Source organism: Lissotriton helveticus, chromosome 5_1, assembly GCF_964261635.1.
Source record: "Lissotriton helveticus chromosome 5_1, aLisHel1.1, whole genome shotgun sequence".
Lineage (NCBI taxonomy): Eukaryota > Metazoa > Chordata > Amphibia > Caudata > Salamandridae > Lissotriton > Lissotriton helveticus.
Window position 1 is genome coordinate 1,765,258,220 of NC_136065.1, and position 144,179 is coordinate 1,765,402,398.

Below are 144,179 nucleotides of genomic sequence, written 5' to 3' on the forward strand. Positions count from 1 at the left end.
AGGACGAGGCGGGCTCTAAGAGCAGCAGAGATATTGTTGACTGTGGCGGTCGGGGGATGCGGCTGCTCTCCGCCGCCCCGGCTTGTGGTCGGAGCCTCGTCCTGGGGCCTGGGACATCGGCAGCTGCGGGAAAGGAGGAGGACGCCGCGAGGGAAGCTCCGGTAGGCCGCGCGACGCTGCCCGGGAGCGGCCTTGTGGATGTGGGAGACCTCCTGGGCGGCCCGACTCGGAGCGCAGGGAGCGGTAAGAAGTCTTCCTGTGCTTGGCGGCTGAAGAGGGCCCGGTGCGGAGGAGCGGGAGCTGCGGACGGAGGGGACGGCTGCGGCGCCCTCCCTCCCCCCGAGGCATAGAGTGCACTGCGTAATACAGCCGAACCACTGAAGAGCCCTGGAGTGGCGGAAATAGCAGCGCTGCAGAACCCATGTGAGGATTACCTGGGCCCTGATAATTGCTGGGGGATTAATGAAAAAAAGTCCCCACTGAAGCATTACGGGCCGGGACGCCTGGACCTGGCTCTGTGGGCCCCCCCTTTTTTTTGCAGTGAGCCTGGCCCTGTGGAGACCTTGGAGAGGTGTGGTGCCTATTTCGGCCTGGAGGTGCCTGTTTGAGTGGTTATCTTCCCCACTGCAGCGCAGGGAAGCTGCACAGGTACCGTCGCCACTGAGGGGCTGGAAACTGAGTGGGAGCCCCCCCACCTGCTGGTGCTCCTCATGAGACCCTACCAGAGCTACAAGCTGCTGGGAACTATGCCGGTGTTGAAAGCGCGTGGGCTGGACGCAGGCCTAGGAGAGGAGGTAACCTTTCTAGGCGGTCACTGCTGGAACATTGCACCTACTGAATCCTCTGGCCCTTGGGGTCTTTTCAGGGATTGCACATCACATAAAGAACCTTCACACGCAATACACGCGGAAGCGACAGAACCAGCGATTAAGGACGGGCCCCATCCCCCTCGCTTCAACATAGTATCGCGAATCCCAGCGCTCGGAGATGGGGAAGCCGGACGGATGCCAACTGAAGCTGAATTTTGATGCGCGAAAAGCCACCCGCTCACAGGCAGAACAGGAAGATGACCATGCGGAGCCTATGCCCCCCCTTCACTGCGGATTTAAAGGAACTCCTGCTCATCATGCAGTGCAGCTTGACCTTCATCAAATCCAAGATGGACTCCATGAATGCACGGCTGGACGGGAGTCACGCATAGGGTAGACAAACATGAAGACCGGCTGACGGAGACGGAGCGCCGTATCTCGGATCTAGAGGACACCGCCACTGCTACCACGTCTCGAACATCTGAAATGGAGAGGGTCCTCAGGGTAATAGCAGCCAAGAATGAGGATTTGGAATCCCGGTCTCGCCGCAACAACCTCCGGATTCTTGGCGTATCTGAGACAACATCTACTGGGCGAATGGAGGACTTTGTTGAGCGTCTCCTTATTACGCTGTTTGGACGGGAGGCCTTCTCGCCTGCCTTGGTGGTGGAGCGGGCGCACTGCTCCCTTTCTGCACGACCTGTCCCGGGAGCTACTCCCTGGCCAATCATAGCCAGGATGCTAAATTATCGGGACCGTGACACTGCCCTAGGTCTGTCCAGAGAACATGGGCAGCTCCGTTTTGAGGGTATGGATATCTCGCTTTACCCGGATTTGACCATGGCAGTGCAGGAGCAGAGGAGAAAGTTTATCCCAGTCAAGAAGAAACTGCAGCAGCTCTATATGCCCTCGCTATGCTCTCTCCAGCGCGGCTCAAAATCACGCACTCTGGGAAACAGATGTTCTGCGCTACCCCACAACAGGCACAGGACTTTCTGAAAAGCTTGCCAAAGCAGCCGGCGGGCCGCGCCTCTCCTCCCCACCTCCCGGAAGAACAGGGGGGCACCTCTGACATAGAGTGAAGAAATGCCGCACAGGCCCTAAACCAATCATTGTATGGCGGACAGGGACTTGCTGTAATGATATACCCTCTACTGGTTGCACCCTCTTTGGCATAACCGATGGGTGCGAAGGGAAAAGCCTACGACACAGATGCTAACCGTGTGGTATGTATGAGAACGCCTATATCCTTGCACCTGGTCACCCAGTAAGCCATAGACTTAATATACGAATAGGCACGAAATGACCTTAAAATGTCGCCCGAACACCCTCGCTCATGCGAGGAGGCCTTGGTTGCCCTCTGTAACCCACCCATTAGGTGAACCCTACCTCTTGTTAGAATACTTGGGCGAGGAGGAACAGTTTTGGTTGTTTGATTTTCTCCCTCAGTATTTCTGTTTGGAAGGAAGTTATGGTGTCTCTCGAGGCACGGGAATGCGGGGCGGGAGGGAGCGAAGGGGACCACGGCAGGATTGGGCTGCTGATGTGGGAGGGGGGAGGGGAAGTTTTAATTCTTACTACAGACCTGTACAGTTTAACGTCATGCCACATGACACTGACCGGCAGTTCCTGGGTGCGAAACCGATCTCTGACCGCCACCCGACATCTATTGCTGATCATTATTTGCTGCCATATATGCCGCCGTGACTGAACCCCCGACTCACCCAACATACCGGTTCCTTACATGGAACGTGCAAATGCCGACATATCCTAGCATATCTAGATCGCCACAATATACATTGCGCGATGCTGTAGGAAACACATTTTAATCCCAGTGCTACCCCCACATTTGCATCTCGATGGGCCAGCTATGTCAGATTCTCTTCATACTCATCGTATGCCCAAGGTACGTGCATTCTCGTGAGGAAAACCCTCCCGTACACCCCTATAGGCTCCCTGGAAGACAAGCAGGGTCGTTACTCCATAGCTTGGGGGACAATAGCCACACAGACCTTTACGTTTGTCTCCTGCTATGGGCCCAACTCTGATGACCCAGAGTTTTTCAGGATACTTTGGGGGAAAATACTGGAAATAGGCTCCACACACTTGCTATGGGGAGGAGACCCGAATGTCACTATTGAGCCTGCTCTCGACCGCTCACACCCGCGACCACACCACTGGTCCACATCCCAATCTACTTTGAAAGGGATTGTAGCTGATCATGAGATCGTTGATGCATGGAGACAAATGCACCCACTGCAGAGGGCGGGGACTTGCTCCACCACGGCTGGGGCTTCCTGGTCCAGAATTGACATGTGGCTTATCACTAAAGGGCTTATCCCGTGGTTGGCACATGCCCCCCATCTCCCGTGCACTTACTCCGATCACTCCCCAGTGCTCATCACTCTTACTCCCGCACATGAAGGCTCTCCATATATGAATTGGCGCCTCAATCCTCTTTCCCTGCTTGACCCAGTTTTTAAACAGGAGCTCGAACAGGAGATTGCAGACTTCTTCCCGCACAACAAAGACTCGATCGAACACTATTCCACGATCTGGGAGGCATTTAAAGTAACCATCCGCGGCCTGTGTATAGCCAAAGTGGGGGAATCCTGAAAGACATTTGGGCCCGACTGCGTAGGTTAGAAGATGACCTCAAACATATCGACACTCAACTACAGATAGCCCCGACACCCGAGCTGCAGGAACGGTTTCGGAGTACACTAGATGAGTTTCAGGAAACTGCTGAAAGCGAGTGTAAATTCAAGGGAAAATACTATAGGACACGCCAGTATGGAGAGGGGGACAGGCCGGGTAAGGCGCTGGCATCCCTGATTCGACCCCCACGGTTCTCGAATACAGTACTGGAGGTAGAAGATGAGGATGGCCAGACCCATAGGGATACGGCGCCGATAGTGGCGACCTTCGGAAGCTTCTACAAACGTCTGTATAGGACCCAAAAAGACCACTCTACTGAGTTTGAATCCTTTTTCGAGGACACACCGATCGCGTGGTTGGGGGATGGCCAACGGAAATTCCTTCTACGACATCATGAAGATGAGGAGATGGTGACAGCGATAATGCAACTATCATCTGGAAAGGCGCCGGGGCCGGATGGCCTCCCGGCGGAATTCTATAAAACCTTTCATCACTTACTCATCCCGATCTTGCGACACCTATTTGAAGAGGCCAGGGAGTCTGGAGTTCTCCCCTCCTCTATGCGAGACGCGCACATTATCTCCATATCCAAGCCAGGTAAAGATGCTAAATATTGTGATTCATACAGGCCCCTCTCCTTAATAAACGTGGATGCGAAGATCCTAGCTAAATTAATTGCTAACCGTATTAGCCCTCTGATGACCGCATTGGTCCTCCCGGACCAGTCTGGCTTTGTACCTACCAGAGGCACTTCCCACAATTTGCGCACAATGTTCGCACTACTGCAGGACATGGACCCGGAAACAAATGCTGCAGCAATATTTCTCGACGCCACTAAGGCGTTCGATTCCCTGGAATGGGAATACCTTGCCTTCGTGCTGCAGTGCATGGGGTTTCCGCCCCCCTTTCTGGCCTGGATCAACCTGCTGTATTCAGGGCTGCAGGCACGGATCCTTATTAACGGTGTACAATCGGCCCCCTATGCGATCACATGCGGATGATCTAACCCTATATCTGACAGACCCCGACATAAGCCTAAACCCAATCCTCCGTATACTGATACTGTTTGGTAGGCTATCGGGAATAAAGGTTAACTGGGCACTATCTTCGAACCCCTGGGAAAGTATTTGGATCACTTTTTACAACCGTTTGTACAATCATGGTATTCATACACAAAGGACACTACCCATTTCTTACAGAAACTAGCAGCTGTTGAAACTAATGAGGACATGACATTGTGCACATTGGATGTAAAAGCATTGTATACCTCCATTCCACATACTGGAGGCATTGAAGCGGTAGAATGGGCACTACTGAAACAAGAAAAACTTGGAGCAGATAAAGTTTTTCTACTTGAACTACTTCATTTTTGTCTCCATCATGGATATTTTAAGCACGAAAATGAATTCTTTTTACAAAACAGAGGCACATCCATGGGATTTTCTGGGGCACCTGCATACGCCAATACTTATATGGCGAGATTTGAAGAGTCATTTCTACTATCAGATAATGAATGGATCGATAATCTAACCATATATTGTCGATATATAGATGACATTTTTCTGATATGGCATAACAACAAAGAACTCCTAAAACAGAAGATCCAACAACTCAACACATACGATGAGAATTTACAGTTCACACAAACCATAGAGAGCAAGATGATACCTTTCCTGGATGTGTTAGTACAAATAGATGGAACCCAAATCAAGACAGAGGTATACCATAAATCCACAGACAAAAACACAGCACTGATGTACAAAAGCTTTCACCCCAGGAACCTTATTGAAAACTTACCATACTCACAGATGCTGCGAGCTAAAAGGATATGTACAGACACACAATCTCTGAAGACCAATATAGAAATAATCACCGAGAAATATTTGGAAAAACAATATCCTGAAACATTACTGGAGGATACTAAACTCAGGATCGCTAACAAAACCAGAGAATCATTACTATCCCCTGCTGATAAGCCACAAACGAAACGACAAGTCTTTGTATCCAAATATTCTACGAGTTCTAAACAGATAAAGAAGAGCATTAATCAACACTGGGATCTATTGAGCAATGAAAATGACTTTCAAGGAGAATTCAAAGAAAAACCAATCTTCGCATATAAAAGATCTAGGAACATCAAAGAAATGTTGAAATCATCATCCAAGCGCACAGAGGAAAATTTCAGAGGAACTAGAAAATGCCAAAATTGTGTACAGTGTAACAATGTCATCGTGAGTGATAATGTTAAGCATCCATACACAGGCCAAACCATCAAAACAAGACACAATGCAGATTGCAACTCCATGAATCTGATATACGCTATAAAATGCCCCTGCGGACTAATGTACGTAGGTAAAACCGAGCGAAAAATCAAAACTCGCATATCAGAACACAAAAGCACAATACGCAATAACAATCCCAATAGCAGTCTTGCCGTACACTGGGCCAATCACAGACACACCATAGCGCAGTTAAAATTCCAGGTACTAGAGGTAGTTAAGCCCACCCCAGGAAAAGACCTAACTAAGATGTTATTGCAGAGGGAAATCTTTTGGATCAGGAAACTAGATTCTCAGGATCCGAAAGGGATCAATGACAGAGTGGATCTAGGATGTTATTTATGAATATTGTTCAAGAGTCGCCTGCGTGCGACAGCGGGTTCAGAGCACATTGATACAACTGTAAATAGATATGAAAATGTACCCACCATATGTGCATACACATCCAAGATTTATTTTCATTTTTTCATTTTTTTCACACACTTTATTGCTCTACATAATCTCCTACACGTTCTCCACATTTCTTCTATTCATTATTCTATCCGTTTACCACTCGGGCAGTCCCCCTAATATGGCGCTCGTATCCTTCTATCCTTTCACCATTTGGCAGTCCGTTTTTAGTATCTACTCCCTGATGATAGATCGCGCATGCGCGACCTCATACACGGAAGCCGATCAGAACACAGGCGTTTGAATTGCACACGAGAGTACCTCTCACGACTCCCGGTAAGCCTAATTTCCCAAACGCTTGTATTTTTGGTATTTTTTAGTAACGTTCGTATACAAAGCATGCTAACCGCGGTTCCTCATTGTTTATAGTATGAGGAATTTCCTTGCCGCAACTCCACGGAGACAGCGGTCTACAGCGGTCTACATGAGTAACGAGCCCATTCATCTTGAGTGAACTGCAAGGTATGACTTGACCAGTTCTTACATATTAGTCGTCTTCCGGTAAAATTTCTTGTTCTAACGAAGTACCGGTGTATTTTATGATATAGGACGTATCATCCCATTTTCTGAATTGGTGTAATTACTCAACAGCAAGGTCAGTACAGAAGCCACTAGCTTCTCCTTAAGTATTACACCAGGGTGTTTTTTCTATTTCTATTTCTTTTGGCACATAGGTTATGTCGAGAGCTTTTGAGCCCTTTTGGGTAATTTCCACTGTTCATTTTATTTTACTCGCCATTTCACTCTTCACTTGCACTGGTATTTTCATTTTTCGAAAATTTACATTTACTCACTAGAGTCCACCCACACAAGGTTCACTTATTATTGGTTCTAATAACAATTATATAGTAACACAGTGGTAACTGTTGTGAGGTTGCTCACTCTGCATGTATGAAGGACCGCTACATTACAACAAAATGTTTGATTATTTTTATTTTTTAGATACAGCCCCTGAAGAAGGGCCTGGAGGCCCGAAATGCATTGGGCGGGCAATGTAAAATGAGATATATATGAATGTCATTGTCATAATCATGAAAAATGAAATGTTTATGATGTAACGTCATGTAATTGAAAACTTTGTTTCATGTTTATAAACAGACACAGTAAATTACAACATAAGTCAACATAGAGTGATGGTTTGCTGATTGTTACAATTTGAAATTGTTTAATGAAATTGTATTATATTATACCGTTTAAAAGTATTCCAGATGGAATTGCAACAGTGCGCGTCAGGTCAAGCAGTTTGCGCTTGAATTTGTTGTGTAACTGGGGGAAGTCCCAGATATTAACTGATGAGAGACAATTATGGCCGGGTACTGGATCAATTGATGGACAAAATAACTAGATGGATAGCGATGCCCTTATCCATGGCTGTCAGAGTGTCTTTGATTAAGATGGTGATCTTACCTAAGCTTCTCTACCTGTTTACTAACATACCCTACGCTCCGGGCCGCCACTTTTTTAATAGTATTAAATCACAGCTGATCAGGCTGACATGGGGCGGGAAGCAGCCCAGACTGGCTTGGGAAGTCCTTACGCGCCCCTTTGATGCCGGGGGCCTGGAGATCCCTGACATGGAATTATATTTTATCTGCGCTCAGGCTCACTTTGTGGCCTACTGAATACACCCCCCGTACATGCCTCATCTCGCAGTAGAAGATGGACACATGGCTCCCACTCCTTATTCGGCATATTTGAGCGCACCCATGGTGCCTAGACACCTGGCATCCAATACCGTCCAATGCACCACCCGTGTTTGGCGGGATCTGGCGCAGAAGCTCCAGAGCCCCTTACTATATTCTCCTTTGGCACCTCTGCGAGGAAGGAAGGCACGACTTGCCTGTTACAGGAGGGAGGATGCTGTCGGATGTTACAGAGGTTGTCTCGGCTCAATTGGGGGCAGTTGTATACACAAGGGACTTTTTGCACCAGTGACGAGTTTTTTGGTACCTCCTCCCCGACCCCGCTAGAACGTTTCTACTATGTGTGACTCAGGCAGGATGTTCGGGCCCTCACGCCTTGCTTCCCACTTGAACCGCCCATCATGGCCCCCCTACATGTCCTACTACAGCAGGAAGCTCTAGAGCATGTAGTATCGCGACTATATTTCACTACACATAGGGAACGGGAGAGGGACCCTGCCCAGGCCAGGACCAGGTGGGAGGAGGACCTGGGACACCCCCTCATGGAAGAACAGTGGTCCTTTTGCTGTCAGCAGCCTGGAGAAATCTCAGCTAACAGCAGATTACGACTCATACATTATAGATATTTACACCAACTTTACTATACACCTGCCCGCCTGCACAGTCTCCGGCTGCGCGTTACTGACCGCTGTGACCGATGCGGAGCGGAAGTAGCAGGGTTTGGACACCTGGCCTGGGATTGCCCACTGATCCGGAAATACTGGGGGGAGGTCCTTAGTGCATTGGGCGAGATGACTGGGGTGCACGTGCCTGACCCCCCCCTTGTGGTGCTCTTGGGATACACTGAGCAGCTGCCTGTTAAGATCCGAAGATACACTTCTCTGGCCCTGCTATTAGCAAAAAGAAGGATCGCCTGCCATTGGGGGAGAGGTAGAGCCCCAAAATTTAAGGAGTGGCTGAACGATCTTATACACTTTCAAGACCAGCTACACACTTACGCTGAACTGATGCCACCTACATCTCGCCCACATGATATTTGGGCCCCTCTGCAAACTTACCTCCTGAAACATACTGATACTGATGACATGCACCCAGACCAGCTGCCTAGGGATTCGGTCGTACGGGAGGGGGAGGAACACCGAGCAGAGGGCAGCTCATGAGATATTGGCGGTGGCGGGCTGTCGTGGGATTTGGGTGCGGTAACGGAGCGGGATGGTGATGCACGGGCGACTGGGGCGGGGATGGTCCACCCAGATACAGACTAATGGCAGGAGAACTGTGGCTTTTTACGTTTCTAGGGGTAGTTACATTTGTTAAGGACCTGAATAGTTGGCTGAATAAATTGGTTGCCCTCCTAACGCTGCCGGCCCGATGGGTTGTAGGCGGCTTGCTGTGTTTATTACCACACCCGCCTCCGTTGTGAACTCATATGGGACGCATCTAGCGCTGGGATGGGATGTAGGCACCCTGCTGTGTCAACTTTTCGATCAGTCAATAAAGGTCTTGTTAAAAAAAACATACAAGACATGAAAAATAATGATGACAATTCACAATAGACAACATATGCAATAATTATATACAATAACATTTATATAAAAAAATATTTAACGTTTGCATCATAACATAGAAACAACTAGAGCAATTTTATCGCTATCTTGCTTTTTGGGCCAAGCATGTGCCAAACACGCGGAAATGCTTAGGGTGCGTTTGTGGGGCATACTATTCAATACAATTCCCTCACATACTACAATAAACTTATTCCAACTCTTCTGTGTCGAAAAGTGCCGAAGCGTTTCAAGACTCAGTCCGCTGGTACTGGGACTCTCATCAGGGCTTAATGTTAATGGTCAGCATTTTCTAAAAAACAAATAAATGAATGATGCAAACTCTGCATCAATAAGATGTAGCCTCTCTCATTAATTACGCTTGGTATATATTGTGTACCTGATCACCTGATTTCCAAACAGACCTGCTGCTCTAACTTGTATTTTCGGAGTAACCAAAAATGGCCCTCAAGGATAATTGCTGCGGGGCGCCTTGTGTTTATTTAGTGATCATGGAAAATTGATTTTAACTAATCACATTGTCACTCCAGTCACTGTCTATAGATAGACATCGATATCCCTTTGCTACAAAAAGAAGCTTAACTCATTTTAAGGTTTAATAGTGCATTGACTGAATTGAATGGGATGACAGAACTTTCAAGAGCATAGCGCTGAACCACATGTCCCACAATGCACCTTTCCAGTTCCGACAACAATGGGGCCTGAGTGATAATGTGGTTGGTTAAAATCAATTTTCCATGATCACTAGGGCAAAAATACAGCAAGTGTTCTTACTGGGAATGCCCTCCATGACAGTGAGCGGTTCACATCGGTTACAGATTACGGATGTGTTGAGAGTCAAAGAAAGTAAATGCGCCTCATGTTTCTTTCCAGCATGCTTGCAATAATGTCGGCAAGTTTGCGGCTCATGTAACGTGTCCCCCATTCGTTTGTAGGGAGACAATACCACAGCGACAGATGCCGCATCTGAATGATTTGAGACGACTTGGAAGGTACACTTTTGACCTTTCCCGTTTATTTGCCCAATGTTTATGTATTTAAACAAACTGAAATAGACACGACCATGAATTGGTTGTTCCGTTTTAATGTTTTGTAGAAACCATAAACATGAGGCGCACACAGTAATTATCTTTGAGGACCATTTTTGGTTACTCTGAAAATACAAGTTAGAGCAGCAGCTCTGTTTGGAAATCAGGTAATCAGGTACACAATATATAGTAAGCATACTTAATGAGAGACGTTACATCTTATTGATGTGGAGTTTGCATCATTCATTTATTTGTTTTTTAGAAAATGCTGACCATTAACATGAAGCCCTGACGAGAGTCCCAGTACCAGCGGACTGGGTCTTGAAACGTGCCGGCACTTTTCGACACGGAGGAATTGGAATAAGTTTGTTGTAGTATGTGAGGGAATTGTATTGAATAGTATGCCCCACAGACACACCCTAAGCATTTCCCCGTGTTTGGCACATGTTTGGCTCAAAAAGTAAGATAGCGATAAGATTGCTCTTGTTGTTTCACCGTTACGATGCAAACGTTAAATGTTTTTGTATATAAATGTTTTTGTATATAATTATTGCATATGTTGTCTATTGTGAATTGTCATCAGTATTTTTTATGCTTTGTATGTTAATTTGAGAAATGTGTGTCTCTCTACTTCTCATGCAATTAAATTCTTTTTGGTAAATATAACAAGAAATTTTGAAAAACAGCCGTCTGTTTGTGGCTCTAACGTAATAGGAGCCGAAGGCATAACAGAGCCAGGTCCCCCCCTTTTTTGTGTCTTCAATTTAGCACATCCCTACCTTGCCCCGGTCCTTTGGGCCTAGCCCCTTCAGTTTTTTTACTTATAGAAAGTTAGCATTTTCTTGTCCTAACCATTTGGTACTTGCATCCTGTTCCTGGGTCACATGACTGGATGTAGCTAGCAGTGGGCTTTTGTGTATTCCTCCCCAACAGCCATACAATAGAGGGACTAGGTGACTAGGTGTGCCTGGATGGATCATCTCAGGCAGGATGGGCTCAGAGCTGTGCACAGCCCTATTTTCACTGTAAAAGACCGTGCCCCACTCTCATACAAAGAACTTCATACTTGCCTATTATGCCTGCAGACAGACTGGGACCAAGGCAGGGAAGCAGGAAATTCCAGACACTTCTTTGAGGAGAAGCCTCTAGAAGTTTTGTCCATTTCCAAGGAGGCACCAGGTATCAAAAAAAGGACCCTCAGACTCACTCTTTAGTTTTCTTTCTGTACCTGTGGAAGGACTTTCAGGTGACTGCCTACTGCTGTGACCTACTGTGTACTTCAGAAGACTGCCTTGCTGCTCCAAGAAGGACTGCCCTGCTGTCTTAAGCATGCACAAGGCCCCACAGTTCAAACCTGTGCTTGAGTCCTGCTCTTCTACTTGAACACAGGACTTTCAGAGTGATCCAAGGGTTAGTTGGCTGGCCTCCCGATTAGAGCCTACGGGACAGGAAATGCTTCAACCATCTCAAAATTGCACCTGGACCCTTTTCAGTGAGTCCTGACCCTATGAGTGATGCTTCTCCTGTACTGAAACCTTGGAAGAGGTGCTAAAAGTGCTCTGAGAACTGGGGGAGACTGGAAACTACCTGCTCTTTGATGAGCATTGCCGGTTGGCCTAACTTTATGGCATATCCCGCTATGTTTTTTGTGCAGCAGCAAATCCTGTTCAACAGCTCCTCGCAGAAGGGATATCCGGCCACATGGAGCCCTCTTTGGTCACAACCAGTGGCTTCGTCCTGCTGGAGATTTTCTACTTCCAAAAAAGAGACTAAATCCAAACATAGGAATCTTCACTGTGACTGTGTCCAGCGGCTCTCCGACGAGAAGGCCTCCTCCTACTTAGACATCGCCAGTTGCCTTGCCCTGCTGAACTTTACCTTTTCAGATATTTTCTTCTATAATTTCTTCTAAGTCCAAGGGAAAGCAAAGACTGGGCCCCCATCCACTTTGTGTGTCTGACCTGCGTTCCATGGAGTTCAGCCACAACTTTCGACTTTGCTCCTGGCTGGCACTACCGGATGTCCCGAGTTGTGGCTTTGATCATTTAGACTTTATTTTCCACTTTAAAATGTCATAACTCTAGTTCTACTGACTAGATTTTTGTCATTTTGGTGTCAAATGCAACTCAATTTATTTTTCTAAATTGGTGAAAGAATTTTCATGAGTTATGTTTTCGCTTTATTACTGTTTAAGTACTGCATACATACTTTACACATTGCCTCTAAGTTAAGCCTGACTGCTTTTGTGCCAAGGTACCACAGGGTTAAGCACAGATTACATTGGTGACTTTTTGAGGTTTACTGTGACAAGGATTGTGGTTGTTGCTTGAAAAGGGTTCACACACCCCTCCTCCAACAACCCAATTTCTCACAGCCAGTATGACAGGTGTGTAGGCAGAGAGCGAAGGGTGAGGTAGAGAAAGAAAGATGATGTGTAAAGAGAGGGGGGTTAGACAAAAATAGAGGAGGGTAAGGTGGGTGAAATATGGGGGTGAGAAAGAAAGAGAGATGGCTGTGGCCGGAAGAGAGGAGGATGAAGTGGGTGAGGCAGAGAGAGAAGTGGATGGGATTGGGATAGGGAAAGAAGAGGATGAAGCAAGAAGAAGCATTGAAGGAGATGAGCAGGAGAGCAGGATGAGGAAGAGAGAAATGAAGGTGAAGAAAAAATAGCAGAAGAGATAAAGAGTTTAGGCACCCTCCAGAAATAAAGAGTAAAACTAGTAGGTGCAGCTCCTGCAGTCGGTAGAGTATGCTGCGCATCCCTCTACAAGACACTCCAGCATGCCCAGAGCCAGCTTTTATACAACTGGTAAAAGCTAGATAACCCCATTCATCTTCATGGCCCACCCAAGCTTCTTCACTACCCTCAGTGATCCTGAATCCAGAAGCTGAACCTGAATCAAAAGTGGAGGGACTGAATGTATAACTCTTAGGAAAAAATGAAAATTATGAACTTCTAGATGAGGAGATTGCATCAAAGGTCAGTATTTATAGCAGAAATGCATCTCTTAAAAAGTACTCTCCTTGAATTCACTTTCTAGGACCTGGTAAACATTTTCTTTGCTTTTAATGGAAAACATATTGTAGGAAGTTAGGATCTTTCTACCATGGTTACCCCCACTTTTTGATTGGGTCAGTGTGTTTTTGACCTAGCTAGTCCGACTGGGATCTTACTAATCAGGAACCCAGTCACTGTGCTTTAAACCCAAATCAGACCCCCCAGGATATAGTGGCATGGATTAGCAAATTTAGTGGCACAAAAATGGAAATTTAGCGGCACAAATATGGAAATTTAGCGGCAATTTAGTGGAATTTTATTTGGCCATTTTTCCTACAAAAAAGGGCTCAATGGCGTGGAGAGTGAGTAGCTGTCAAGCAGGGCATAGATCGGAGATTAGCAGAATGGCAAAAGGGTAAATAATGATAAGCCCTTAACAGTACAGTTAACATATCTCTCAATGCGCCTCCTGCAGAAAATTCCGGCCTGTAATTGCTAGCGTCTAGGATGCAATTATATTGGATCGCATTAAATAGGGAGAATTAAATTCATCTGATTTTGTACAACTGCCGGCTGAACCTCGGGGCTGCAGAGCACGGTATTCTTATTTCATGTGTTACGCTTTAAAGAAAATAAGGCATCTATTTTAATGTTGGAGCCGGGAGATGCGCATTTTTATAAAGAAGTGCTTCATCAGGAGGTTACACATTCTCTGAGCGCAGAATAACGAAACATATGTTGAAATGTTTTCTTTTTCAAGTTTGTAGTTTTGGACATGTGTGTCTCAGTTGCAATGCAGAACTACCGCATGTCCTAACAGAACAGTTCAGTTCTGTGATCCTGCTGTAAGTGAAGTAGTGTAATTAAAGCGCTCTGATACCTACAGGTCAAGCTAGCGCTATATAAAACTTTTAAAATAAATTAAAATAAATAAAAGGGTGAGTGACAGTGTACTGCGAAGGACTCTGGGCGCCAGTTCTGCAGCTGCGAGCGAGCAGCAGCACCAGCTTTTATCGAAGTTGCACAGCAGGCTTGGCAGTAGGAGACACACCCGAAGGTGCCACCGGAGAGGGGGGTGTGTGGAGCAGCCGCCACTGGTGTTTCTGGGTTTGCCACCTATGCATTAAATTCCCCTTGGGACACCATGGTCTGGGTTTTCTATGTTGGTGAGCAATGTCGATGAAAACATTCCGTTCTCCTCGGACAATGCAAAAATGCAGTCCTCGCTCTATTTTAGCCTTCAGTTTATCTTTAAATATGATCACCCTAATTAAAAGAACTCATTCAGATATTAGTAAAATCATTGTTCATCCAAATATTCCAATACACAATATTAACCCCCTTTCTGCAACTGAAGATAGACCCTTAATTACGCTTGCTGCCACATCTTGTGGCAGGGCTGTAAATGTCTCAAACTGTGTCGATCGGGCCCCTCCAGTCACCTTGCAAAGAAAGATAATGTAGCAAAACAACAAACAGGACAATAGTGCTCCAATCTCTTGAAGGATAAAAATAAAAGTGAAATGCAAGGGCGGGGGTACCATTGTAACAGTATCCCAAGCAGAATTAATACATTTCGAACAGACCGTATGCATTTTATTAATAACTACCAAGGAACTAGAATAAACACTAGTCCCATCAACCAGCCCTTGTGCGTGATTAATAACCCGAGTTTTGACCGTCCGAAGCAGGTGAAAAGCATTCAACATTTTTCTGTTTTAAATGAGTATTTAATTAAACAACAGACAATGCTTGCACTTACTGCCAGGAAAAACACACCAAGCAAATTGTATTTTAACACCGAAAGTATGAGTGGTTATCAGTTTTCTGCATTTCACCTTTTACCCATCAGAAAAGTTCCCAATTTAAGAAATGCGACATAGTTTAACATGAACATCTTTAAATCTCAATTGTAACACTTCCCACCTGAAAGGAGTCATTCAGTGGATGGAAGCGAGTAAATCTCGAGAGCAGCATATGTAAAGTCAGTATCCACAAGACTGTGAAATAAGTGCGAAGATTACCTGAAAACTACTGGGAATGTCCATTTTAGTTCGTAGAAACTTTCGTAGATGCATGACAGTCATGGCTGCCGGGCAGCAAAGGTATCTTTTGTCGGTCACCTAATAATGCATTGAAAGAGACGCCTCAGTGAGAGATGACAATGCTTCAAAGGAAAAGGTAACAAGACTGGACAATGTGCAAGAAGCAAAGAATGCATTCAGCAGACCCCCCAGGATATAGCGGCTTTTGTAAAAATGCCGCGCCATTTCTACAAAAGTGCGGATTTCGCGGGCACTTTTGTAAAAATCGCGGCATTTTTACAAAAGTGCCGATTTCGCGGCAAACCGCGAAATCGCGAAATCCTGGAGGGTCTGCTAAATTAACATGGTAAGCACTTCTGTACATCCACAATTGCCTATTGTAGTAACCTTGTAAGTCCCTAGTATATGGTACTAAGGTACCCAGGGCATACGTACACCAGGGGTCTCCCCAGAGGTGCAGAATGTATTGTTTTACAAAGAAAGGGTTCTATATAGGCAGCACAATCAGAAAATGGGTGAGGCATCAGATACAGAGACACCAGATATCCCACAGCAGTACACATAAATTAATGCACTGCACAAGGTGTACATAAAACATTCACCTTCTGTGGAATAGACGGGGTTGAAACAGACCCTAGAAGTGGTAACAAGGAACTATACCTTAGACGTAGGGAAGCTATGTGGATCATGAAAATGCGAGCAGTAGACTGTGGTTTAAATTTAGACCAAGAACTACATTACTTCCTAGGTGATTGAATCTGACTAGACATTGTTTTGACACACAGCAAGGGATAGTCTGGACTTTGATTCATGACTAAAGTACTGCTCGCCTATTTAATCTCACCACAATATGTGGGTGCAGCATATAATGACACCACTGTGAACGTGAGACAAACGTGTTCACTCCATATATCACCAATACCTGTACTATGTGAAAAAGTGTCTGATATCTGCAACTGCAATGTATAATGTCTTTTTTTCTTTTCATGACAAATTTTGTACAATGTGGAAATAACTGTTAGCCCAATCCTTAAATCTATATATTTATTAGTCTAATGCTGATACAAATTTTATTGTATAATTTGGGATTTAACTTGTTTCCCAATTCTACATACATGTTTTGTCTGATTGTGACTGCTGAATTCTTTTAGTTTTATTATAGTCTCAAGTTATGGTTTTACTTTAGTGATGTTCTTAAGGGATTAATTTGTCTCCACTTTTATTATGCATACATTGTTCATGCAGAATTAGGGTCTAAACACGAATTAATACAGGCATTCTTGACACTATTCTGCTTCAACTCACTCAACTTTTTTATCACTTGGGTGTGAGACGTTTTTTTCCTTGGTTCGTTGTATATTTAGCGCTTTTATTCTCTCAATACTACCGTGAAATACGGGCAATATCGTACGTGCTTTCTTGATGATTTCAGCGTCCTTGCCATCAATGGGGTACTCTTTTGTTCTTGGTTCGATATGAGATTTATTTTCCTGAATTTTCCCAATGACAACCCGTAATAATGGTCATCATCGTCCAGGTTCATCAGGATTTCCAATAATCTCGCCATGAACTATAGTAGTATGATTCGTGCCATTTACTTATTCATTATTATTTGGCCAACTTAGCATTTGCTCTCATTGTTAGTACTTTCTTGTCTCCTGGGGCCTATAATATTTGCATCCTCCAACTGAACACTGTCACACATGATCAGTTTTGTATACTCCAAGATGGCGTCCGTGTAGAGCTTTTCTGTGGGCTACACTTTGTAGCCTTTATCGTCTTTGCCGGGTACATAAGTATGCCTACCTTCGGTTGCACATTACTCAACGGCCATACTAGGTGCCGGTGAGAGGCGCGGAAACACGTCCTAGCACGAAAGGTAAGAGACGATATAGCAATGCATCTCCACACTTTATAACAACGGGCAAAGGCATACTCTTTGATGATGATATTCTTTCATTTGCAGTGCGTATTTTCTTTAATCTGAAGTCGGAACTGACTCAGACCGACAGGTGACGGTTAAATGAGCTGATATAGCGTAAATCCTGCTCTTCCTCTGTGTGTATATTATTCATGCAGTCAGGCATATATTGCTATCACATATATCGATGGTGCTCATTTATAAAATCATACAGTCAGGCGCACATTGCTATTTACAGATATACAGATCTAGCTGTGGCGCGCAGTAAGTTACACCATTTTGGCTTTGCTGCATAATATGAGGTGTACTTCTTTTGCCACACTTTGTTCAAACATATTTTATTCAATAGAAGTTACTGGGAAAATTCATGCGATCAGTCATACATCATAACCAGATAGACAGATCAAGTTGTGGCGCGCACAATGTTACACTATTTCGGCTGTGATGCATGACAGAGGTGTATTTCTTTGAAGGCCCCTTGTCCTAATATATTTCATTTAATAGAAGCTACTGGGAAGGCAATATGGACATCGATTACCCTAATTTTTAAGCTGTGTAGTATAATTATAATTCCTCCTGTTTGGCCTAAATTAGTGAACTAATTCTGTATATTGTTTAGCACAGGAATGAGAAATCATTTAAAACTACGTCCCATTAGCTTTTACTTTTAGATTCATTGATGAGACTGCAATTACACGTGAACTGAGATAACCAATTTTCCCTGCCCTCTTTGCCGGGACGAAATTGTAACCGGTCAAAAGGTAGGAGTTATACTGATAGAGCTCTGATCAGCGCATCGTAGATAATCTTAACTTTGACCATCTACACATGTGAATATTTATTCATAGGTTTAACGCTCGCCTTCAATGTCAATTAGGTATGCTTCGTCCATTCTTGCCACAAACGCTAAATTGAGAAGACAGACACAAAATAAGTTACGCTATGAGCACCTGTACTTGGTCTTACAGTTAATCACTTCACAGCACTGGCACCAATAAGGATATTAGTTATGTGCACTAATGTCAGATAAATATAGGGTTTTTGACGTTTAAAATTCCCCACTCTTCAACAGCTATGAATAGTCTGGACACAATGCAGTAATTTTCTACAAACTCTGTCCTTTGTCCAACATAAGGGTGACTATTGATAACATCTATAATGTGGGTTCCACTACTTCAATTATGTAATAGAAGTTATACTTTGAAGCATTTCATTACAATTTGTTTTCCATCCCTGAGGAAGAGGTGGGTTACTCTGGGTGACAAAACACGTGTTGGCTGTACTAACGGAAGAAAGAAAATTAAAAGACAAACAATTGTATACTGTTGTTGTGCATCATATTGTTTTGCCTAAACTTTGAATGATATTGTGTGCGTGCTCAAGCCTGCAGAAATGGTTGTGTGATCCCCTTGGGTCACTAATGTTGAGGGGTGGATGACCCCTCTTCCCTTGAGCACCAACAAATAGATATACCATATATAACTCTATACCGGAATTAGTAAGCGCCACAACCACACTGGGGCAACTCATCATATATAGTTATCAACAATGTAGTTATATGCTAACATAAGATTATTACATCTTAAAAAATTGCTACACAACACCCTTGGGGGGGGAAAAACATGCAGGAAATTGAATTGATATCTATGCATAGGTATCCTAAATCAACAGTAGGAAAGATTACCCCGTAATCGGATTGCCAGCTAGGTGCACGACGAGTGCTGGCAGTCTTATGACCTATCTTTAAGCAGACACTTCCTCTTTTTCACTGACTGTATCTTTTAGAGGAACAAGAGCCTCCGGACAGAGAGCTATCTTGTCCTTACTCCAAGTATGCCCATCCTCCAGAATCACAGTGTACCACTCATTGTTTCAGGCTTATAAAATGATGTGGTATGCATGCTTCACGACCACCCATTGTCCCTTGTTCCATTCACATCTCACTGTTCCCAATTTGTTGTCATACCTTTTTGTGTACCTTTCTGGGTTGTTATTTTATTTTATGTTTACTGGGATTCGTAGAGGGCATAATCAACAGCAGGTCTCTTACGCTTAGAGAGAATGGCCAAAACTCACCACTCTTTCTGTGACTAGATTTCTGTCATCCCCGACAGGACCTCCCCTATCTAACAAATTGGGAGTGAGTTTGGTTCCATAATTTCTACCTTTAAGAGATACTAAAGGAGATATTCCTGAAACCGTGTTGGGTGTTTTATGGTAAGACCATAGCCTTTTTCTCACAGCTTTGTCAATTTGTTCTCCTGATTTAAGCGCTAATTGAATGGCCTCTTTAATCATCCTATTTACTCTTTCCACAAGGCCATTAGCCTATGAACAATAAAGAGGAGTTTTTATAAGGCTTTCCAAAAATAGTCATCTCTGTGGAACTGAACTGTACCCAGTTACCTGTGATTATAGTCCTGGGAATGCCTTCCTTGGAGAAAGTATTGGATAGGAATTCTATCGATGTGCTTTGGTAGTTACCCAATGAGAGTGATGATTCGCTAATACAAACATGTATTTGAACTGTGCACTTAGATAACTCATAGGTCCTATCAAGCTTTTCCCAAGATTTGGTGGGGACCTCGACTGGAATAAGGGGTACTTTCCGTGTGATCTTAGATTTGTCACTAACACAGCAGGCTAAGCAGTCCTTACCTTTTCCTTCCATAATGGAATACATGCATGGAAACCAGTAATTCTTCCTGATCTTGCTTTTGATCATGCAACATCCCAGGGGACCCTTGTGAGCACTATTAATAATGTGATTTCTCATGTTGCTGGGAGGTGCAATTTTGTTGGACCTCAGAACCATATTACCTACAATGGATAATTAGTTTCTTACATTCCAATATGGCTGTGAATCGTCAGATAATTCCTTTCATTTGGCTGGCCAACCATTGATTATTTGATCTATTACAGCAGCCAGGACAGCATCATCTCTCTCACTTTGTTCCCGTTCCTTTTTATTTATAGCTGGAATTTCTGTAGGCAATATTGCCTCAGCCGGAGATTTTAACAGGGCATCCTTGCAGGCTAGGGGTAGCCGAGACAAGCAATTGGCAACTTGATTTGTTATACCTGGAACATATGTAATATCAAAGTTGGAACCATATAAAGATAGCATTTAGCGATGCGAGGGATTGTTTTCTCAGTGCATTTAGAAGAAAACATAGGGATGAGTGGTTTATGGCCTGTTCTTAAACTGAATAAAATCCCCAGAGGTAGAATTTAAAATGACGTATAGCCCAGAAACACACCAATGCTACTTTCTCTATAATAGAGCAGTTGATTTCAGCTTCCTTGAGAGTCTTAGAAGCTCCTGTTTCTGAGTAAAGTTCTAATTCAGTGGACCAGCTCTGAGAAATTGGGGTCATATTTGGAAATGGACTCTACCAATCCCAGAACAGATCTGAGTTCCTCTTTGCAAGTGGGTGTAGGTGCAAATTTTACAGAGTTTCCCAAACTATACTTAGGCTTAATGCCTTCTTCTGAAATGGTGTGTCCCAGGTATGCAACTAATTTAACACCTATTTTGCATTTTTCCATCTGTATGGTAAATGCAGATTTACATAGTTTATCAAGCACTTCTAGGATTTATTTGTGTTCCTCTTTGGAGGTGTCAAACGTTAAAATGCCATCCTGAGTATGTGCTTGTTAGACCTGTCAGCCCTAGGGTGGTCTTAACCAGTTTTTTATTTTTGCCTTTTCGTCTCATTTTAACCACTATCTTTTTGTTGGACCTATGTCTCTGGGCGTCTTACCCCTGCCAAACAGTGCTGATGTGCAGGTGCTCTCTCCTAATAACATGGCTGCCACAGGCCCCTGCTACTGAGGAGTGGCCATTGAACACACACGCACCAGTAGTTGGGAGCAGGCTGGGACATCCTGATACTGTATCTCTGCCGTTCCGCTTTTTTGTCCCATAGCCAAGATGTGGAAGCTCCTGGTACCTTCCAGCCCTGGGAGGGGTTATGCTTTGCCGCCTTTACAAGAGGGCCACCTGGCCTATGGGTATAGGAGGAAAGGAGGGAAAGCTGACTAGTTGGTTGGGGCACCACTGGACCTGGGGGAACCTCTGCCGGAGTATAGGTGGTTGGGCCTAGGGGAGGAACTTACACTACTGGGACTGACTGAGCTTAGGCCCTGTTGTACTCAAGTTAGATGAGGGACTCTGCCAGCCTGCTGATCTTGCCCAGTGAGGGGGAACCCAGGAGACCAACTCCAGTGTGGTAGATGGAACCATCCTGCCTCTGATGCCTGCCAACTCCACTCCCTTCATCCCCCAAGAACCTGCACTGAGACCTGCTGTATAATCTTCTCCCCAAGGCAAGCGCTGTGTTGAAGGAGTTGACTGCCTGCTGTGAGAGCTGTGGCTGGGGGATCGACGGGTAAATCGCTGTGCCCACCTAGCGCTATCCTGCCAGAACTTTGCCTCTTTCCTATAGCGCTGTGTCCCGCCCCCAAGCACTGGACTGCTAAAGACTGTCCTCGTTTACTAGCACAGTGCCGGCCAAGCGCTTTACTGTAAAGACTTGCCCCTCTTGATAGTGCTGTGTCCTCCAAGTGCTACAGTGCTATATTCTGTCACTGACTGTCACGCTGACCCCCGAAAAACACCTGCTGCCCTCCTGCTGATGCTGTGCCCCCTCCGCGCTGAGCAGCGCGGGCTGCCCAAGATTACCACCGCTGCCATGGTACCTGTCAAGAGCGCTGTCTGCCCTGATCACCGCCAGCCACAGCCCGGGAGATGTGCGGAGGAACTGCACCGTCCATGTTGCCTTGAGGAAGGAGGAAGCACACTGGCCCTGTTCCCTGCCTCGGCCCCCGAAGTCCAGAGAGGGCCGCCGTGGCTGCAGCAAGGGCCACAGTGGGCCCAGGAGGCGGGGACACACGTCGCATTGAGAATCAAGGCCGTGTGGGCCTGGAGTGTACGGTGAGGCGTTGTCATCAGCCGCACCCCCCCCATGAAAGCCACGCACCGATTGGCCCACGCGACCAAGCCCCCCGGAAGCTGTGAGCCTATTGGCCCCCAGGCCTACAGGCACACCGAGGCCCGCTGCGAGTGTCGATTGTCAATGCAGCGGCTCCGCTGCCTGTGGGAGCCCCTGCGTTCTGCTTCCCTGCCTCCAGGTTCCCCACGGATAACTGCGGAGAGGACGCGCCTCACCCGAGGGAACTCCGCCTCATTTCCCCCTCGACACCAGGTAACACTACCAACCCGGGGAGGGAGGCAAACCTACTGTCAGCTGCGGGGCTGCCGGGGAGCACATTAAGGGCGGAGTGGCAGCACCATGAGTACCCAGGGAAAGAAAGGATTAGGCCAAGTGGTGGGGGGTCGTGGTAATCCCCCCCTGCTGGCCAGAACTGACTCTGCGGCCCAAGGCTGCCATCCTAAAGGGGACCTAGACTGAATATCTGCCTACATTGTGTGGCCTGCATCGAGTAACTCTCTACATAGGGGGCAGGACACTCATCCTGAACTTACATCTTCCCAAAGTTGGTGTCTGCGAGGTATAGATACCCCTCCCTGTGAAGAACCGGGTTATTTAAGACCCAGCGGCGCCAGGGGAAATGCCCTAGTCTCCGGGTCCACCTGTCTTAGAGTACAGAGACACGGGTGATTCTTTGTGACGTCAAAGATCAATTTTATGAGCTGCAGCTTGTAACAGAGATCCTAGCAGTACAACACGGTGTATGTTCTCAGGAGACTGCTCGCTCACAAAAACTAGTCATCCCTTTTAATACCAAATATTATGCTTCAGGCAAATATCCCTAATTTACAGTTGACCACTCACATGTTTTCACAGAAAGAAAAAGGCAGGATCATGATGACAAGCCCATTTTTCAGTTTGTCCAGCCCATAATCAATTATTGGTCAAACCCAACATTCTTGATCAGACAGGTCGATCGAACCCACCATAAAACCGGGCACATCCCCATCGTAAACGGATCATAAAGAAAAGAGTAGAGACAGGTGTGAGCAAGATAAGACATAGTTATGCGCAATAAAAGGTTTGATGGTGTTTCGTGTCTCGATCCGTAATCTCTATCAGCCACTGGGGAAGGGACTGGTTAAACCAGTTTGGCTTCAGGCAAGAGGGTCGCTCGTTCAGGTCATTCAGAAGACAGCTAAAGTGTACGTGTGTTTGGAGACTCGTTCGGCCACTGTCACCGGCCTATGTGAGGGCAACCACAAAATGGCTGCTGTACGCAAGATGGAACCCGAGGGTTCAGAACGGACTCCCTGATTTCATGGTGATCTCGTCACTCGAATAGGACGAAAATACTCACACATCTAGCACTCACCATATTCGGTCTGCTGATACCAAAATCGTCATGATACGATGACTTTTATAACAAGGTTCAGAATTGCAATACCTCAGCCCCTCCTTTTGCCCTTACATAGGCAATAACCTAAACCCATGTCAGTCTGAGTCCAGGTCTATACTCATCAGATCATCAAGATGTTGCTGTAACATCATCCTACTACTTAGCACGTCTCTTGATAGGGGTTTCCTTACACACGATGTAGCACAGAGACCACATATAGCGGGAGTACACTGTGACAGAGCAGGAAAAGGATGGCTAAGATCACCCCAATTACCATCAGAGTCTTCCATCCCCACGTGGATAACAGTTCCCAGAACCATCCCATCAACGACCAACCTCCTTTATCCACGTGTATAGATTCGGAGATTTTATGCAGTTTGGAAATGGCCTGGTACACTGTCAGAGCATTGTCTGGAATGAAAACACAGCAACTTGATTGGATCACTTTACATACCCCACCTCGATCTGCAAGTATGACATCTAACGCAACTCTGTTCTGGAGAGTCATAAGACGATCCGACAGGAGCTCAGCAGTCAAGTTACTAAGGTCACCGGCAGTTTCAACTACGGTGGACTCAACCACTCTCGTCAGTTGTCGTATGTTCCTGCTGTTCACCATAGGTCCCCAAAACGTCAGAAAACGCTTCAAGAAATCTCCCAATTCTTGTCCTGCAGTATCTTCCTCACTGAAGACACCTCTGACTACTCTTGTCTTGTGGTAATCTGCCGCGGCCGTGTAGGTGGGAGGCAACAGGAACGAGACAAAACATGTGCCCGAGAAATCAGGGGGCAGCCATGTGTATGCTCTATCATAACAGATGAAATAGGTACCCTTAGCTGCTAGAAACGATAGGGAAGTCTGGGACGAAAAAACATACGTCTCAGTGAAGATACTACTCCTTAACTGAGCTCTCGGATTCTTGCCATTCCCTTGCAGACAAAGATGACCCTGATGGGGTACAATCCAAATCGGAGACGATCTTTTCGTTTGCTGGTTCTTACTCAGACTAGCTCCATATCCGTTCACGTTCCATCCAATATACGCTAGTGTCTCATCTCTCGGGATAGTCTCATAGGAACTAGGGGCCAGATGTAGGTAGCCAAATACCGGTCGGTAACGGCCGAATTCGGCCGTTACCGACCGGTATTTGGCTTTCGACATGTAGGGGGATTGCAACAGGGCATTTCGGTAATTTTACCGATTCGGTAAATATACCGGTCAGTAAACTTACCGACCGGTATTTTTACAGAATCGGTAAAATTGAGATGTAGGTGGGACTCTTCAGAGTCCCACAAGCCCTACAAATTCGGTATTTTACCATCAAATTCAATTTGATGGTAAAATACCGATTCAGGTGTGCATGCGCATGCACACCTGTGCCATATGACAGGCAGACCTGCCCTTAGGGCAGGTATGCCTGCCACATGGCCCCCGAACCTTTTTTGGGGGTGCTAGAGGGTGTCAAAATGACACCCCCTGCACCCTTGTCAAAATCGGTATTTACTGATTCGGTAAATACCGACCGGTAATGCCCCATTCATTCCTATGGGCTTCAAAGCCCATAGGAATGAATGGAGCATTACCGGTCGGTATTTACCGAATCGGTAAATACAGATATTTACCGATTCGGTAAATGGAACATCTGGATGTTCCTACATACCCCCCTTCTTATTTACCGATTCTTAATTACCGAATCGGTAAAATTCGGTAATTAAGAATCGGTAAATAAGTTCTACCTAAATCTGGCCCTAGCTCCTTTAATCATATCGACTATTCCCTTAACTAGAGCACTATTCTTTGGATTATCCTTCACAGAACGTAGGGGGTGGACTTCGCGAGCGTAGATGAACATCGTTCGGTACGCCCATACAGAATCATTGTAGCTAAATGGCAGGACTAGATAAGGAATACCTCAATCAGTAGTATGAGGCATAAGACCACACACCCAACAGTTAGCCGTGTTCACTACTAATTGGTGTTGGTGCAGAAGCTGAACGAAAGAGTTATTAACAAACTCCAATCTTCTAACGGTCTCATGTTCAGGCAGAGGATGAAAAGAATGCGAGGAAACAGTAGAAGAAGGTATGGGTTGTGTAGTGGATGCAAACGTCACTTGAAAAGAGAATATAACGTATCCCATTAAAAACATCATTAAGCTAAGCAACATAAAAATGCACAATATTAAAAAACATTTTCTACTCATTATTTCACATATTTTGGCTCTAAAGTTTGTTTCTTCAACAGGTCTCTCCATCTCGAAAAACTCCATCCTCTAACCTTGCTGCTCGCGGAGGTAGGGTGTTCCGTGCTAAGGAATGCGTCTGTCAGTCCAGGGAACGCCCTAGGACCAACCAGAACCGTCGACCTTGTGTCTTCGGCTTGCACTCCAAAGACTTGACGCCGCGACCCTACAGCTGAACCCGGATGGCGGTTCGAAAAACAAAAATCGGTCAAAACAGTTTCTCAGATGGGAGAGCTGATCTTTCAAAAATAGTAAAGAAAAGGATTATTATTTTATTAGTCCCATGACTCTTGGTCGCAAATTATTACGGTTTTTACCGGGCGTTGTGTGGTCGCAGAATAAGAGTTCAGGTTCGGTGGTGTCCAGCCGCACTGGTGGTTGCACGGCTTCTTGCAAAAGATCATCACTTTCACGCTCAGAACATGTCCCAATTAAACGTGCATCGCTAAAAGGCAGAAAACGAGGCACAGTTTCGGTCTCAGAATCAGGAATGCCCTCCTGGACCCACCATTCGTACGGTAGAGGCAGAGGAACCCTCTTACAATGTACGCCGTGGATCCAGTTTTTCTTCCCTTGCACTCGCACTGCAGTTCTCGAAGATAAAAGCACCAAGTATGGACCGGTCCAGCGGAGCTGATCGTTCTTTGTCCGTTGAAAATTCTTGATCAGCACCCACGATCCGGGATCGATTGCATGCCCTAGATCTTCAGAAGCCTGAGGCAGTGTATCATGAACCTGTTGGTGTAAGACACGCAATTTAGCCGTCAAATCATGCAGATAGTCAAGCAATACAGGGTGTTCAATCTCGCTAAATTTCGACGGCCTCGGTACTCCCCATATGTTTGCCGGGCGACCAAAAATTATTTCATAAAGACTAAGTCCCACTCGTGAATGCACAGTCATCCTAGTCGACAAGAGTGCTAATGGCAAAGCATCAGGCCATCTAAGACCAGAGCTCGCTTGTATCTTGGCCAGCTTCAATTTGAGGGTGCCATTCTAGCACTCCACTAGACCAGCTGATTGGGGGTGATTTGCAGCGTGGAATTTTTGGCGGATTCCTTACCCTTCACACACTCTCTTCATCACTTGACCCACAAATTCGCTCCCATTATCACTCCAGACCATTCTCGGCAAACCATACCTAGGGAAAAACTCCTTGACAAGTGCTTTAGCTGTGGACAATTGAGAACCAAAAGGTGGACAAGGCAGTATTATCTTTTAGGGGATATGCTTCTACCCATCTTGAGAAGGCACAAACAACCACAAGTACGTATTTGAGGTTGTTGCATCTCTCCATGTGGATGAAATCTAGCTGCAAAACCTCGAACGGATACGTCGGAGGCACAAAATGACCAGCTGGAGTTGGAGTTCCCTTACCAGGATTGTATTTCAGGCAAACCATACAATTCTTGACCACATTCTCTGCACACTTAGGATTTCCAGTATTTTGCCATACTGGAGCCAACGACTTACAGATCCCTTTCACACTGATATGAGCCATTCCATGCGCCATTGTAACCACTGCAAGCACGTACGCATCGGGTAACAACCATCGCTGATGCTCTGACAACTCAACCCAGCAACCATTCGTATCCAATTTACCCGTACTCTCTCTCCATACGCTCAACTCTTTCTCTGTTGCTTCAGCTTGGATAGACTTCACACTTTCTATCGTATCCTCACACATTCCAACATCACCAATCCATCTGGCAGGGCCCGCAACATACATTCGACTCATCACATCCCTCGCTGTTTCTTTCGCAACTTCGTCAGCAAACGCATTACCGCGACCAACGTCATCAATAACCTTCTTATGTGCACTGCATTTCACAATCGCAACTTGCAATGGCAAGGTAAGTGATTCAAGAAGCTCATTCACCAACTGACCATTCTGAATCTTTGTTCCATGAGACGTGAGGAACCCACGTTCCTTCCACAAGCATCCAAAGCTATGAGCCACACCAAACGCATACTGGCTGTCGGTATATATGGTCACTCTCTTTCCTTTCGATAACACACACGCTCTCATAAGTGCAATCAACTCTGCTGCTTGAGCTGAATTATGTGGGATACGTGCAGCTTCAACAATCGTCTGTAAAGTCGTGACAGCATATGCCGCAGTCGCATCACCATTTGGAAGCTTGAAGCATGAACCATCCACCCATAAGGTACCATCACACTTCTCCAGAGGAGTATCCCTAAGATCCACTCTCCCTTTCGTTTCCTCCTCTGTCCTGAGAAAGCAATCATGCTGTTCAGAAACATTTGTCTCTGCTACAATCGGCAACAACGTAGCTGGATACAACGTATTGCATCTCTTTATGTGCGCATGACTCGCTAAGAGTGTCAACTCATAACCTGACAATCGAGCACTAGTTAAGTGCTGTGTCTTAGTCTTATTTAACAAGGTATCCACTGCATGTGGAACCATTACAATCAACATATTATTCATCACTAACCCAGCAGACTGTCGAATAGAAACAGCTGCTGCCGCTGTGGCTCTCAAACAACTCGGCAACGCTCTAGCTACCGGATCCAAGGTCGCCGAGAAATACGCGCATGGACGTTGCTTGTCCCCAAAAGACTGTGTCAACACTGACAACGCGCATCCCTCTCTCTCGTGGACATAAAGCGTAAAAGGCTTACTGTAGTCGGGAGTACCCAACACAGGAGACGAACACAATGCATCGCGTAATTCAGAAAAACTTTTCTGACAGTCGTCAGACCACGGGAGGGGATTCGGTGTATCTTTACAAGTCAATGCTACCAGAGGTTTGGCCAGCAAAGAAAAATTCGGTATCCATTGTCTGCAATATGACGTAATAACCAAGAAAGCACGCACTTCTCTTTGTGTAGTAGGCACACTCATTTTCGCAATTGCTTGAATTCGTTCTGGAGTCAGTCTTCTTCCCTCCTTCGATAAGAGATGACCTAAGTAGGTCACTTCTTGTCGACAATACTGCAACTTCGAAAGAGACACTTTGTGATGGAAATCACACAAATAACGCAACAACAGCAAGGTAGCTTCCTTACAAATCTCCTCAGTATCGGCAGCGACTAATAAATCGTCAACGTACTGGAGAAGAGCAGCACCATTAGGTAAAGCAATCGTATCAAGCTGTGTTTTTAAAGCCTGACTATAGATAGAAGGACTCTCGCAATAGCCTTGAGGAGCTCTCTTAAACCGGAAGCTTCGGCCTCCTAAAGAGAAGCCAAAGATATCCCTACTCTCCTCGGCAATCGGGATGCTGAAGAAAGCTTTCTTCAAATCAATCACCGAAAACCAAGTGGGTGAAGCTGGAATCATGGTCAGTAACGCAGTAATGTCTGGAACAGCAGGAAATTGCGGAACTACAATCTTATACACCTCGCGAAGATCGATCACAAACCTATATACAGGTGGTTGTGATGAATCAGTCCTTTTTAGAACAGGAAAAACCGGACTATTGCACACATTAACTCTCGTTTCTTAGATTACATCTTTCTCAATCAGGTCATGAATGATCGCTAGCAACGCTCTTTCACCTTCACTAGAGATCTTGTATTGGGGAATACGTGGCATTTTAACATTTGCTTTCAACGTCACAACATATGGCGGTATCTCCAACAGACCCACATCATTAGGACCAGTAGCCCAAAGAATATCAGGAAGAGAAGACAATTCTGTCGGAAGTTTATCCTTTGACAAATACATCGGGGAGACCAATTTCTTACCTAATGTAAGTTGTACTCCCGAGGGAGAGCAATACAATGTCGCGTACAATCTTTTCAACAGATCCAGTCTCAACAAGTTCTCACCACAACCTGTCGTCAGAATAAGGGGTGCTTCGAATTCACAAGGTCCAACAGAAAGAGATATAGGACTAGAAATCGGGTTCCTAACCGGGGCGCCAGAAAAACCTACTGAAACATTTATCTCGCCAGACAAAGGTGCGCCAGGGAGTTTAGAGTGCATAATAGAACTCTTTGTAGCACCAGTATTAAACAGAAAAGGCTCTGACACACCTGATGTAATCACCTCAACATAAGGTCCATTCTGATCTACTGGAACTAAAATGACTCCCTCTCTTTGTCTATGGCTGTCCTAGCAATCATTACCTTCCATATTCCCACCTTCGACATAGTAGTCGTCAGCATAGTACTGAGTCATCCTACCAGACGTGTGATTCTGCTGATCAAAACTATTCATTGAATTTTGTGGAGGAAAGGGACGTGCGTTCTGGGGGAACCCTCCACGTCCTCTACCTCTAGGAGCTTGTGGAACATTCCGACCTCTTACGCTAGTAACACCATTCATACACTGCGACAAAACAGGGCAACTACTCTTAAAATGGCCCTCTTCTTTGCAATATGCACACTGATTAGGGCCTACAGGAAAACGCGGCTGAGAAGGCTCGAACCTTTGCGAGTTTCTCTGAAACTGCGGAGGCTGCTGATAGTCACGCTGGTTACTACGGGGCGGATACGCTTGCTGTAAAAGAACCTTCGTCTTTAGCTCTTTAGTCTTTTTGTCTGCCCTATCCTTCTCATCCTTATCCCTATTTTCATAGTATTGTGCAGTAGCCAATATCTGTGCCGATGAGAAAACAGCCCACGAACTCTCGGAATCCTTCAACTTGGTACATAACTCGGGATGCAAATTATGCACGAACTTATCAACAAACAACCGTTGACCACCTTCAGTACTCATGTCTTGACCACTGTGGTCAATAAATGTTTCTTCAAACCTAGTGAAGAAATCGGACACAGTTTCATCTTTCTTTTGCTTACATGCAGACAATTTGTCCCAGTTTACTCGCATAGCAGGCATTAAAGTCTTCATGTAAGTAATGATCCTACCAGGAAGTTCTGCAACTACAGGCTCCGGTTTAGCACCACCAACTTGTCGTACATCCGCAGCACTAATATTGACCCAGGTATCACCTAACTCCTGCGCATGGTCCGTGTGCCGAATCAAACCCCATAAAGGTTGTGGAACCACATTTCCAAACAACATGTCTATATCAGCTAGATTCATGACACAGGTGTCTGCAGTCTGTGATAATTCTTTATAGTACCCTGCGGGATTTTTACGGGGGTCAGGCAAAGTCTGCTTAAGAGCCAAAACTTCAGCTTGCTTCCACGGAACATGGACCCAAACACGTTGAAAATGTGCTGGCACAGCTGGGGGGTTATTATTTGCACCAGCAAGTACTTCTTCCTTCCATACCGGAGGAACCTCTCTCATTGGATATTGTCACACTTTTTTCCTAACAGAAGGATCAGGCTCAAACAAGGACTGAGAAGGAAACTCGTCCCTAAACGAGAGTAGCGTCGCTACCGCTCTTTCAACGTCGGGACCCACACTCGTGCCTTTTGCAAACTCGAACCGTACACGGCACAACTCAGGCGGAGTTTGTCCCCGATCACCATCTTCCAATTCTTCATAAAGAAAATCACACATTCTGTCAAAAACTTACCTCTGCTTTGGTGCTTCCCATTGGCGGAAGACATCCATAACAGACTCTAACTCATATCTTGTAGGGCCAGTAACCCATTTATGCACCAAATGATCCAATACTCGCTTCTCTCTAGAATCAGGCAGTTGGCTACGCAACTGTTTACGCTCTGAATTGGGGGTCGTGCTCAATGACCCAAAGAAAGGAGAAAAGACACTAGTAACAGTATCCGTCATTCTCTGTCGGACAGAAGGAGAAGTTGACAGAACAGGAGATAGAGCGGACTGAGTAAGAGCCAATGTAGGAGCAATAGCAGAAGGGGCAGCGAGAACAGGCAAAAAACTCGTAGGAATTAGAGACGGAGCAAGTAGCAAAGTCAGCGGCCTTGAGAAGGCTGCGCCAGAGGAGTAGGAGCCAACTGAAGAGGAGCTGGCGGCTGTGCAATAGCAAGAGGCAAAGCAGCCAGAGGTTGCTGCGCAACTAAAGGTTGCGGAGGTGCTGTAGCACTCTGCGCATAAGGGGGTGGCGAGCTCAACAAATGTGACATTAAAGGGTCTTTCTCAAGCTCCTTCGCTGCATCTTGCTGAAGAAGCGTCAAAACTGGATAGCATTTATCGATCGCCATTTTACGTTGCCTGTGCAACTGCTCACTCGCTTGTTCTTCTTCGTTATCTTTATACTGCATTGCAGCTTGCATTATCGAGATACCCCTTTCTCTTTTATTTTTCTTTGCTAATTTGATTTCTTTCTGTTTGGCTTCCTTTCGCCATAGGGGGAAAGAGTCAAACATCGCCGGCCGGGCTTTCTTCTTAAAAAGTCTAACCTCTAGATTGTTTAAAATTTCCGTGTCAAAACTACCATATTGGGGCCATTGTAGGACACCGTCCTTTTTCGTGTAACGAATCCATACTTCGTTATATGTGATGGGGCCCACGCCATGTTTCGCATAGAGCTCATAGGTTGGAGTTCCAATCGGAGGAACCGGACACAAGTCCTCCAATCGGGAATCCCTATTTCGACCACAACAAAATATTCTTCCAAGTCTGCTAAGACCAGGCATCTTCGCTCACTAGTCTAGCTTTAAACTTCAAGGGAATATCGAATACGATAGTCTCGTGAATACACAAGTCCCTCAGCTTTGGTACTTGCAAGCCCCAAATCAAAGATCACGAGTTCCAAATCAAAGATCCCAAGGGATACCCAAAAACTAAACTAAGGACTGGGAGACGCTCCACTCATACTTAACTGAGGTATCGATGTCGGCACCAGGAGACCCGTCTATCGTCTCGCTTTACAATCATCGAAGGCTCCAAGACAGGGCGCAGCAAAGACTTTCGGACCACGACGACATACAGGGGTCGATGAAGGGGCTGGCCTTCCTCCAGAATTTTCACACGAAGCTCCTCACGAACCTCAGGCATGGACCGGTACCGCTGAAGTCGCCCCGCGTTGGGCGCCAAATGAAGAACCGGGTTATTTAAGACCCAGCGGCGCCAGGGGAAACGCCCTAGTCTCCGGGTCCACCTGTCTTAGAGTACAGAGACACGGGTGATTCTTGGTGATGTCAAAGATCAATTTTATTAGCTGCAGCTTGTAACAGAGATCCTAGAAGTACAACACGGTGTATGTTCTCAGGAGACTGCTCGCTCACAAAAACTAGTCATCCCTTTTTATACCAAATATTATGCTTCAGGCAAATATCCCTAATTTACAGTTGACCACTCACATGTTTTCACAGAAAGAAAAAGGCAGGATCATGACAAGCCCATTTTTCAGTTTGTCCAGCCCATAATCAATTATTGGTCAAACCCAACATTCTTGATCAGACAAGTCGATCGAACCCACCATAAAACCGGGCACATCCCCATCGTAAACGGAACATAAAGAAAAGAGTGGAGACAGGTGTGAGCAAGATAAGACATAGTTATGCGCAATAAAAGGTTTGATGGTGTTTCGTGTCTCGATCCGTAATCTCGATCAGCTACTGGGGAAGGGACTGGTTAAACCAGTTTGGCTTCAGGCAAGAGGGTCGCTCGTTCAGGTCATTCAGAAGACAGCTAAAGTGTACGTGTGTTTGGAGACTCGTTCGGCCACTGTCACCGGCCTATGTGAGGGCAACCACAAAATGGCTGCCCTACGCAAGATGGAACCCAAGGGTTCAGAACGGACTCCCTGATTTCATGGTGATCTCGTCACTCGAATAGGACGAAAATACTCACACATCTAGCACTCGCCATATTCGGTCTGCCGATACCAAAATCGTCATGATACGACGACTTTTATAACAAGGTTCAGAATTGCAATACCTCACCTGAGAGGTGTTTTGGGTGCTAAACCTCTGCCTGAGGGGTACTGCCTATATCAACCAACTGCATAGGAAATGTCCCGGATGGGGATACATGCCTACACAGTGTTGCATTACGTGAATGTGTCCCTTAGAAAATGTAGCCTAGGTAGATCAATCATACAGGGACGGTTACCTGTATTGAATATAAGCCTGTATAAGAAGTGTTGATGGTATTGACCAGGGATATAAGAAATGTTGCCTGTAGAGGCCTGATGTTCTGAAAACTGTTTTTCCTGTTTAAAAGTGAAACCCTTGTGTTACCTAACTGAACCAAAATGAGATAAAGAGACATGGTTTAAAAAGAAACCTGGTGTGGTGTCATTTTATTGTGTGTGCATTCTTGGATCAGTGTGAGTGTGTGCTGCACCACTGCTTTACACATTGCCTTCGGGTGCCTTCCTGCCTCGCGCCAAGCTACCGTGTCGGAATTGGTGACCCCACTACTAACAGTGCTGCATTATCATATGAAACACCACAGCTGCAGATGCTAGGCCAAGTGGCATCCTTCACAATTGGTATGCACCAAAAGGAGTTATAAGTGAAGTCAAAGCCTTAGAAACTGGGTGAAAAGCTACTTGGTGGTAGGTCGGGGAAAGGTCTATAATGCTGAAATAGCTTGCACCTTGGATGTTTCTCAACATTTTGTTAATGTTAGGTGGTGGGTGCCTATCTATCCAAATATTAGCATTGAGATTACTTAAATCAAAACCTTGTTATGACATTTCTCTCTAAGGGCCAGATGTAGGTCGCCAATTACCGGTCGGTAACGGCCGAAAATCGGTACATTCGGCCGTCACCGACCGGTATCCATGAAATGAGATGTAGGAGCCCAAAATTTACCAATTTGGAAAACACGTGTCGGGTTAATTCCGACTCGGTAAATATGAGTCGGTATAATTCCGACTCTGTAAATATGAGTCGGTATAATTACCGAGGCGGAATATACCGAATCCATATCTACCGAATTCTTATTTTCCGAATCGGTAAATAAGAAACGGTAAAAAATGGCCATGGAGATGTAGGAAAGCCCAAAAATACCGAATTTGCGGAAATTCGGTATTTATGAGTCGGTATTTACCATGGATTGAATGCAGGTGGTAACCAGGGGAGGTCCATAAAAAGAGTCCCAAAATGCATCTGTGGAACCATAATGGCGGCTTTCTACGTCATAGCAAGGCGGCAAAGACTACAGGCAGCAGAAGAGAGAGAATGGCAAAGGGAGGAACAAGTCTACAGGCAGAGGATAACACTGTTCCAACTGACAGAGCCAGAAATACTCCAGAGGTACAGGCTACACCCCAACACCATCAAGGACTTGATCAGGGACCTACACCCACTCCTGGAGCACCCAACACCCAGGGCCCACGCCATCCCACCCCATGTCCAGGTGCTATGTAGCTTACACCTGCTGGCCTCTGGGAGCTACCAGAGTGTGATAGCTGCAGTGGCTGGTGTGTCCCAGGGCTGCCTGTCCCGCTTCTTCAGGAGGTTTCTTGATTTCATGATGCAGAGGATGGAGCATTACATTTCATTCCCTGCTACACCAGCAGAACTAGCAAAAACCAAGACAGACTTCAATCACCTGGCACACTTCCCTCACGTCATAGGCTGCATCGATGGTACCCACGTACCACTCTGTCCACCTGCAGCCACAGAGCACATATACAGAAACCGCAAGTCAACGCACTCCATCAACGTACAGGTCATATGTAATGCAGGGAACCTCATCACAGACATCGTTGCGAAGTTCCCCGGAAGTACCCATGATTCTTGCATATTCCAGAATAGTGGAATATACACACGCCTACTTGCCGGAGAATTTGGAAATGGATACCTGCTAGGTAAATCACATTGACACACCATGACACTCACAGCAGATCTACGTCTCATGTACATGCAATTAATGTCATTCTTTCTCCCCCTAGGCGACAGTGCATATGCCCTGCGGTCCTTTGTGCTCACCCCCTACCTCAACCCATCCACCAGGAGTGAAAGGCGATACAATGTGGCTCACAGATCTACACAAAATGTTGTGGAGCGCACATTTGGACTCCTTAAGAGCAGGTTTCGCTGCCTCCACAAGAGGGGAGGGGCACGGCAGTACACCCCAATCATCTGCTGCAAAATCATAGCGACCTGTGCAATGTTACATAATCTCACTACAAAGGAAGGCACAGAGGTGGAGATCACACATCATGAGGACATTGATGACGACACAGAGGAGTCAGAGCCCCATGGTACAGTGGCAGCAGCAGCTACAGATGGGAGACTGAGACGGGAAGAGGCCACACAGCTATATTTCTGAGTGAGTAATGAGACACAGGCAGGCAAAGTTATTGGTGTATGTAGTTTATTAATCACTACGCTACTGCATTGATAGCACACATTGGGCACACAATATCAAACTGTCCATGACTGTGTTGTCACGGTTAACACCACCGTGACCTCTTCCTCGGGTGGAGGGCAAAGTCAATGTTTGTGGCCACGGACCACAGGGCGGGACTGCTGTGGCTGTGTGTCAATGTTCTCGGTGTGGCCTGTCTCATTTCCCCGACGCCTGCCGCTCCTACGTAAGTCTTGCACAGGAGTGCTTGCGCCACTCCTGCTGGTGGACCCCTCACTTTCCAACACACAAGTGTCGCCTCCAGTGCCAGTCTGTTGAGCGAGCACAAGCTCCATTGCAGAGGTCATCCTGGCCATTCCTACAGATACATTTGTGCAGCACTGCACAATGGCATCCTGCATCGCCACTGACCGTCTGCACAGCATGGTGGTAGCAGTAGCAAACCTGTTCAGGGCTTTTGTCTGCTGCCGCACGTCAACACGAGCCTTGCGTCTCTCCAAATGGTCCCTGTCCAACTTGTCACACAGGACAGTCATGCACTGTGTTATGTCAGAAATGCCAGACGCCATTGACTGCATGCTCTCTGATATTTCCCCTATGCCCTTGCCTACTGCATCGAACTTTTTGTTTGTTGTGCGTGCCTGCCTCTGAACCCCCATCATTGCTTTTGCCTGCAGGCGCTGTACTTTGACCATGGTGGCCTCCAGTCCGCAGAAGACCCCCTGATCCTGATGCACATTCTCTGCCTCACGTGGCCTTCGCCCTCGGACACTGGCCCGCAAAACTCTGGGAGTGGCCAGCTGCTCGGTGTTGGCTGTTTCCTGTGTGTCACCCTCCACCTCCTCCTCCTCCTCAGATGTTTCCTGTATTCTGCGAGGGGGCACATCAAGGCGCCTTGCCCTTCCCAGCACTGGGGATGGTGTTGTGGAGGTTGGGGACTGTGTAGCCGCTCCTGTCTCCTGACTCCCAAATAACAAAGGGGACTGTGGATGGGGTGCTGTTGGCTCCTCAGGTGACTGGGCTGCCTGCTCTTGGTCCTTCCCTCCGTGTGATATGCTTGGTCCAGCTCCTTCCCTCCTCTTCTCTCTATCCTCTGCTGTGCTGCGCATTGACTCTCCTGTGGACAGACATGGACATTGTGTCAGTGGAGTTGTTCACCTGTGTCTCATGATAAAACACACTACTATTGCACTTTGCCTGTCTCTCAATTTGCCTATGCTAGTTGTCTGTTGCTCCCCTTGCTGCAAGGCATGCTGACTGCTCAGAGGTATCTACCCATGACTACATTTCCCAGGATGCATTGCAGGACATTAGAACAACCTGTTCTGGAGTATGATTTGGGCACACAGAGTGTGTGAGGGGAATAGGTAAATGGGTTATTGACAATGTACTTGCATCTTACCTTGTTTCTTTGCACCTCTGGTGAGCTGTCAGCGTCCCCGATGCCCTGGATGCATTCCTGCTCAAGGGTGGATGCCACCATCTCCTCGATGTCGGTGAGTCGTGGGGCTCGGTTTCTTCCTCCCCCTGTTAAAGCACATTCCTTGCGGTGGGCAGCAAGTTTCTTCTTGGTGATGATGCGGATGTCATACCACCGTTTTTTAAGATCTTCAAGGTCACGGTGGGTGACACCGATGGCATTTACCTTGCCTTGTATTTCTATCCAGGTGCTGCGCTTGATGGATTCTGCTACATGCAGTGATAGCTTCCCAAATATCTTGCTGTAATTTCTTGCCACCTCTGCTACAAGCACCTGCAGTTCTTCTTGGCTGAACTTCTGCTTCCTTTTGCGCTCTGCAGCATCCCTCTGTGCATCCTGACTCTCCATGGCGCTGTGTTGGTTAGCTCAGGGAAGCCTGCTCCACACTCTGTCCTCCTGCTCTCCTGACTGTTGGTTTCTGCACCTGCATGGGCGTGGCCAGTCCCAGGTACTGGGGAGCGGTGCTTGAATCTGATTGGTTGATTCCCCAGTGCCTTTGGAATTGGGTGTGGTTGGAGTTCCTGATTGGTTCACCGGCTCACATGTTTGTCAGTTTCAAATTTCCGATTCGGAATTTACCGACTCTGTATTTACCGAATCGGTATTTACCGACTCAGTATATTCCGATTCGGTACTACCCATTCATTCCTATGGGCCATGGACCCGTTGGTATGTATGGGTTTTACCGATTCGGATTTTACCGAGTAGGTAAATACCGAATCGGTAAATACCGATTTCAGATACCGAGTGATTCCGAATTGGTAATTTTTTCCGATTTTTTATCCACATCTCATTTTCCGATTCTGAAATACCGATTCGGTATGACTCGGTATTTTAGAATCGGTAAATTAGATTTACCTACATCTGGCCCTAAATGTAGATTCTTTTTTCAAGGTGTAAGGGGAGCAGGAATCCATAACAACCCGGAATGCACCTCCATCTAAAGCTATGTCACACATGGAATAAGTTAATTCAGAGTTGAGAATCTTATTACAGACTTGAAATACAATTTCTTTCTTTCTTACCTCATCCTCATTGACCACAATGCTGATTGTTACTGTTGTATGTACTGCCAATGAAGTCCATTTCTCCAATACAACATAAACAGACTGCAGCAGCTAAACAGGTCTATAAAAATGGAAAAAAAACATTTAGCAAAGTTTGACAAAAATTAAATGAAAAATATGGGTAACTTCAAGAAATTACATATTGCGGTATCGTGCATGAAAAATGAACAGGCGATCATTCCTCACATTATAATGTCATTCAACTCATAATTCTAAACTCTTCCTGAAAGAGGCCTATAATTTTCTCAATACAATTCCAAATATTGAAAATTCTGATGTTGACATACATGTATCCTTGATGAGCAACAGCTGTATGCATGCATACCACATAAATATAGCAAAGAGAAAGAGAAGAGCTACTTTACTAAATAACCAGGAATTATACAGCTTCACAAATTGATCTTGGATAAGAACGCATCCATGAAAAATTATTAGTTTGAGTTCGATCTGGAAAATACAACCAAAGTTAAGCAGCTTAGATAGGGTTATGATGACACACTATATTTTATAGTCAAACTCAATATTACGAGTTTACTAAACAATGTTCAACAAGGTTCCCTTGGCTCACCTCTGTAATGAAACAACACACAATCATAAAAGACTGACAACCTTTTGTTGAAGATACTCATCGAAATTTTTTACAGTTGGAGAGGATACAAATCAATAAGTCAACTGCGAAAAAGTGAAGATAACACAGATTAACTCATGGATATAAAACAGGTTCATCAAAGTATTTATGGCAAAATCAACAAGCATTGTCAAAGCCTATACTATAGTTTTAGTTTAGTACAAAAACATTTCAAGAGGCTCCTGCATGCACCTATTGTGGTCACATGGGCCGTTTATCAATGATTTTTAAATAACATTTTACAAAAATATTCAAAGATGGCGTCCTCTGCATGCCAATGTGTGAATAAGCACAGGCTAAAGTCTTTGAATTGTTTTGTAATACAGTTTTACAAAAATATTCAAAGATGGCCACCCTTGTATGTCCATGCACATTAATGGGCAGCCGTTTGCAATGGGTCGAAATCCCATTCAAAGTTAGCCACTCATTCATGTACATGCTTGCACATGTGGGCGTAAAGGTGGCCATTTCAGAATGTGTTTAAAAATGAGTAGCCACAATAAAAGCATGCCTGAGATCGATCCATGCAACCGGTGAAGAGGTGTCCGGGAAGCTGCTGGGTCCTCGGCCAGCAGAAAAAAACTAAAATAGAGAATAAAAATTTAAAAAATTCAAACAATGGCCCACAATTCCTTGACTCTGAAAGGAGCTACTTTCTCTTGGTAACAACATTGTATCTTTCATGTTGTCAAACTATCTCTGCCTTTATAGTCGACAGACAGAAATCTTCCTCTTAGGCCCTGTACAATAGTCTCTCACCTGTCGTACCTGGAGTGTGTACAGTCGATGCTCTTGGCACTTAACTAGAGTTTTCACTTTAAGTTAAGGAATTAAGGGGTTATTAGTGATTCCTGCTTTCCATCTATCTGTATGTCATCATTAGCGGTAACCAACGAATCTCATTATTATCTTTTACATTTTTCTAAAGCAAGGCTTTTTTGAGGGCTGCCGCCCAAACATCACTCGTTCAAACAGTAAAAATCTCAAGGCATCTATTTTTCTACATTTTATGGTTAATAGTGCTCCGTGTTTTTTTATGAAATGCGGTCCCTTCGATGCTAATAAAACATGAAAATGAAACCATTTCCTTAAAATGGGAAGAATAAACACGACTTCTGAAGTATCTTTTTGTGTGCGCTCAAAGCTTCTTACTGTACGGCATGTGAAGGGTGGCTGGGCGGGCAAGATGTACCTACCTCTGATTCTTCTAACCTTGCACCCGACCCCAAGGAGTGTGTGAAACCACATCTTTTCACTCTTGGTGTGGTGGATGACGCTATCCCAACTCCCAGTCAGAAGATACCAACCTCAAGATACTCACCGTCATTCTTCTTAATAGTAATTACACAGAGAAAAACTAGAGAACTACTTATAAATAATATATACTGTGAATAAAGGAGCAAACATTGATAAGCATATCAAGCCTCATAGCTTCAATTTCCGCCCATCCCTCCCACACAGTACATTTTATGCATATTTAATGTCCCAAAGGGAGTTGAGGGACTGAGCTGCCATCTTTTCTTAGAAAATCAGCTGGCAAATCTCCTAAATATCACATTTTCAGAGCGGTTTGAAATTGTAAAAGCTCATAGAATTGCCCTCTCTTCGGAAACCTCATCAGTCTAAATCACGACAAATCATATTTAAGGTTTTGAGACATCATCATCTCCTTATCATTAGGAAGGCTGCACAAGAGATCCCAACTCTCTTGATAGAGGGAAATCAAGTCTTTATCCATCTGAACTTTGCCAAAGGGACAGTCCAAATACAACACCATTTTTTCGGATTTGCGGCCTCGTCTGCGGGAAGCTGGATATAAGTATGGCCTCTTCCACCCTTCTATTATGCATATTTGGAAGAATGATGTTTCTAAGTCCTTCCCTTCACCTTCAGACGTGATATGATTTTTGGACACCATGATCCCATTCTCATGGACTCTCAACCTTCTGGCTCTACTGTCTAATGTCTATTCCTCTTTACAGTTCATGTTATTTTGTTTTTATAGCAGGTGCATCCAGGGTGGTTACTCTTGCTTTGTACCTCCGTCTCCACTGTTCTATTTGATATGAGGTCTTGGTGGTTGACCTCTTTATATGTTGTATGTTATGTTTTGTCTTTTTTATACAGGCTACTTTCCTTTCCTTTTATAACAGATTTTATATAATTTCATAACTTGCTAGGGCTCCACCACACAAGTTGGTTGTTGTTTCTTAAAATGTTAAAGGTTTGAGGCATTTTACATTCCATGTCTCCCGCAACACCCATTTACATCTATTGACTTACCATCATGGATTATATAGTAGGTATGTTGATGGTCAAGTTAAAGTTGATAAACATATCCTAAACTTTGTTAATATATATTCCCTTTCATTAGATGATCTTTCTTTTTGGACATACATTAATGCTAAAACAATAAAACTAGATAACCAGTCCCTTGTTATGGGTGGTGATTTTATTCTCATTTGAAATCCTTTGTTGAACCGCTCCTCTACATTTAAAGTTTGGCCTAACAAATCCTTTTCTCTTCTAATATTAGTTTCTCTACTACTAGGTGAGTTGATTTCTAGAGATTAGTACATCCAACACACCAAGAATTTATTTTTTATTCTAATGCACACTCTACTTTCTCCAGGATTAGCCACCTATTGGCCTCAAGTAATTTATGATTAATAAATCCATTATACAGCCTATTACAATCTCTGATCATGCTTTAATCTCCTTTTCCTTATCTCTAACAGATGTTTGCTATTCTTGTAAGAGGTGGAGAATGAATTCTGATAAGTTCTTAATCCAAAAACCTTGCCTCGGCCATTAATGAGTATTTTTTACATAATGATTCTCATGATACCTCTAAACGTATCCATTGTTTTGCATTCAATGCACATATTCAAGGAATCACAATTTTCATTATGGCTCAGGACAATAAAACATGTTATACTCATCTCTCAAAATTAGTAGAACATATAGCAAGTCTTGAAAGGCTTTTCATTTCATCGCAAGATCCACAATATAAATGCCAAAAACAGAAGTATATATGTGACTATAATTGTATGCTTAGTAAAAGAGCAGGGTTAATTTTTTCAAAAGAAAAATCAAACTTTCACTTTATCTCAAACAAATATGGCCAACTTTTAGCTAATTATTTACGTATTAGCCTAATAAAATTCAAGTACCTGGCATCAAAACAAATAATTGTACTTTGCTCACTGGTGTGGAGGAGATATCAAGAAAGTTTTTATCCTTTTATACCTCTTTGTATCTTATGTCTCCCATTTTTCAAAACAAGGTCATAATTGACTTCCTTACCTCACATTTCTGATACTGATAGACGTGCATTAGAAAACCCTATGGCCATTCAAGAAGTAATCCCTTCTATCAAAGCATTAAACTCCAATAAATCACCTGGTCCGCATGGTATCCCAGCTGAATTTTAAAAAGGTTTCCAGGACCAATTGTCTCCTATTCTGCTTGCTTATTTACAGAATTTCAGCACATTTCTATGATTGGTGGCTCTTTTAAAGAAGCCACTATCCTTGTCCTCCCTAAATCAACTAAATACCCTACTTCTGTTTCAAATTATCTTCCCATATCTCTAATTAATCAGGATTGTTAAATATATGCCCAACCTTTAGCAACTAGGTTATCACCCCATCTTTCCTGAATAATCTAACCTGCCCAGACTGGCTCTATGAATGGTAGATTGTCAGCTCATATCAATCATCTATTATGCGATGTTCTTTTTTTTGCTAAGGACTTTTTGCTGAGCACTTTAATTATCCAGCATTTGATAAAGTAAATTGGTCATTTTTATTTAACGCATTGGAAGTTTTTCGTTTTGGCTCCACATTTCTCAACATGGTTAAAACACTATATTCAGCACCTTTTGCTTCTATTTATGTTAATGGTGCCTGCTCTACTCCATTCCCTTTATATAGAGGTACATGCCAAGGTTGCCCACTTTCGGATTTGTTATTTCTTATTGACGCTGAACCCCTCTAGTGCTCTCTACTCTTTAGTAATCAATATGCAGGTGTTGTTTTCAAAAATACTATTATAAAGGTTTCTGTATATGTCAATGATGCTTTGTTATATGTTAATGAGCCTCTGATTTCTTTACCTATTATTCTCAATATTATTCATCAGTAAGCTGCAGTTTCTGGTTACTCTTTGAACGTCAATAAAACAGAGTTTTTTCCCCTAAATGTTCTCTATAATTCCACAATGTTGACAAACACCAACATATTATAGTCCCCTAAGATACTAAAATATTTGTGCATAAAATTTGCCGATTCTCTTAAAAGTACAATTGAAATCTATTGTTCCACAATATTAGCCAACACCAAAGAGAAACTTGATAAATGGTCCACATTTCATTTAAATTGGTGGGGGCCTATCGAGGCACGTGAAATGACTATTACTCCACAAATTATTTATTTGTTGTCCATGCTGCACCTATCTTTTCCTTCTACTTTCTTTCCAAATCTTTCCAAATTGTTTACTAAGTTTATTTGGAACAGCTAGCTTGCACGCCTTAGTCTTAAAACGTTACAAATCCCCAGGTGTGAGGGAAGGGTTGGCCTTCCTGATTTTGAGAGATACAATGTATCGTTTCTTGTGGCACAATATTCATTATGGTTCCACAAGATTTTTCTTTCTAACTCACCCAAATGGTTTACCTTAGAAAAAAATATATACCAGCGCCATATCCACTACCTGCATTCCTTACCATGGCTAATAGTACATTTGGCAAAGGTTCACCTATTATTGCAGCATTGAAGCTTGCCCTTTTATATTTTGATCAAAAATGGTCTATCACTGTTATGTCTACTAAAAATGTTTATCCTTGGTTTAACCCCAAACTCCAATTTCATGAACATATTTCCTTCTGGGCTTCATGGATTACTGCTGGTATTTATTATATTGCTGATATATGTCAAGATTTTTTTTTTTATTCATTTGATGAACTTAAAGCCAAATATAATTTGCCTTTTTCTGAATTTCCTAAATATGCATTACTCTGTAACACCATTCTTAATACGTATCCTGAATTGTTACCTGCTGCTCAGTTATCTAGTATGGAGTTTTGTATCAGCATGTTTAGCCACTTGGAAAGGGTCGATTATAACTTCCATCTTTAAAGGAGGGGGCATATCTCTTCCAGCAAATTACTGTTTTATAACTTTAATCTAGAGGAGGGGTATTTTTTTTTTGTAAAAGAGGAGGGGTATTTTAGTGTATCAGAATGTTACAGGGCGCTCTACCAGAGGTGGACGCTAAAGTAGTCGAAAGAATTGAGTAGGTCAGAGGCAAACAGGCAAGCGGAGAAAACCCCTTAACCACTCAACCGTGTGTCAACAGAAGTAAACACACAAAACAAATTACTGCAGTATTGCCTGTGCACACAATAACAAAATATATTTCAGTCGTGTACAGTTATAACACACAATTTTTAGAGAAAGCCAAAGTCAACAAACAACAAGCCCAGTGTTTGATTCAGAGGTGCTTTTGGGAAGGTTTTAATGATTCCACACCAGGGTGGTGTGTGTGTTATAACTGTACACAACTGAAATATATTTTGTTATTGTGTGCATAGGCAATACTGCAGTAATTTGTTTTATAACTTTAATGGACGAGAAAGCTAAATACTGTGCCATAATTGTGCTTGATGAGGTAACATCATAGTCCTCTAGTAATACTATCATACCATATAATCAGACTGGATTTGTAAAGTAATAGCATGATTACGAACATCTTAGCAATCGCTTTACTTATGGATGCTGTCCATGCTTTCAAAATACCACTATACTTCTGTTAATGTTGATTTTGAAGCAGCTTTTGACTGCGTGGACTGAGGGATGTTATGGCGGAAGTTAGAGAACTGGAATATGCTGAAATAACATTTAAATATGTTGATAATGTTGCTTAGCGATACATGGGCTCAAATCAAGATAGGAGCAGGCATGCATCTCTCTCGAAAAATACAAACTACTCGAGGTTTAAAACAAGGATGCGTTCTGGCACCAATTTTATTCAAACTCTCTCTGGTGGTTTGATTGAACCACTACAATCATGTAATCCTCACGCTCCTAAACTAGGCGGAAAAACAATTTCAAGTTTTTTATGCCGATGACGTGGTACTGATTAGCCGCACTCGGGTGAGACTTCAATGACTACTCGACACAATGATTATTTACGCATAAGCCAATGACCTATCGATCAACTTGGGCAAAACAAAAACCATGAGTTATAGCATCAAGAGCGCCCGAACACAGACTTGGTTTGTGGGCAAAACGTGGCTGGAAAGCTTGAATGAATACACGTATCTTAGTGTAATTATTGATAACAAAGGGAGTTTTTCAACACAGAAAGCAACAATACAGAATAAAGGCCTGGTCCTGGCCTTAGCATTTAAAAATGTGAAGAAAAAGTTAGCTGGTCCCTCTCTGAAGCCACTCCTGGAAGTTGTAAGAGCAAAGCTTCTTCCAACAATCTCATATGGAAGTGAATCATTAAGAGGGCAGGATGCCAGCACCCTAGACACTGCAGTTACTTGTACTTATAGAATTATATTCTTCTTACAAGTTATACCACTCCTGCACTGATACGATTAGAATTCGGGTTGCTAAAGGAGTCATTATTTAGACTTGTGCATACATAATATGCTGAAACATGATTAGGAAGGCCGAACCAACTTACTGAATCATATGTTATGGGACTAGCTACAGCAACGCAATACATCACCGGTAAGAGTTTACCTGCAAGAGTGTCTCGTCCTTACCGGCCTCACATAACTGTGGGAAACTCCAACCAATCTACTTACCTTTAAGCGCTTCATCAAGAAGTCACTTAAAACTTCAATCTGTCATGGAGGATAAAGCTACACTAGCAAAAAGGATACATGGGTGTATGACATTAAATAACTATAAGTCTATTGCCTTTCAAGATTACTTTGCCGTTAGTTACAAAGCTTTTATCAAGCAGCAGTTTCTAAAATACCAGTTGGGGTTATTACCAGTTAAAGATCACATGGCACCCTGGCTAAGTGGAAATCTCCCTGCTACCTGCCGACTCTGTGAGACCAATAAGAAAAATCTGTTGCACTTAGTCTGTCCCTGCAACACGGTACAGACAGAAAGGAAACAACTATTAATGAGGCATTTAGCCAAAAGGGAAATTCGAACAAGAAGGCAGACTATTGTAGCCTGTTTTGGTCCAGGGTACCCTCAGCTAAACTGCCGCTTTCTCACATTTTTGCTAAAGGTGGAGCAAAGATTACTGAAAATGTAATTTGTTCTGCGCTGCAGACATAAACTACAACTTAAATGGTTACATCATTCTTAAGGAACAACCAAGCAACACTGGGGCAAACCTGTTTTATTCTTGAGGTAAATCTCCTCAATGAAAATCCCTGAGCTGTAAATATTCCTGACATTAAACTATAAACAGTTTCCCCTTATATGTGACATTGTCCCACGTGAAAACAACTAATCTGCTATAATAATACCTCCAGTTCACTAAAAGCATTTTTTTAACCTTTTTCTTATCACTCGACAATCTTAAATTCAAATGTAAAGATTCTAATTTAGAATTACCAATTTTCTCCACATCATTTACTTGTGTATTTCTATCATTTATAATTTTCATTGCAACAGTTTCAAGTAACTTAGCAATTATTTAAATAAACTAAACTAAACACGTGGGACATATAGCCTCTAAAGTATATACTCATACTTCCCCTTTTAAGATTCTCACTCAACAATGGTCGTCATACATAAATATACTACTCTCAACTGTATAATGGAAGGAATCCTCATTTCTACGTACTCGTAAAGACTTTTCTACTTTTAGGCCCAACATGTGATCTAGATTAGATTCCTATATTACAGCATGTACTTCAATATGAAATATATACTATGGTATTTATGCTCTGTTATACTTTCACTGTAGCTCTTTTTGTTTTTTTGTTTTCTTTGCTCTGAATCTTATTCTTATAGGTCCATATGTGGATGTAATTTGATGTTCTATATTTACTTGACATACTATTTAATTCCTTACAGTACGGTGTTATTTTTTTGTACTGTGTTTATTGTATGAAATGCTTACATTTAATAAAAAATGTTGGCCTTAAAAAGAAATGCAAGAATACAACCCTTGGCGGGTTGTGTGTTTATAGGGGAATAGGGTGGGAAGTAATATAATGATATAAAATGTATTGATTATTTTAGTAGTTTTTAATATTTTTTTATTAGAATTTTGTGTTTTAGTTCCATAGCGGTTTGGGGTTTACAGGGGAATAGGACGGTAAGTAATTTAATTATATTGAATATTTTTTATTTATTAATATTTGTTTAACTGAGATGCTATAGTTTTAAATGTGTAAAGTAATTTATTATTAGTTAATTATTAACAGGTTGTTAATTAATTTTAATTAGGTAATTGGTAATTAATTATGGTAATTGTGTAATTAATTTTAGGTGTGTGTTGTGGTGTTTATAGGTGTAAATGGTGGTAAGTAATTTGTGTTTAATTAATTATTATATAGTTTTTAATTAATGTTAATTATTTGATATTTATTTTGTGTAATTGTCTAGTATTTTTTTTTTAAAACATATTTTATTGAGTTTCAACATATCTCACAATACAACGCAATCATGTCATATCATTTCAAACATCACATCTCCCTATTCCCCCTCCTCCCCCCGCTGAAGCTTCCAGTATTGACGTCACTTTGCAATCTTGGTGGGGAATATGTGAAAATAACATTTGCGTTGTTTTGTGGTCTCAATTATCACCCAATCTATTCCCAACTAACCCCTAGTCTATCCCTCCCCCCCCCACCGGTGCGTCCGACTGCAATCATCAATTCTGTCTCTTATCGTGATTCAGCTGTTAGTACTCGCCTTGCTCAAGGTACCTGGTAATGCGGCGGCTCTTCCCAAATCTCATCCATCTGGGCCTATTCTTCCTCCGCATGGTGACCCAACAGTGCCTGAACCAGTGCTTCCCACGCATTAGCGTAGTCTAATGCCTTATCGTTATTTAGCCGTCTTGCCTGTTGATATCTAATCGTGCTCTCTTTTCTTGCCCATTTGATAAACTCAGCCTTCCATCTCTCATCACTGGGGCCGCCTCTTGCCTTCCAATGTCTCGTAATCTCTCTCTTCGCTAGTAAGAGCCCCATGTCGATAAATTTGCTAGTTACCTTAGCCTTGGAGGTATGAGGGACCCAGTGTAATATGCATGTTGCAATGTCATAATTTAACTGCCTTTCTGTGATCGTGGTCAAGATATCTCCTATTTCCTCCCAATAGTCTCCCAGGTTAGGGCATTCCCATAACATATGCTCTAGCTCTACTCCGGCTCTCAAACATCTGGGGCACGCTGCGTCCTCCACATGGAAATACTTCCTGATCTTACCCGGTGTTAGATATGCTCTATGCAGGATATAGAAATGTATCAATTGAAATATTGCATTTCTCGTGCTTTTCCACGCCCTGCGTATTATCTGATCCCACGCTGTCTCCGGTATAGGCCTCCCTATTCCTTCTTCCCTTTTCACTCTTAAGGTATCTAATGGTTTCAGTTCCTCATTCAGCAGTCTAGAGAACAAGCATGTTACCGCTTTATAAGTCCCAGCCACCATCGTCACGTATTGGCATGCTCTCGTCGTCTTTGGTTCCTCTGTACCCCCTTTCCAGTGCATTCTCAACGCACGAGCCAGGGCAGCGTGCAGCAGAACCCCCCCCCCCGGGCAAATCGTATCTTTCGATGAATGTGTGGTAAGGCAGCAGTGCCCCATCTTCATATAGATCCCCGAGTACCTGGATTCCTGCACACTCCCAATCCTGTAATGACAATCCTGTAATGATGTCCAGTCTCCCCAATGGGGAAGCGCAGTCACTATGCCCAGCGGAATTTCAGGCACATAAGGGTGCAGCACCCCTGCCCGCCGCTGCGAACGATTCCTACACAATCTCAAGGTCGTCTCTTCCATAGATAGTTCCCCAAGGGCAAATCTCTGCTCTGACGTGGTATTCCTCTGTTTCTCAGGTGTTCCGGGCCCCGAAACTCCCTCACTATCGCCTGTGTCAATACTTGGAATTGGGCCGCTAAGTAGTACAGTTCAAAATCAGGGACCGCTAGTCCACCCTCCGCTTTTGGTCGTATTAATGTTGTTTGGGCTACTCTTCTCCTCCTAGAACCCCATAGAACTCCACTATCAGGGATTTTAATGCTTTAAACGTTGAACACGGTATCCAAATAGGCAGTGTCCTAGAAAAATATAATAGCCTAGGTAGTGCTACCATTTTTAATAGGGCTATTCGGCCCATGATCGATAGCGGGAGCGTCGCCCAAAAAGCCATGCTTCCCTTTAACGCTCTGATACACCTCCCTATGTTCCCTTCCAGCATGTCATTAGCTCCATGATAGACATGAACCCCTAGGTATGCCAGACATGTCAGTTACCACCGCAGCTCTCGAGTCATCGCAGGTGCCACCTCTTCCGGCCTCACCGGAAACAGACATGTTTTGGACCAGTTCACTTGCAGGCCTGAGATATCTCCAAAATCCGATAGCAACCCGAGACACCTTCTAGTGCCCCTTCTGCATCCTCCAGATACATTAACAAGTCGTCCGCATATAGCGAAAAATATTGTCGGTCTCCCTTATAAATCAAACCTCCGTATCTCTCTCCTAACCTGGCGTGCGCCGCCAGTGGTTCTATTGCTAAGGCAAACAACAGGGGCGAGAGCGAGCACCCCTGTCTGGTCCCACATGCCACCGGGCATTGGGCTGATATCAATGTTCCTACCCGGACTCTCAAAATCGCAGACGCATAAAGCACCTTTATCCAAGACACAAAATCTTCCCCCACTCCAAACCGTCGCAGCGTCTTGTAGAGGTACATCCACTCTAAACTGTCAACGGCTTTTTCAATATCTACTGAGAGGATCACAGGTTGTCGCGCCCCCGACTGATCTTCCTCCAATATCCTCACCAGGCGTCGCACATTAGCAGCTGAGTTTCTCGTCGGGATAAAACCCGCTTGATCCTCATGAACCAGTGCGGTCATATGCTGCTGGAGGCGAGTTGCCAGAATCCTGCTCAGGATCTTGTAGTCAGTAGTTAGCATTGCTAACGGCCGATATGAGGCCATATCTGTCCCTACCCGACCAGCCTTCAGCAGTGGGATTATCAGTGCCTCTCGCATGGAGCCTGGAAGTTGCCCTAATTCCTTCGCCTCGCTATACTCCTCCAACAGCCTAGGAGCCAGTAGGTCCACGTACTTCCAGTAAAATTCCACAGGCAGCCCGTCTACTCCCGGTGTCTTGTTGCAGGCTATGTGTTTAATAGCGCTCCTAATTTCTTCCGTTATTGCACGGCCCAAATCTATCGCCTGCTCCTCCTCTAACTCCGGAAGCAATACCCCACCTAAAAAGTCATCAATGTCCGCTCCCCCTGCCTCCAATGTACTGCTGTATAGCGTCTCATAGTACTGTAAGAAGCTATGAACTATCGCACTCTGGGAGTATACCACCTCTCCGTCTCTATTTTCCAGTGCTAATATGGGTGACCCTCTCTTCGTCGGATTGGCCAACCAAGCAAGCAATGTCCCTGCCTTATCCCCTTCCGCATGCGTTTTCGTTAAATAGGTTTTGTAATCAAAGCACCGCAATCTCTCTATTTCAGTTGCCATCCTCTCTTTAGCCGCAACTAAGTCTGCTTGCCCATCCGGGTGACCAGGTCTATCTAATTCCGCCTTCCATAGCCTTTCCTCAGCTCGGTCTACATCTTGTAGAAGTACTTTCCTCACTCCTACATGCTTGCCAATGCAGAGCCCTCGCATCACCACCATAAAGGCATCCCATTCCGTCGCTCTAGTGGAAGCCGAACCCGTATTTTCAGTGAAATAATGTGTTATGCCCTCAGCAATTGCCCTATGAAACAGTGGGTCCTCTAATGCTTCAGGTCGCAGTCGCCACGTGGGGATAGCAGTCGTCGCCTTCACCCATCGCATTGCAAACAGTAGCGGGTTATGATCCGACAGTGTCCTGGCCAGGTATTCAGTGTGCACTATGGTGGAAGCTATCCCAGTGGAGCATAGGACTGCATCTAATCTAACATGTATGTCGTGCACCGCCGAGAAGTAGGAGTAATCACGGTCATATGGATGGTGAGTGCGCCATATGTCTACTAAGTCCCAACTAGCCTGCCAGTCCGATCTACTCTTGGCTAACCTATATAAAGGTGAGTCTGCCAGTGGTGGGTGCAATCTATCCTGCGATACCTCCGTTATGGAATTAAAATCTCCTCCCACCACCAAGGAACCTGCAAAATAGTGTGCTAACGTGCTTGACATCCGCTCAAAAAAGCATGCTTGGTCAGTATTTGGCGCATATACACTACAGAGTGCAACATCTCTACCGTGCAGCCTTTCTTCTATCGCCACAAACCTGCCCTCAGGATCTATTGTGTGCCTTGTGACCTGAAAAGGAACCCCAGCTCTAATCCATATCAGTGTTCCTCGAGCGAACACAGAGTATGCCGTGCTGAATACCTGTCCTCTCCACCGTCGCTGTAGCGCAATATCCTCTGCTTTTGTGAGGTGCGTTTCCTGAAGCAATGCTATGTGTACCCCCCTTCTCACTAGATAGGCATGGATCTTGTGGCGACGCATCATAGTATGTAGGCCTCTCACATTCCAGGTAATACATCTTATATCAGGTAATGTCCCCATCGCTGTCCCTTTGTATGCACATTTTAGACTTTGCCGCAGTTTCCACACCGGTGAGTACCAAACCCCTCTATCTTCCCAACCTCTCAACATTCCCTCCCCCCCAAGAACAGGACCTAGAACAAACCAGCTAGTTCCCATCCAAACCCCTAGCACACACAACACACAACTAAGCCCGCCACCAGTAACTGAGGGCATGCCTTATGGGCCTCGAGGGGGACTCAGCGCCAACGGGCTGTCGCTGTTTCCTTGCATCCATTCCGCTCTATGTACCTGAAACATAACATCTCCTGCTTCTCCCCCACCCACCCGCCACCCTCATCTCAATAAATAACATCCCTCTGTACGACCAGTCTCGCTGATCCCAGCTCACCTGATGCGGTAGCATCTCCCGCCCCCCTCTCCCCACCACACAGCCCAGAACCCGAGCATGGCAGTTCCGCATGTCCGCAATATACTCTGCCCCTCTCACCCCTCCCAACAACTCCACATCTTTCTTCCACCATTTTTTCTTCACTCATCCAACAGCCCATCTGCTGTCGCCGGAGTTACTGATGGCATCTGCACACTGTCCGCCTCCGAGACTTCGGTGTCTGAACGCTCCTTGTCCTTCTCCGAGTCCGTGCCCTCCTGGGAGTGCAGCCCCTGCTCTCCCGATAAGGCAGTTACCGCCTCTAGGGCTGCCTGTCGCTCCGTTGCTGTTTGCGAGGTTGTGGGCCCCAGTAATCTTCGTCATCTTTGCCGCAACCGTTGAGATTTGCATTGTGGTAAGCCCTCCCAGGAGGTCTGTTTCCCTTTCTCTGGGCCTATCTTTTCCAGCTCTGTATGATTCTAGCCAGGTCCATGCTTCCGCCGGAGTGTCATAGAAGCTGGTCGTTCCATCCACAATTACTCTTAATTTGGCGGGGAAAAACAATGAGTACTAAAGACCCTCCTCTCTCAGTTCTCTTTTAATAGACAAGAAGGATGAGCGGCGTCACTGAATCTCAAAGGTAATATATTGACCTTGCTATTCCCAACATGATAGGGTCCATCAGCACGGGCCCTTTGTAGCAACAGGTCCCTGTCCCGGAAGTGCAACAGTCGGGCTACCACCGGCCTCGGGGCCTCCCCTGCTGCGGCGGTCTTGCCGGTACTCTGTGGGCTCGTTCTAATGTGTAGAAGGCTGAGAGTCCCTCCGGTGCTACTGTCGTTTTCAACCAGCTCTCCAAGTATTGGACCATACCTGCCCCTTCGGCTTTTCCCGGCAGTCCCACTATCCGGATGTTATTCCTTCAATTTCTACTTTCGGCATCCTTGGCTCATTTTTCAAGAGCCACAATGCAGTCCAAGGCGTCTGTCGCCGTAGCCCTCTGCGCCTCCTGGGTCAGTTCCACGTCTCGGAGCACTCTTCCACCTGCTTCACTCGTTCTGCTAATGTAGAATGGTCGGCCGGCAGGAGCCCCAGGCCTGTCGCTACCTGCGCTTTATCCTCTTGCAGTGCAGCACGAGATTTTGCTATCGCTTCTAGGATTTTATCAAACTGCTGGTTCATGGTGGGGTTCTGCTGACGTTCCTGCACCACAGACTCCGACGCGCCCGGGGGTTCACTGTCCGATCGTTGCTGCGCACCGTCTTTCTTCCCCTTTGGTTTCCCCATCAGGCCACTCTATATCCTTAATTCTGTTGGGGAGTCCTGCAATCGCCGTCCTCTATGCTCTATGTGTCCAATGCGCTCCCAGGCGCAGAAGGCCACTGCGCCACCATCACAGCTGTTATGTCTGGTCCGTCTGCCACCCCTCCTCTCCACTACGTCGCCAATCCAGGCCCCGGATCCCACCGCCACGGATGTCAGCAGATCGCAAATGTCTCTATGCGCCGGGGGTCAGGGCAGGGACCAGTCGCTCCTCCGGTCTTATATCTCCAGCGCTCTCCCTGCTGCTGAGTCGATTGTCAGAGCCCCAGTAGGACCAAGCCACTACGGACCCCCAGGGCGAGTCCCAGATCAGAGCGCACGTGTTGCAATGCAGCGGTGGCCGCTAGTCTCGCCGCGGCCCTCTATCACAGCAGCCCAGGTGCACCTCAGGCCTCCCCCACTGTCCAGGCCCCCACGTGTCAGTCCTCTGCCGCCGACCTCCCTTTCAGGTGATTCTCCGGTCAGGGGTCAGCAGCCCCCGCCGTATACTGCCACATCCCCCTACCTCGGCTCGCAGACCGCCGCTAGCCTGGACGCCGCGCCCACCTCCGCAGTTTGTGGACCCAGGCCACCTTGCGCTCCACTCACCAGTGTAGAGAGACGGCTCCTCCATCCACGGGCAGGCTGTGGCCCCCACTCATCCGCTCCGTCCTTCTCTCAGTGCCTCGGGTGCACTCCGGGAGCCCCACGCCTGAGTCGCGCTCGATACTCTTCAGCGCCCACACACTCCATCCAGTGCGTCAGCGGCCGTTCACACGGCTCGTTCAATTTCAATGTTTGCTGCCGCAGGGGGGCGGGGGAAGGGGGTCGGGGGTCCGGAGGCTCCCCTACACTTCTATTCCTTAATATCGGCTGTACTCAAGGCCGGGAACGGCGGTCCCCGTCATCGGCAGCCCCGGGTCGCTGCCATTTTGTTGTTGATCGCGGAGCTCTCCTCCGAGCTCAATCGCCGCCAAGATCCTCAATGAATCACCCGGGTTCTGCCTCGGAGCTGCACCAATTCAAGTGCGCTCTGTCCCATCTGCTTCGGGGCGCCAGCCGGGGGGGGGGTTCTGCATCATTTCAACAGGATGAGTGCGGGTTCCTGGCGGAGCTCGCCGCTTACACGGCTTCCTCCATCGGCTGCTAAGCCACGCCCCAAATTTTGTGTGTTGTTTTTACCTTCAAATGGATTCACCATAGGTGTTAAATAATGTTTTAATATTTAATTATTAGTTGTTAATAGTATTAGTTTAAAACAAAATATTTAATCGTGTTTTATAATGTTATAGTCTAATTTAGGTGTATGTTGTGGATATTATAGTGTTAAAACATGTGTACTCAATGAATGTTTAATATTTTTTTAATTAATTAGATTTTTTTAATTGATTGTACACTATGTTAATTATGGAAATTCATTTAACTTAAAATGCTGAAGTGCTTTGTTATTGGTTATGTGAATAATATTTTTGTTTGTTAATATTTGCTACTTTTAAATAATTATTGTTTATAAATGTATTTAATAATTTATTTTATATGTTATTTATAAATCGATATATTTTAAATCTATATTTTTTACTGCAATATTTTTAATTTGATATTTTTGTACTTGTTTAAGTATAGGAAGTCGATATTTTTGCAACCTATATTTTTTCTTCTATTTTTGACATCTATATTTTTTTAATCAATATTTTGTCAGCAAACTCCTGGGTGGAGAACATGCACAGGCTCCCATTCCATGTCTGAGCGCCGAACAACGGTGCTCAGCACAATCACAACGCTGCATTGTAGCATTGTGATTGGCTTAGGGGAGCCTGGGTCTGCTTCCTGGTTCCTGCTTGCACAGAAGCCAGGAGGAGGCTAGAGGAGAGGAGGCGGCTGGCCGTCCGGCAGGTAAGTGTTTTTTTAAACTTTTCAACCCTCCTTCCACACTCCCCGCACCACTGCTGCTTTACGGAACCAGCCGCTCCTTTTCAAATGTGCTATAATCTACATCATAATCAATCCTACCCTGAAACCAAATTCACTGCTGCTACTTTCATTTCAATCAAGCCCCTTTGTGTCACTTACAAAAAGGTACAATATGGGGCTGAGTCACAAGTGCAAATTCAGTTTTGAAACATATGACCGACATTGCCATACTTACTTACACCTGTCAGAAATTCACAAAGGGAGTCCTGCCAGACATAAGCTCATTTGTGGGTAGATCCATCTATGCCATGAGTGTGGCAACTTTATGCACCTGTGGATCTCATTCAAGAATGGGCATATTGGGGATCCCGGAGTGGCTGACCTTGGACGTTTGGGAACACCTACAAACTGCGTGTCCCAGCATGTAAAGAAAAACAAATATACTCAGATTACTAAATAATTGACAATCACAAATTATGAACTGTTGCACATATGTGCCATAGTCTGGACGATAGATCAGAGAAAGCATGGCTAAGCATTTGAGCATTTTTTATAAGAAAAACCATCAACACTATTTAGGAATATTACCTGAGCATGCCTGGGGGAAGGTAATCAGTGAATTTCTTCCTGCGATATGAGGGACCAGAATTATGAATAGCCCAGCGAGGTAGCTACAGGTCTTTAACTATTTCGCTATTAAAGATAGATATTATTACCTGAGTGTCATCAGCGTATGAGACCAGATCAAGGCCAAAAGATTTTACAAAAGCAGCTAAAGGTGAGATGAAATGTGAATATTAAAAAGTGACAGACTAAGAAAAGAAACCTGATGGACACCCCAAGATAGAGATGAGGGATTGGAATTGAACGGGGACATAAAAAATGATTGTAACTTGTCTGCAATAAAGGATCTTATCTACCTGAAGGTATTTTTGCAGACTTCCATCTGAAAAAGTCACTGAATCAAGATAGTACAAGATACTGTATCAACTGCTTCCGAAAGGTCTAATAACTTGAGGGCAACTGGGTTTCCTTTGTAGAGTAACATATGAAAATCGTATCTAACAGAATGAGAGCTATGTCTACTGTGATGCAGGTGGAAAGCAGACAGAAAAATGAAGCATATGGTTATTTTCAAGGTTTTCAGAGAGTTGATGTTGATGTGTAGTATGCACCGCAATTGACAGGTGCAATTTCTACCAACGGAAACAGAACAGCGGAGAATGGATAGATGAGTATGTAGCAGCGCTACAGAAGCTGGTTGTGACATGCAAGTTCGGCGCACTTCACGACGAACTCATCAGAGACCAGATCATAATGCACACAGTAAACACATCATTCTAAGAAAAGTTATGGGTCAACGGAGAAGCCCCTCTCAAGGAGGTTGTGGCGCTCGTGAAGAAAGCGTAACTGTCTAAGAGGTGCGTGAAAGTAGCAAGGAGATAAAGCATCAACAAGACCCCAGTGTACAAGATCTCGGACAGGAGCAAATGAGAAGTAATGCAGCAACATACAACGCAAAGTGCGAGGCCAAAAGAAATACCCAGCCAGGTTTCCCAAACGCCGAAGACCGCAAGGGGACAGCAGAAATACCTGCTATAGGTGTGGGAGCCAGACACATGCAGGCAATGATAAAGGATGCCCAGCCTTCAGGGCCAAGTGCTCATACTGTGGTATAATGGGGCACTATGAGAAGGTATCCCGACGCAAGCCCAGAAAAACGGAAGTGAAATACGTCACTCAAGAGTCGGACAGAGAACACGAGACCCCAGATGAAGAAAGAGAAGATGAAGTCTTGTGCATAGATGACCTAGTACTAGGAATAGACTGCACCAAATCCAAGAAGCCTGCCTTAGAAATGTCGATAGGAGGAGTACGGGTGCTCATGGTAGCGGATTCAGGCTCTCCGTATACCATAATCCAACGCAATGTATGGGAGCGAGACTTCGAACCCAGAGTAGGTGCCCACCTGGTTCCCACAGACATACACCCAGTCACGTTCACAGGTGAACCCATACCCATGGTAGGTTATCGCCAACTGATGTTCGAGTTCAAAGAGCGGACAGCTGAAGGGAAATTGTACGTCGCAGAGAAAGGACCCTCAGTACGAGGGTGGATGGACCAAGGGGCCCTCGGCATCCCACTGAACCCAGGTGGAACGACCCAAGTGCTCATGACAGACACAGTCCAAACCTATAAAGAAAACATGTGGAAGGAGGAATATTGTGAGGTCTTCAAAGGGACTATAGGTCGGCTGACAAAATTCACCGACAAAAATCAGCCTCAAGGAGGGAGCGAAACCAGTGAGCCACAAGGTTCAAAATATTCCGTGCAGTGTAGGAAGAACTATATCGACTGGAAAGAAATGTCATCGAAGCCATTGAAAGCGCAGATTGGCTTGCACCACTGGTAGTCGCACAGAAACCGAATGGCAAAGTGCGCCTCTGTGTGGACTTGAGAGAGCTTAACAAGAACATAGTGGTAGATAAGTTTCCACTATCCAGAATAAACGAGATGTTGGCAAGGACAAAGGGAGTCAAGTGGTTCTCCACTGGGGACCTTACCTCAGCATACCACCAAATTGCCCTACACCCTTCGTGCAATCATCTGACATCATTCATCACGCCGTTTGGGTGCTACAAGTTCCTAAGGATGCCGTTAAGCTTAGCGTCTGCTGCCGCAGTATTCCAAAAACTCATGCACCGGTTGTTCCGGAAAATAGAAGGGGTGCAATACTTTCAAGACGACATCCTCATCATGGGTAAATCAAAACACGATCACGATGCAAAACTGAAGGCAGTACTGACGGTATTAGCCCAAAATTTACTCACTGCTGAGTGAGAAAAGTGCAAATTTGGAGTAGGATCAGTGACGTACTTAGGCCATGAGATAAGTGAAAGGGAGATAGAGCCAAAACGAGCAAATGTAGCAGCAATCAAAGAAGCACCCACACCGAAGCAGAAAGAAGACATCCGCTCCTTCCTAGGGATTTCGGAGTTTTACAGTAAATTTGTTCCCCACTTCGCGTCCAAGACTCCCCACCTGCGACAACTTTTGAAGGAGAAGAATTCCTTCAGATGGTCAGAGGAAAATCAAAAGGAATTTGACCTCTTAAAACCTGACATCTGCGCTGCAGTGCCGCTCAGCGGGTTTGATCAGACAGCCCTGTCCATTCTAACCAAAGATGCCAGTGACAAGGAGCTAGGCGCAGTGCTAATGCAAAGGTCTCAAGAAGGAGAAGTCACCACTATCAGCTTCGCATCACGGTCACTGGGAAACAACATTTACAACGCAACTTTTACAACGCACTACCATTACAACAAAACTTTTACAACGCAACATCCATTACATCGCATGCCATTACAACGCAAGCATTACAACGAATGACATTACAACGCATACCACTACAACACATGTCATTACACCGCATGCCATTACAACGCATAACATTACAACGCATAGTACCCTTACACTATCCAACACTTACCCTACTTTTGCAACCCCTGGAGTTAGAATAGTAATTTTTACCCCTACACTATCCAACACTTACCCTACTGTTGCACCCCCCTGGAGTAAGAATAGTAATTTTTACCCCTACACTATCCAATACTTACCATACATGCAATGTAATGTTATGGGTTGTAATGGAATGCGTTGTAAAGGTAGTTTTTAAAAATTCGTTGTAATGGCATGCGTTGTAATGGAATGCGTTGTAATGGATGTTGCGTTGTAAAAAATGCGTTGTAAAGGTATGCGTTGTAAAAGTATGCGTTGTAACGTCATACATCCCGGTCACTAGCACCCAATGAGGAGAAATTCAGCGTGATAGTGAAAGAAATGTTGGCTGCAGTCTGGGCCATGGAGCGGTTCAGACAATTCCTATGGGGCTCAAACGTCCTGCTCCGCATGGATCACAAACCACTGGTGAGAGTCCTGACCTCCTGCGGGCATGCACATGCAACTCCCCGAATCGCGAAGATGACTCTTGGGCTACTCGATTACGTATACGAAGTGGAGTACCTCCCCAGAACCAGAAACAAGGTTGCAGATTTCCTAAGCAGGGCCGAGGCAATGGAACCAGCGGCGGACCAAGAGCCCACGGAATGGGAAGAATACAGGGTTGCACTCACGCAAGACCATGAGGCGGTTATAAGCGAGCATGAGTGGGAGGAGGCCTACGCAGGCAATGACATCCTTAAGGCAGTAAAGACATATGTAACACAAGGGTGGCCAGACAAGAAACACTTTGACAGCAATCTGAGAAAGTTTTGGGAAGTCCGAGAAGAATTATCCATTGGAGACAACACAGTGTTCCTACTAAGAGTAGACAAAGTGGTTCCCCTGCAACCCTTAGTAAATCATCTTCTTACCATTCTGCATGAAGGACACCTGGTAAATGTAGAAACTAAGGCCAGGGTAAAGCAGGCGTATTGGTGGCCTGCCATGGACAGTCAAGTAGAACAACATGTCCGGATGTGTGAACAATGCAATAATGCAGACAAAGCACAGGTCCTGCTGCGCCCCCACTAGGGAGATTTGCCTGCCCCTCCAGTCCTTGGGAAGTGTTGTCGGTGGACATCCTGGGCCCCATCTTGGATACCAACGGGGTACCCAAATATGCAATAGTACTAGTGGATAGATACTCCAAGTGGCCGGAAGTGGACGTATGTGAAGTGGCCGATACAGATGTGGTGTTGTCCTTCCTCACCAACACGTTCTTAAGTGAAGGCATCCCAAAGATCGTGACCTGTGATAATGGGCCACAATTCGTCTCAGCAAAATGGAAGGCATTCATGGACCGCAACGGGATAGAAGTCAAACACACACCGGTGTACCACCCAGCAGGGAATGGACAAGCAGAGAGGTTCAATCGTGTCATCATGGGGTCGGTACAGTCAGCGATAAGCGCGGGAAAGTACTGGGAGAAGGATCTAAAACATATGGTATGGGCCTATCGCATCCCCCCGGCGAACACCGGGTACAGCCCATTCAAAATATTGCGCAGATGTGATCCCTTCACCGGAGATAATCTAGCTTCGAAACAACTCATCGTTCAAAGCAAATGGTCCCCGGCAGTACTGCGCCGCAACATCGACAAAGCGCAGGCCTTATACACTGAACATTACAACAAAAGACACAATGCCAAGGAAGTCACCCTGGAAAAGGGCGAGTGGGTAAGGGTGAAACAAGCTGTGTTAAAGAAGAAAGGAGACAGTAAGTTTAGTCCACCCTTACAAGTCGTGGAGCCATATGCCAGGTCAGCCCTTCTGAGTTATGGCAAGATATGGTCACAGGACAGGATGGCAAAATGAAATCGAATCATGAAGTGGGGAAACCCTGCAGAAATGAATCCAACTGTCCCGGAAGAAATCAATCCATCAGAAACGACACGGACATCTGAAGGAGCAGCTCAAGGTCCAACCGTGCCCAACCAAGGTAGTGAAGAACTGAACAACCCTGGAGGAAATGAGGGCATGGAAGAACCAGGTCAGCCAACACCACAGAGCCCCAGCATCCGTGGAAGAGAAAGGTCGTGGAAGAGCGACACGACATGGGACAGAGAATCCCCAGAAATTTGAGGACTCTGACATGAAGGTCAAGTAAGACTCTTGGGTATTGTACATCCTTTCTTTCCCTTGCCCCCCCCTGCTTGTCTTTACCTTCTGTTGCAAAAGGGGGAGATATGTGGTGTCGCGCTCTAGTGTTTCGAGTGCCAACGCCCAGGGCATGCCGGGAAATAGGCGGGCGGCCATCTTAGAGGCCAAACGCGAATGCCAGAGAGCGGTTGTGTTAATAAAATTCTTAAAACCACTCAACCATGGCTGTAGTAGTCATTACCTACGCCGCGGTTACTATAAGCAGGACACCGTATGGTATCTAGGAATCGCTGTTTACCGCTCCCCGGTGCTCATCCTTCCCTTGTGGTGTCTGAGACACCGCTGGGGGACTGTGCTGCTTTTTAAGATCTTGCTGGGAAAGCTATTGCCTCTAAGTGTACAATTACTGTATTAACTGATTGTGAATGCCCTGGCTCTATGCTACACCTGCTGGCACTATTTATGTTTTTTTAAAGTATTACTCAGTTGTTCTTCGTTATAAACGTCAATAAACATATTTTTAAAAACCTAAAAACAACACCTTAATGGGATCATCCTATAACTATCATTTTCCATATTATTTATCATCATTGAACACCTAACAAAACATATCTTTGTTTAAAAAAACAAAAAAACATTTCAAATACACCACTAATGCTAACTATATTAAATGCACAATATTTTAGTCATCATTATTTTTAACAAACGATATTAATGAGAACAAAAAATATATGTTTTACTTCATCATTAATGTTGCACGTTATTTTCCAGTGACTGAACGTTCACCATGATATTGTGGTTCAACAATATTTAATACCTAATACTCAATAGAGGGCAATTACTTTATTAGGTGCAAGAAGACATGCGACTGGTGTAAAATGTGGGAAATGTATGCTGGCAATACAGCGAAGGTGAACAATGTCGTTAAAAATAAAATAGTACAAGCTAAATGTATGCTAGTTAAGCATGGCAGTAATATCATTTTGATTTTACATAATTTACATTGAATATGTACATTATGACTTAAAAACGTTGAATATAAGTGTGCTGTGCACGTGCCCCAGAAGGGTAGTAATTTGTTTGTTATTTTCTAAATATAATTAAATGGCACCCTTCCGAACAAAATGTTTTGCGCACAAAAAACACACACTAAAAATATAACTCTCTAAAATAGTCAATGAGCAGACAAGAATTCTGTTCTATAATTGTGCTTTAAAATGCATTTTTGACCCCATTCTCAGGTCAGAAATCCCCTAGAAATGTTGTGGTTCACCCGCTTTGCTCACTCACTGCAATTCAGAGCAAGTATTACCCCCCCTCCCTGAACATTCAAAGATCAAGTCAGCACCATAATAATGGTGGTAGCTAAAATATACATTTGTCTTTGTTATGCTGTTATACTAATCATGCAGTTATTAAGGAACTTCGGCAATGTAAATTGTTGCAATGTTAGGGTCATGTGATATGGCTTCCTGGAAAAAAATGAGGTTCAAGGGTCATTTGATGTCACTTCCTGTCATGTCATTAAGGTCAATGGTTTGCAATGTCACTTATGCTACCCCAGGCATTTTGGTGAATCAACCCCCCCTCCCCGTGTTGGCTCTGCACACAGAAAGGATGCTCTGCACATGGACGCATTACTGTGTGATTGCCACATTTGATTCACAGCCAAGGCAAATGGCCTGACACACTCTCAGGTACATGATGCCATGTTGTGAACTTGACAAATGACTTTGAATAGACAATTTTCACATAAATATGCTAAAATGCCATAGGCACTGAAAGTGCACTCATTAAATATTCAAATCGTTTCATGGAGTGCTAAGCCACTGACTCCTAACATTCCCCAGGAGTTGACCTAATTTTTCGGAAAATGTCTTAATACCTTCAGGTGGAGTTCGAGCGGTATAAAACTGCAAAAAAACAAAGCCTAAGGTTACTTTTCAGGAAATGCATTCTCTCACTGTGACAGCAATAATAATTTGCACAATAGAAATGGAATAGGCAGAGAGAAAATGCAGGGGCTCTAATAAGGGGTGAAAAAACAAGAAAACCTTGTTATCAAGTAAATGGTCTTTTAAAGACCTGTGAAATACTCGGGTGCGCTGTGATAAGACGCCAGAGCAGCCAGCCCACAGCATCTTTAGAAGTGTCTGTGTATGTGTGTGTGTTGGAAAACGAGGCAGTATCTGTGAGGCCTGCACAAATAACATGACTACATTTGTCCTTCACTGGGAACCAACCACCCAATTGTAGCGCCTGACTCTCAGAGGGTGGTGTTGCAGAGCAGTCTGAGGCTTACTCAAGGGAGTTGGTGTGGGCTAGGGATCTCCATTTGCAGGTGTGCAGAAATAACACTCAATAATTGATTGTCCAGTCTGTACTTTGCTTTATAAAAGTAAGAGTACATTTATTAAACACACACACTACTCAATACTATGCACCAATTTACAAATATACATAAGATGTTGGAATTACTTTGTGACATTGCATAACATCTCCATCCCTCCCGCAGGAGGTGGGGTCTAGTACCAACACTCCTGTGTATGCGCATTATCTTGCCCTCAATGCAGTTAGTTGAAAATAACCCGGAGCGAGGGCCGTTAGCACTGGCACCATCCCAGTGGCGACCCACCCCACTATCTCAACAAGCATTTAAAATAGGTAACCCTGCCTTGGTGACACACAACCCTGACTGAGCATCTCCTACTGACCATGAAGTATACACCTTGACATCTTAAGGGCTAGAAGTCTGAGTTCTTCACTTAAATGCAGCAACAAGACTACGGGCCAGATGTAGGTGGCCCAATACGGGTCGGTAACGGCCGAAATTACCGAATTTCGGCCGTTACCAACCGGTATTGGGCATTTGGGATGTAGGCGGCCTAAATAGGGAGCACTCAAATGAGTGGTTTTCCCATTTTAGGATTCGGTATTTACCACCAACTATAAGTTGGTTGTAAATAAGGAATACCTTTGAAAATGCAAATCAATGCATTTTCAACTGTGCCATGTGGCAGACATACATGCCCTTAGGGCACAAGCACGATTCAGGGGTGCAACAGGGTGTCAAAGTGACACCCTGGCACCCTTGAATGTGTCCCCCATTTTACCGGATCGGTATTTACCGATTCGGTAATTGCCATTCATTCCTATGGGCCTCCAGGCCCATAGGAATGAATGGCAATTACCGAATCCGAATCCGAATCTTACCCATTCGGTAATTTTAACCGATTTTTTTGCTACTTAGCATTTACCGATTCTAAAATACCGAATCGGTAAAATTCGGTTTTTTAGAATCGGTAAATGTACTTTACCTACATATGGCCCAACATGTTCAAGCATCACTTTAGAATGACAGTACTAATCAATTTGTGGATCATTAGAATGCATTGCAATTACAGACTCTAAAGGCATCACAGATGAAATCACAGGATTACGCATATACAGCCAGACACCCTAGCAGGAATGTCTGGCAACATAACCCCACTTTGCTTATGACATCATCTTACACAGGTACTTCACATTACACATGTGACCTTCAGTCGCTCCAGAAAAAAAAACATTTATGGGTGCAATCACACCTCTTCGCTTCCAGGGGATGTCCTTCTCCAACTCAGCTCTTCATCCCTAGATGCACTTCCCTATACACCCTCAGCTGTGGAACAAAAGTTCCAGCCCAGAAGGTGTTAAAAGGCTGGCCGAGTCCCCATGGGGAGGGACTTCCATTTCGTGCTGGGGGAGACTGCGCTTCTTAAGCAGTTTCCCCTGCAACTTTGCACCTGTGTGGTGATGACCCCGTTCTCCTGGGGCCACCACAAGCAGACAAAACCGCCATTTGCCCTTGCATGCCGGTCCTGACCTGCAAGGCATTATGGCAACTTTCGAATATTAGAACAGCGGCTCTCCCGGTGCTTTGGGGAGAGCCAGAAAGTGGGCCGTCCGTGCAGCACTGGAGGGTTTGGTCCCACCTGGACCCCCTGGTGAGTCATTCCGCTCGGGGAGACCACATCCGGCCGATCGACTGATTTTCGGGGGCCCAGTCGGACCTAGGCCCCTAGCACCATTTATCTTCTCTGGGGCCCCCGTCTCCCGCTGGCTCCCCGCTAGGCCCTGAACCTCTCTGGTGTGGCCGCGGGAGCCCAGTTATCCTTTTCGGTCTGCCCACTCCGGCGGGCAGAAATGGAGCCTCCTGCCAGTCCATTGGGGCTGTGGGGGAGTGCGGCGGCACTCCTCCGTCCTCCTCTTTCTCTTCGGGGGATGGGGTCCCCGGCCCCTGGGCCTAATTTCACAGGGGGCATGACGGTGCCCCCCGGCTTGTCTTCGCTCTGCAGGGGAAATGCCATGACACGTCCCCCCATCACCACGCTGCGTCATCGGGGCCAGGGGATGGGGTCCCGGGCCCTGTCTCCTCTCCTCATGGTGGAGCGCGCTGGCGCTCCCCGACTGACGCATCTTCGCCGGGGGCCAGGGTGGGCTCCTGGCCCCCCTTTGGAAACTTGGTTTTGCTTCGGGGCCCAGGGATGGGGTCCCGGGCCCCCATAGACCTCGTCGTAGGGGTGTGATGGCGCCCCCTGCCCTCCGCTATTGTCGGGGGTCAGTGTGGGCTCCTGGCCACCTGTTTTGGGTGTCACTTTACGGGGAGCACAACGGCGCTCCCTGACTTTACTTCGTGTTGGGGGCAGCCCCCGGGACCTGACACACCCCGGGGGCATCTTCTAGACTGGCAGCGGAGCCCTGGGGACCTGATCTCAGCCCCCAGGAGACCGATCTTGTCGATTTTGGCCTCTTCTTGCTCCTGGTGGTGCTCCCCAGCCACTGAGAGCACTCTCCTTCGCCCTCTGGGTCTCTGAGAGGGGGGTTCAGCAGGAAGCTGTCTTCACTGGCTCCCTGTGCCAGCCTTTTGCCTGCTCTCCTCCTGGACCTCTCTTCTCCCTGTGCAGAGGCCCTTGCGCACTGGTCCTCGGCTATTCTCCTGGAGCTGTTCAGGATCCTGGGGAAGTCAGGGGGTTCCTCCTTCCGACTGCCCATTGCGCCAGGCTCCAGCACCCTCTGCCTCCGCAGACCACACCCCAGAGAGAGCTTCTCTTCCTGTGCAAGTTATTTTAAGAAGTTGGGGAGGGGGCTGGCAGGAAGTCTCTGTTAGCCTAATCACACAGTGACACATCACTTCTCTGCCCCTGCTCCCTCCTTCCTGCCCAGGCATCTGGGTTTGTTCAAAATGACGTCGTCCAGGATCTCCTGCCACATGGTCTCTGAGAGCCCCTTCCCCCAGGCTGCATTCCCTCCAGAGGGGCCTAGAGCCTGGCAGCAGGTGTCAGCTACTGATGAATGAACCTGTAGCTCCACCCATCTTCTCTCCTTGGCGTGGAGGTCTTAGCTCTTGGAAGAAAGGTTATCAATCCAGCCTGCTGAGGTCATCCCCCAGCCAGGCCCTGGTTATGAATGACTCAGAGAAATATGACATCTCTGGATCTCTTATCTTATCTTAGGTGGCATTTGTAGAGCGCACTAACGCCGAAGCTTCCTGGCGCTGGTAGACCGAGTGAGTGAGGAGGGAGCGCTGGAAGCAAAAGCCTAACCTAGGGAGGGGAAAAGGTGGGTTTTTAACAATTTTCTGAAGTTAAAGAGGGAGGAAGAAGATTTGATTGGAAGAGGAAGAAGGTTCCAGAGCACAGGAGCGAGATAGGAGAAACAGCGACCGCCGAATTTCTTAGTTTTGTTTTTTGGAGTGACTAGTAAGTCACGGTGAGCTGATCGGAGGTTGCGTATTGGACAGTGAGGATGGATGAGGGATTTAAGGAATCCAGGGCCAGAACAGTGAAGGGCTTTAAAGGTGAGACATGCCACCTTGAAGGCAGCCCTTGGTCTATTGGAAGCCAATGAAGGCTATGGAATAGGGGCTTGGCTGATTGCCATCTAAGGGTTCCATGAATCAAGCGGGCCGCTTGGTTCTGGACGACTTGGAGGCAGTGTGTCAAAAATTGTGGAAGACCGTGGTAAATAGAGTTAGAAAAGTCCAAGCGGGAGAGCACAAGTGAGATAACAGTTTGAGTGAGTGCCACAGGGGGGAGAAGGTGACGGACTTTGCGAATCCTCCGAAGTTGGTGCATGCAAGATGAGACTACCGCTCCGACTTGGGCTTTGAGGGAAAGTTCGGCGTCAATGATTACGCCTAAGCTTTTCACTGTTTTTGCTGGAATAGGGGGGGAGCCGAGCTCTGGAGGCCAGAACTGCGGGCCCCAAGGGGCGTGACTGAGTCCAGGGAGAAGGAGCTTGGTTTTTCCGGGGTTCAGCTTTAATTGATTCTGGTTCATCCAGAGTTGAATATGGATCATGACTGCGTGGAAAGTATTGATGGCATGTGGTGAGTTAAGTGAAAGGATGAGTTGCAAGTCGTCGGCGTAATTATAGACTATGATGTCCCATTTCAGAAGAGATTGAATCAGTGGCCGGAGATATAAATTGTATAGAAGCGGGGAAAGGGAGGAGCCCTGGGGGACTCCGCAGGACGTGGGGGATTTTTTGGCGGTGTAAGGGCCCAGGCGGACCGCCTGTGTTCTTCCAGTGAGGAAGGACTTGACCCACTCAAGAGCGATGCCCTGGATGCCTGCCTGCTCGACACGGCGGAGAAGGATGTTGTGATCCACCGTGTCGAATGCGGCCGACATATCCAGGAGGACGAGGGCTTGAGGAAGCCCCACGTCCGCGTTGCTCCTGAGTGTGTCCAGGACTGCCAGGATGACGGCCTCAGTGGAATGGGCAGGTCTGAAGCCAGCCTGATTAGGCTCGAAATGACCGGAAGATTCAATAAAGTTTGACAGGCACCGAGTGACATGGGCCTCTATGAGTTTGGAGAAGTAGGGAAGGTGGGAAATGGGTTGATAATTCGATGGCTCCGCAGGATCGGCGCCGGGTTTTTTAAGGAGGGGTACCAAAATGGCCTCCTTGAAAGAGGCAGGAACAGTGCCACTGCTGAGGGAACTGTTGAGTAAGTGTAGAATGCAGTCTGGCAGATTGAGACATATGCTCCGTAGGACAGATGGTGGACAACAGTCGTTCGGGGAGCCAGTTTTCACACGGGTGGCAAGTTCCGCTAGGGAGGTAGGATCCAGAGCAGGGAAGGTGGTGAGAATCAAGGGATTGTTAGAGGAGAAGTCCAGTGGGGATGACTGGGGGAGGGGGGGATGGACTTTTTGATTTTTATGATTTTTAGAGTATCGCAGGCCTCCTGAGTGGGGGTCTGAGCTGGAAGGGTTCTGTCATCTGTAGTTAACTCATTCAGGACTCTGAATACCTCCTTGTGTTTGTCTGCTGCCGATGAGATCCTTTTAGAGAAGTGTTCCATTTTAGCTGACCTGATGGCTGCTTTATAGTCTTTACATGCGGCCAGATAGGACTGTCTGGCGGAGTCAGAATAGTCACGTCTCCAAGTGCGTTCCAACTGGCGCGTTTTTAATTTGTGGGCCTTGAGATCGTCCGAGAACCACCTATGGGAATTCCTATGCCTGGTGCGAGAGAATTTAACTAAGGGAGAAAACAGGTCGCTGTACAAATATGACTTTGGGCTCTGCTGAATAATTCTTCTCACACCCGTTACAGTGGAATTTAGCGTGTGTCTGGAATCTGTAGGCCTTGGGAAAGTAAAACAAGCCCATGTGCTCCCTACCCCCATAAGAGAATAATGGAATACACTCTGTAAAGCACACTGACTTTCCTTGGCATGTTTCTTCTCACTGTATAAAGCCTATCCATGTCACCACCCAATTCCGCATAAGTCCTGCCACACCATTTACTTTGTAGCTGCTCCTGGACTGCGCACGCCAGGAATCTCCCCCTGCGCAACCCGTACACGTGCACTCACGTATGTACACATGTGTCTGCATGTAACCAGCCTGGTGTCCTTTACTGCAGCTGCTGCGCAGCGGCCTGGTCAAGCCAGGAGGACACCAGTAAAATCCCCATGCATTCTCTTTCATTATGCTTTCACTGTGGGCGAGTCCCCATTTATGAGGCTCCACCACAGTAAAAGCTCAAAAATTAAGTGCTCGAAAAGCAAAACATCCGGTGGACCATTTTGTCAGAACAACCTTCTAACAGTGTGGGAAGCTGACACACACGACTGGGCCTTTGAGCCCTATGGCATTGCGCCTGGTCAGTGCGCATATGAAAAAAATTAGCTCCATTGCAGCAGGGGCAGCATTTTGTCATGGGTGCCCCTATATTTCATGGGTACCTCTTTATATCAAATATGACATAAAATATGCCAGTGCCAGAATTCTGCAAACTATGGCATTCATACAACATAGGAAACTCTTGTGTCAACAATACCTCAGTATGCCAGAGCAAGCATTTTGTCATGATTGCCACCCTTACATATGCCAGGTTGTCCACGTATACTCCACGAATTGCCTCTATTGTGCTTGCATTCTGTAACTTGTGTTTGCATGCCACATATTTCCTCAAGAATACCAATATTTTTCAATAGGTGCCCTACATGACATGAATTACATCTAGTATGCCAGTACTAGTATTTAACCATTGGTACCCTTTATGCTAAGAATTGCCCTCAGTGTGTCAGTATTTTGTTACAGGTATCTGTTACGCTTATAATTGCTGCATGCATGCCAGTAATCATCTATCTTATTTACCTTCAGCATGCCAGGGCCAACTAAAAACTGACAAGCATCACATCACATTCTCGCTCCCACTCACATTCACTCACTCACACTCATTCACATTCTCTCTCATTCATTCGTACGCTCACTCTCATACACCTCCTTACACTTATTTCTATTCATTCTCACTCATTCGCTTGCATTCATTCATAATATCACTCATTTTCACTCACTCATACTTACTGAGACTCAGTCCCACTCATACAAATGCTTTGCGCTAGGTTTGCATCACATTTGTGACACAAACCCAATGCCATGTTAGGGTGGGATTTACTATTCAATGGAAATCAGAATTTCCATTGGATAGTACCACAAAGCAATGCTAAGTTGCGCTGTGCTCTGCTCTGCGTTACTTTGTAGCAAGCAGCTGTTCCATGGGTGGTGCAATGACATTCCCAAGCAACCACCAACAGGTTTTGATGCAAATCCCTATCTACAAACAATGGTATACAGGAATTTACGCCAAAATCTTAAGCCTCCTTGAGCCAGGCAATACAAAGATAAATGTTTTCATTTGTCCTTGTTTTTCCAACTTTGCACATGAGCTGCATAGTACAGCACACATACAAGTATAGTTTATGTACTGGAAGGTTCCCCCTCCATTAGAAAACCTATTTTTCAGAGAACACACACACCCTTGCACTATGGAGCAGAGGTGTGGGCGTTAGTTCATGAATGTCAAAAGTGCACGAGAGCAAGGGGAGAGAAAAACAGCATCATATCTCCGTCTATTGGCCCATTTTTATTCTCTCCCTTGAATGCAGTGTTGCCTTGCATCAAAGAGGAGTAAATCTGGGCCTTCATCTCACCCAATCTCACTCACTACCTGTCACTCACTCACACACACATACTTACACATAGTCACACATGCTTATACTTACACAAGCTGTCTCGCACATAAACACACCCTTACTCGCATGCAGACAACATACATTTAAAACCATTTCTACTTACCACAGCTGGCACCAAATATTCTGTTCCAGCTAAGTGTGCTCAATTCTTCTTACACTAGTAGGGAATAATAGAAAATTATTGAATGTTAGTGTAATGAAGGCAACAAATAAGCTATGCAGAGCCACTCCTGTATTCTTGGCACTGATTATGCCACCTCTGTGGTCATGGTCGCAAGGGGCACTCCAGCTGCTAACCCTTGTGACCCAAAATAACATCCATGAGCCAACGGTTCCTCAGTGAGCTGTTCCATGTAGGAATTTTATCTTGGGTTTAAGTTGAGAGATGATATTGGAAATTACAGCAAAAAGGACCTCCTGCATCCAGCCCATAGTCATGCCAGACCCCTAGACCTGACTTTCATTGGAATTAAACCAAGTAGGCATATCCTAATCATATGGAGTCATTTAAAAATTTGGTTACCCCTATTTTTGCCTATGTTATAAGGTTGTAAGAGGTGTCACTATGAAGGAGTGAGTAGAGCGTGACCCCCGACCAAAAATAAATTAATGAATTCTTGGCTTGTTAATTGGGTCTGGGGCCCTGAGTCAGCTCTGCTATCTCTGTACTTGTTTTTCTAGTCCTGATCCAAGAATGAAAGACAAAACAGTAACCTATGATGTAAACAGGTGAGAGAGACAGAGATAGCCATGTGGTGGCTCAGGTTCAAAATGTGAATCCATTTAACCTGTAGTCAATACTGGCTTCCCTGCCTGTCCAAACTGTATGATCCTAGGCAAATATTTTACTTCACAGAGTCTCCTTTTTTCCTCATTAACACATGAGCACACTTTTAAATACTTGAGTTCAGGATGTGCACTGTGCAAGCACCTCCTATGTTTGATTTAATAGACTATAATATAGCTCCATCTTTAAAAAGAGCCTAGGCCACGTTTAGGATTTACATAACTATTGACTTACCTCTTGGTTCACTAATGGCATTGTCATCGGCGAACAAGCCATGAATGTTTCTAAAAACCTCGCTTTTAATTAATTTCTGTCTATGCAGTGATATCATCTAATGTACAAGGCGAAAACGCTTATGAATGTTAAAGAAATACAGTTTTGAATTTTGAGATCACACACAAGTGTGGGTGGTGTTGCCGGAGTGGTGGGGAGGGAAATTTGGCCATTTTGCCTGCAGCGCCCACTTTTGGTCTTCAGACCTAATGTTTATTGGGTGGGCCAAACAGTTATCATTCTTCGAGGAGAGAGAAGGAGCCTCATTGCACACCAGTTCTTGGAACTGTGTGAGCATGGTATCCCAGGCCACTGCTTTGGGTTTCTTTCGGAGGTGTTGAGCTTCCTCCTTGTGCAAGTTAACACACTCAGCTTCTCCCCATCTGAGAAACGTCTTATGCCATTGTGTTACAGTGGGGGTTGGTCAGCCTTCCACCGCAGTGAGAGAGGCCTTTTGGCCAACAGAAGGACAAGTTCCCAAATTGGGCACCGTACCTTGTGATCTCTTCCCCTTACATAGATGTCCAAGGTAGTTGCCACCCACGTGTTCAGATTGGGGAGATCAGAGACAGTGGTAAGAGTGTTGTGTATCACGCGCCAATAGTGTGCTGGAGTGGGACAGGGCCAGAGCATATGTTTCAGGGGGGGATCGTTGGAGTGACATCTATAACACTTGAGGTATGTTTCCGGGATCATCCGGTTTAGTTTAATGGGTGTTAAATAAGTTCTGTGGAGGATAGTGTTATGTATAGTTTTTAATCTTGCCTTGCAGGAGACTTTATGCTGGCTGTGGTCCATTCAGAATGATGTAACAGACGTACAATGTCTTCTTCCCATATTGTTCTGAGGGATGCTAGAGATGTCCCTTTTCTCTGATAGCTGTATAGAGCCATGTGACCAGGTGGCACCCAGTATCCATGGGTTACCAGGTTTGTATAGCGGCATGCAGTGGAGGTTCTTTGTCCACCGTGTGCATGAGACGGCGACACATGGCTAGTAATTGACCATGGAGGAGGAACTGACCTGGCATAAGCCGTAGTCTTGGCGGAGTTGATCAAATTTGTATATGTTGTGGTCCTGTAGTAAATCACATGTACATATTCAGTGGGTCAAGTTTTACAGCTGCAAGTGTTTATTTCTGTTTAAAACAGGGATAAATATTCTCCAGCTGCTGCTTGTTTTGTCTTTAGACACATTTGTTTAAGGAACAACACGTAATCCTGTAGGGATGAGCCGGTTTCTTGCAGGTGGCTTAATGCACCTGAAGAACTAACTAGGTGACATGGTGGGGATGTTAAAGATCATTGCAAGAATCTTCTCCTTTGGGAGTGGGCTTTGTGCCCTCCTGGCTCCTGATTCTCATGCATTTGTCTGCTAACATAATACTTCTAAACTTTGAAACCTATGTTAACTTCATGATCATTTTGTAAGATTTCACAAAGTTTTATGGGGAACTCATGAGCAACTTTGCACACACATCCAGAGCGGTGAGGCACAGTTTCTTGTTTATTGTGAATTCTGACCAGTTAGATCATGATACGCTTAAGGAATTTACAGGCCCAGAAAAGGTCAGCTTAATTTTAAGTTCATATTTTTTCAGTTAGAGCTTTGTTCTCGGGTTATCTAGATCAAGTACACAGGTAATAGGAGAATCTGGGAAGTGTACTCGAGGTAAATGACGGCAGCCTGGAGTTCCATGATTTGAAGTAAAGTATGGGCTTCAGGCTCCAGGAAGACTTGGAGAAGTGCAAGATCATATCGTTGTTTGTGGCCAAAATTGGATATAATGCCAGGAAAAAAAGGTGACATTGCATGTAAATTATCCAAAATGCAATTTGAGGTATCTTTATTGAATAATATATATATTTAAAAAAAAAAAAAAAATTATATCCTCATTAGCCTAGGTCAGCGCAAAGGCATAGATAATAGTCTCTCGTTTGCTTGACCTAAGTTGGATCTCTCTAAGCCTTGCTTCTTCATACTTCGACCATAGGTAGCCTTGTCCAACGACCAGACCCTCTCGTCTGCCACCACCGGAATAACCAAGCAATGAACGGTATAGAGGCCTAATCATCGGACAGTTACTAAGAATTTTCAATACCATTTATCCAATTTTCGAGGGGAACCCAGAACTCGTTTCGTCTTGTTATTAGGACTCTGTCTAATGCGAGTATATATTTAATGGAGAACAACCACTCGGCTTTACTAGGGGGTATAGCATTAATCAATTTTTTACAAATTTCCCTGCGAGCCAACAGTATTAAGTAGAAAATTAGTTTTTTAACATTTAGAGTAAGAGAGTCGTGATTCTCTGGTAACCCAAGAAATACATGAGAGATGCTTACTTGGAGCTGTACTCCAATTATTGTACACAGTGAATTACTTACATCCCTCCAAAAAGTTTGCAAAGCCGGGCATTCCAGAAACATGTGCACATTATTGCTTCTTACTTCCCCACATTTGGGACATTTCGGGGTAACACCTTTTGTGCATTTTGATAACTTGTGGGGTGTCCTGTAAACTCTGTGAATACAAAAGAGGTGGTTCCGCCTTGATTGAATAATATTGTGCATGATGGCATACCTCTCCTGTGACACACCTCTACTCAAACCTGTCTCCCACAAGACAGTTTTTGCTTCAACCAGTCCTCCACAGCAAAACTATTTTTAATAAGTTAAGTAATGGGAAATTGTGTAAACAGCATAAAATACCAAAGTGAAAACAACATTGTCCCTAGGTCTAAGATCTAAAATAACCAAGCAGGAGAGCTTCACCCATTGTCACGATTCATAGTTTAGCCATGACCGGCTGAAAAATTGAGATACATTTTAGGTTAATGTCTGATAGCCAGATACTGAATGTTGAGTTAAGAGGCCCGATGTCAGGGTACGGGGAGTGCCACTTACCGTCATGTTGGGTTTGTGTCCCTGGAATCAGAACCTTGAGATAATTTTGGCTGAGGACCTTCCAGCAAAGAAATACGAGTGGCCAATACAGAGTGTGGATTCAAGTTGCAGGAGTGTTGGGAATGTGCCACACAATAGAGAATCTGCACTGAACCCCTTTTCCCATTGGGCCACAGACTCTTGCACAACATTTCTCTCACAGTTCTTGGCATCTTGCCAGAAGATTTGTGATACAATGTTGCTGCAGCTGGACCTCGCAACATGAGCTTTACTTTTCAAGCATCAAGGTTCCCTAAGGATTAGACAATGAACATTTTGTGTATCAGGGAAGTATCCTGAAGCTATTTGTGATTTGAAAACAAAATTTGAACTATTTATGCACATTTGTTCAAACTCTTAAGACTAGGATTATATGTTCAGCTAAAGACCCTGTGACAGGACAGAACTACATCTAAAAGGGCATTCTATATGAATGCAAATGTCAATGCTTAGTGTAAATGTTCTTGTTTTCAGTTTACAGCAGTCAAGTAAGAACTATATCCACCTTCCACAAAATAAATATCATGATACAGCTTGAGGTATTGAGGAAGTGGTAGGTATTGTAACGTGGTGTGGGTAAATATATCTCTTCTTCAGGCCTTAGAGCCAACCGATTAATAATGTAATTTCATTATTTCCAAAGTTTTGAATCATGAAACATGTGTTGGAGGTATATTTTTAGGAGTTATGCTATGCTTTTGAATAAGATTGAAAGAATAGTATCAGCAAGAGGAATGGTATCAAGATTTGGAGAATCAAATAAAAGAATTGTCCCTTGAAGCAGAAAGAGTGATGAACTTTTTTATTTCAATTCTCTCAGAAAGCTTTGGTTTATGTACTAGTAGAAAAAATAAACTGGAAGATGAACAGTGTTCTGGAGAGAGCACCAAGCAGTTAAATGTGTTTAGTGTGCTGCTGGAGAGAGTGCCAGGCGTGTGTGTGTGTTTGTGTATATATATATATATATATATATATATATATATATATATATATATATATATATATAAGACAACACTAAGAAACTACTAGCAGAATTGGAAAAACTCCGAAAGAAAGAGGTAGCAAAATGGTGGGAAATGAAATCGCTCACCAGATATCTCGATGTTGGGCGAGTACCCAGGGGGCTTAGAGGGCTAGTGGCCCCGACATACGAAGACCCCGACCCTTAAATGCTCCAGATGTGGGCGGATAACAGTGCACAGTCGTCCCAAAAATAGGCTTAAAATCCTGATGAAGTTTGCGGCAAGCGACAGGGACAAAATGATAACACGAATTGAAGAAATACTAAAAGAACTTGACACAAAAGAGAATAAAGATGAAATTGCGAATGGCATGAAAGAAATAAAGGCAAGAATACTAAAACATGAAAATGATATCAAAGAAAGAAAGGCTATAAAATTTCAGAGGGACCGAAATGACTACATGAACGGGAGAATATATACGTTTGCAAGAAAATATGATCAAATAAGGCGCCAACTACCGGTGACAGCTACTGGGGATCAGAATGCTATAACAGAGCAAAGCGAAAGCGGAGCCAGCTCCGAATACGAGACTGATGCAGAAAGTAACCACAGCGCAGGAGCCACAGACCCCGCACCTACCCCAGTACAAGAACTAGCTTTTTTACGGATACAGCGCCTCATGACGCTACAACTGCGACTCCCGTCGAGACAGGATTGGGGAGGAGGCCAACAAAACCAAAATCAACGACAAAAAGCTGGCGGAGAAAAGACAGACGGTGGGGAAAAGCAAGTACAAAAGCAAACCAAAGCGCAATACAGATGCAACAAACGACGATGATGGAAGGTGACAACACAGTAATCAATCTGACCAACATGGAGCTATCACCACAGGAACTTGAAATTTTATCATTGGACCTCACTTACTGTAGCACCACTAACTTTGACTACGCCCAAACACGCATAGATTTATTCTTTTATGTCCGTAAACTGAAATTACAAAAGTATTTTTTTAATCATAGCCAGCACGCAACAGAGACATCAGCTTTGTGTGAAAAGGGCCAGATGCTTAGCGTGGCAAACATGGAGGCACTACAGGACATGATAGCCCTTGAACAGCAAAGGGAAACTGACTTGATCACACCGAGCGGGACGGCTGCAAACTCAGAGATAAATATCTACCAAACGGTAAAAACCAGATTCAGACCCAAATCGGTATTTATGCCAATGATGCCGAAAGATGGACTGGACCTCTTCTCGGATTGCGTGATAAAAGACCTAAAAGAACTGTCTATCCGGAGTACTATGGAGGGTATGACACAAAATGACGATCAAAGGAGGAAGTATAACAACTTGATGGAGAAAATCAAGGCAAGATCTGACGTCGTGGTGAGATGGTCAGACAAGGGGGGCAACATTGTCCTATGGCCACTCGAATTGTACAATCAGAAAGCACTTACACAGCTCCAAGACCATGAATGCTACATGAGAATAAGTCCAACACACATCATAGGTATACAGGAAAAATACCATAGCGAACTATACAAGTGGAAAGGAATGGGATTGTTAAGTAAACACGAGTTTGAGTTCCTGAAGAATGACTACCCGGTAACTCCCCAACTTTACTTAATTCCCAAAATTCACAAGAATGACAAAGTACCCCCAGGCAGGCCGATCATATCAGCAATAGGGAGCCTTTTCGAAAATACCAGTGTCTTTATAGACCACTTCTTACAGTCCGAAGTGAAGGAACTACCTGCGTACATTAAAGACACTGGGGATTTCCTAGCCAAAATCTACGATGTGGAATGGAAAGAGAACTATTTATTCATGACTTTGGATGTACAATCATTGTACACAAGCATCAGGCACAAGGATGGCCTCCATGCCCTTAGACACTACCTTGGAAAAAGGCCAATCAACCTGTACAAACACACCTGCATGCTGCTTGAAATGACTGAGTGGTGCTTAACAAACAACACTTTCATGTTCGACAGACTACATTACAAACAAATGCAGGGGTCAGCCATGGGAACTTGCTTCTCCCCCAGCTATGCGAATCTGCATATGGGCTGGTGGGAGGAGCAGGTGTTGCAAGTAACTCATTCAGAAACCATGACCAACAGTTCATTGATGATATTTTTATCCTGTGGCAGGGCAGCCCTGAGAGTGCAGAACAATTCGCATGTGAGTTGAATGAAAATGCTCTAAATTTAAAATTCACATGTAACACCAGCACCACCACCATCCAGTTCCTTGATTTAGAGCTATTTGTCCACAACAATACAATACAGAAACGTGCGTACCGCAAACCAACAGCAGGCAATGCCCTCCTGCACGCGCAAAGCTTTCACCCCACACCACTTAAGCAGTCCATCCCATATGCTGAATGCTTAAGGATGACCCGGAATTGCAGTACCACAGAAGGACTGACAATGGCCAAAAAGAACCTGTTTTCCAGACTCAAGAATAGGGGATACACTGACAAAACCTGCAGGAGTGCAGAACTTAAATGCAGCACCAAATCTAGGCAGGAACTCCTCTTTTCCCCAAAAGAAAGCACCAGCGCTGACAATAGGGAACGGCAACCACCCAGATTGATCACGGGGTTCAACAGGTACCACACGAACCTCCAGAAGATCCTTAGGAGGCACTGGCCGTTGGTACGTAATGATCCAACCATCGGCCAGGCGGTGGGTAAAACACCACTTGTAACCTTCAGGAAAGCCAAATCAATGCGCAGCCAGTTGGTTTGCAATGCCCCTGCCATTAAAAAGCCCAACAACTGGTTACAAACCCAGAAAGGGTTTAAAAAATGCAGCAAATGCAAAGTGTGTAACCATGGCATTAACACGACCGATGTCAATGTACCCTTTAGGCAAAAACCGTACACCATCAGAGCACAATATCCGTGCAAAACAGAATACGCGGTATACGTGTTGGTGTGTGTATGTGTCAAAAGGTACGTGGGGTCCACCATCCACCCAGCACATGTCAGAATCCTGCAACATTTGAGGGCAATAGCGAACAAAGACCCAACATACCCAGTAGCTAGGCACAGCAACCAGCTACATGAAGGGAATGCCCAGAACCTATCCTACTTCGTCATTGACAGGGTACCCAGAAACATAAGAGGAGGGAATCGCAAACTGGCTTTACGCCGCCTAGAGTCCAGATACATAATCCTTCTGAACTCTAAAATCCCGTTCGGTTTGAACGCGGATGAAGCCCTTAATGTACATCTGTAAACCAGTCTGTACTGTCTCTTTCCTGTGTACCATTCTTAAAACATCTGCAGTTCATCTACTACATACTAAGTAACTTAGATCACATGTACATAAGGACACCACATTCACTTTTTCCTAGAATTCACCACTTCACCTCACTCTTTATGTCCACCTTTTTCACCACTCACTTTAAACACTCACTACACAAGTCCCCAGTCATTAACTCCACTTGGAGACGAGACTACCATGCGCAGTGGTTGTGGTGTTCAAACACAAGCGAGGGAAGCCTTCAAGGCAACTGAACGGGTTTTGTTATACACGAGCAGCACCATGTGAGTTACCATTAGGGTATAACGTTGTGCGCAGCACCGTCAGTATGAATGGGAATACTGCAGATGTACATGCCCTAGTCTGATGATATAGTTTGCATATCTAACGAATGCCGAACTGAGCTAATTACTTAAGTAGTATTGACTACATGCAGCATCACTGATGTCTACCTGTCATTTAAGGCATATATTCCGGAGTTCTTGCTAGTACGCGATTGATAGTTTAGTCACTTACATCGCTTTCCAATAACATTAATGTTAGAAAATCGACTGCAATGTTACGACCAGCCACACAAAAACCCAGCACACACGAGTGTGTTACGAGCAGTGTAGCACGTATTGAGTTTGATTTGTGATAATAGTGGTAATGCACTTTCCACCTAACGTAGGGTGTTCTTTTCAAATATGCGTGTGTGAATGTTAACATCAAGCATATTAGGGACGAATTCGAAAAACTGCAATCATTGTGTTTTTAATTTTCAGGCAAGAGTGTAAAAAGACTGCCATGAGTTTGTAATGTGCAAGTCATGAACTCTTCTATGTCCGTCCATGAGTGTCACGACCCTGTAACCATAACAACCACTAGCTAGTTGAAACCTGTAATGCAATCGCATGCTCATGTGATTATGTATGTGTGTATATATAGCTTAACAAAATGTTTATGCAGATGTAGCGAACAAGACGGGAGCAAGCCGCCGAAACGTGTCTAAGCAGCAACTGAGTAATTAAATATCGTTTGGATTTTGATTCACGGAGTCAGCGCCTTCTTTTGATTAAAAGCTTGGTTTGGTCACAATACAAAGGGTTCTTTGTCCTGGAAACCCAACGCTGACCCTCCTCGATCTGGATGCGCTGTGTCTACAAGGACATTTGTGTGGTTTGACTTTTTGAAAAAGACACCCAGCGCCCCCCGGAACCGTCACCAAAGGCTCCGAGTAACCTGTGAAATAAGCACGAAGCGGACTGTCTGGGAGTCTGCGATCGCTGGAGAGTAGTCGGAGACTGTCAGGTAAGACGGCGCGTGCTGGGAATAGCAGGGAGCGGGCTAACAACGTGGTTCATGGGAGAGGTAGCCCGGCTGTGAGAGGCGATAAGACACACAGGCAGTGAATCTTTGCAAATAATAAATAATTAGGAAAGACGCTCAGTATGGCTGCGGAATGGGAAAAGGAAAGAGAAGAGGCAGCACTGGATGTGTTCACAGACACAGACACGGGCAAAGGCAGCAAAAACAAAGCGACAGCCCAACTACAAGTGACAGAGAACGACGACACTAAGAAACTACTAGCAGAATTGGAAAAACTCCGAAAGAAAGAGGTAGCGAAATGGTGGGAAATGAAATCGCTCACCAGATATCTCGATGTTGGGCGAGTACCCAGGGGGCTTAGAGTTCTAGTGGCCCCGAGATACGAAGACCCCGAACCTGAAATGCTCCGGATGTGATTCAGAAAAGGGGGTCGTGATGAACAGAGTGCCTGAATTAAGCAGACCACTCTTACCCAGTCCAAAGATCAGGGCTTGATCCATCACCGTTTTTTAGCTCACTGCACCATCCCAGCTCAGAACTTGGCTATATGCTAATTAGTCTGTTCCTGTCCCAGTGCATGATGGGAACAGGGCAAACCAAACTACCAAGCCAATTCTTGTACTGGGAAGGAAACAAGCTTCCGGGGACCGGTTTCTGCCATTTCAGGCGTCGTCGGCCCGGCTTGCTTGAATCCTGATGGTGCAATGAGCAAGGGACTCACATCTGAGTATACCCTTCCACGCTTATGGTGGACAAAATGATTCAGAAAAGGGGGTGGTGATGAACAGAGTGCCTGAATTAAGCAGACCACTCTTACCCAGTCCAAAGATATGGGCTTGATCCATCACCGTTTTTTAGCTCACTGCACCATCCCAGCTCAGAACTTGGCTATATGCAAATTAGTCTGTTCCTGTCCCAGTGCATGATGGGAACAGGGCAAACCAAACTACCAAGCCAATTCTTGTACTGGGAAGGAAGCAAGCTTCCGGGGACCGGTTTCTGCCATTTCAGGCGTCGTCGGCCCGGCTTGCTTGAATCCTGATGGTGCAATGAGCAAGGGACTCACATCTGAGTATACCCTTCCACGCTTATGGTGGACAAAATGATTCAGAAAAGGGGGTGGTGATGAACAGAGTGCCTGAATTAAGCAGACCACTCTTACCCAGTCCAAAGATCAGGGCTTGATCCATCACCGTTTTTTAGCTCACTGCACCATCCCAGCTCAGAACTTGGCTATATGCAAATTAGTCTGTTCCTGTCCCAGTGCATGATGGGAACAGGGCAAACCAAACTACCAAGCCAATTCTTGTACTGGGAAGGAAGCAAGCTTCCGGGGACCGGTTTCTGCCATTTCAGGCGTCGTCGGCCCGGCTTGCTTGAATCCTGATGGTGCAATGAGCAAGGGACTCACATCTGAGTATACCCTTCCACGCTTATGGTGGACAAAATGATTCAGAAAAGGGGGTGGTGATGAACAGAGTGCCTGAATTAAGCAGACCACTCTTACCCAGTCCAAAGATCAGGGCTTGATCCATCACCGTTTTTTAGCTCACTGCACCATCCCAGCTCAGAACTTGGCTATATGCAAATTAGTCTGTTCCTGTCCCAGTGCATGATGGGAACAGGGCAAACCAAACTACCAAGCCAATTCTTGTACTGGGAAGGAAACAAGCTTCCGGGGACCGATTTCTGCCATTTCAGGCGTCGTCGGCCCGGCTTGCTTGTATCCTGATGGTGCAATGAGCAAGGGACTCACATCTGAGTATACCCTTCCACGCTTATGGTGGACAAAATGATTCAGAAAAGGGGGTGGTGATGAACAGAGTGCCTGAATTAAGCAGACCAATCTTACCCAGTCCAAAGATCAGGGCTTGATCCATCACGTTTTTTAGCTCACTGCACCATCCCACCTCAGAACTTGGCTATATGCAAATTAGTCTGTTCCTGTCCCAGTGCATGATGGCAACAGGGCAAACCAAACTACCAAGCCAATTCTTGTACTGGGAAGGAAACAAGCTTCCGGGGACCGGTTTCTGCCATTTCAGGCGTCGTCGGCCCGGCTTGCTTGAATCCTGATGGTGCAATGAGCAAGGGACTCAAATCTGAGTATACCCTTCCACGCTTATGGTGGACAAAATGATTCAGAAAAGGGGGTGGTGATGAACAGAGTGCCTGAATTAAGCAGACCACTCTTACCCAGTCCAAAGATCAGGGCTTGATCCATCACCGTTTTTTAGCTCACTGCACCATCCCAGCTCAGAACTTGGCTATATGCAAATTAGTCTGTTCCTGTCCCAGTGCATGATGGGAACAGGGCAAACCAAACTACCAAGCCAATTCTTGTACTGGGAAGGAAGCAAGCTTCCGGGGACCGGTTTCTGCCATTTCAGGCGTCGTCGGCCCGGCTTGCTTGAATCCTGATGGTGCAATGAGCAAGGGACTCACATCTGAGTATACCCTTCCACGCTTATGGTGGACAAAATGATTCAGAAAAGGGGGTGGTGATGAACAGAGTGCCTGAATTAAGCAGACCACTCTTACCCAGTCCAAAGATCAGGGCTTGATCCATCACCGTTTTTTAGCTCACTGCACCATCCCAGCTCAGAACTTGGCTATATGCAAATTAGTCTGTTCCTGTCCCAGTGCATGATGGGAACAGGGCAAACCAAACTACCAAGCCAATTCTTGTACTGGGAAGGAAACAAGCTTCCGGGGACCGATTTCTGCCATTTCAGGCGTCGTCGGCCCGGCTTGCTTGTATCCTGATGGTGCAATGAGCAAGGGACTCACATCTGAGTATACCCTTCCACGCTTATGGTGGACAAAATGATTCAGAAAAGGGGGTGGTGATGAACAGAGTGCCTGAATTAAGCAGACCAATCTTACCCAGTCCAAAGATCAGGGCTTGATCCATCACCGTTTTTTAGCTCACTGCACCATCCCAGCTCAGAACTTGGCTATATGCAAATTAGTCTGTTCCTGTCCCAGTGCATGATGGGAACAGGGCAAACCAAACTACCAAGCCAATTCTTGTACTGGGAAGGAAACAAGCTTCCGGGGACCGGTTTCTGCCATTTCAGGCGTCGTCGGCCCGGCTTGCTTGAATCCTGATGGTGCAATGAGCAAGGGACTCAAATCTGAGTATACCCTTCCACGCTTATGGTGGACAAAATGATTCAGAAAAGGGGGTGGTGATGAACAGAGTGCCTGAATTAAGCAGACCACTCTTACCCAGTCCAAAGATCAGGGCTTGATCCATCACCGTTTTTTAGCTCACTGCACCATCCCAGCTCAGAACTTGGCTATATGCAAATTAGTCTGTTCCTGTCCCAGTGCATGATGGGAACAGGGCAAACCAAACTACCAAGCCAATTCTTGTACTGGGAAGGAAACAAGCTTCCGGGGACCGGTTTCTGCCATTTCAGGCGTCGTCGGCCCGGCTTGCTTGAATCCTGATGGTGCAATGAGCAAGGGACTCACATCTGAGTATACCCTTCCACGCTTATGGTGGACAAAATGATTCAGAAAAGGGGGTGGTGATGAACAGAGTGCCTGAATTAAGCAGACCACTCTTACCCAGTCCAAAGATCAGGGCTTGATCCATCACCGTTTTTTAGCTCACTGCACCATCCCAGCTCAGAACTTGGCTATATGCAAATTAGTCTGTTGCTGTCCCAGTGCATGATGGGAACAGGGCAAACCAAACTACCAAGCCAATTCTTGTACTGGGAAGGAAACAAGCTTCCGGGGACCGGTTTCTGCCATTTCAGGCGTCGTCGGCCCGGCTTGCTTGAATCCTGATGGTGCAATGAGCAAGGGACTCACATCTGAGTATACCCTTCCACGCTTATGGTGGACAAAATGTTTCAGAAAAGGGGATGGTGATGAACAGAGTGCCTGAATTAAGCAGACCACTCTTACCCAGTCCAAAGATCAGGGCTTGATCCATCACCGTTTTTTAGCTCACTGCACCATCCCAGCTCAGAACTTGGCTATATGCAAATTAGTCTGTTCCTGTCCCAGTGCATGATGGGAACAGGGCAAACCAAACTACCAAGCCAATTCTTGTACTGGGAAGGAAACAAGCTTCCGGGGACCGGTTTCTGCCATTTCAGGCGTCGTCGGCCCGGCTTGCTTGAATCCTGATGGTGCAATGAGCAAGGGACTCACATCTGAGTATACCCTTACACGCTTATGGTGGACAAAATGATTCAGAAAAGGGGGTGGTGATGAACAGAGTGCCTGAATTAAGCAGACCACTCTTACCCAGTCCAAAGATCAGGGCTTGATCCATCACCATTTTTTAGCTCACTGCACCATCCCAGCTCAGAACTTAGCTATATGCAAATTAGTCTGTTCCTGACCCAGTGCATGATGGGAACAGGGCAAACCAAACTACCAAGCCAATTCTTGTACTGGGAAGGAAACAAGCTTCCGGGGACCGGTTTCTGCCATTTCAGGCGTCGTCGGCCCAGGTTGCTTGAATCCTGATGGTGCAATGAGCAAGGGACTCACATCTGAGTATACCCTTCCACGCTTATGGTGGACAAAATGATTCAGAAAAGGGGGTGGTGATGAACAGAGTGCCTGAATTAAGCAGACCACTCTTACCCAGTCCAAAGATCAGGGCTTGATCCATCACCGTTTTTTAGCTCACTGCACCATCCCAGCTCAGAACTTGGCTATATGCAAATTAGTCTGTTCCTGTCCCAGTGCATGATGGGAACAGGGCAAACCAAACTACCAAGCCAATTCTTGTACTGGGAAGGAAACAAGCTTCCGGGGACCGGTTTCTGCCATTTCAGGCGTTGTCGGCCCGGCTTGCTTGAATCCTGATGGTGCAATGAGCAAGGGACTCACATCTGAGTATACCCTTCCACGCTTATGGTGGACAAAATGATTCAGAAAAGGGGGTGGTGATGAACAGAGTGCCTGAATTAAGCAGACCACTCTTACCCAGTCCAAAGATCAGGGCTTGATCCATCACCGTTTTTTAGCTCACTGCACCATCCCAGCTCAGAACTTGGCTATATGCAAATTAGTCTGTTCCTGTCCCAGTGCATGATGGGAACAGGGCAAACCAAACTACCAAGCCAATTCTTGTACTGGGAAGGAAACAAGCTTCCGGGGACCGATTTCTGCCATTTCAGGCGTCGTCCGCCCGGCTTGCTTGAATCCTGATGGTGCAATGAGCAAGGGACTCACATCTGAGTATACCCTTCCACGCTTATGGTGGACAAAATGATTCAGAAAAGGGGGTGGTGATGAACAGAGTGCCTGAATTAAGCAGACCACTCTTACCCAGTCCAAAGATCAGGGCTTGATCCATCAATGGGGCTTGTAAATATGCCTCTCTTTTTTGTATATTCTATCTCAATGTATGCAATTAGTAAAATCCTTTACGGATCTCTCAAAGCATTTCATATTCTTGTCTGTGTGCCAATTTTATTACTCTGCATGCATTTTCTGCTTGCACCCATGTCAAACATTGCGCAAAGGGCTTGTAAATATGCCTCTCTTTTTTTGTATATTCTATCTCAATTTATGCCATTAGAAAAACCCTTTAAGCATCTCTCATGGCATTTCATATTCTTGTCTGTGTGCCAATTTTATTACTCTGCATGCATTTTCTACTTGCACCCATGTCAAACATTGTGCAAGGGGCTTGTAAATATGCCCCTCTTTATCTTATATTCCATCTCAATTGATGCCTTTAGTGAAATCCTTTATGCATCTCTCACACCATTTTATATGGTTTTCCATCTGCTATTCCTATCCCTCTCCATACATTCACTGCTTCCACCCATGTTAAAGGTTGCACAAGGCGCTTCTAAAAAAGGAGCATATTTACAAGTCCAATGAAACCATTACACTATCTCTATACCAGCATTGAATCCAAGCATAAAAAACAATTTAAAAATAAGTCTACCTTATAAACTAAAAAATACAAACTGTAAGCACACACAGCTAACATTATGGAAAAAGGTAAAAATATAATTCCTTAATTCACACAGACACTCACTGTGATACTTGTCAAAAATCTTTAAGCCACACATGTTATCAAAAAACATTTAGCATGGTAAATCATTATACGCACAGAGCACAACCCATTTAAATGAACACTACACTACAATGCAGAAACCTGACTCATTTTCAAAATACAACAGGAATGAAGCCCAATATGCTTGTTATGCTTCCCAATACTGCAAACAGCACTCTCTCTATATTACTCACCTTTAAAATCGCTTTTGAAAATATAGAACAGTGTCAAACATACAGCAGATTTTCTTAAGCAGAATCTCTGAAATGCACCTCAGACACTGAAACCAGAAATGGCACACTTTCCCACTCATTCTTCACACATATTTAAGGTCTTAACCAATGAAATCTCTTCCCACACTATTTCAAAACTAAACTAACATTTCAATTGGTTCTACATTCCCACACTTTCAAACTCACATAATATTCACCCATCCCCCTAGTGCTCATTCAACCTGTCACCATGGTAACTCCCACCTAAGGAAGAACAGAGTTTAAAAGTTCATTATACTATGTTGCAAATGAATCCAGCAAGGTTGTTAGAGCTTTCAAAATAACAGCTAATAATGTGCAATGTTCCTTTCAATGACCTTTTCTGAACCAATAGAATTGCTTCTTTTAAAAAACAAAACTATGCACCCTAATATGCTCTTTTCCATTTTCAGAAAGCACCAATCATTTCTTAAGCTTCAAGTGCAGTGAATGTCCTCCTCTTTTTTTTCTAAACGGCAAGCTTTCCAACTGCCATTTCATTTACAGCCCTCATCTTAGTACAACCAGACCTGCCTTGAAGATGCCTTCAGTATGGTTTGTAGGACACAGTTTTGTATTCTGGTCTAAAAGGTATGCAACAAACAGAGGAATTTTAAACCTTAATTTACCAAATGTGGATATTTTATGGATTGGCCAGAGATGATTGAGATGTTACCAATTGATACCATTGGTGCAATCCTTCATGCATCTCCCACATCCTGACCTCATAATTGTGCACTGTGGTGGAAATGACTTATGCACTTTGACTGGGGTTGGTCTGGAAATGCTATTGAAGGACATCTTTGCACAATTGATGTCACTTTTTCCTCAAACTGCCTTTGTCAAATCCAATATATGCCAAAGGCAAAAATGGAATTGGTCCAATCAATTCTGTCCACAGATTGAGAAAGCAAGGAAACATGTAAATAAATCTGTTTCTGCATACATGAGAGACTATGGAATGGGTTGTATATACCACAACAACTTGCGTTACAACATGCAAGGCATCTATAGAACAGATGGTGTACATTTCACTGATGAAGGGAACAGAGTCTCTCTCTGTAATATCAGACTCTGCATTGGTACTTACTTGTAGGTACCAAAAAAAACATAATGAACACAACGGCTCTTTTTAGAGCCAACTAACATGTAAAGACTCAAATATAATTTTTAACTTTATTTTTTTTATTACGTTTTTTACCGAGGTCCACTCACCGAGCACTCCCCGTGCGCGGACCTATCGTGTTTTCTGTTATTTTTTTAAAAAAAACATTATTTTTAACCTTAGAAGTCCTTGAACGACCCCTTGAGAAGGCCTAAGGGGTCAGGGACACTCTACCCTACCCCCTTCCCATGTTTCTAAGTTATATTTTTCACTCTCTTCTGAAACCACAAAATGGCGGCGAAAGTGTTCGCGCACCGTGCATTCACCGAGCACTCACGGGGCGCGGACCCATTGGAATTTAAAAAAAAACTAAATGGAAATGGACATCGTCTCCTCTGTAGATACCTTGTATGTTATAATGCAAGTTATTGTGGTATATTGAATCCATACTGTAGTCTTTCAGGAGGAAAGCAGAAACAGATTTGTTCACATGATTCCTTCCTTTCTCAATGTGTGGTCAGAATTGGCGTAGGGGGTCATGAGTTCCTACTCTGGTGAAACACACTTGCTGTTCTATATACTTACTTATGTTGTAAACTAGTGTATCAGAGACAGTCAGTGACAGAATGGATACAGGACATGAAGAACACAAAATTGTATCAATTTGCTACTACCTCATAAATGACATCTAAATAAGTATAATTTTCAAAACAATTTTTCTTTACTAAATTAAAATTTATTTATCAGAATTTTCAAAATCTAAAAGAACTTGTAGCATTTCTTCATCAGAAATTTCATCCATCAAAGTGTCTGAAAATGATTCGTCAAACTCAACAATGTCTACACATTCCATTAATTCCATATCTAGTGTTTCATCAAAAAAATCTGCCATGGTATCTCCTTCATGTTCTTCATGATTTGTTTCATCTATAGGATCAATATACACCACAGAATAAGTTGCCTAAATAAACGTTGCTGTTATTTCAAAGAAGATGTTGGTAGGCTCCTCATTTTCATTCATCATTTTATGTTAGTGTACTATTAAAAGAAAGAGAAACAGCGCTTACTGCATGATTTCCTGCTCTGGTGAGACACACTTGCTGTTCTTTAAACTTACTTATGTTGCAATCTTCTGCATCAGACACAGACAGTGAGAGAAAGGATGCAGGACATGAAGAAGAGATGTCAAATACACATTTAAGAACATTTTGGGGGAGAAGGGAAGTATTTATGAGTAAACCTACTATGTAACACAAACAATTATCAGTTTGCTACTACCTCATAAATTACATTTAGTCAAGTATAAATTCTCATGCAATATTTATTTACTAAATTTAAATTTATTGTTGGGAATTTCCAAAATTTAAATGATCATCTAAGATTGCATCATCAGCAATGTCAATATTGAAAATCTCCCAAAAAGAATCCTCAAACTCAATAAACTCCAAAGCTTCCATTAAATCTGAATCCAAGGATTCATCATAGAAATCGTCCATGCCATCTCCTCCATCATATAGCTCTCCTTCAGGATTACTCTCATCAACCGGAACATCCTCAATAACAGTCACAAAAATGTCTATAACGATGTCAAATGACTCTTCATTTTCAAACATTATTGATGTTAGTGTACTATTAAAAGAAAGAGAAAGACAGTGAGATGTTGCAGGGTAAGAGTGAGATAGGGCAGAGAAAAACTATTAACTTCTATAAGAAGAGTTACTACTGTGTAAATCTCACACCAGAAATTGAATACCAAAATTTCCACACAAAAGTACCTCAGACACTATAGTCACAAAACGGCCGTGTTTCCCTGGACAGTGTATAGTATCAAGCAAGAATTAGAAATATAAAGCACTGCATCTGATGTTGCCCTACTCAATCCATAAGTATAACAGAAAAACATTAAATAACTAACAGAAAACATTTTTCCTATTAACTTAAAGTGAACAACAGAGTTCTCCTTACAAATTAACAACTCACCTTCTAGAAAACTGTTGTACAGTAAATTCTGTCTCAATCTCACACCTCAGAAATATACCTCAAACACTAAAATCGCAAAATGGCTGTGTTTCCCTCTCATTTTTCATACATATTCAAATACCCAGCCAATCACATTTCATCACACACAAAATCAAAACCAAAGTAACATTTTAATTGGTTCAAATTATCAACACATTCAAACTCACATAATCTTCAACCTACCCCCAATGCTCTCTACCAATTACCTTACTAACTCTCCACAAAACACCTACCTAAACCCAAAGGTGAAAGAGTCTTACTCGAGTGAGTAGCCTGCCCCCAAGCACTTCGATAATGTCACGATAAAACCCGAGTGGGGTGTGCTGTTATGCTTCTCAATTCAAAGCTGTCCATAGTCTGCCAACAAGTGCCCCATTGCTTCCATACCGGTGGCGTTTTTAAGCGTCTCCATGGGGGGCCAGCAAGCCCCAGGGCCTCCCTCCGCGGCTCAGGCTCACCGCTCAAACATAAACACATTATCGAAGTGCTTAGGGGCAGGCTACTCACTCGAGTAAGACAGGTGACTACCAAGACCACAAGGCCATCTGATTGGCAACGCCCACTGAGGCGGGAAGTATGTTGCTGCCTGATAAAAATGCTTGCCTCCGAGTACAAGCCCAAGCCTCTGATGAAGTAAGGCTACGAAACGCGTCAGGCTGGACTTTGATGCTTGTTGCTGGAAATTTGCATCCATTTCACTGCTGCTCCCAACAGGAATAAAAAGCCGTGATTTCACCTTGCTTGTGGGCTCCTTCCTTTTTGCAGGCAAACTTCGTGTTTATATATATATATATATATATATATATATATATATATATATGCAGAACTTCATCTCCAAAACACCAAATCTTGACGGAAAGACGAACACAGACCCAGGAAGTTGAGTGCATGAATATATTTATTTTCTTTCAGACACCATGCACCGTCATGACGCGTTTCGGCTTCCCAAGAAGCCTTGATCACATATATATATATATATATATATATATATATAGATATATTCAAGACAACATGCCTCCGGGCACAGGATCCCCAGACTCTACAGAGCGGCCTCACATCAATGGTCCCGAGAGACCCATCGATTAACACACCATCAAGAAAAACGGTGAGGCCCAATACCGAAGACAAGCCTTTTAATTGCAGACACAGCAGCGCAATATCTACTCCATTTCCTTACGCGTTTCAGCAAATTCATGCCTTGTTCATAGGTGGAGTGTGTCAGTGCAAAATGCCAAGTGCCACAGTGCGCGCCTTTTAAAATGCAAATCATGTGACAGTTTATCATACTTCAGTTCCCATGATGCACTGTAGTGGGCTTTATACTGCGTGGAATTTTGTAACATCCATCCGCCTTTCAATTAAGTTCTTTTATCCTCCCTGCATCAAAATAGTGGAATAATAAATTCAAACTGTCCAATGTTCATTTTACTTGCCAGTGCTCCGTGTTTTAAAGCCTCTGCAAACAAAGCCTGGCCCCGGCACGATCACAGTGGGAGTCACCACACTTAGAATCCCTTCCTGCACAGCCACAACTTTGCAAATGAGCATTTCCGTCAGTTGGTACGTGGCGATGAGTGAGTCAGGCCCCAGATAAATATTCAAGACAACATGCCTCCGGGCACAGGAGCCCCAGACTCTACAGGGTGGCCTCACAACAATGGATAGATAGATAGACAGACAGACAGACAGACGGACGGACGGACGGACGGACGGACGGACGGACGGATATTCCAAAAGTGCCCTGCATTTAAGAAACGCACTCCTCCAGCTGAAGGTTAACAAACCCTTTATTTTCAGGAAACAGGAATGCAACTCCGAAAGTTTTCTGTCCATTTGCCTAATGCATTTCGGAGCAATCGTGCTCCTTCGTCAGAGGCAGATTGTCAGTACACCATATCCAGGTTCCCACAGTTCCTTGCGTTAACTGCATCATTGTATAGGCCTCCGGTGTGCCAAGTTCATTAGGATGCACGCTGGGACTCGTGGTTTCATCCAATCCGCTTTTTACCGCAAGTGGCTGTGTGCTTCACAATTTTTATATGGACCAGTCTTGCCCTCCAGTGGGCCTTAGGGTTGAATTCCTGCTTAATAATGAAAGAAACAGCTGCGCCATCTGTTCCTGAACATAGCAGGTAAGACGATCCCCCAACAGGTCAAGGGGCGGTGCATCTCTCCGCGGCTGGACCTGCCGCATAATATCTTCTTCCAAAAGTGCCCTGCATTTAAGAAACGCACTCCTCCAGCTGAAGTTTAACAAACCCTTTATTTTCAGGAAACAGGAATGCAACTCCGAAAGTTTTCTGTCCAGTTGCCTAATGCATTTCAAAGCAATCGTGCTCCATCGTCAGAGGCAGATTGTCAGTACACCATATCCAGGTTCCCACAGTTCCTTGCGTTAACTGCATCCTTTTATAGGCCTGCGGTGTGCCAAGTTCATTAGGATGCATGCTGGGACCACGAGTCCCAGCGTGCATCCTAATGAACTTGGCACATTTATAAATATATAGTCCTAGTTTTTAATCAAAGTAGCACAGAGGGTCAATATGTCTCCTTTAAAGCACATTATGTAACTTGCAGATGACAGATTTGTATTTTATGTAAATGGGTGAAGTGGGTTACGGGTTTTAGCACAGAGCTCTTTTTATTATTTGTAGTTCATAAATTATCACTGTCTTATATAACACATCCTGCACATTGAGTTACAGGGATGTTATAGTTAGGCTCAGATTTCACTTGTACAAACAATAGAAATTCAGTAGTTATACTTAACTGAGCTAATTATAACTTATGCCCCTTTTATTGTAAATAATTATGTTTTAACTGTACTACATGGATGAAGGGATTTTTTACCTAAAAATAATGATGTTTTAAATGAACTTTATTTATATTGCTTAGTTTGCACAAATATTTTCTGCTTGGCCTTGTAGCCAGTTGGAGGCTGTTTATCGATTGAGACACTGTGTCATTCATTGTAAACAATAAGTTTTTATCAAAAAATGTCCTCTTGTATAAGATATTGTGTTACAAAGTATGTAGTATGTCTAATTTAATTTACGTATTGCGTAATCTGCACAGTTTTGCTCTAGTGGTTGTCAATATTGTCATATTGTTACTGAATTATAACACTATGTCAATAATTGTGTGAAGGACAACAGATTATTTAGCCACCGCAGGTCACATGCAAACAAAGGGCTAAATGGGTAGGCTGTATACATCGGAAGGGCCACCCTCTGTTTCCAGCTCTATAAGTACCCTCTTCACTTGCAGCAGCATATCATGTTCATCAAGCCTCTGGCTAGAGGCGAAACGCGTCATGCGGACTTGCTGGGTATTATTCTTTTCTATGCAATAAAGCACTGATGTTTTGCACTATACCTGGGTTTGGCTTGTTCGTCCTTGTAAAAGTCCGGAGATTGGGGCTGAGACGTGTTGGCGTCGGATGAAGTGAGTTGGATTTTGATACACCGTGACTAGCTTCTACGGTGGAAGCGAAACCCCTCCCCTGTGGTTTGGCACGGTGGAAGGAAGCAGCTGGTTCTCTAACCCAGAACTACACTACACGGCTTCGGCGAGAAGCGTACTGCGAAGGGCCCCTGGAAACCGCAAGAAACGTCCACCTTGTAGCGGGAGTCAAGACCATCAGGTGAAGCAAAATCTGACGGCAGGAAGACAGCCTGACAAGGGTAGGACCTGTACGGAGGTTCCAGTGGGGAGTTGTGCAGCTACTTTGAGCGCGAGCTAGCTTGGGGCTCCACGAAGAAGGACGCTCTTGTAGATACAGTGCTATAATTCAAGTTAATTCACCGGTGATACATTACAGCAAATTATGTCCGCGGATTTGTTGCGCAGTAGGGAAGAGGTAGCTGACATGATGTTTGATGCATCCCCGGCTGGGGAACCGAACACGCAGAGACATTTAACCTCCACTACAACCGCTAACCCCACACTGAAAGACATGAGTTTAAGTTAACTGAAAATCGTTTACAATTCTATATAAAAGGAATACTAGATGATAAGACCTATGAAAACTTAATCGTGTACGCATAATATAATTTAATTCGGATCCTGTCCGTTACTATACAACCAAAGATTGTTAATATCCTGTTCCAAGATGGCGTTGGTTGTTATTGTGGCTTCTCTCTAGAAACGCGATACACAGCAGTCCGTTCTTCATTTCTAGTTATGGAAAATCAAAGGCGGAGCATTTGGCATTTAAACCCCTACTATCAGGCACTCGGTTTACTAACTTATGACGTTCGAATATGGCGGGAGCACTCTCCGGGACCTGGTAAGCACTAGACCCAATTACTAGTTTGTGATTGTGGTTATTTGAGGGAATGTGATGACATGAATTTTCTCGATACTCGTACGCTGAGTCTACGAGTCTGGCGTTTATTACCTCGCCATGCCCTTTGACTTGGGATGGCGTTTATAACTCTGCCGAAAATAAAATGAGACAAAATTAATGTGCCACTGGATTAATGGTACAGAAAAGGGGGTGGTGATGAACAGAGTGCCTGAATTAAGCAGACCACTCTTACCCAGTCCAAAGATCAGGGCTTGATCCATCACCGTTTTTTAGCTCACTGCACCATCCCAGCTCAGAACTTGGCTATATGCAAATTAGTCTGTTCCTGTCCCAGTGCATGATGGGAACAGGGCAAACCAAACTACCAAGCCAATTCTTACACTGGGAAGGAAACAAGCTACCGGGGACCGGTTTCTGGCATTTCAGCCTCATCGGCCCGGCTTGCTTGAATCCTGATGGTGCAATGAGCAAGGGACTCACATCTGAGTATACCCTTCCACGCTTATGGTGGACAAAATGATTCAGATAAATAACGGTGATGGATCAAGCCCTGATCTTTGGACTGGGTAAGAGTGGTCTGCTTAATTCAGACACTCTGTTCATCACCACCCCCTTTTCTGAATCGTTTTTGGCCACTATAGGTGTGGCAGGGTATACTCAGACATGAGTCCCTCTCTCACTGCTCCATCAGGATTCAAGCAAGCCGGGCCGAAGAGGCTGAAATGCCAGAAACCGGTCCCCGGTAGCTTGTCTCCTTTCTGGTGAAGAATTGGCTTGGTAGTTTGGTCTGCCCTGTTCCCATGATGCACTGGGCCAGGGACAGACTAATTTGCATATAGCCAGGTTCTGAGCTGGGATGGGGCAGTGAGATAAATAACGGTGATGGATCAAGCCCTGATCTTTGGACTGGGTAAGAGTGGTCTGCTTAATTCAGACACTCTGTTCATCACCACCCCCTTTTCTGAATCGTTTTTGGCCACTATAGGTGTGGCAGGGTATACTCAGACATGAGTCCCTCTCTCACTGCTCCATCAGGATTCAAGCAAGCCGGGCCGAAGAGGCTGAAATGCCAGAAACCGGTCCCCGGTAGCTTGTCTCCTTTCTGGTGAAGAATTGGCTTGGTAGTTTGGTCTGCCCTGTTCCCATGATGCACTGGGCCAGGGACAGACTAATTTGCATATAGCCAGGTTCTGAGCTGGGATGGGGCAGTGAGATAAATAACGGTGATGGATCAAGCCCTGATCTTTGGACTGGGTAAGAGTGGTCTGCTTAATTCAGACACTCTGTTCATCACCACCCCCTTTTCTGAATCGTTTTTGGCCACTATAGGTGTGGCAGGGTATACTCAGACATGAGTCCCTCTCTCACTGCTCCATCAGGATTCAAGCAAGCCGGGCCGAAGAGGCTGAAATGCCAGAAACCGGTCCCCGGTAGCTTGTCTCCTTTCTGGTGAAGAATTGGCTTGGTAGTTTGGTCTGCCCTGTTCCCATGATGCACTGGGCCAGGGACAGACTAATTTGCATATAGCCAGGTTCTGAGCTGGGATGGGGCAGTGAGATAAATAACGGTGATGGATCAAGCCCTGATCTTTGGACTGGGTAAGAGTGGTCTGCTTAATTCAGACACTCTGTTCATCACCACCCCCTTTTCTGAATCGTTTTTGGCCACTATAGGTGTGGCAGGGTATACTCAGACATGAGTCCCTCTCTCACTGCTCCATCAGGATTCAAGCAAGCCGGGCCGAAGAGGCTGAAATGCCAGAAACCGGTCCCCGGTAGCTTGTCTCCTTTCTGGTGAAGAATTGGCTTGGTAGTTTGGTCTGCCCTGTTCCCATGATGCACTGGGCCAGGGACAGACTAATTTGCATATAGCCAGGTTCTGAGCTGGGATGGGGCAGTGAGATAAATAACGGTGATGGATCAAGCCCTGATCTTTGGACTGGGTAAGAGTGGTCTGCTTAATTCAGACACTCTGTTCATCACCACCCCCTTTTCTGAATCGTTTTTGGCCACTATAGGTGTGGCAGGGTATACTCAGACATGAGTCCCTCTCTCACTGCTCCATCAGGATTCAAGCAAGCCGGGCCGAAGAGGCTGAAATGCCAGAAACCGGTCCCCGGTAGCTTGTCTCCTTTCTGGTGAAGAATTGGCTTGGTAGTTTGGTCTGCCCTGTTCCCATGATGCACTGGGCCAGGGACAGACTAATTTGCATATAGCCAGGTTCTGAGCTGGGATGGGGCAGTGAGATAAATAACGGTGATGGATCAAGCCCTGATCTTTGGACTGGGTAAGAGTGGTCTGCTTAATTCAGACACTCTGTTCATCACCACCCCCTTTTCTGAATCGTTTTTGGCCACTATAGGTGTGGCAGGGTATACTCAGACATGAGTCCCTCTCTCACTGCTCCATCAGGATTCAAGCAAGCCGGGCCGAAGAGGCTGAAATGCCAGAAACCGGTCCCCGGTAGCTTGTCTCCTTTCTGGTGAAGAATTGGCTTGGTAGTTTGGTCTGCCCTGTTCCCATGATGCACTGGGCCAGGGACAGACTAATTTGCATATAGCCAGGTTCTGAGCTGGGATGGGGCAGTGAGATAAATAACGGTGATGGATCAAGCCCTGATCTTTGGACTGGGTAAGAGTGGTCTGCTTAATTCAGACACTCTGTTCATCACCACCCCCTTTTCTGAATCGTTTTTGGCCACTATAGGTGTGGCAGGGTATACTCAGACATGAGTCCCTCTCTCACTGCTCCATCAGGATTCAAGCAAGCCGGGCCGAAGAGGCTGAAATGCCAGAAACCGGTCCCCGGTAGCTTGTCTCCTTTCTGGTGAAGAATTGGCTTGGTAGTTTGGTCTGCCCTGTTCCCATGATGCACTGGGCCAGGGACAGACTAATTTGCATATAGCCAGGTTCTGAGCTGGGATGGGGCAGTGAGATAAATAACGGTGATGGATCAAGCCCTGATCTTTGGACTGGGTAAGAGTGGTCTGCTTAATTCAGACACTCTGTTCATCACCACCCCCTTTTCTGAATCGTTTTTGGCCACTATAGGTGTGGCAGGGTATACTCAGACATGAGTCCCTCTCTCACTGCTCCATCAGGATTCAAGCAAGCCGGGCCGAAGAGGCTGAAATGCCAGAAACCGGTCCCCGGTAGCTTGTCTCCTTTCTGGTGAAGAATTGGCTTGGTAGTTTGGTCTGCCCTGTTCCCATGATGCACTGGGCCAGGGACAGACTAATTTGCATATAGCCAGGTTCTGAGCTGGGATGGGGCAGTGAGATAAATAACGGTGATGGATAAAGCCGTGATCTTTGGACTGGGTAAGAGTGGTCTGCTTAATTCAGACACTCTGTTCATCACCACCCCCTTTTCTGAATCGTTTTTGGCCACTATAGGTGTGGCAGGGTATACTCAGACATGAGTCCCTCTCTCACTGCTCCATCAGGATTCAAGCAAGCCGGGCCGAAGAGGCTGAAATGCCAGAAACCGGTCCCCGGTAGCTTGTCTCCTTTCTGGTGAAGAATTGGCTTGGTAGTTTGGTCTGCCCTGTTCCCATGATGCACTGGGCCAGGGACAGACTAATTTGCATATAGCCAGGTTCTGAGCTGGGATGGGGCAGTGAGATAAATAACGGTGATGGATCAAGCCCTGATCTTTGGACTGGGTAAGAGTGGTCTGCTTAATTCAGACACTCTGTTCATCACCACCCCCTTTTCTGAATCGTTTTTGGCCACTATAGGTGTGGCAGGGTATACTCAGACATGAGTCCCTCTCTCACTGCTCCATCAGGATTCAAGCAAGCCGGGCCGAAGAGGCTGAAATGCCAGAAACCGGTCCCCGGTAGCTTGTCTCCTTTCTGTTGAAGAATTGGCTTGGTAGTTTGGTCTGCCCTGTTCCCATGATGCACTGGGCCAGGGACAGACTAATTTGCATATAGCCAGGTTCTGAGCTGGGATGGGGCAGTGAGATAAATAACGGTGATGGATCAAGCCCTGATCTTTGGACTGGGTAAGAGTGGTCTGCTTAATTCAGACACTCTGTTCATCACCACCCCCTTTTCTGAATCGTTTTTGGCCACTATAGGTGTGGCAGGGTATACTCAGACATGAGTCCCTCTCTCACTGCTCCATCAGGATTCAAGCAAGCCGGGCCGAAGAGGCTGAAATGCCAGAAACCGGTCCCCGGTAGCTTGTCTCCTTTCTGGTGAAGAATTGGCTTGGTAGTTTGGTCTGCCCTGTTCCCATGATGCACTGGGCCAGGGACAGACTAATTTGCATATAGCCAGGTTCTGAGCTGGGATGGGGCAGTGAGATAAATAACGGTGATGGATCAAGCCCTGATCTTTGGACTGGGTAAGAGTGGTCTGCTTAATTCAGACACTCTGTTCATCACCACCCCCTTTTCTGAATCGTTTTTGGCCACTATAGGTGTGGCAGGGTATACTCAGACATGAGTCCCTCTCTCACTGCTCCATCAGGATTCAAGCAAGCCGGGCCGAAGAGGCTGAAATGCCAGAAACCGGTCCCCGGTAGCTTGTCTCCTTTCTGGTGAAGAATTGGCTTGGTAGTTTGGTCTGCCCTGTTCCCATGATGCACTGGGCCAGGGACAGACTAATTTGCATATAGCCAGGTTCTGAGCTGGGATGGGGCAGTGAGATAAATAACGGTGATGGATCAAGCCCTGATCTTTGGACTGGGTAAGAGTGGTCTGCTTAATTCAGACACTCTGTTCATCACCACCCCCTTTTCTGAATCGTTTTTGGCCACTATAGGTGTGGCAGGGTATACTCAGACATGAGTCCCTCTCTCACTGCTCCATCAGGATTCAAGCAAGCCGGGCCGAAGAGGCTGAAATGCCAGAAACCGGTCCCCGGTAGCTTGTCTCCTTTCTGGTGAAGAATTGGCTTGGTAGTTTGGTCTGCCCTGTTCCCATGATGCACTGGGCCAGGGACAGACTAATTTGCATATAGCCAGGTTCTGAGCTGGGATGGGGCAGTGAGATAAATAACGGTGATGGATCAAGCCCTGATCTTTGGACTGGGTAAGAGTGGTCTGCTTAATTCAGACACTCTGTTCATCACCACCCCCTTTTCTGAACTGGATTAATGGTGGCGAGATTGCTGCTTTTCTTTAAATGGGGTGAACTCTTATTAGAAGATGCCCATGTGCTTATAAAAATGACGAAATTGTTTGGGACATTTTTTATATTTATTAATGTAAATGGTTTAATTTATTTGTGAGCTATAAGTCTTATATTATATTTTGTTTTAGATTTAGAATCTATATCAACGACTTACTTTGGACCAGTTCTTTCAGTCCTTCCATGGTGAATATAACGACTGGGTGAGATTATCCTCGAAATGGGATTGTACTGCTGTATTTAATCGATGGTTATAGCAGAATTTACTAAGAGGGTGGTATATTAACAATCTAAATGATTGTTTGTTTAAACTGTTGGACTCAACTTTTGGTCTAAATATATTCTGACTAATCTTTAGACCTAGAATATCGCCTAGTAAGCACCGTTATATGTAGTGCAGGATGTCTCTGGATATTAATATTTAAACCTTTTCATATGTTGCTTTATTCTAGAAACCTTTTTACTCTGGCCTAAACTAGATGTTATATGGAATGCGCTATATACGATGGAACTATACTGCTAATTTGAGCTACATGCTATTATGAGTGAACATATGTACTCGAGAGGTACATCATGATGTTCCTCTTGCCACCCATTTTGCCTCTGCGAAAAATTTATTCAAATAATAAACTTGGGTTATGTGTTAATGAGGTTGCCCAATACACTACCATTATTGGACTAGCCTCAATGTACCTTTATTGTTCGCTGTATTCCCCCTCTTTTTTCAGCGCATTATTACTATATGGGATTGAATACTAATATATTGTGCCTCATGTGAAAACAAATATGCCCCTTGGCATAATGAGGCAACTCGTTTTAGAAACTTAAAAAAAAAACTAAAAACTCAAAATCTTAAAAATTATTTTTGAATCAATGTAAAGTTGATTATGTATCTTATTGTTTGTTGCACTTTTTCATTCCTTTAGAATATCATTATATGAGATTATACAATAATACGGTGAAGCCATTTCTGATGTCATCTTGATAGAATTTTTTGGGTGAGTCTTATAGATCTTTTGACTAACCCATCTTGCGCAACCTTTAAAGACTATGGGATTTACTTTATCTTTGAATAAGATTCCCGAATTACCCGTATGCTACGTTAACACAACTTACTATGTAGGGTAACCCTATGACTTTGGGATGGCCGTAGAATTGGACAACGAGACATTATGGTGGCCGATGGTCTCTAACCTATTTCTGCTTTCTCTGGTGATCTTTATCTTTACCTGCGTTTCCTTTTCACTTTTAGCTCTTTTTGTACTGATCACTTTTTCTTACGTTATTTGCAATCACATTTGGTGTGTGTTTCTGTGGTGTTTTTCAGTTTACCAATGGATTATAACTTACACTGGATACAACTTATGTGGTATTCTCCTTTTTTTGTAGCCCTGAGGAAGTCATTGGGTATCTTCCCAAGACGAAACACGTGTTGGCTGTTTTTCTGTTTGGCTACTTTGGATGATCCCAACTACGCAGGATCACCGACTGAAATCTGTGTCTTGAAAATAAAGACTTTCACTGAAAGATACGATCTGGAGAACTTTCTTTGGACTAATATTTCTCTTTAAATATTGTATTTTACTGCTCGGGAACTAAGTTTGTTTCACATTGAAGGACATGTTTAGAAAAATGGAAAAACTAATGAAAAAGGAGCAACCCAAATGGTGGGAGAATAAATCCCTGTCCCGTTATTTGCATGTTGGAAGAGTACCAAGGGTTCTGCGAATCACACTTGCCCCAAGTTATGAAACACCGGATACTGCAATGCTCACGGAATGAGTGGAAACAAACTTGGAGTCCTCGAGCCGATTGATGGCAATCCTGGTTCGGTATGCGGAAAGTGACCGCTTAAAGTTACAGGCTGAAATAGAGCTGCTGGATACCGAGATCAGTGGAATGGGGGCGAGTGAACAGGCGGACAAATTAAGGAATGAAATGATGATAAGAGTGAAAAAGGATGAGGAAATAATAATAAAACGTAAGGCTTTTAAGTTTGAACGTGACCGCATTGACTATCTAAATGGCCAGATATTCACGTTTGCTAAGAGGTACGACAACGTGAAAGCGCGTGCCAGGAAAACGCGACAAGGCAATGAGGGCAACACTGTTTCTGTCTCCTCTACGGATGTAAGCTCAGCAGCGGAGAGCGAACCGGAAAACGAGGCAGCAGGACCCTCCACGGTGGGGTTTGCGAAGCTCTCATTGGCATAGGAGGTGAGTTGCCTGTGTCAAGACCGGCGCGACACTTTAAGACCAAGAGTCCAAAGTGCTACACAAGCAGGCAACACAGGGCCAATCAAAAGCGGTCCGCACGGCGGAAATGCCACAAATATAAAGCAAACCAACATAAAGAAAACAACAAAGGGGAAGTGGAACAAAACAAACCGCAAGGCGGCCCCAGTCCAAAAGCCAAATCAGTAATCAACCTGACGAATATCACATTATCAGCCAAAGATGAAATGATCCTAGGCCTAGGATTGTCATATTGTCGGCCCTCAGATTTTAACTACGCAGACACAAGAATGGACTCATCGATTTGTCAGAAAGTTAAAATTGAATACGTTCTTTCTCCTCCATCCGAAAAGAAAAAAACAGGTAGAGGCACTGGATAGTCCCTCTTTGTTGGAGGCTGGGGATCGGAGTATGTTTGATGAGATTTGGGGGTTACAGAATGAGGGTGAAACATCTACAGACTTACCTTTAATCACCTCTAGAGAGGACCAGGCAGTCAGCAATACCCCATTCAAACCGAAATCAACTTTTCAACCAATTTTAACCCACGACAATCTTGATGTGTATCAGGAATTAGTCACGAAGGAACTTAAACAACTTTACATAACCACGAACAGAAAGTACAATGCCATTAATAGAAAGAATCAATGTTACCAAAATCTAATTAAAAAATTAGAAACCAACAAAAATGTTATCGTCAGGCAGGCCGATAAAGGCGGTAACATTATACTATGGCCACGTGATATGTATGTTGCTGTGGAGAAGTGTGGCTAAGGGGTTAGAGGCAGCAGACCCGGAAGCTGAGATCGGTCCTGGACCAGGGTTCAATTCCCCGCCTCGGCGGGTCTTGGGCTAAAAATTCCACGGACTCGCGGGTCTTGGGCTAAAAATTCCACGGACTCGATAATTCTCGCCCCGGTGCCTCCTCGACTCACGGGTTCACACTCTGCGACTCTGGGCAATAGCTTGCTTAATCTCCACAACGGCCCCTCGCGGCGGGATGCCTGACTTTCACCTTGTGGATACCCTCCTATCTCACAGGGGAATACCAGGAAGGGTTCCCTAAGCAAGCGCCGGGAAAACCACTGCGGGTAGCTGTGCGCTATATAAGCTCAACTACATTTACATTTACAAGCTGAAAGTCAGTTGTTGGACCCCGTATGCAATAGAAAGAGTAACCTAACAGCCATCAAGGTAGCATGGCAAGAACAAAATTTAAGGCTAATGGCATGGAGGAGTGCTAAACTGATATCCAATGAAGAATATGGCTTCTTGAAAAATGATCATCCTGTTATACCGACTTTTTATCTGATACCAAAAATTCATGAGGATGCAAACATTCCACCTGGACTCCCGATCATATCGGCTATTAACAGCTCCACTGAGAACATTTCAAGATATATAGACTTCTTTCTCCAGGAATGGGTAAAGCGCTTATGGTCTTATGTTCAGGATACTTCGGACTTTATCAGGAAATGTAATGTTGCCTGGAGTACAGATTGCCTACTTATGACGCTAGATGTAGCTTCACGATATACATCAATTAAACACTCAGATGGAACTAAGGCAGTAGAATACTATCCTAATAAAAGGGCGATGAACTTTTCGGCACACAATAAGATGTTATTGTCAATGATCCAGATCTGCTTGGAACAGAACTTTTTTCTGTTCAACAATCAGATATATCAGCAGGTCAGGGGGGTCGCTATGGGGGCCTGCTTTTCTCCGAGTCTGGCATGTTTGCACATGGGACTCTGGGAGGAGCAGGTCCTCGGCGGGCCCTTGCGTGCAGTCATGCAGGAACATGTACTCATCTATTTAAGGTATATAGATGACTTATTTATGGTGTGGCGAGGTTCATTAACAGAGGCACAAGAATTTGTGGAAGGCCTGAACAGAAACAGCCTCAACCTTAAATTCACGTCCAATATAGATGCAAGAGCTGTGGTATTTCTAGATACTGAGGTTTATGTAACGGACCTAGGTCTGGCAACTAGGATGCATAGAAAACCTACGGTTGGAAAAAAAGTATTACATGCGTCCAGCCAGCACCCTCGTCACCTGATAAGTAGCATACCTTTCGGGGAGATGCTACGGATCAGGCGAATAAGTAGCACAGACCGAGATTGTCAGAAGGCCCAGGAGGAGAGTAAGGAGCGATTTTTGTCCCGAGGTTACTCAGCCAAAGTCATTCAAAGGGCAATAAATCGCTCAATGTCTATAACTAGAGAAGAGGCCCTAACAGTTAAGGAAAAAACCAGCAGTCTACCGGCTGATAGCCTGAAAATTGTCCCTAGAGTGATTACCACTTATAGTAGGCAACACAAGGAAATACGGCGGGTTTTCTATAAGAATTGGAACTTGGTAACAGGGGATCCTGTTATCGGTAATTACATCACCAAAAAGCCAGAGATCACGTTCCGAAAATCCACCTCTATGGCTGACAGGTTAGTGAGCAACATACTTGAGAAACCGATGTCAGATACCTGGATGGCCCTTAGTGGTGGGTTTAAAAAGTGCACAGTCTGCAAAGCTTGCAGACACGGATGCAATAAAACCCAAAATATGGTACCATTTAAGGAGAAGCCTGTACAGATTAAAAAGCGCTTGACCTGCAAGACTGAATTTGCGGTCTATGTGTTGCAATGCCCTTGTGAACTCAGGTATGTGGGTAGCACTCGCCTACCGGTACACAAGCGGGTATTGCAACACCTAAGGGCCATTACGGGCAAGGACCAAACCTACCCGGTGGCCCGACATTTTGAGAAAGTTCATGGAAGTGACCCATCACATTTACAGTATTATGCCATTGATTGCATTATGCCACTAAAGAGAGGGGGCAATAGAGATGCATTGCTTCACCTACTAGAAACCAGATATATAATAGAACTAGATAGTAAGACCCCAGGTGGTCTTAATGCGAGTGAGGACCTTCACACTTGTCTGTAGTTTTCTATATGAGACAGATAAATCTTCTATCTGAGTTTTCCATTGCGTTACCCTCTTAGACATTATTACATCGAGATTTTGGTCACTTAAACATTGATCCAGCAGTGAGGCTTTTAGCGGATTAGAACAACGTGGTGTGAGAAGCAACAGAAACAATATTAACCTCCTCCCGTATTCCCCAAGATTTTAGAAGATTCACTTTATGATTTAGTAATATAAAATTTGCACTAATTGAGCACTTTATGGTAGGGGTTAGAATTGGGTACTATTTTAATATTAGAGCTTGTATTATGCAGATCAAAAGATGGGAGTCTTACACCCTTTTCATGTGATCTTTGTTTTAACTGTGCTGTATGGATTAAGGATTTTTTTGTTTTTTTTTGTTTTGGATTGAAGATTTAAATGAACTTTATTTATATTGCTTAGTTTGCACATATAATTGCTGCTAGGCTGGGTAGCCAGTTAGAGGGTTTTCATCAATTGAGACACTGTCTTTTATTGTAAATAATTATTTTTTAACTGTACTACATGGATGAAGGGATTTTTTACCTAAAAATAGTGAGGTTTTAAATTAACTTTATTTATATTGCTTAGTTTGCACAAATATTTGCTGCTAGGCTTTGTAGCCAGTTGGAGGCTGTTTATCGATTGAGGCAGTGTGTCATTCATTGTAAACAAAACGTTTTTAACAAAAAATTTCCTCTTGTATAAGATATTGTGTTACAAAGTATGTAGTATGTCTAATTTAATTTACGTATTGCGTCATCTGCACAGTTTTGCTCTGGTGGTTGTCAATATTGTCATATTGTTACTGAATTATGACACTATGTCAATAATTGTGTGAAGGACAACAGATTAATTAGCCACCGCAGGTCACATGCAAACAAAGGGCTAAATGGGTAGGCTGTATACATCGGAAGGGCCACCCTCTGTTTCCAGCTCTATAAGTACCCTCTTCACTTGCAGCAGCAGTGAAGTCATGCGGACTTGCTGGGTGTTATTCTTTTTTATGGAATAAAGCACTGATTTTTTGCACTATACCTGGGTTTGGCTTGTTCGTCCTTATAAAAGTCTGGAGATTGGGGCTGAGACGTGTTGACGTCGGACGAAGTGAGTTGGATATATATATATATATATATATATATATATAGAGAGAGAGAGAGAGAGAGAGATAGAGAGAGAGAGAGAGAGAGAGAGAGAGAGATATGCAGAAGAAAATCAATTTCCAAAGGTCCTGGGAAAAGAGACAGCCACTCCGTAATTGTTGCAAGTAAATGTGATAGTTTAATGTCGGTTGACAAACTATGACGCGTTTCAACTCTTCCAAGTCACATTTATAAATATATAGTCCTAGTTTTTAATCAAAGTAGCACAGAGGGTCAATATGTCTCCTTTAAAGCACATTATGTACCATGCAGATGACAGATTTGTATTTTATGTAAATGGGTGAAGTGGGTTAGGGTTTTTAGCACAGAGCTCTTTTTATTATTTGTAGTTCATAAATTATCACTGTCTTATGTAATACATCCTGCACATTGAGTTACAGGGATGGTATAGTTAGGCTCAGATTTCACTTGTACAAACTGTCAGGCGCTGACCGGAACCTGCAGGGTCCAAAGCGCCTACATTGCCTAGTTTATCGCCCCTGAACTACATCTCCCAGAATGCCTGATGGGGAGGAGCAACGTCTATATTGCCCAGTCAGGTATGGGGAGAGGTGCGCGTAATCTGCTGATTTTTGCAGTTGTCTTCCGTGCTTCGAGTCTCACGCTGGCTGCATGGAGACTCTCTCTCTCTACAGTGTGGTATCCTGCTGCGAGGTGTGCTTCTTCGGACTTCCTTTGCGTGGAAGAAGCGTTCAGCACATCGCCGTTTCCAGCCTGTTTCTTTCCTTTGGGCGCTGAGTTATGAACCTGGATTGTTCTGTAGTTCCTGGTCAGGGAGAAGGGTGGAGCTGAAAGACTACAGTGGTGCTGGTATCGTTCGCACTGCAGGAAGCGCTGCTCCTCTCATCGATCTTTCCCCTGTCGGGAATCCTCAAGGAAACCTCCTGTTTGGTGCGATCATCGGAGAGGAGTTTTGTTTATGTTCGTAGCGCTGTGGAAGCGCTTATCCCCATGGGAGCCAAACCAATGCCTACAGCGAGCCTAACATTTGTCCATTGAAATTACTCGGACCAATTAGGTGGTAACTGTGTCTGTGGCTCGGATCTCTTCCCTCATAACTGCTGCGCTGAAGGAAGCGTGGTTGGATTGTACAGTCCTGTGGAATTTCTTTCACTTTAATGGACCCTGAGTTTATTATTTTTTTGTTCTCTGAACTTGGCTCCGAACGGGCGGAGCACTTTTGTTTAGGGGCTCGTTCTAATCTCATTCCAGATTGAGAAGAAAGCCTCAATTCTGGGAGCAGTGTTTATGTTGAATCCGGATACTTGAAAGTTGGTATGTATGATCGAATACTGCAGTTTGGGTATAAGTGGTGGTAGTGGAATAGATGTTTTATCTTTGTGGTATTTTGTTGTAGGTACTTTAAGTTGAAGCTGAAGTCCCTGCCTGTGAGAAGTTCACCACAGGAATTCAATGCCAGTGGAAAGGTATTAGCGAGTTCTAGTGAGAATAATATGAGAGTAGTAAGCTTTGCTTGCCTATGTATTAAGTCTTAGTTTTATGTTGCAGGTTCTCCCGCCTTCCCCTGGTCCCGGCCTTCTCCATTATTTCCCTCACCTGACTACCTCACTACTCTGAGTTGTTTCTTTCCAGAGTTGGGGAAGTCTGGAGGTGGACCCCTTTTTGGCATCACACAGAAACCCGAGGAGTGGCTAGACGCTGACACAAACAATAGAAATTCAGTAGTTATAATTAACTGAGCTTAATATAACTTATGCCCCTGCAATGCACTGCCTATGACCTCACATAGTACATCACTCATGACATGGTCAGTGACATCACTGACACTCACTAACACAACCACTCAGACCCCCATATAACCTCTCAGTGAATTTCTAAGATTTTTAAATTCTATTTCCTAACTATAATTCCTTGTAACCTTTGTTTTTTTCAGTGAATTTGTAAGGTTTTAAAAAGAAATTATTTCCCAACTTAAACCTGTTACCTTTCAAAATGAGTGTGTGAGTGAGTGCAAGAGTGATTCGGGTGTGTGACTATGTCTGTGTGTGTCTCAGAGTGCTTGCATACGTGTCTCACTGGGTGTGTGAGTGGGTATGTGAGTGTGCGTGAGTCTGGGAGTAGATGCATGAGTGTCTGAGTGGGTCAGGGAGTGGTTGTGTGAGTATCTGAGAGCATCTGTGAATTGTTGTGTGAGTGTCTAAGTGAATCTGTGAGTGAGTGCGTGGGTGTCTGAGTGAGTTTGTGAATGGGTGTGTGAGTCTCTGAGTGGGTCTGTGTGTGAGTGTGTGACTCACTGAGTGGGTCTTTAAGTGGTAGCATGTGTGTCTAAATGTGTCTGTGAGTGAGTGCATGAGTGTCTGAGTTGGTCTGTGAATGAGTGCATGAGTCTCTGAATGGTCTGTGAGTGGTTGCATGAGTCTCTGAGTGGGTTTGTGAGTGGGTGTGTGACTGTCTGTATGGGTCTGTGAGTGGGTATGTAAGCCTGTGAGTGGGCATGTGAGTTTCCAGGCCACAGCTGATTTTGGCCCTGGGGACCGTATTCCCCATAATTCAATGGAAGAGAGGGGCCATGAAGCCCCCAAGCAAATTTCAGCTCCCCCCGCTAATTTTAACCCCAGCGACCTCATTCCCCCAGGTCCAGCCAAAAAACACTGGGGGAAGTGGGATGCATGGCTCCGTTCCCCAAGCCGATTTCATGCCGGGGACAGCATCAACATGGGCTGGCCATAAGCATATGCGGAATGCTGGGTGCACTGGGACCAGCCAGGGCACCCAGTCACCATCATTGGGGACCATGGGGGGAGCCAGAATGCCCCGGCGGTCCCTCCTGACTCCTTGCCTCCTGCGGAAGCTGGCATTGCTGCAGCACAGAAGTGGCTGAAAAGGCAGCTCCCTCCACGCATGAGCAATCATTTCATCTCCTTCCCTACCCGCATGTCTGTGGGCAGGGAAAGAGAGGAAATCTTAGTTTTCCGTGGGCGGCTGCACTTTGACAGCTCCACCGACTGGAACTGAAGTGTTTGCTTTTGCTTGGTGGGAGCTGTCCATGCAAAAGCAAACAGCTATGTCCCGCGGGTGGGCATCCCAGGCCATTGCAGTAGATGGCCTTGGGTTGTGGCGATCCCCAGGGTCATGCATGGCTCTAGGAGGGGGCCTCATGGCCCCCTACTTCAGATCGGAAGGCCTGCCCAGGGAGGTAGTGGTCCCCAGGGCAGAGAATGACCCAGGAGGGGACCTACCCACCCCGCACTACTTAATAAAAAAGGAAAAACACAGGGTAGTAGTGGTACCCATGGTTTGGGGGTCCCACCCTGCCCCCCTAAGCATTCTATTTCTAGCCCTGGAGAGGTGGCGGGCCCCAGGACTCAGGGAGTTCATACTCACCCCAATCTCCTTTTATATTTGTTGCCCCAGGAAGGTGGTAGTCCCCAGGGAATTATTATTTCCTGACAATTGCTGTAAATAAAAAACATTGGAAAAAAATGTTTTTGTGCTGTGGCCGGGTACCAGGGAGACTCTAAGACCATGGCTTGGGAGTTTGGCTATTCCTATCCTGCCCCTTATGTATTTTCCTTTTCTTTGAGGGACTCGGCTGAAGCAGTGTCATAAAGAAGCAACAAGCCAACCTCCTAAGCTCACAGCAACCCACTGTGGTATAATTATGCATATAAGGAGTAAGTTGAGCGGCGTCCACTATGGATGAATTGAAATTAAACTATCTAGACCCAAATGCACTTTGTGCATACGCCCACTTATGAGTGGGATGTGAATGGGCGGAGGACTGCCCGAAATGTGTTTGACAAAGAATTGGTGAACTATTGGCTGGAACTGAGATGTTGGTTGCTTTGAAAGACTTGCAAATAAAGGGAGGTAAACGTGCTGTGTGTGGCACTTTCAATTTGGGAGCACCTTGCATTTGGAATATATATATAAACTTCTGGATAACCCACTGGGGGGTCATTGAAGTCCTGATATTTAACGGGTAATTTTGGGAATTACGCAGGCCACAATAGGACTGTCAAAAACGCACATGCAGTTGGGAATTATAATTCTTTTTATATGTAAATATATGAATTGTTGTTGTTTTAATGACATTTTTATTATTTTTTCATAATGAAAGTATTTAAATATTGAAGCAACATGAAATATTTATATTTCCCTTTTTTCCCCTTCATGCCAGTATATTATTAGATACAACATGTCTCATTCCCAGTATGTAAAGGACATTATGTCCTATATTACTAAAATAATGTCCGTTTAAATTCTGTGAAACTTCTTTTGAAATTGTATCAGTCTACCATTGGTTACCTGCACTATAAATGCCGTTTTCTATCTCCTTGACATGACATGTGATCAAGCCTCGGCTGAGGTGAAACGCGTCATGGCGACTTGTGGGCTTATATTTATGCACAAATAAACGCACTGAAAAGATCAGCACGGAGTTGGTGGTTCCATTCTATTTTTCGTCTTTCCTTGGCTCACCTAGGCTTTTCGAAACTCTTGGAATACAAATTGTACCTGGCGGCCTCCGGGGTACGAGTGGAACCCCTCCTCATCAGTGGCGAGAAACGGCAGGAAGCAACAGGTTCCGTGACCCGGAGCCGGATATCGTACTCCGGTAGGAGGAAGCCGTGAGAAGCCCCTGCGAGTAAGCACACGCCCGACCGGGACTGAAGGAGCCAGGTATCTAAACGATATTGGGATACAGCGGCAACCGTGTTAAGGTAGGGTGGCGTACGCATAGCGCAGTGAGGAGAGTGCATGGGGTAGCGTCAGGACTGCTTGTAAACGCTGAGCCCAGGATCGATCAGTGCAGCATTAACTTAGCCATATACAGCAATGTCTGCCGCCTTGTTAAGGAGTAGAGCACAGGCTGCCCAATCTGTGTTTGTCACCCCGGCTGGGGGGGCCACGGCACCGACTCCACATGGACAAGTTGAAGGCAATACAAGTCCCACAGCCAGGTATTTGTTTCGTAAACTGGAAAAACTGACAAAAAAAGAAACAGCGAAATGGTGGGAACATGAATCGTTAACACGCTATCTTGAAGTAGGGCGTGTTCCGAGAGGTCTTCGGAGTTCCCTTGCACCCAGCTATGAGGATCCTGATCCATGTATGCTCGAAGATTGGGCCACTGCAAACCTGGAATACTCTGCGAGATTACTAACGATTTTGATCCAATATGCAGAGGACAGGAATAAATTGCAAGCCGAAATCGAGAATGTAGAATCAGAATTACAAAATCTGGGGGCGGATGAAAACATGAAAAAGATGCGTGAGGAGATGGAAGCCCGCCTTAATAAAGAAGAGGAAATAATAAAAAAGCGGAAAGCTTTCAAATTCGAAAGGGACAGACTTGATTATTTAAACGGGCACATTTTCACTTTCGCCTGAAGATTTGATAATGTCAACACTCGGGTAAAGGCTGGGAAACAGGGACAAGGTGCGCAGGGGGGCCAGAGCTCGGCATCTTCTGTAGAATTAAGTTCCACTGAGGGCAGTGACCTGGAAGGTGACACGAGAAACGCGCCGGCATTGGGGTTTACCGCACTTACCCCCGCACAGGAAGCGAGCCGCCTGTGCGAGGCTCGCCGAGATACCCCGAGGCCAAGAGTCAAGTTTACAATGGCAAACAAAGGGCCACTCGCAAACGGCTCGAGCGGAGGAAACGTCACAAAGCAAAGTGGCGACAAAAAGAACAACCAAAGAAGATGGAACAGCAGGAAACGGGGACAACAACCGGGACCCTTTCAATAATCAATTTGACTACCACAGTCCTAACGGCGAAGGAAATGAACATCTTGGGCCTAGGACTGTCTTTCTGTCCTCCTAGAAATTTTGATTATAGCAGTACAAGGTTGGACGTTTATCGTTTTGTAAGAAAGCTTAAACTAACAAAATTCCATCGACTCCAACCACGTAGAAAGGACACAACAATGGAAACACAAAGTCCTTCCCTTTTGAACGCGGGGGATGGTCCAACTTTTGAAGAGATTTGGAACTTATGCAATGAAGGGCAAGATACTATAACAAGGCCAACACAAATTAACACCTTGGGTGCTGGGATCAGTACCACACCCTTCAAACCAAAATCTACGTTCAACCCCATTTCAACACATGACAATTTGGATATTTATCAGGATCTAATTGTGGAAGACCTGAAGAAACTCTATGTTGCGACCAATAAGAGGAGCCAAGCGATTGCAAGACAAAACCAAAACTACAACAATTTGATTAAAAAACTAAAATCAAATGAAAAGGTGGTAGTCAAACAGGCGGACAAGGGGGGCAACATTGTCCTCTGGGAGCGGGATCTCTACATCAAAGAGGCAGAAAAACAGCTGGGGGACACCGCATGTTATCGCAAGACCAACATCTCTGTCATTAAAGAAGCTTGGAAGGATCAAAATTCCAAACCTATGGCCTGGCGCAGCAGTGGTCTGATTTCACAGGATGAATTTAAGTTCCTGAAAAAGGATTTTCCAGTCATTCCTACATTTTACCTTCTACCGAAGGTTCACAAGGATGCTTCATCTCCACCTGGCAGACCAATTATATCCGCTATTGACAGCTCAACCGAGAATGTCTCGAGATATATTGATTACTTTCTCCAGGAGTGGGTAAAAGAACTAAACTCATATGTGAGGGATACTACGGACTTTTTATGCAAGCTGTCTGAAATAACTTGGAATGAAGAGTATTTACTCATAACTCTAGACATTTGTTCTCTATACACATCCATTAGACACATTGATGGATTGAGAGCTGCAGAGTTCTATTTGAACAAACGCCCATTACACAATGTACATCACAATAAAATGATCATGGGGATGTTACGAATGTGCTTAGAGCAAAATTTCTTTACATTCAATGGGCAGGCTTACCAACAATTGAGAGGTGTTGCCATGGGGTCCTGCTTCTCCCCCAGCTTCGCGTGTCTACACATGGGGCTGTGGGAGGAGCGGGTCCTCATGGGTCAACACAGGGAGATTGTGGAACAACATGTAATAATGTACCTACGATATATAGACGATCTCTTTTTTGTTTGGAGAGGTTCTGAGGAAAGTGCCATGAACTTCATCGAACAATTGAACGTGAATGATATGAATCTGCAGCTCACCTCCAACATCAGTAAAAACACAGTCAATTTTCTGGATGTAGAAGTGTATACTAGTGGAAATTGTATAGAGACCAGATTGCACAGGAAAAGTACTCCGGGTAATACGCTATTACATGCATCCAGTCATCACCCCCGTCATCTCATCCGCAGCATCCCCTATGGGGAGATGTTGCGGTTGAAGCGCCTCTGTAGCACTGCAACTGAATGTGCGCATGCTCAAGATATGTGTAAGAAGAGGTTTTTGGCGAGGGGATATAGCAACAAATTGATTGATGATGCTATAACAAAAACTGCTAAATTAACACGAAATCAAGCACTGGAGTCTTCCCAAAAATCTATTATGACTAGTAAGGTAGAGGAACAAGTGCAATGCAGAGCAATAGTGACCTACAGCCAGCAGCATGCAGATATCCATAAAATTTTCACCAAAAATTGGAACTTGGTGCAGGGAGATCCAATCATTGGCAAACTGGTAAAGGATAGACCAGACATAACTTTTCGCAACTCTCCCTCCATGGCTAATGTATTGGTTAGTAACACTTTGGACACCCCCAAAAAATGGTGGGATTGCATCACTGGTTTCAAGAAATGCCAAACATGCAAGGCTTGCAAACATGGCATTAATAAAACCCACTATAGTAGCCCATTCCAGGAAAAACCCATTATGATCAACAAACAACTGGGGTGCAAAACCGAATTTGTGGTGTACGTACTGCAGTGCCCATGTGGATTGCAGTACGTGGGAAGTACTCGACTTCCTGCCCATAGACGTATTTTACAGCATCTACGGGCTATCACGGGGAAGGACCAGTCATACCTAGTTGCGAGACATTTTGAAAGCTGTCACAAAAGCGACCCAAGCCTGCTTCGATACTATTTAATAGACTCCATTTTACCACTGAGAAGGGGAGGAGACAGAGACGGAAAACTCCGTCTTCTGGAAACACGTTACATCTTAGAACTCAATAGTAAGCAGCCTGGGGGACTCAATGTTAGTGAGGACTTGTACACTTGCCTTTAACCATTAGAATTGTTCTTGAATGATGATAGCAAACAAGTGAATACATCATTATACAAAGAAAATAGGAAATAGATGAACAACATAAAATAGAAATGATGCCTTTGTGGCCTGATATAACAGATTGGGCAGCTTGTAACAACAGATTTTAATATGTATATTTTTTTACATTATGTAATGTTTATCACTTGCACTTTAAATTTGGTACAAACCCTTGTTTTTCCCATATAGAGGCATTTGGGCAGAATGTTACCATAACGAGATGAGTAGGCTGGTATTTAACTTCTGGATAACCCACTGGGGGGTCATTGAAGTCCTGATATTTAACGGGTAATTTTGGGAATTACGCAGGCCACAATAGGACTGTCAAAAACGCACATGCAGTTGGGAATTATAATTCTTTTTATATGTAAATATATGAATTGTTGTTGTTTTAATTACATTTTTATTATTTTTTCATAATGAAAGTATTTAAATATTGAAGCAACATGAAATATTTATATTTCCCTTTTTTCCCCTTCATGCCAGTATATTATTAGATACAACATTTCTCATTCCCAGTATGTAAAGGACATTATGTCCTATATTACTAAAATAATGTCCGTTTAAATTCTGTGAAACTTCTTTTGAAATTGTATCAGTCTACCATTGGTTACCTGCACTATAAATGTCGTTTTCTATCTCCTTGACATGACATGTGATCAAGCCTCGGCTGAGGTGAAACGCGTCATGGCGACTTGTGGGCTTATATTTATGCACAAATAAACGCACTGAAAAGATCAGCACGGAGTTGGTGGTTCCATTCTATTTTTCGTCTTTCCTTGGCTCGCCTAGGCTTTTCGAAACTTTTGGAATATATATATATATATATATATATATATATATATATATATTACCTACTGGCGGTCGCCAGTAGGTATATATAGTTAGGATTTTTTTCCAATGGGATTTTTGAAAATTCTATGTTGAATAACTTTGGCGTTTGAGGACGGAATTGGCTGAAATTTTCTGGAAAATGGAACATTTTGTTTCTGAGCAGCCCCTGAAAATTTGGGGGGGTTTCGTCAAGCGGGGGCCGAGAAAAAAGGGGGGTCCCAAAACGTGTTTTTAACATTGAGTTTTCCATAGGGCGGTTGGACTCACTTTTAGCTCGAACGGCTGAATGGATTTCCACGAAACTTGGCAAAATTGTAGGGACTGGTAGCCCGATGTGCCTTTGCTATGTCTCAAGATATATGCTCCAGTGGTTTTTACGAAAATTAACTTTGAAAAATATATATTGGGCTACATTGGGCTATATATATGTTGGAGCCCAAATGTAGCCCAATGTAGCCCAATGAAGCCCAATGAAGCCCAATGTAGCCCAAAGATGGCCGCCAGAGACAAAAAAAACCAAATGTAGCCCAAATATCAGCCAGATGTAGCCCAACTATAGCCCAGTGACAGAATGTCCCAGAGTGTTTTAAAGAACAACTAGAACGCTAACAGTCTTACTTATGACAAAAGTATGGCACACCTGAAGTCATCTTGATTGGAATAAAGTGGTAACACTTAATACATTTAATTTGAAAAGGAACAAAATAAGGGGTTTCATTTTGCCATAGAAATGTTATATATATATATATTCACTGAAAAAACCATAGGTTATAGACCATATATAGTTAGGAATTAGCATTTACAAAACCTTGAAAATTCACTGAAAAAACCATAGGTTATAGACCATATATAGTTAGGAATTAGCATTTAAAAAACCTTATTTTACTCACACAAAACCATTGAAATTCCATATATAGTTAGTTGCACTAACTATATATCGCGCACCCGCAATCCACTGCTGATCATGTCACATATTACATCATTCATGACATGGTCAGTGACATCACTGATGACATCACTGATGACATCTCAAATGACATCACTGATGATATCACTGATGACAACATCCAGTGACTGTATGTTTCTGTAAAGTTAAAATATGTCTTACATATTGAAGAATGAGTGGATGTATAAGTGTCTGGATGAAGGATTTAGTAGGTGCGTGACTGACTGTATGAGTGAGTGATTAAATGTGTCTCACTGAATGCATGGGTTAGTGACTAAATTGTCTTAATTTGTGCATCATTATGTCTGTTGTTCTGTAAACTGCTGCATGTGTTGATCATTAGCTATACGAGAGGCTATATGTGTTATTAATTGGTTGCCCAAGTATTTATATGGGAGATTGAGTTTGTGTGGGGGTGGCTGGAAGGTGTGTGACTCTATGCATAGATGTGTGAGCAGTTTATTCACTAGGTGTATGAGTTCAAGAGTGCATGTGGAAACAGCTACATAGGCAGTTGACTGTGTGCATGAGTGAATGGATATCTCAATGCTACATGTCATAGTAAGTACATATGTAAAACACAGTACATGTGAGAGTTGGCATATATAAATAACTGTGCATGAGAGCCACTGAATGAGTGAGTGGTTGTATCGATCATTGTGAACTTGTATCAGGGATTGTATAAGAGAGTAAATATGTGTTAGTATATGTTTCAATAAGTATGGTGTGTTTAACTGTATAGTTGAAGAAATGGAGGTGAGATTGTTTCTTTGCATGACTGACTGGGTGTGTGAGTAACTCCATGGATGAGTGGCAGTGTGTGAGTGTCTGTATACACTGAGTGTATCTAAGGTTATATTAGAGTCTGAAGAGGTTTATCGTATTAGCACAAGAATGATGTCATTTGAGATGTCATCAGTGATGTCACTGACCATGTCATGAATGATGTAATATGTGACATGATCAGCAGTGGATTGCGGGTGCGCGATATATAGTTAGTGCAACTAACTATATATGGAATTTCAATGGTTTTGTGTGAGTAAAATAAGGTTTTTTAAATGCTAATTCCTAACTATATATGGTCTATAACCTATGGTTTTTTCAGTGAATATATATAGATATAAACACACAGTTTTGCCTGCTGTAGAAAAAGCCGCAACACAGGTAAGTATTCGCCAAGACTTTAATAGGAGGTTGCTGCTCGGACTGAAAACGAAACTCCACCAAATAAATGTCCAGCTTAGCCTGACGCGTTTCGTGATGGGTCACTTCATCAGAGGCTTGAGCATGAGTGTCTTTGCACGTTAATTTCGGTACTCTTTAAATGTTCTCAACACCGCCCATGTGGGTGCGGCCACTGCTGTGGCATGCTGGATGTTGCAGTACCATCTCTTACTCCAGTGAGCTAACGTGTGCAGACTTCAATATCGGTACAAGTATTACCCTCGTGGGCTGTGATGTCCGTCTCTGGCCCTCGCTTACACTCTTGTTCCTCCAATATTGTGGCACCTGTGATCCAAAAAACCGGCGTCGTTAGGCGTCGATCAGGAAATGCTTCGCAGCATCCGGGCTTTTTCCGCGGCTCAGGCGGGGCCACTCTCAATACAAACACACAGTTTTGCCTGCTGTAGAAAAAGCCGCAACACAGGTAAGTATTCGCCAAGACTTTAATAGGAGGTTGCTGCTCGGACTGAAAACGAAACTCCACCAAATAAATGTCCAGCTTAGCCTGACGAATTTCGTGATGGGTCACTTCATCAGAGGCTTGAGCATGAGTGTCTTTGCACGTTAATTTCGGTACTCTTTAAATGTTCTCAACACCGCCCATGTGGGTGCGGCCACTGCTGTGGCATGCTGGATGTTGCAGTACCATCACTTACTCCAGTGAGCTAACGTGTGCAGACTTCAATATCGGTACAAGTATTACCCTCGTGGGCTGTGATGTCCGTCTCTGGCCCTCGCTTACACTCTTGTTCCTCCAATATTGTGGCACCTGTGATCCAAAAAAACGGCGTTGTTAGGCGTCGATCAGGAAATGCTTCGCAGCATCCGGGCTTTTTCCGCAGCTCAGGCGGGGCCGCTCTCAATACAAACACACAGTTTTGCCTGCTGTAGAAAAAGCCGCAACACAGGTAAGTATTCGCCAAGACTTTAATAGGAGGTTGCTGCTCGGACTGAAAACGAAACTCCACCAAATAAATGTCCAGCTTAGACTGACGCGTTTCGTGATGGGTCACTTCATCAGAGGCTTGAGCATGAGTGTCTTTGCACGTTAATTTCGGTACTCTTTAAATGTTCTCAACCCCGCCCATGTGGGTGCGGCCACTGCTGTGGCATGCTGGATGTTGCAGTACCATCTCTTACTCCAGTGAGCTAACGTGTGCAGACTTCAATATCGGTACAAGTATTATCCTCGTGGGCTGTGATGTCCGTCTCTGGCCCTCGCTTACACTCTTGTTCCTCCAATATTGTGGCACCTGTGATCCAAATCATCGAAACGCGTCAGGCTAAGCAGGACAATTATTTGGTGGAGTTTCGTTTTCAGTCCGAGCAGCAACCTCCTATTAAAGTCTTGGCGAATACTTACCTGTGTTGCGGCTTTTTCTACAGCAGGCAAAACTGTGTGTTTGTATTGAGAGCGGCCCCGCCTGAGGCGCGGAAAAAGCCCGGATGCTGCGAAGCATTTCCTGATCGACGCCTAACGACGCCGTTTTTTTGGATCACAGGTGCCACAATATTGGAGGAACAAGAGTGTAAGCGAGGGCCAGAGACGGACATCACAGCCCACGAGGGTAATACTTGTACCGATATTGAAGTCTGCACACGTTAGCTCACTGGAGTAAGAGATGGTACTGCAACATCCAGCATGCCACAGCAGTGGCCGCACCCACATGGGCGGTGTTGAGAACATTTAAAGAGTACCGAAATTAACGTGCAAAGACACTCATGCTCAAGCCTCTGATGAAGTGACCCATCACGAAACGCGTCAGGCTAAGCTGGACAATTATTTGGTGGAGTTTCGTTTTCAGTCCGAGCAGCAACCTCCTATTAAAGTCTTGGCGAATACTTACCTGTGTTGCGGCTTTTTCTACAGCAGGCAAAACTGTGTGTTTGTATTGAGAGCGGCCCCGCCTGAGCCGCGGAAAAAGCCCGGATGCTGCGAAGCATTTCCTGATCGACGCCTAACGACGCCGGTTTTTTGGATCACAGGTGCCACAATATTGGAGGAACAAGAGTGTAAGCGATGGCCAGAGACGGACATCACAGCCCACGAGGGTAATACTTGTACCGATATTGAAGTCTGCACACGTTAGCTCACTGGAGTAAGAGATGGTACTGCAACATCCAGCATGCCACAGCAGTGGCCACACCCACATGGGCGGTGTTGAGAACATTTAAAGAGTACCGAAATTAACGTGCAAAGACACTCATGCTCAAGCCTCTGATGAAGTGACCCATCACGAAACGCGTCAGGCTAAGCTGGACAATTATTTGGTGGAGTTTCGTTTTCAGTCCGAGCAGCAACCTCCTAATAAAGTCTTGGCGAATACTTACCTGTGTTGCGGCTTTTTCTACAGCAGGCAAAACTGTGTGTTTATATATATATATATATATATATATAACCTTAGAAAATCACTGAAAAAACCATAGGTTTCAGGGACGTTATAGTTAGTTGGACATTTCAATCGTACAAAACCATGGACGTGCCTCCCTTATAGTTAGTTTAACTAACTATAACTTGCACCCCCGCAATGCTCTGCTGATGACGTCACATTTTACATCATTCATGACATGGTCAGTGATATCACTGATGACATCACTGATGACATAATCCACGTGAAAATCTCACGCTCTAATATAACATTTGATACACCCACTGTAAAATACAGACTACCATTTTCGAAAACCATCAACAAACCAATACCAGTTACTACATACATACTCACTGATTCCTAGGTCTACACACACATCCACTCATTCACCCATACAGTCACTCATACATGCAGTCACTCATCAATACAGCACTATCATTTGCACTCATACACCTATACAGACACTCACACATCGCCACTCATCCATAGGGTTAGTCACACCTAGTCAATCATGCAAAGAATCATGCACACTCCCATTTACTCACCTATACAGTTATACACACACCACCTCACTTATTCATACAGATTCTAACACATACTTACACAGAGAGCTGTGGCGAGCAGTCCGGTGCTTTCAGTTTGGCGTTTTTCGTAGTGGAGCAGAGGAGCAGCAGAGGGGCTGCGTGATTCGCGTGGTCCACGAAGGCTTTCAAAGCTTTCAAAAGCTGACTGCCAGAAAAACTCGGGTTGCCACGAGCCTCGAGCTTGAGCTCCGTGTGAGCGCCGAGAGCAGAGCAGAGCAGAGCTCCGACAGAGCACCAAAAGAAGCTGCGGGGGTCCGGCCGCAGCCAGCGGGTGCTCTGGACCTGCAAAGGAGCGGAGACGGAGGCGGCAGTCAACAGAGGCGGCAACCGCACCGGGGGGGTCTGGCACACGTGGCTGAAAACGCTCGCAGAGGAAGACCGTGTGCAAATTTAAATTCTGCTTCTCCGGTACCAGCCTTGAGCGTGGGGGAAACAACCACTTCTACAGTCCACGCCGAAGAGAGGCAAACAGAGCAGTGAGAGCTCACCCGTGCATCTCCCGCCGCCGCAGCCCACGAGGAGAGATCTGCCAGAAGCAGAAGCAGCTTCAGTGCACCCAGCGGTTGGCCGCAGGCAGCAGGGTCTTGCACGCAGTACGCAGAATAAAGCAGCAATAAAGCAGGTTGGTGCAACCCCCCTTCCCTCTCCCCAACCCGTGGTGCCCCCGGTCCCGGTCCTCTCACCCTGCACATCCTGGTTCGACCCTGCCAGCATCTACACTCATACCGGCCCATACTTGCCCATACTTGCCAGTGTGCCCACAAAAAAAACAAGAAACTGCAATACAGCAGGTAGCATCAGCACGAGCACACTGCAAGGAAGAAGGGGGCAGACCCCTGGAGCGCAGAGAAGCCGTGGGGAGGTTTTCCTTGGCAGCATCGGGAGCCAGGGAGTTTGGAACCGGAATTGGGCTTATTCTCACAAGGCTAAGCATCACCAAGCTTAAATCAGAGCGCACAGAGTAGAGCCCCGAGCAGAACAGAACAGAGAGTAACAAAGTACCAAACCAATCCAAAAGACCACATCAAGGGAATCTTGAGTCAGTGTGGCAGCCGAGCACCCTGATAGCAACGGAACAACTCCTCGCCCACCCCACTGACCACGGCTAATCAACTCCATTCCACAGCAACCCGTACCAAGTGGACCCCCCAAGAGAAGACAAATCAAGATAAGAAAAGAGTTTGTTGCAGTACTCTAATGAGCCGAAACCCTACCATTTTGGTGGTGGCGAAGCAATTGGGCGTCTGAAAGGCCGCAAGGGAGCAGGGGGCAAGCCCCTTCAAAACCACATCACAGCTCACCATGAGATCAGGGAGACTCAGAACAGACCCCATAGTTAAATCAAGTAAAAGTAAACAACTCGCATGTCGGAAAAAGAGCGAAGAGGCCATCCACTCATCTGACGAGGACACAACAGAGGACATTCTAGAGGCAAAAGATATTTCTTCCAGGGCCCTCACGGTTAAAACACCCCTGAAGACTGCATGCCTAAACACAAAGATCACCGATTTTCTACTCTCTGCCCCATTATCCGCTCCGCCAGCCTTGCTGGAACTGAACATAAAGACAGCACTCAGTATCAAAAGAATGTCTCAATCGGCATCCTCTCTAACCAAAGCTCCGCAGACCCCCAACAACACTCAAAGCAATAAAACTTATGAGAACAAACATTATCCCTGGGATACTCCCCAAAAGAATCCATACAAGACGACGAATCAACACACGGTGAACGCCCAAATAAATACAAGGGAGGAAGCTGGCGACACCAACCCAGACATTACTCCAAGTGACGAGCGCATGGAGTACACAAAGGATCCTCAAATGGATCCCACCATCCCGGAAAAGCGACGCTCACTAAGCTTAGGATCTTATTTCGGCCCTAGGGTTTATGAAAATGACCTCGGGGTCGGTAAGAGAACAGTTTCAAGAAAGGATAACGAGGCCTCATTGGACACACCGGATAAGGACACCAAAGAAACCGATACTAAGGTCCTATCTCCAAGTGCAAGGATGACATCCTACGGCTCAACACAGCCAAAGGATGATCCATCAGGCACAGATGCTCAAATTAAACATCATATTACTCCAAATTTCACCGCAGGTAAAAACGCGCAGGAGCCCTACAGTCCGACTAATGTTGGCACCACTCCTATCAGCCAAATGACCTCAAATCGTCCGTCAGGGCTATTCCCGCTCCACTTCAACATCGTTTCACCAAGTCGAACAATTTCTTTCAAGGGCCAAGAGCAGAGTATTAGAACATCCTACCACACGCCCACCCCTGACAAGGCTCGGGGTGGAGACCAACGAGACCTATCAGACTCCGGAGACCCACGAGCCTTAGGCGTAATAAGATCCAAAACAAGGGACAAAGCCTGTAGCAGCCCTCAAGACCCAAGACATCTAGCAGATGACAGATTACCATTCCACGCTCCACTGTGGCCTCCGTTCATAAACATGATGGAAACAATCTCCTCAGCCCTCCTTCAACACTCAGAAAAGTTAGAGGCTCAGATAGACATCTTGCAAATTTTAGCCTCACACGTGGCGGGGATAGATAAAAAGATTCTCGAGCTGAATTCCTTCATCGAACGGGCACAGAAAGACCCACGCACAACATACCATGAATGTCAGTGCTCAGAAACAATTGACCAACTCAAAGTATTACCAGCAATTCTAACAGACATTCTGGCAGAGGTACAGAATAAATCAAATGACGTCCATAACTCCTCTGAAACCATCGGGACCGAAAGCTCGCCCGTAGACACGACAAGCTCAGTCAGCAGTGCCACTTCATATAGCGAGGACACAAGGCCAGTCAAAATGGAAGGCAGCCCAATACTCCTCCCCCAGGCCTCCCAGTTGTTAATCTCTAAAGACTTAATATCTCCTCAAAAAGGCATTGCGGACACAGCCAATATAGGGAAGGATGCTCCCGGGCAATCGCAAAATAACGGGAACCAATCCCACACACTCACGGAAGAACCAGAATATGCGAGTAGAGAAGAGCTGGGAATAACACAAAACGGGCAAATAAAACAGACACTCCATCTCACAAAGCGCGAACGAAAGCGACTAAGGAAAGCAAAACAAAACAAACTGCAGGGGAAAAAAGACTCCACAAGAATCACTAAGCCAGATACAAACGTAGGAATAACTGTGCAAGGCCCCAACCACAAAGAGTCGCCAAAGGAGAACCTGACAAAGCAATTGGACTGCGGGATGACTCTTTCAGCAGCGAATCAGCCCCCGGAAGCCAAACCAACAGCTGACACAATGTCACTAAGTGCTTTAAATAGACCACAAGCCCATATCACAATGCAACAGGCGGACGGCCCTCCCGCATTGAAGCGGCAGGGAGAACAGAAAGATATCTCACACTACTTCCCGAAAATGGTGATGGCACTCAAAGAAAACCGCCCCGTAACAGAGCAACAACAGATTTTCGCTCCGCAAGTTTTAGCGGACTCAAGCTCAAAGCAGGCGGTCTCCGATATCGAACCAGGATCTCAGTTGATCGCCCCAAACCAGGGGAGTCCTTCTAGACAACCCAAACCAAAATATCATATCCATTTATCAAATCAGAATGAGAAGTTAGACATAACTTACCCGGTGGGATCACTAGTGCAGGAATTAACACCGCACTACAACTCAAGGGGATATCATGATATTCTTAACCGGAGTGCCATTATAAAACTCACCAACCAGTTCGAGACGTGGAAATATGTGAACACAACCCACATAGACAGCATCGAATTTAAAACAATTCCCAACACAAATGGGAGAGAAATGACTGTGGTAACATGGAAGGACCCGGAAATAGCCAAAGAAGTTTGGCGTTATAGAGAAGATTTCGCCAACTGGGGAATTGAAATAAGACCAGTGCCACCAGAAAGATATCCAGGCCCACTATCCATGCGGGCGGAAGAAAGACCAAAACCAGAAGGCGGAATTCTTCGGGGCGCCGTCGGGGGCATGGACATCAACAAGGGGGGTTGGGCCAACTTACGCATCATTCATCAAGGCCAGCGGGGGGTAGACAATGAATGTCGGAAAATTTTACAACCAATTCTAAACACATCCACAGCAAGGATGGCTGAAGCATGAAAACCGACTCTGAAAGTCTGCTCGTGGAACATCAATGGCCTGGGGGTCAAAACCAATGATGCAGAATTAATGTCATTTTAAAAACTTTTTGACATTATCCTATTTCAAGAAACCTGGTCAACGGCTTCCCAGCATATTGACGGCTTTAAGGAAATCCAATTAGAAGCGACCAAAAAAGGCCCTTCAGGAAGGGCTGCTGGAGGCCTTTCAATCTACCTGAACACCGGGATCACTTGGTTATATGATAACATCGACACAGGACAAAAATGGATCCAGTGTATCAAAATTGAGCTGACGCCAGTTCCCGGCAATGGCAGGCAGTGGGCCCATAACACCTCGCCAATAATAATTTGTAACACCTATCTTCACCCAAACCCCAAGAACAAAGTGGAGAAAATCTTGACCTTAAAAGCCTTTATAAAATCAATTCAAACCATGTACCCGCAGGCGGGGCTGGTCGTGTCTGGCGACCTGAACATGTTCCTGCTTCAAACAGACTACGCCCAACTTATGAATCAACACAAACGGATTGGCGGACCAATCCCAAGCATAATTACAAATCACCAAAAAAGGGATAAGATCGGTCAACAGTGTGCACGCATGTTCGCTGAGGTCGGGATGATCGCATTGAATGGCCGCTTTCCACAAGACCAACCAGCATCTTCAACTAGAATATCTAAACAGGCCCAATCAGTGCTGGACTATACCGTCGTGGATCTAGATGTTTTGCAAACAATCGTTAGTTACAAAATCATCCACAAATTGGAGAGCGACCACAGCGTGCAATCATTTGAAATCAACATCCAACATAAAAGGGCCTCACCGACCAAAGACCTGACAGAACTCCCAAGCCTCTACAACCTTAAGAGACTGGTTTGGAATGATAACAACTTCAAAGACATAATGATATTCGTGAAAAACATCGACACTGAAGTGATCGGAGAAGAGTCATCCGCACATCAGGAAAATTGGGAAAGACTGACCTCATCTCTAACCGAGAGATTCGGCAACCACAGCAACATAAAGAAACCAAGTAACACTCCTCATGCGTCTTTGGGCAATATAGTGCGCAAGAAAAGGATCTTTAATCAAGAAATCAGGAAGCTGCAAGCAACAGCCAGGTCAAAGGGTGATGATATAACCATTAAAATTTATAGTTTAAGGCAAAATTATAAAAAAGAAGTGTGGTTAGAAAAATCAAAATATCAAACCAACATCTGGCAATCGCTATTAGCATCCATTCAATAACCACGGGAAATTTTGGGCTGAAATCAATAAAGTTGCAAACGGGACGGCACAGGTTTTCAGCGCCAATATTCTGGAGGATGACTGGATACAGTACTTAGAGCAAACTCAAATCACCAACTATCCAGTGGGGAGCCCACCGTTGCAGACTCTGCAATTAGAAAACAACCACGAAGCAGACCAGCTTTCGGATGAAAACAGGATAACGCCATCCCAGGTAGAAAAGGTATTAAAAAACTTGAGATCTAAGGGAGCCCCAGGTCCAAACGGCTTACCGAATGGTCTGTTCAAACAAGACCAACAATTCTGGGCAGCTCATCTCTCCCTACTATTCAACAGTGCATTCCAGACTGGAAGCATTCCCCAGTCATGGAGAGGCAGTATTCTTCATCCAATCTTTAAGGCAGGCCAAAGAACCGATCCAGCCAATTACCGCCTCATCGCACTCATAGATGTCGAGGCTAAAATATATGCCTCGAATCTTTTGATGGCCTTGGAAGACTGGGTTTGTGCGAACAAGATCTTGCCAATCACGCAGACTGGCTTTAGGCCCGGAACCAATACCTCATGTAACCTGCTGGCGCCAAACCTCCTGGTGGACAAAGCCAGGGAAAAGTCAACCAAGCTGTACACGTGCTTTGTCGACCTGAAAGCGGCGTTCGATACAGTCCCGAGGGAGGCTCTATGGAATAAAATGGCCACCTGGGGAATACCATCAAAGCTGTTGCAGGCCATCATGAACTTGTATTCATCCACTTGGGTTCGAATAAAATTAGGCAATGGCGACCGAACTACACGAAAAATTTACACCCATGTGGGCCTCAAGCAGGGCTGTGTACTGGCCCCAACACTTTTCAATATTTTCACAGCGGACCTAGACAAGCAAATTGCGAAGACAGAAAGTGATCCGCCAAAGCTAGCCCATTATAAGATCAGGAGCATTCAGTATGCGGATGACATTGTACTCAGTTGGGCTTACAACGTTCCATCATGAAACTCCACGAGTACATCAGTGCGCAGGGCCTGCAAATTAATTACAAAAAGACGAAGATCGTCTGTTTTGCTTCTCGTCCAGGGAGGAAATCTTTCAAATGGCACATCGCAGGCAACAAAATAGAGCAGACTTGCTCGTACAAATATCTGGGAGTAGTTGTAGATGCCAGGTGGACTCGGAAAGATCACCAACAGTATTGAAAGGCACAGGCAAATAAACTTCGTTTTGCCCTAAACACATTAAAAACGAAATTGAACTGTCCATCCAAAGCGCACTTGCTGAAGGTGATAGCCGCCAAGTTCTTACCCTCCATCACGTATGGTTCGGAATTGTATAGGGGTAAAGATGCAAATTTTCTGAACACACAGCAATCAGAGCTGTTCAAATACATCTTTAAGATACTGAGGTTTGTATCTCAATCTCTGATTCGACTGGAATTTGGTCTATCAAATCAGCATCAAGTCAGACAAGCGGCAATTCTAAAAACATGTTGGAAACTAAGAGCAGCCCAAGAAGATACGCTCATGGGCCTCTGTTGGATTGAGATGAACAACCACACCAAGTCAAAAAATGCTTGGAAACCAGTATGGGAGAATGCCCTTGCAAGCCTTAAATTGGAGAAGGCTTGGAATACAAATCTAACCTTCGCGGCCTTCAAAAAAGTAACTAACGGAGCAGCAAAGCAAAGATCTTGGCTAACAGACAAAGCCGCAACAGCACAGAAAAAACACAGTTGGACGGTTCTGGCCACGTATGTGAAAATGGAGCCTCAACCGTACCTAGTAAATCACATATCCAATGCCGCCCAAAAAACACTATTACAATTACGGCTGGGCATTACCATTTTATTAGATCATACACCTCCATGGAAACAAACATGGCCGTCCCCTGTCTGCAGACTATGTGGGCAAATGGAAGAATCAATGTTGCACATATTGTGCATCTGCCCATCCTTGAAAATTTTGAGACGATATTATTTACTGCATGTATTTCGACTTTTTCAGATCAGATCATGCCGCCCAGCTGTCATGCTAGCACTGAATAGTCATCATCTGCAGACAGCTTGTAGGGCCGCCAGATTCTGCCAAAAGGCATTGCTGCTAGTAACGAAGACTGAGAAAAAAGATCGCTGAACGCTTGAATATGAACGCCCGAAGGGTTACGAACAGACTCTGAATCCCCTTTTTACAAATATACCAAAAACATAGACATTTTAGTAAGATATCTTTTTGCTTTCAGCCAAAGTCGTACACTTTATTTTTAAAACATGTGTTTTTATGTAACCATATTGTTAAGGTTTTAATTAACTATATACAATAAAAATGTACTTGACTACTTGACTTGACATACTTACTCTCTTATACAATCACTGATACAAACATAAACTCATCCATACTGCCACTCGCACAATCACTCACTCTCACATATAGTGATTTATATACTATAACACTTACATATACTGCCTTCTACAGATGTAGTTACTCACACATGTACCACTAAAACACCCATTCACTCATCAACACACCCATAAACACACTCACCCACCCAGACAGCCCTTCATAGATGCACTCTTGAACCCATACACAGTGAATTACCCACTCACACATCTATGCACTGATACACACAACCTCCACCCACCCCCACAGACTCAGTCACCCATACAGATACTCAGACAAAGACACTCATGTAGTTACTCACTAACCAATGCAGCTACTTACCCACCAACTGACACACTGATACAGACATTTACACACTTTACGCACAAAAACCATGCATTCAGTAAGACATATTTAATGGTTGAGTTATACAGTCAGTCACACACCTACAAAATCATCTATTCAGACACTCACACATCCACTCATACTTCAAAACACCTTGCCATATATATATATATATATATATATACATATATATATATATATATATATATATATATAACATATTTGAAGTTTACAGACACACATAGTCACTGGGTGATGTCATCAGTGATGTCATTTGAGATATCATCAGTGATGTCATCAGTGATGTCACTGACCATGTTGTGAATGATGTAATATGTGACATCATCAGCAGTGCATTGCGGGGACACGAGTTATAGTTAGCTCAACTAACTATAACGGCTGAATTTCTCTGGTTTTGTATGAGTGAAATGTCCAACTAACTTTAACGTCCCTGAAACATGTTTTTTTCAATGAATTTCAAAGGTTTTTTTAAATGCTAATTTCTAACTAGAAAGTCCCTGAAACAGGCCACGCCCCCTTTCTTCACCACACTGCAAACGCGCCCCCTGGCGCGTTCTAAGTTGGAGGATTAATTCCGCTTTAATACCGAGGGTCCCTGGGGCCAAATTGCTCACCAGGTACCTCCAGTAAGCTCCACAGAGCTTGATTACAGAGAGGTGGACACAGGCCATGCCCCCTTTCTCCACCACTCTGCAAACATGCCCCTTGGTGCGTTCTAAGGTGGGGGATTAAGTCCACTTGAATACTGAGGGTCCCTGGGGGGCATCTAGCCCACCAGGTACCTCCAGTAAGCGCCACACAGCTGGATTGCAGAAAAGTGGTCTCAGGCCACGCCCCTTTTTACACCACTCTGCAAACGCACCTCTTGGTGCACTGGTGGTGGGGCGATGAGGTCCTCTTGTGTCCTGAGGACCTCAGGACACAAATGGACTTCATCCCCCGAGCAGCGTGGGGGTGTTGGGACCCACCATGCATTCATTAAAAAAAAAAAGCCCCGGGGAGGGGGCCATCCCCAGGGATGCAGGGGCCCCCGCGGGCCCCCGCTATTTCAGTTTGACATTGCCCCCGGCATCTGGCCCACCCAGAGGCGTCATTAAAATGAAGCGCTGGAGCCCGCGCTTCATTTTTTTTTTCGGTAGGATTTGCGCACCCAGCGCAAATTCTGCAGGTTTTCTTTTTTTTAGAAAAGTGCTTTTTGGGGCCCTGGGGGTCCCTGCGTGACCCCCTGAGCAGGCCTGGGAGTCAGGGTGTTTCTACCCTGCCCCCTTTTCTTGGTTTTCACCTTTTATTTACTCTTTTCTTGTGACTCTGTTACCAATCAGAGTGAAGTTCATGCCCAGAAGGGTTCGCTAACCCTCCTCGGTGCGCAGATATCGATATTTTTCTTTTTCTAATTTCTCAGGAACTACTGAAAGGATTTACACCCTTTAAAAAAAGGTCTCATTCTGAACCAAGGGCTATCTTCTTGCCACATTTGGTGTAATTCCGTTCAGCAGTTCGGGCTGTAGCCTGTTCCAATTTTTCCAATGGAAATTAACATGGGGAAAACGCCACCACCATGTAGTTATATATAAGTCTATTCACAAAACTTACCCAAAAAACAATCATCCCCCTCATCTACTTCCTGGAAAGTTTTGGGATGATCAATCAAGCAGTGGTTGTGAAAAATGTTGAACAGTGATTTAGAGAAAATGCCTGATATCTAGCAGTTGTGTATGTAGTGGGTTCCAAAAAGAACCTTTCCAGTGGGCGAAATGTAAAACACAATTGCAAGGTGGTCATGGTCCTGCAGGACTCTCTTGTGGGCCAGCATGGGCCCTGTGTTCTCCCAAATCACCAGAAGAAAAAAAATTAAAAAAGGACCAACAAGGGGTGTAGATTTGTGGGACGTTGTCTGCCAGAACGCACATACCTGAAAGCTGTGTACGGTGAGATGTTAGTCACCCCTGGGAGGGTAGAGCGCAGGGCCTTGTTGCTCGCATAGGACTAAATGGGTTTGTAAACAAAAATAACCACAAATTGCATTGGAAAAAACTTTAGAAAATATTTAGTTATGGTTAATGATGAGCTACTACCTCAACAGCCACAAAATAAAACAGTTATAGTACTAACTTTATCTTCACTGCCAGTCCCAGTGCATCCTCTATGATATTAATATTGATATCACTAAGTTTTCACTATGTTAACGCATAGACACACTTGGTTACAATTTGATACATGTTCCTGTTGAACATTCATTTACATCCATTTTTTAACATATGATAACACGTCATCAGTAGTGCAACACACACATTCCTCATGTCCTCAGATAGGACACTTTTACTAAATAACAGCACTATCCCTGAGAAAATGATAAATGCTCAATTGCAAGTCCATTTCGTGTCTCACTCAATCACATTTGAGAGTGAATCGTTCCAACTCACACCCTCAGCTGCACCTTTATTCTGTATTTTATTCACACATCTGTTTAATTTTTCTCATGAATATAGGAGTGAGAGTTAAGATCAGTGCTGGACTGGGATTGCAAACCAGCCCTGGCAATTATGGTTGACCTGCTCCAGGGGGGATGCGTGGGGGAGGGTTTTTAAGGGGGTGATATCGGTCGGACGAAATTGCCAGGGCTGGAACACTGCTTCTGAGCTTTAGTTACAAGGGACTGATTTTGCAGAAAAACCGGGCCCAAGCAACAAAAAAAGGCCCCTACCAGTACAAAACCACCCACCCACCCTTCTCGCCAACCGAGAAAATGACCGGTGGCAGTTACAGCCAGCCCTGTTTAAGATCATGTACTGAACCTGCTCTATTGCACATTTTTGGAGGGTTTGTAAGCAGAGTCACAAAAGGTGTCAGGTGAGCTTCAATTGGTTACACCTTTGCATATTTCTACTGAAATGTTTCAGTTTTAATAGAAATATGGCTCTGAGGAGGAGCAGAAAGACTTGATTTTTGTTTCCATTACTCAGAGGCAATCGCTTTTTATAGATCTTGTGTTGCAGTGACTTAAAAGGTATTTTAGTTGAGTTGTCCCTCATAGTAGGTGAATTTCAGTGATTATTAGGATTTTTATCATAACCATAAAGTCCCTGAAACTGTAGCTTTTAAAGAGAATTTCAGTGTTTTCTATAACATACATGTTCTTCTGAATAAAGAAACAGACTAGCTTTTAACAGCTTTTTAAAGATACTTTTTCAGTTTTATATATTTTGAGGTGCATTTAGTGTTTTAACTGGTGTTCAAACTATCCACGATCTCTGGAAATGACAATCAGATGCTACACTAGAATGACACATTCAAGAATGGATAATCTGAACTATCTCAGTCAAAATAAAGATAGCTTAAAAGTGAGTTTTGGTTGTGAGTTCATGCTTCAAAGGAAGGAATAATAAGATTAACTAACCCAATTTTAAGGTCGGTGGCAAGAAAATATCACCAAAGGATAATGTGATGAATGCAGGAGTCATCTTTGATTACAGAATGTAATTAAAAACCCAAATAAACATGTATTTAATCCACTAATTGTCATCTTAAGATAATGACAAGAATAAAGTTCCACTGGAGGAAAAATATAGGACCATCAATTCCAGACCAGTAATCAATAATGAAGGAGATTATTGTAATGCAATATGTGATGTAACTTCTAAAAAACTCAGTAAACTACAAGTGGGATATAACTCTTCAACTTGGGCAGACACTGGCATATCTTGGAGAAATTACTTTTTTTTTTTTTTTTTTTTTTTTTATTGACAAATTCATAGTTAATACATAAAATTCAAAAAGAAGCAGGAGTAAGTATAACAGTTGATCGCATAGCTTAATTAACAAAACAATTTATACAATATCAGGTGGGATAATAACACCAAAGAGAGAAAAAAAAAAAAAAGAAAGAGAAAAAAAAAAATATAAAAAAAATAAAATAAATAACAACAGAAAAATATAAGCACATTGAGCGAACAAGAATCTGAGAAGCAAAAGAAGTGTCCATTAATCATTGGCAGAACCTAATTGGCGAACCTCATTTGTGTACCATCTTGTAATCGGGTCCCAAATCTGTGCTCCTATTACTTTCATTCTTCTCCCCCTAGTAGCATATATTGCAATTTCTTGTTTATAGATTGCAAGAAAGCGACTAAGCCACATATGAAAAGTAGGGGGGTCTTGGTCTTTCCAGCGAGCTGCCAAAATGATACGAAATACGGCATACCCCAGAAAGACTACCGCTTGTTCCTCTTTATTATGACCCAGTGAGTCATCATGGCCTAGTATACAGAGAGTTAGTGAGTCCCTTATCTGACGTCCAAAGACCTGGGCCCAGAACTCCAAAATCATGGTCTTTAACCTCATCAATTCCGAGCATTCTGAGAACATGTGAAGTAGATTGGCCAGTGGCTGTTTGCATCTTGGGCAGTTGTCGTCGGCCCGAAGACCCCAAGCAAATAATTTTGCGGGTGTATAGTATAGGTTGTATACTGTTTTATAATATTGTGCTCTTAAATTTGAGGCTATAAAGTATTTTGCAGATAGCGCTAGTGAAAGATCGATATCGACATTAGGATTTGCCAGTTTTACAGCCCAAGATTGTTCTGTTTGTTCGATATCATCAGGGAGATTACCCATAAAAATCTGATACAAAGCCCCTATTCTTGTCGTTTTCTTACCAATAGCTTCAAGAAGTGGGAGTTTGTCTCGTATTATTATTGGTAAAGCATTGCGGATACACGACAGTATTTGAAAATATTTAAGAAAATCCTGCGTAGGGACACGATATTTTTCTTGAAAATATTCAAAAGATATAGGGATATTATGTCCTAATATGTCGCTAACTGTATTGATACCTAGATGTTCCCACCTCTGCGAGGTAGAAGGGATGAGGGGATGATCTTACTATGCCAAAGAGGAGTATATCTTGTAAAAGTGGGAATTGATAGGTATTTAGAGATTGCTTTCCAACCCACCCATGCGTCTAAGACTGTCTTCAATTTGATTTTTTTTATAATACGAAGGCTCTACCTGTCTTAAAAAAAGCCCTTTACATTTATCACCGAGACTAAGTTCGTAGATCGAGGGAATATATAGGTCTGGGGACGTATAGGTATTAGTTTTTTTATCCGTAAGCAGGGGATCCATAGTTTGCATCAGTGTTGCCCAGAGATATAATTTTAGATTAGGGATAGCTAGTCCCCCTCTATCCTGTGGAAGCGACATTAAGCGGAAGGATCTTCTTATCTTTCCGTAGCTCCATATAAATTTAGATATAGCAGACTCGATAGTCTTAATGAAGTTATCTCCCGCTAACAACGGGATCGCTCTAAAAAGGTAGAGGACCCTCAGAAAAATATTCATTTTAATATAGTTAGCCCTCCCAATTATAGATAGATGTAAGTTGTCTATTCTTTTGAGATCTATTTTGATTTTATCAATGAGGGGAGTGTAATTCAAATGGATAATTTTCTCCACTTTGGTAGTAAGGCGTATGCCTAAGTATGTAGCTTCTTCAACTTTGAGAGCACTTTCATAATGGATATTATCAGTAGCTAACACCATGGTTTTGTCCCTATTTAACGAGTATCCTGAATATGTACCAAAGGCCTGGGTAATTGATTCGATTTCCAGGATTGCCACCGTAGGGTTGTTAGTTACAACGGCAATGTCATCCGCATATGCCATGACTTTGGTGAAATATGGCCCTATTTTAATAGGCTGTATTAAAGGGGTCAGAAGTAGTTTCTGAATAAGGGGATCTACGTATAGTGCGAACAGGATCGGGGAGCATGGGCATCCCTGTCTTGTACCTCTGTGCACCTTGATAAGCTCTGACTCATTGCCACATATAGAGATTTTTGCGCTAGGATCGATATATAGGGCTTTAATGGCTCTGATAAATTTGTTTCCAAAATTCTTTCGTTCTAATATATTCCAGAGAAACTGCCATGCTACTCGATCAAAAGCCTTTTCGGCATCAAGGAGAATCATCGCCATCTCGCCCGTGGTTCCCATGATTCCCATGATATCAAAAAGGGTAGTGGCTCTCCGGGTATGATCTGTAGTGCCCTTTCCGGGTATAAAGCCGTGTTGCCAGGGGGATACGAGATGTTTGATAACCCCATTCAATCGGTTGGCTAGTATTTTTGAGTAGAGCTTTGAGTCAGAGTTTATCAGGGATATCGGTCTGTAAGATGAGGGAAGCTGAGATGGTTTACCTTTTTTGTGGAAAATTATAATATTCGTTAGTTTCCAGGAGTCCGGTGGGGCAGAGTGATACTGCACTCCGAGAAACAGATCTAACAATAGCGGGATTATTTGTTTACCTAGGATTTTATACAGTTCTAGGGGGATTTTGTCGGGGCCTGCCGCCTTACCGTTGGAAAGTTCGGATAAGGCAGTCTCTACCTCAGTATAGGTGATTTCTCTATCCAGAATTATTTTAATCCTGTCATCTATCCTAGTATTTATTTCTTGATCTGGGAGCCAGTTGTTCAAAAATGATGTGATATCCGAATCCGAATTTGTCAAATCGCTGTGATACAATTTCTTATAATATTTTTGAAATACGTTTAGGATATCCTGCTTGGATGTATATTCCTTGGCTTCATATTCAATCATCTTTATATTGCCTTGTGATTGTTTTTGGCGTGTTCGTAATGCTAAGTGTTTACCAACATTCTCCCCTGATTCATATAGCTTATTTTTGTTAGCTTGATAGGTCTCGGCTGCTTTTTGGATCAAGGTGTTATTAATTTCATTTTTTAATATCAGTATTTTTTTAGGGGTTTCAGATGTTGCAACCCCCTGGACTATCTGAGTGGCATGGAGTGTCTCAAGATCAGAAAGTTCTTGCATGAGCTGTGTATTAATATTGTCTTCCCTCTTCTTTTTATTGGCTACAAATGAGATAGTTTCTCCCCTTATTGCCGCTTTAAAACAGTCCCAGACCGTTACTCGTGACGCACTAAAGCGGTTACAATCGAAAAAGCCCTGTGCCCAATTTTTCATATGTGTTATGAATTCCTGATTGATCAAGAGTCTTCTGTCAAAGGTCCAGTTACACTTTGGTTTAACCAATTCGGGGAAATCGAAGACAAAGGTGAGCGCATTGTGGTCCGAAATTGTTTTAGGGGACTTAATCATATCAATCATTGCCAAGCCCTCTAACGATGACATGATATAGTCGATCCGAGAATATTTATTGTGAGGGTGAGAAAAGAATGTATAACCGTCTGTCTTTTTGCCTGACTGAACCCATATATCCAGTAAATTATGGCTTTCCATTAATTGCCTAAGTGCGCTAAATACTTTTGGTTTGCGTCCTTTATAATTCAGAGTAAAACTGTTGTTGATAAGTACGCCTATATCAATGTTGAAATCTCCACAGAAAATTAAGGAGCCTGTCCAGGAGGCCAGTTCTATCTCTAACTCTTGGAAAATAGTAGGATCATCCATATTTGAGCCATAGATTGCGCATATTGTAAGACCGCATTTTAGTTGGACTATCGCCCATCTGCCATTTTTGTCCGCTGATCTGCGAGTCGGGGGGCCTATAATAGGTTTAGCTAGAATAGCTATCCCTCTAGTTTTAGAGGATTGGGTTGTGGCTACCAGCAGGTTATATCCAGGTAATTTAAGTAGTTCCCTATCAGCAGTTACAATATGAGTTTCTTGCAGGCAAAGTATGTCTACTGGATTCTGGCGTGTTAGTTGGAATAGTTGAGCCCTTTTACTTTTATCGTTTAAGCCTGCCACATTCCATGAACATAGACTCACTCTCCCCATTTTAAAAAAAATACGTTCAACCTGGTTTTAATATAACGACCAACTGAGTCGTAACTAGCATCAAAAATTATAATGTCTCTTGTTTCTCTGCCATATTTGTTGTAATCCACAAATAATATTTGCATATACTTTTCTTTACGAATGAATTTGTACATTTTTTTGCATTTTTCCCTACCCCCTTTCCCCCCCCCCCCTCCCACCCCTTAACTGCCCTCCCCCACCCCCCCCCGCCTCTCACCCAATGAGGCATTTAGACTCTAGCTAGAGTCTGTTGTGATGGAGAGACATCCCTACCCAGTGCCACACATATAACCTTATATCTTATAATGTCCTTTTGGAGGGCATAAGATAGGAGAAAATACATGGTGAGAATAGAAGAGAGAAAAAAAAAGAGAGAAAGAAGAAAAAAAAGAAACAACAGTGAGCAAAATAGAGCCAAGAGAACTAAGAGAGCTAACAGTATGACCCATTATAGAACTTTATATAGAGGGCTAAGAGATCCTGTCTGGAGAGAGCAATATAAATCAGTTCTATGTATATATTGGTTATCTTTTGGTTAGGAGAACTAAATAGCCCAAAAGCTGGCACCCTAGGGATATCAAGTTGTTAGAGTTTTTTTTTTTTTTTTTAAGAATATTTAGTAGCTAATTAGTGGCTATCTCACAAAGACGTTATCTAATTCAGAGCCTTAACTAGGTGTGCTGTTTCCCTCTGGTTCCCTCTAGTTCCCTCTAGTCCCCCCCTCTTTTTAAAGCAATAGGGCCTAACGTCATAGTGATAAAATACAACTCTAGTTCATGCTGTCAAGGAAGTCTTTTGCTTTAATTTCTGATGTGAAAAACTTAGCATGGCCCTTATAGATGACTTTCAGGGTTGCCGGGTTATTCAAGTACACCTGGGCCTTTTTCTCCAGGAAAGGCTTAATCAGTTGTCGGAGACGCCACCTCCGCTCCACCGTGGTGTGGCAAAAGTCAGGTCTAACAAAATAGGAAATTTCACCTCTTGTCCGATGAGCATCTGGTCTTGCTTTCTCGGCAATAGCTTGACGGAGGAGGAAATTTCCAAAGTACACTAAGATAGCCCTTGGATATTTAGTCTGTTCCTTTGTGGCCATTAATGTAAATGGGGTTCTGTGGGCGCGTTGCACCTCTAGCTCCCAGTTCCAGGTGGAAAGTTCGGGGAGCGTATCCTTGAAGAGCTGGATTACAAACATACGCACATTTTCACCCTCAATTTTTTCCGGAACACCAAGTACTCGGAGGTTGTTGCGCCGCATGCGGTTTTCCATTTCCTCCAGTTTCCACCTGACGTCTTTTAGTTCAGCATCATGAGCATCTACTTGTTCTTTTACGGCAGTGGCTTCAGCCTCATTTACCACTATGCGGTCCTCCATGTCGGTCATTCTTGCATTTGATGCAGCCACTGATTTAGAAAGTTTGCGTACAACGCCCTGGACTTTGTGAAGTGCTTGTTGAGCCCTGCGCCCATCTTTTGAAGTCTGTTCCCTATGGGAGGCTATTGCCTGAAGCACTGTGTCCATGACAGATGTCAAGGTGGCATTTTGCTGTTCAAAAAAAGGGGAACTATCGCTATGGGGTCTGGAGGGAGGGTCCTGCACGCTAGTATGAGGAGATTGGACCCTAGGGCGACCACTAGAGCCAAGGTGGCTTTTTTTCTTTTTTAGCACTGTGTGCCTCCTGTGTCTGCCCATAACTGCGTCAGGATCACTATCTTGTGAGCTTGCATCCGTATTTGTACAAATATCTGAGTCAGATTGGGAATCAGAAAGAGAGTAGGAGTCTGAGTCAATGTCTTGGTCCTGAAGCAGTATAGACTCCTCCGCACCTTCAGAGATGGTAAAAAACTCTGATGGTTCCTTGTCTGTATCTGACGCTAAGCCTGTCCCCAATTTGAAATCAGTTGAGCACTTCCCATCGTTTAGATGCTGCCGAGCGATGGTAATCTCCTTACCCAAGCTGGAAGTAACAGTCTCGAGGGGGGTTATGTATGCCTGGGGATGCACTGGAGCTGATTCAAGAGAGTTGGGCTCGACAGAAGAAACAGAAGAAACATCACTATGGAGGGTGTGCGTAGCCTGTGCTGGTTGAGATACTGGTGTGGGTGCAGATGCAGGCCTTACCTCCTTTTGGATCGGTGCCGACCCTTGCTGTGATGATACCAGCCCCGCCGATGTAGGTACTATTTGCATTGTAGATTTTGATGCTATTACCTCTGTGCCAGGCGTCCCAGGTGATCCCCCATCCATTTGGGCCTGTGTGTCACATTGTTGCTGTGCGGTGGTATCAGCTGCCTCTCTAGCTTCAGTTGCTTCAGTAGAGGTCGGATCTGCCGATTTTCTGGCTTCTGTTGCCTCAGTCGGTTTTGAGCATTGTGGAGCCTCAGGGACTTCAATGGGAACCTCTGCACCGGGCCCCAAAGCTACCTCTGCCTGAGGAGAGAGCAGCGAATCAGGGCCGGCGGGAACTGCGGGAGCGGCAGCAATCACCGCTCCGCTTGTTGCGTGGTGAACAGGGGAGGAAGAAACAGCCGCTCCGGCGGGTAATTTCCGCAATAGGTCCACCACAGATGGCCCCGGGCCGGGCCCCGGTGTAACGGGAGTCTTTACCAGCTTGGACTGACCTCGCTCTCTCTTGTGTGGTTGCTGGTCAGGGCAGGCTCCTTCCTCTGATACAGATCCGCAAGCGCGCCTTGCCGCAAGCTTCTGTTCTCGAATAGCCTGTTTAGCCGCTCGGGCTTTGGAAGCGGCAGTACCCGATGCAGCATTTTTTGGTGCCATCTTTGCAGGAATACAGGCGCCGTCCGTCCCCAGTCCGGATGGAAAGTTTCTCTGTCCCCCGCTGCCTTCGCTCAGAGCGCTCGGAGCATTTGGAAGGCGGTGCCAGGAAAGAAGTCTCAACAGCGCATAGCCGAGCACCGAGGCCACCAGGTGCAGAGATGGATGGGGCCGGTCTGTTATTGAGGGAGGATCAGATGCCAGGTAAGCTCCACGCATATTACTTCGCTCCACCCGCATGTAAGAGTTCTTGCTTATATCTTTCTACCGCCAACACGGATACATGTCATTCTCCAAGAAAAAAGGAGCCCTTTGATTTTCCCAGGCACTGGGCAGAGGGTGTCTCACAGCGGTCTAGGGAGCCGCCGCCATCTTGCCTTGGAGAAATTACATCCTATATCTAATTTTAAAAGTGATCACTGGCTGCAAGTACAAGATAACCATCATTCAGCCCTGACCTGCAAGATAAGCAATCTATGAAGAATTGTAAGATATAGAGGAAAAATGATTCCAAAACAAAATTAGAATTGCAAGAGCATGTAGACGTAGTGTCCCCCAACCAAGTGAGGACCACTTTGTCCTAATCTGTGCTCAATCAGAAAACTAATAAATCGCATCTGTTTTACACTGTCATGGTCGAATCAGACCAGTGCTTGCATATCCATGGGGAAGAAAGAGCTATATAAATGCAGATGATGATTATGATGTTGATGGTGATGATGATATTGATGATGATGAAGATGGCCCAGATACTTGCTCTCTGCCATATTGGATTGGGTGATTTGTGATATCTTTCTGGCTGATACAGGGTCCTAGAAATTTAAAGGATCAAATAAACCCTTATAACTTCCAGAGAAGCCTGACCTATTGTCAGTGGGAGATCCTCATTTGATTCCCACAGGAAACAGCATCTACACCCGCCCTTGCACCTTAGTGTCAAACAGGCATTCTGGCCCTATAAACACATCAAGTCCATCAGATAGAGATGCATTCCTGTAAAGTTTAATGGAACCTCCTGCACAACTGACAGAGCTGCATAAGACAACTCTCTCTCTCATCAATGGATTTGTTCTGCACTAGAGGCCTTTTAATTCACTCCAAAAATTACACTTTTGTCAGATAGCCTTAATGTTGGAAATTGCCATAATTTGCATTATATTCCCTACAATTATTGTCTTCATTACCCTATTGCTTTGCTCAACCAATTTGTTTTGGCATTGGGCCCCTGGACACACTCTACTCCTGCTAACCAGTGGTAAAGTGCTTATGCTTTCCCTTCTGAACATGGTCAAATTAGAATACACCCAAGTGGCACATTATATTTAAAGTCCCTTGTAAATGGTACTACATGTACCCATGGTCTGAAAGTTAAGTGCTACTAGTGGACAGCAGCATTCATTGTGCTTCCCACTAAAGTAGCACTGTAAGACATGTCTCAGGCCTACCACTGCAGTCTGATAAGGTAACCCAAGCTAGCTTTGGGTTACCTTATAACACGTAATATGCGATAATGTTAAGGAGCAGATAGAGATATACTTCTTCCTCTTATTGAAATTTTAATTTGAAATCCTCTTGAAATTATATGTTGGATTTTAAATTAAGATACTATTCTGAAAATTACACTTTAAGAAAGTTGTACAGTGTCAGGTGACTGCTAATGGCTCTCCTGTGATGTGGTGTGCATTCCTTCCTCACAGGGAACAAAAGAGCATGGGGTCTTGTACTGTCCTTCCTGAGATTCCACCACTTTCCTGACTCCTGCAGCTGCCTTCCCTGCCATTTTCAAATACAATTCACACCTAGACCTGCCCGCCCTGAGCCCCCTAGAAAGATAAGCAAAATCCTTCCCAAACCCAGGGGAAGAACTGACCAGAATCAATTTAGGTTTATACAATGGTTGTGTCCTTCTTCCCCCCACACACGCAGGCTGTCACCAGGTATACAAGTGGCACCTTCAGAATCTCTCATTAGAACACTCCTGGACCTGAGAAGAAGCACTGTCCTGCTGTCTGATGAAGGAAGACTGGACCTAATTGCCTTAAACCCAGGACCCCAGAAGTGACTCCAAGGGTCAGTTACCTGACCTTTTGTTTGAGATACAGGCACACAATAAGCTTCCAGAGGCCCTTCTTGCTTTTCAGCTGACATGTACTATATAAACCTGACCTGGTTCCCTATGCTGGCCCCTTTGGGAGTGAGTCCTGAACCTTTGAGTGCTGTCCTCCAGTTCCTTGACCCTTGGCCGGAGTCAGTGTGTACTCATTGCTGTTTAACTGAAGGTTCCATCAGCTCCACGAAGCCACGCAGCTCCGAACCAAAGGTTTTATTGGAACTGACGCAGAGCCCTTCAGAGCATTGCACACAGCTTCACCAGATGATACGTCGAGTGAGGCAAAGCCTCGCAGAGCCACCCAGCACAGATTCTTTCTGAAAGTTGAACCAGGTCCAACACTGAGCGACGCTGTGCCCACAGAGCCACTCAGCTCCTACTCTAAAGCTTCATCAGATCTGGCGGTGAGTGACATGAAGCTCCGTCAAGCTTCACCGGGCAGGTGCAAGCTTCACCAGATGTGACGGCGATCCACACAGAGCTCCGCAAAGCAATGCAGCACAGACCCCGCATCAAGTATTGAAGGTACAACTCTCAGCATGGCAAACTCTGTCCCGAATTCAGGCCAAGCGCCATCATGGTCAGCCTGAATTTGTGACTTTGTCCCGGTCTGGCGTGACCAGCTATCAGCAGCTGGCAATTCGTACTTTTTGCTGCTATTTTCACCTTGAATTTTCAAAATGCATTGCTCAGGTTCTACTTATTGGTGTCACTTTATTTATTACAATATCCTCTATTTTTCTAAATTGGTATGGCACTATTCTTGTGTTGTGTTCTCACTTTATTACTGTTTGAATGCTGCATAAATACATTACAGATTGCCTTTAAGTTAAGCCTAGCTGCTTTTGAGCCAAGTTACCAGAGGTTTATTTAGTGACTTTTGCGGTTCACCTTGAGGAGAATAGTGTTTAATATTTGACTGGGGCTCTCATCCGACTCAACTACTAACCCAGTTTCTTACAATAAGTGATTCAACTTTACATAAATAGACTTCATGAGCTGGCTCCATACAGTTATCTGAGGCAAGAGACAATATTTTATTGTGAAATTAGATATATTTTTAATTAAAAATGAATCAATGACCCTTTCATACCCAGAATGGAAATCTATGAAATTGTTCTGAATTTGTTATTGTTTTGCATGCTCACAGAAGTGCCAGAGGCAGAAAAAAGAACACTGTCCTGTTCTGAATATTTCATGGCGCTGAACGCAATAGTAGGTAGAGTGCACTGGTTGTCTATATGAATCGTGCTTTTTTTTAGCTTTGCAATATACTTGGATCACATTATTCTTGTTAATGGCTAAAAGGTTTCACAAAGTATGCATTTAACCAATGTACCCCCAGGCGGCGGAGTTAGGGCATTTCATCCATTTGAACTGAAATTGGCCCTGAAGCCATGTGGACCCCACCTCCACGAATGATCATAGAGTGCCTGCAGGCCTGGGATAAAAGGCTTTAGGGCAGTGTTTCCCAAACTGTGAGTAGCAATGAGCGGATTTGTAGTGGGTCGTGAAAGTCTAAGAAATAAATACAAATGTCTTTAACTTCAAAGACAGAGGTCAAATGTTAGGCCATGTCTTCTGACAACATGATGCTTATTTTTTTAACACTTTAGTGTTTACAAACTGCTCTCACTTTGCAGTCAGAGAAAGGCATATAAAGTGAAGTATGTGACAATCTTTTGGGGGTACAGAGAGTGTAAACAGTGGGGCTGTAGCACACAACATAATGTAAATGAACCGTACATATTCAGCAATTAATAAAGCAAACAATAATGCAAGTAGTGTAGTTCTGAAGTGTTATGGAAGCACATTTTTTAATAGGATCAAAACAATTTAAGACACTTTACTTGATGAGGTACAAATGATAATATTTCACTGTAGCACGATATCCACACATTATCAGTTGTGTGCCATATAGTTTTAATGTGCAAAGTTAGTGGCCATTTCAGTGAAAAATGTGCTGTCTGTAAATGACAGTGCGCTACGACACGATGCTTTAAAATACATTAAAAATCTCCCCCCAACCCCTTTGACATTAAAGCTAGGTGAGCCATGCAAGTTTGTCGTTCTAAAAAAAAGGTTGCGGTTCGAAAAAGATTGGTACCCAACGCTCTAGAGTCCATTCGTCCACAGGTGACAACTCCGTCAGAGGCTGCAGTGGTGCTGGAACAATTTTCAGAGTATGGGTTCTGCCATCAATGTTACATCCCTGAACACACAGGAATTGTGAAAAATTCAAGTGTTACACAAAGAACAGGTATAGCAAATGATCCATGCCCATTCATGGTGAGGGTGTAGTATGTAGATGGTGGTGCATTGTGGAGCACCCTCTTGAAAGTATATTTCTAAAGCATGGTGTGGTACTGCACTGTCATATATGGACAGTGCATTCTCCATTGAAATTGCCATCAAATTTTCAAAGACATCCAGTTTTACTGATAACCCTATATAGTGCGCAAACACCAATCTATGGAAATCAGGTTTCAGTGAATATGTGTCATACAGACATTTATTAAAAGTGATAGTTTTAAACCTGATCTTCCAAGCATTAATGTCTTACCCCACAAGGACAATAAGCAAAAAAATTTGGAGGTACCCCTGGTTTTGTGCAACAGGGAGGGGGATTCAAACAGTAGAAATATGAAGGAAACCCTGTCTGAAAAGACAGCCAATAGCTGGTGTAAGAACTACTGGGGGTGGTCTGGGTAAGGGGGGGATTAATTATCCACCAATCTGTAAATGGTACAGGCGTACCTACTAAGTAGCACAGTTACAAACCATTTAAATGAACTTGTGAACACACTCGAATATACCAAACAGAAAAGTTTTGTGTCTTTAAAAAAATAATCAAGAATGATTTATTTACCTCCCAATGGGGTTACAATCTAACATATTATCACAATATTAAAAAGAATTTAAAAAAAACTCATAACATGGTTATACAGTCATATATAAAAAGTCAAAATTTAATCAAAAACAGTCGACGCAGCGTTTCGGTGCTTTTTTCTTTTTTCACACCTTCTTCAGGACTTTACAACATTTTGACTCCATTGTTTCTAAAAATAAATAAAAACATTTAAGTATTTGTGCTGGAAAAATGGGAAGGATGATTGATGACTGATAAATCCCCCCCTTACCCAGACCACCCCCAGTAGTTCTTACACCAGCTATTGGCTGTCTTTTCAGACAGGGTTTCCTTCATATTCCCACAAGGACAATGCCATTAGTGAACTAACAGGAAAGTCAGGAGCCATGTAAACCTGAAACATGGCCTACATTCTTCTTATAAAAACAGCAGCATTATAGAATATTAAATCAAACTTTAGAGGTGCTTGTACAGTGCAGAATCAAAACTCATCTATTCAAAAGAGCTCTCACATGTGATGATAAAGAAAATCAGGACCTATGAAATAAAGTGTTCCCTAGGACCACACAATTTGGAGAAGCAGGTAAGCCAGCATTGATTCCTGGTTATCTGATTTAACATTTGGAACACAGCCTCCAGATTCCACAGAGATATATATCTGTCTCCCTCTCCCGTTGAACATCAAAAGTCACCGTTTTGTCTTTTAATTTTTGACTCAGACTTAGCAGACCCAACTTTGGGCTCCCAGACACAACTGCCAATCCAAAAATGCACTTATTTTAGAGGATGTCAGACCCCAAACAGCCCTCTGAAGCTAAACTCCTGGTCACAAAGTCATTAGGTATGGGGGTTGTATTAAGCTTGAATTAACTTTAAAACTTTGCAGTCTTGACGCTCACAAGGAATGGGTTTAGGCAAGTATACAATATGGTTTCTTTTTATATCAGACCCCAAAAGCCTTTGATAACAAATGCTGATTAGCAAAACAGTCT